Here is a 144,179-nt window from a genome sequence, read left to right on the forward strand (position 1 = left end):
TTAAAATCCAGAGAACCAGAAAAGAACTGAACTAAAAACCCCACATAACTTTTTCACATCATTTTTTTTAGGTCAAGCTCAATAAATTCCATCCTTCTGTTCATAATCTCAATGTTTAAAATCAAGTTACCTCACAACAATTGGTATTTTCCATAATGTGCTTTTCCTAAATGTGTTCTTTCTATAAAAATGCTGGAGTATATCTTTAGAAAGAGATCAGATAACTCTATGAATTTAATAGAACAATCTTTTAACAACATATTATATTATAGTTTTGACACTTTATTATTGTTTGAAAGCAATGTGGCGAATGGTGTTATGGTATGTATTAGATCATTGCTCATGGGACATAGGTCATGATACTGATTCTTTGTTCTGTACTGAAAAAACCTTCAGAAGGAATCAGGGAATTGAAACTCCTGGAAGTGGTATATCAGGTTCAGATCTGCAGTTGGATCAAGTGATTAGGCATGGCTCCTGCCAGCTGGTATTCAATGGCTACATCCCATCCCCATTTATTCTCTATGGGGCTGCCACAGTAGAAGCTACTTGTAGCTTTTAAGAAAGCAGTAACCACACCCCAATCTTCACTACCAGTCTGCATAGCCTTAGTGTCCTGAGGGGGCCATTTAAATCTTGTCCTGAAAAGTTAGGCAACGGGTAAATCCCATCCCCATTTATTCTCTATGGGGCTGCCACAGTAGAAGCTACTTGTAGCTTATAAGAAATCAGTAACCACGCCGCAACCTCACTACCAGTCCGAACATAGCCTTAGTTTCCTGAAGGGGCTATTTATATCTTTTCCTTAAAAGATAGGCAGGTGTGCTCACTTTTGTCAAAAAACAGAGGACCTATTAACATATAAGGCAATTCTGGACTTTTTATACCATATAACTTTATTGAAAAATTATCCAGGCCGTTTAATGATAGACAAAGGCTGCAGAGATTAAGTGGAGAGTAGTTAGGAGACATGCAAAGGGTAAGTATAATACCTCTTCTATTGCAGGAACCTTGGTATGGCTTCTACCTTCAGCCCCACTCTACCTCGCCTTTGGCAGTGCACAGTTGTACAGGTTCTGTTCTGTACTGAAATTGTAAACTACAGGAAGCCAAATAGAACCTGGCTTTGTTCTTGGATCTTCCTTCCAAATAATGATCCTGTTCAGATTCGGGCTGAGCATTAAATTGGCCAGGACTTTACACAAATAACTTGATTCTGGTATACCTGAACACCAAGGATATTCCAACATAAATTTCAGTTTACAAATTGGCTTTCCTTTAGTGACCTAGTGCCCAAATTAGCTTTTATTTAAATGTGGGTATATTCAGACTAACAGTAAAAAACAAAGCATTTACCACTCCCAGGTGCCTACTGTCCACAGCAGATATGGCCCAGATGCAGATTTTTGTAAATCATGAATGAGTCCAATATCCCACAACATTGCCAAAAAAATATAAATGGGGTACACATCATTTGATCAATGTAGGTAAATGAACATGCTTACTTTAAAACTCAGTGCACACCTATCAGCTCTGGTGTATTTACAGATGTGCAGTTAAAGTGTGCTGGGTTAAGGCATCCAATTCAAATGAATATGCTTTTAATGCAACAGAATGGACAAAGAACAGAACATGCACCAATGTTTCCAAAGAAGTGCACCACAAGGTAACCAGTGTTATTGTGTGTTGTGTAAAAATGCGTGCCACTGATGCACAATCCTGCAATGCACCACACATGACAGATGAAAATTGGCCTTAAAATATAATTTGTTCTGCTGTTTCCGCAATCCAGCCCAGTGAGCATCATCATGGGCCTTACATCCCCTGATACAAGTGACCGCTAGAAGAGCATTTACAAAATAATAAAATTTAAATTGTGATAATAAAAGTATGGAACAGCATGCAAGTAAAATGTCATACTCAGGTCAGCCTGCAAAGAATGCAATAACAATAATTCTTTTTAAGCCTCCAACTGCTTTTGATTTCACATTGCACACTTAATAGAAGAGACGGCACCATGAACAATACGTGACTGCAGTAAATTGCACTCTTGATCATGAAGCACTTATCTTAAAAAAGCAGTAGGTCTTTCTTTTGTCTGAAATCAGCAGCACCCCCTGAACATTCCTCTACTGTCTTTAATCTCACTTTGAAACATTTTAACCTAATTTTACATAATTATTTTTTTGGCTTCTGTTATGTTGGGATGACTTAATGCAAAACCTGTTCAGGCATTCCTTAATTTTCTCATAAACAGCCCTGCAGAGATGAGTTTAGCATTGTTTCTGGATTCTGTTCACCTGTAGTGATTATGAGCAATTGAGTTGACAATTGAACAGCCAATTATTTCTGTGGTGCTATCATTATTTGTGTTTATTTTTTAGTTTGTAAGGCTTTAACAATGTATGGACGTGATTTTTTCTTGGTGTAGTCAGAGTGCAACAGTACTCTTTGGATTCCGACGGTTGGTTTGAACCCAACTTTGGTGGAAATATGCAATGATGGTGAAAACATCAGAACTACAACCCACAACCGCTCCAAATCTAACAATATATGAAAAAGTTAATGAAACTCTGCCCTATTCGGGACTAATGGAATGGTTGGAATTGGCTGAAAATGGGTGTTAGTTGCCTGACTTTCCTTCTGCATGCTGGTACCTTCCCCTTGTCCTAGGAATACCGCTTATTCTAGGAATTATAGTGAGGTAGCGACTGAGGAAAGGTAGAAGTGTGGCAGGGGCACGGGGACCTGACACTCCTGGTAGCGTTGAATACTACAGACATCCTAAATCAGACTTGTGGTTGACTGTTGCAATTTATAGCTACCAAGGCTTAACTGCAACGGAATGGCAAATATTTGCGAACCAATTTGTGCATGTGTTTCTACACAGCTGCAGAGGATCAAAATGCAATTCATGGTAGTAAAAAATGGCTTTTGGACATGTGGTTGCTTTTCTTGCTCTAGAGGAAGAACTGCACCACACTATAAGGACAATGCAATAACCTGCAGTGCGGTTAGCCTGGGAGTGGCTATCTGCTTGGATTTCCAATAAAAATGTGAAGGTGCTTGAATGAGAGGGTAGCAATTATGGACCACCAAAGATATATGTTTACTGACTCTGACTGATTCTTTGGCTTTCTTTTGCATTTATATTAGCTTGTAGATCTGACAGCGTCTCTTGAAGCTAGAAAATCAGCTTAACAGATAGGCATTTTCAGAAGTAGAAAGGCAATTTCAGCCCCATATTTTTTTTAGGGCAATGGTCACTTTAGGAGATATCACAGCTTGAATATAAAATTAAGAAAAGCAGCTGCATTCATAAACTTTTTTATTGGTTACATTCATATTTGAAATATTTCCTGAGAGGTTCTGCTTTTCCCTTAAAATTCACACTTAGATCATCTAGATGGCGCTCTGAGCACACCATTCCAGTGCAACAGACTTTAGCAGATGGCTCTTGCAGAGGAATTAACAATTATTCAATTAATGCCCACTGTCTCAGCCGGAGTCTGGAAAATATGTTCTACCCCAGAAACTACACAGAGCATAAATTGCTTTAAGCACAACTGCTGCCAGCTCTCATTGTGCTGGCCAAGCTTCCCTTCCATCAAGTTCTACTCTGAATTAGCCCCCCAACCGGAGTTTATAGAGGGCCCTGAAATGGCGTGGCACGATTTTGTGAAAAGACACAAGGACATTCATAATTGAACTGCCGTATGCTTAGTCATGAAATTGAGAATGAGAGCAGTTTGTTGAGTATTATGAGCTGTCTGCTCGACATGAAAGAAATATTGGCAACCCTTGCGGAGTTGTTAAAGCAAAACATAGGGGATTTGTTTGACAAAATCTCTGAACCCTCCAGACGGCAGGGTTTTCATATTTTATAAATATTACCTCTCCTAAAAAGAAAACTGAAGCTAAAAAAATTTTGTTTCTTTTTGAGTACAACTAAAATTGGTTTGTAACGCTGTCCCACGGGGGAGAGTCACACTTTCTATTTGTCCTTAAAGCCATTGTTGTCAGGTCAAAATGTGATGAGAAATCCAATAGCAAAATAAAATCCAGATTTTACTTTGCAACCCGTGGATTTACTAGCACTGGGGGGAGAATTCTTTTCACTTTGTGTTTGGTTTCTAGAATAGGAAGTGAGGAAAATCTCTTTCTTAATTATGGATTATCTCAAAGGCATTACTTTTAACAATCACCACAACCCAACTCGTGTAGGGATGGGAGGTTTAGCAGCACTGTGTAAGGCCAGCTTTCTTGACCTTTTTAACATGGTGGAACCCTTGAAATAACTTTCAGGTCTTCAGAGAACCCTTGCTATTATTACGATATCCACAGCCACATCCACAGAATTCCTCTTACACTGCTGGCTACAGAAAGCGAAAAAGATCATTGCTGTGACTTAAACGAACCTGAGAGCTACACATTGCTCAAACAACCCCAACTGGAGGAACCCTGGTTGGGAAACACTGGTGTAGGGTCAAATAAAATAAACATGGCACTCAGTACAACTTACTTGTAGATGCATGTGTGTGTGTGTATGATGTAAAAAAGTCAGTTTCTTTGCCCTCACATCTTTACTTTCCAATAAACCTAGCAGTAGGGATGTTTTTTCATGTTAAATGCTCACTAACATGTAGTAATGTTGGGTATGGTCCGGGGACATCAGGGCTTACAGGAGTAGGTTAATGGTGGCATAAAGCGAATATAGTGGATATAAAAAGATTATATTAGGATAACCTGAAAACATTTATGACTTTGCACAGCTAGTTCCTGGGGCCTTGGTTAGCTATGGTTCCAAAGGCAGCAGCAGGAGTAGTTTTGGTTAACAGGGGACAAACTCTCCAAAGTGTCATGAAAAATGTTCTAACATTGGAGTGGTTTGTCCAACAACTTCCCAAAGGCGTGATAGTCAAATGTTCACCAAATTTTGGTTATATAGTGTATGTCCTATTTCATACCACATCAAGGCAGAAACCCAAAGTATATTCCCCTGTTCCAATATCATCACTGGCACCATCATCTTTCTTCTCTTCTGCATTACGATCTTCAGCCATCTTGATTGGCCAGGCTGGGATTTTGAGTACATTTAGTCCACACCTGCAGGGGAAGCCAGGAAGCCAGGGAAAGCCAGGAAGTGCCGGGTATCCTGATCTCAGGGAATTTTAACAGATGGGATGGTGATCAGGCAGGTAAGAACACTTATTGCACAAGGGATATCGCCCTTTTGCCCTGCCTAATGCCAAACTTCTTGTCAGCTTGAAGAAACCTGCCTATTCTCCTCAGGCCTGTTGTGATAGCAAAGTATTTTTAACCACAGTGGAAAGGTAAGCTACTGTTGGGGACATCTTTTTATGTCTCTGAGATGAAACAGGACTGGAAACTAAATGGGGGCACGGTCAACAATACAAACTTCAGCTCCACTATGTGAATCTAAAAGCCATAACTCTTTATTTAGTTTGGGTAAAATGGCCAAGAGCTTAAACCACTGTTATGTTTATCTATATATAGGAAGATTCACTCTTTCTCCTGATAGGGGTTCTAACCTTTTCCTATACTATTCAAAACAAGAATAATCTCGGCTTTAAGTATACTTCATAGCCTCTAAACACCATTTTGTTATGGCAAATGCATGGAAGAATACAATTTGGTCCAGTGCTATTCATTTTTAATGGCAACCCATTGCACCTAGGTGGTGCACGCAATACGTTTGCGTTGTAGCTTGCAGTTATACACAAATGTGAATCCTGTGGATGTTGTGGTGTGCTGCAATGAAAAATAGCACGTTTGTCTTCACATTTAAATGCCAGGGTAATGGTAATGTGTATTTTATGCTTTTTTCCCAAAATTACCCCTTCTTCAGCTATAGGAGGTCTTAGGGGCAGATAGTGGAAGCAGACATCAGCATTACTTTTTGCATCATTACACTGTGAATGCATTAGATCAATGGAAAGAGGTGATCCATGCAGAGCTGTTTTTTTGTTGAGAAAACTAGACAATTGGGGCCCTCCTCTTCTCCAGGGTCCAAATTTACTGAATAGCAGGAGTGCAGGGAGCTAGTTTACCCAACCTAATATTTGCCCAGGACCTTATTTTGTTTAAAACTTTCACTTGATACTTGACATACTACAATTATCATTATTATAATTTATTAAACAGGATTTATATAGCGCCAACATATTATGCAGCGCTGTACAATAGGGGTTGCAAATGACAGACGAATACAGACAGTGACACAGGAGGAGAGGACCCTGTCCCGAAGAAGGTGGGGGAAGTAACACACAATAGGAGGGGGGATATGTAGTGATGGGAAGTAGTGACGGTTTCAAAAGACAGAAGAAGATGGGTAGGAAAGTTTGAAGAAATGGGTTTTGAGAGCTCTTTTAAATGAGCAAAAAGTAGGAGCGATCTGAAAATGACGAGGAAGGTAGAAAAGTCTTGGAGCCATGCATGTAAAGAGGAAGTCATTAGTTAGTTATTGGAGGAGAGGGGAGAGAGGGGCTGGGGGAGTATTTTTTTCTTACCAGGTCAAAAAAGTAAGTGGGACAAGAACTGTGGAGGGATTTGAAGGCAAAGCACAGGAGCTTGAATTTGATTCTAAGGTGAAATGGAAGCCAATGGAGAGAACTACAAAGAGATGCAGCAGAAGAAGAGCAGTAAGGAGGATGGATGAGTCTGGCTGCAACATTCATAATAGATTGGAGAGGAGAGATATATATATATATTGAGATCCTACAATTCCAATATGTCTATAGTCTTCTAGTTTGAATGACACTGGAAACATCTAGTTGAGAACCTAGATACTGGGGATACCTGATGAAACACAGAACACATTGGTGTTTAATATGCATTTGTTGTAAAACACTGTTAACCCAGCTCATAGTGTAAATGCTACTTTAATGATACTGTTTTGTTTGTCTGAAGTTGGATGACACCAGTTATGGCCTCATATTTTTCTGCAGAACAATCGTCTAAAAACATTTGTGCATTCTGCCATGTATTACGCGTTGTTCTTTTTCATCTTCAATATGATAATGTTTATTTTCTGAAGCTGAATAATAAGTAATCGGTTTCCATTGAAATGTAAATGAACATTTGATGTGCGTTCTTTGAATCTTTCAAATGGATAAGAAAGAATGGCACAGCAATCCTGTTTGCTCTGACTGCAATCTGGGGTCACACTGTGTGTAAATGCCCAGCTCCCCCCTAATGCCCATTGAGATTTCAATCCCTGATAACACCTGGTGCTCTATTCACATGGAGCTGTACGAGCACACGACACAAGTCACTTTGTTCAAAGCAAAATACTGGTTAGCACTGGATGTTGTTTAGCTGAAAAAAAGAATCAATTATGGGGAAACGGCGGCACAGGTGCCTCCTGATGTAGAATACATTTAGGCCTTGACATTTAGAAGGGAAACTGTGATGGAGTTTAATCAATTTTCTTTATCAAAGTTTTGCTTTTTTAAGTTTCCTTTTATAATAGGATGGTTTATGTTATAAAACAAACTTATCATAAAAAGAATAATGGAGACTAAAGTCAAAAAATATTTATTAGCCTACGCATTTTCTTGTCTTGGTATGATAGAATAAACCAGATATTTCTTCTCTGATAAGAGAGAGGGTAGGAATGTGTTTTTTCTTTGTGATTCATGTCATTGTGTGTGTATTCTGATCTCCCTGCTTTTCAGATTTGTTTTGCAGCACCAACTTGAAAATTTGTAAAAAAAACTGCACACCTTGCTGGCTGCAAGTAGTAAATAATATCATTATTATATGTAATATAAAGTTTTATTTTTTTCATTTGAGAAAAGAATAAAATATTTTAAATAATATAAAACACTTTGTGTTACCTTTACATAAAATCTGGCACTCTGCTCATTTAGGCCCTTAAATCTAGGGCCGATTTAACATGAATGACCAGGGCCAGAGTCAAAATAGAACTTTCTTACCTGGAGTACTGGAAGCCCTCTGGCCCCACAAACTTCATAGTGTTCAGAATGCTTTGATGCTTTGTTTATTTCTACCTCTTTGATTTACATAAAGCAATCAAACATTTTCTAAGAGTTATTTTTTTAATACCACTTGGAATACAAGAGTTTTTATTTTGTGAGCTGCATAGAAAGGAAACTCCCCATCAAGGAAAGGGTACTCCTCACTTCCACTTTGTAGCTATTACATTGTCACAGATCCCCGCAAGTCTAGGACATCTGTGCCTCCTTCAGGCTCGCTCACCCACCTTGCAGTCCCCTGCTGCCAGGACCAACTCTGCTTCTGGATCCAACTCTCTGCACACTTCCTGGTCCAGGTCATGTGACTCTCGATCAGCTGATCCCATGCCTCATAGGACTAGAGTGTTCTGCAGACACACTCCATCTGCTGGCAGGCATGTGAACAACATCTGAGACTGTCTGGTCACCAGCACTCCCTCTGCTGGTGGGTTTGGTGCCTGCGGCTCACACAACCAACAGTCATCACATAACATCCCCTTTTTAAGGACGTGGCTGGCAACAGGAAGTTGCCTGGACAAGGAGTTCCTTGTGGTTCTGCTCCCAGGTTTTTACAGCTTCAGTTTGGGCGTTCTGTTCCTGATCTATCTGTGTACCGACCCCGGCTATTCTTTGGCTCTCGCTCTGGCACTACGTTTCTGTTCACCTGCCTTGGTGGACACGGGGGCCGCAACCTGACAGCAGCTTAGACCCTGAGCCCCATGCACATCTCCACCCACTGGGTTGGTGACACAGAGGGTCCACCACTTTGCCCTGTGGAGCCGTGACATACATCCTTCACTCATTTTGGAAAGGCTTTCTACAAGATTGCGTAGGCAGAATTTTAGGATTTTACATGCAATCATTTAAAAGGGCATCTGTGGGGTCTTCGACAAGCCTTAGTTGGGATGAGGTCTGGGCGCTGCACAGGCTACTTAGGTTCCTACACACCAAACATTTCCAGCAATGTCTCTTTGGAGCTTTGAGTGTCAGGACTAATAATTATTAATTGGGAGGATTTTGATATACCTTTAGCATAGTATATTTGGTCATAGTATATCAATGTTTCTCTATATATCTAGCTGGTAGAAACAAATGTTAAGTTTTGTTAAGATTAAATATTAAGATGCACAGAAACCCGAAAAGAAGCTACATATGCTGTAGATCAATAGTTGCCAACCGTTGGTCCGCAAGAAAATTTTGGTGGTCTGCGGCTCTGGCCAGGGAACCCCCAGCGGAGTCAGGAGAAGGACCCCAATGGGCACACTGGTCACAGCCATGGACCATGTTCCCTGTACAGATCGCAGGCTCAGGGCGGTGGCCAGTTGTGTCTCTGGACGGTGTGCCAGTTGTGGAATCATGACATCACTCAGGGGGAGGTTTCTTCCCCTTTGAGTGACACACGGCTCCCCGCGCATGCACAGTCTGGAGCCGGTAAGTTTAGTGGCCCATAGGTCTGAAAAGGTTGGCGACCACTGCTATAGATTAAAAACCCTGCACAAGCAAAAACATTCCTATAGCAGTATTTCCCAAACCGCATTGTTCAAACTCTAGGGCTGGTCCAAAGGTTACCAGGGGTTCGTTCAACTATCAGCAGTTTGGACCTTTCATGCCAGTTTACCTAACACCAGGCTATCTGTAACATTTTTTCCATTCCAGGAGCCAGCAATGTAGGAGGCATTCTTCCCGCTGACTATTGTGTCGATGTACTTTGAGCTGTGGATATAAATACAGCAGGGGTTCCTAAAGAACTGAAGTTATTTCAAGGGTTCCCCATGGTAAAAAGAAAGATACTGACCTTTAGGCTCACGTATACAGGAATTGTTTTCCTATGTTTGAAGTGGATTTAAAATACATGTCGAATCCAGGTTAACAGATTTCTATTCTACATCTACAATTAAATAGCTTGGTGATAGTTTAGATCAGTGTTTCTCAACCATGGCTTCTCCAGCGTCTAGAAGAGAAAGAAGAGGAAGACACTTCACTTAGATAGGATCTTGCCACACACTCACTTAAAAGAGGTGAGTTACAACATTAGAAACTTAAGTAAAGGAAAGACCAAGAGTTCTTAAAGACCACAAAGGAGGTGTTTATTTTGACAAAATTATTATGTATTGATACAGTTACAGTAATTCTTAAAGTACAATCACAATCATATATAAAACGTAATGATAAAAGCATATGTCAATGCTGATGTGGTATACAATAATTATAATCCCCTGATTACTTCATCAAGGTATTCATAGCCACAGTATACTAGATATAGTAAGCTAAACAAAATATTGATCCAGACTCGATGTGTGTCATCGTAGTCAGTTGCTTATAACCACATGTTAAATACCCATGTAGTGCCTTTTCCAAATGCATTTCACCTAATAAGGCTTCCTCAAGGGTATGCAATGGAGACTTTACGGTCTATGTGGATCAAAAATAAACATAATATGAACATGCATATATTGTCAAAAGATATCCCCAAAGTGTATAAAGTGAAAACACATGTAAAAATGAATATCAGATCAATAAATGTCTAGACATAGTTGAATCATTATTAGTACAAATGCAATCATAAAAGTAAATAATATCTATACAATCTACAAATGTGAATCAAATAGTTTGGAACATGATTCATCTCTATAATGTCTTAACATGCTGGCTGTTTGATGTTGGAAGTCTATATCTTAAGTGTATGCATAAGAGGGTAGCTTCCCGGTAATGGTAGATACCTTAGATTAATACATATTAATATTGATATAATCGTTAGTTGTTGTGTTTGTATTTGTGTATATAAGTTAGATTAGATAGTTTCCTATGCACTTACCTGCAATCATGCAAATAAGTGGTTCTACAGCAAGTAGGCAAATAGGCTACGCTTTAATACGCTATAGTAGTATATATGGATTGACTGGTATTTCCCTGGTGAAAGATACCAAAATTTGATTTGTTATGACACTTATTAATAATATTATTATAGTTTAGTTAGTCTAATGAGACTGATTGAAGTGTTTATGGGTCACTTACGTTTAGGCGAATTCATATACAGGACAAAGATGCAAAAATAAAATTTGGAGCGGATAGTTAGGTGAAGATAATCCGATTTCACATGGCAAATGGATCAAGTTTTGTAAGTGATTGTCAATTCTACTTCCTGTATTGTATTTGTAAAGTGTTATTAGAAAGTATATATAAGTAACTTATTTAGAATTAGATCAAGGTCATGATTATGTTTTTAATGTTAGTCGTACTACCAATCTAGTTGTCTGTGTCTTGCAGGTGCAAAAATGGAGCAGGAAAGCGTAGGAGATCTGTCAGTAGAGACGTCAGCATCATGAGTGGCGTCTCACTGTACAGATAGTAAGCTGCCCAAAAATGGGGTCATACACGGGACCTTCATTGGCTTACCATGTAAGCAATATTCACTCAGGGGGTGGCGCTTTGGCCCCCGCAAGTCCCGGTTATGACAGGGGGACATCTAACTGTGTATATAGGTTGAAATGTGTGGGAAAGATGCCCTCGTTCAGTAACAGCCTAGAATATAAGGGACTAACTGATAACCCGGCGTTGCCCAGGTATTTTTTTATTGCAATCCTATAATATACAGGAAAAAAGGTATCAAATAAAACTATAGTGATTTTCTTGTCCATGGTGTTGTTTCATTTTTTTTTACTTTGATTGCACCTGGCCAATTGCCTTACGTTTTCTCTAACGCATTATTACAGGAATTATTACATGTAAAGTATGTAAAAATATAAGCAAAAGGCACACTGTCACTGAGCAATACATACATACATACATACAAATATACCTCTGACATCTACCACAGTGCTGTACAAAGATCAGCGGTGCACTCACATAAGTCTGAGTCATATGTCTAGCAAGTTTGGTTGAAATTTCTTGATGCGTTTCCTAGTGATGACATACAAACATACATACATACATCCAAATATAGCTCCTACATATAGCAGAGTGCTGTACAAAGAGGACTGGTGCACTCATATGAGTTTCAGTCATATGTATAGCAAGTTTGGTTGAAATGTCCCCATGCGTTTTCGAGTGATGGTGGAACATACACACATACACACACATACATACATACATACATACATACATACAATTTTATATATATAGATGTAATGGGATTTTTAAGAATGTTTAAGAATCTATTTGCCTGTAATGGCAAATAAATAGTATTTTAGTGGTAATAAAAAGTATTTTGTATTGATAAGGACCAATATAGGAAAGGTATGTTGTAAGGACCAGTGTATATCTAGTGTGATGATAAGAGTGTTTAGTAGGGATTTGTATGCTTGTGGTGAAGAATTTTTATTTTTCTTGTTCTGTTGTTGTAAAGTGTGTTTCTGTATTTAGGTATCTCTTCAATGAGGTAAGTGAGTCACTATATCATCAGAAAAAACATTATCCTCCAAAATTTGCCAGGGGTTCTTTGAGCAGTGAGCAGTTTGTGACTCTCAGGCCAGTTTTACTGACACCAATGATATGTGACAGCCTTACCACTAGCAATGTAAGAAACATTCTTCCAACTGACTACCACACTAATGTACTGTGAGCTGTGACTATAGTAATCATAGCAGGGATCCCCTAAATACCTGAAAGTTATTTCAAATGGTTCCCCCATGTTAAAAGGTTAAGAAACACTGGTGTAGAATGTGCGGACATGACCGAAACCTTTTATAAAGAGTACAGGTAAATAAAGTTCAGAAAGGTTGTATTGGAGCAAGATCAAAAACATGGGTCATGTCATCAAACTAGTATGAGAAAGGTTCAAAACTATCCAAATTTACAATTTAACTAACAAAACTATGTAATGAAGAGTAGTTAAGTTAACTTTTCCTGAATGGGTATGAATATTTGCCAACAATCCTGCTCTGTGTTGCCATTTGGGGGGAGAACAGCTTTATTATACAGAACAATTAGAAGCGTGCACGTATTAAAGGGGCGTACCCCGCTTCCCCTGCATGGTTAGCACCCCAAGTGACTCTTGTTGCTTATACCTAACAATGGCCTTAAAATGTACATGAAGTGTGCTGTTGTTACCAATCCCTGACATGTTCACTTTAACTGAATACACCCTTGTATATATCAGAGCTGAAAGGTTTGACTTAACATTTCATTTTAATGTGACAGCAATAGGCATTTTGCATTTCGTAAAAGTTCTATCTCTGACTTTTCTGTTTCAATTTCAAGCACATTCCAAAGAGTAGCATAAGGGTCTCTTCACTGATAAGTGATTCTCTAGTGCTTGGAATGATCTGATAAATGAAATTCAGTAGCAATGAGCAGAAAATAATAAAAACGAAACAGGAGATTGAAGGAAACACTGTATAAAATGTTAAGCGCATATATTAATTCACTGCCTATAATTCTACAGATATACATTTCTATGAAAAAAGTTTTACCAATGTCAATTTTCACTATTTTTTTCAAACAAAAAAGCATGTAGCAATTAAACATATCTAGGAAAGATTTTATTTATTCTTTTCATATACTTTATATACCAAGTATTATTTATGTAAACCCAACATCTGTTTTTCCAGTTTGTTTGGCATACAGATTTATGAAGGATATATTTTTTTTAACTTTTGCAAGTTTCTTACCCAAATATCCTGCTGGTAAGGGCAATACAAATACAAATATCCATGTTTTTTATATACTGCACCGATGGTAGTCAAAAAGCCAGAAACAGTTGTATACAATTTGAAATAAATGGCTTTATAATATTAGGATATACACTCGTCGTCCACTTTATTAGGTACTCTTGGCTAGTATTGGGTTTATCTCCCGTTTGCCCTAAGAACTACTATAATTTATAATGGCATAGATTCAACAAGTTGCTAGAAACATTCCTCAGGGATCTGATCCATACTGACATGGAAGCGCCATCAATTGCAGATTTGTTGGGTGCACGTCCATCTTGTGAATTGACTGTTCTGCCACACTCCATTAGGTGCTCTATTGAAGTGAGATCTGATGACAATGGAGGCGATTTGTGTCCAGTGAACTCATTGTCATGTTAACAAAACCACATAATGATCCAAGCTTTGCCACATGGTACGTTAAACACACTGGAAGTAGCCATTAGAAGACGGGTACACTGCGGTCATAAAGGGATGGACATAGTTAGCAACAGTACTATAGTAAGCTGTGGCACTTGTTCAACTAGTACTAATAAAATATACCCCACACCATTACACTACCACCAGTCTAAACCACTGATACAAGTCAGGATGGATCGCTGATTCCATGTTGCTGCCTCCAAATTCTATCTCCACCATCAGAATGTTGCAGCATCAAGACTCATCAGACCAGACAATGTTTTTCCAATTTTCTCTTATCCAGTTTTGGTGATCCCATGCAAATTGTAACCTCAGGTATCTGTAGTGAGTGGCACTTGATGGGGCCTCCTGCTGCTTCAAGGGTGGACATATTGTATGGTCAGAGATGCTCTTCTTCATACCTTGGTTGTAACCGGTGGTTATTTGAATTACTGTTGCCTTTTTATCAGCTCAAACCAGTCTGGCCATTTTCTTTTAAACTCTGGCATCAGCAAGGCAATCTTCTGATTCGGGTTTTCTGGATCACTCAGGTTTACCTATGATAGTCTATCTTCTCCAGATTTGGAGGGCTTTATTTATTCAGACCCAATGTTATTAGTTTGTGGATGGGACGGGGAAATAAACCAGGGAAGCAGATTTAACATATGCCTTAAGCCTGTGGTCCTCAACCTGTGGTCTGCGGCTCTGGCCCCCCAGCGGGGTTAGGAGAAGGACCACGTGCACCGGTCAGAGCCACGGACCATGTCTCCTGTATGCATTGCAGGCTCAGGGCAGTGGGCGGGTTGTGTCCCTGGACGGTGGGCAGGTTCCGGCATCATGATGTCAATATGGAGGAAGTTTCTTCCCCTTTGAGTGACACACAGCTTCCTGCGCATGCGCAGTCCTGAGTCTGTACATTTAGTGGTCTGTGAGCTCCAAAAGGTTGGGGACCACTGCTTTAAGCTACACTTTCAGTCACTGAAAAATATCTGTTGTAAATACAGAATGCAATGTTGAATACTCCTTGACCTTAAGCAGTAAATTAGAGGATTGGTGTCAATGAAATGTAATGTACACATTGCACTCTCCTCCCAGAGCATTGACACACTTTATATGGTCAGTGCTCCATTCCCTTTAAATCTCAACACTTTAACAGTGCTATTCCAAGTCTTCTATCTGTCTTTTTTAATATAATCCATAAAGTTCATTAATCATCTTCAAAGCTGGATCATTTCTAACATATTACCATGGAAAAATGTTTTAGTTGGGTTATTATGTAAAATTTATGAATATTTACTGCATAATGCATGTACTTCAGAATGCTTTGCAAACCTACGTGTTTATTAGTTTTTCTAACACACAACTTGAATTTTTGTATTCTCAACTGTTCCTATGACAATCTTTCATTGACTGCATACAAGGAGATGAAACAATGGTCCCTAATAGGGTTCAGCTGTATTTTCTGATGCTCACTTGCTTAAAGAGTTTCTGATGCAGAAAAATAAAATTCCTCAAAAAGCTGTCCCTGCGAAAATGCTGTATATACTTAAATATAAACTGAGATATTTTTCCCCTCAAAAAATTTTTTTATTTAATTTTGAATTAAGGTGGATACTCAGGTCACACCAATAGGTGGCACTGTGGTTTCAAGATGTTGGCACAGCTGATAGACGTATTAGTAAATAACGGCACCCAGCTGCAAAGCCCCACAACCCTTCCCTTTGACAGCACATCTCTTTAACTACAGGGCTTGGGGAAAGGATATAAATACCCTGCTTAGTCCCTCCTACCCCATCCAGGTGAAGGAGATCCCGTTTTCCAGTTGCATTTACCAAATAGAAATAATACATTTCTAATCTAAATCTAAGACAATTATGCCAAATTCCTTGTCGGATGGATGGATTTTAAATATTCTGTAGTAAATGTGTTTAAAAAGGCAAAAGTAATTTTGTGAAATGTTTTTTTTTAGAAAAACAAATTGTTTTAATAAGGGGATGTTAACTACAGGTTTGTATTTTGTTGTTTTAATTTGAGCTCTTTAACTATTAAAATGTAACACAAAAGAGAAAATGAAAAAAAATGGACAAAAATGGAAAATTTAATATTTTCTATTGTACATGTTTTGATGCAAAATAAGTGTGCAGCACATAGGCCAAGTGCCATGTGTATCCTGTGCCCTGTGTATATGCATGCTGTATATAAATAGAAAAAAATAATTTAATATAGGACGAATAACACAGCTGAGACCCACTTATTATTGTGTGTATTTCAAATTGAAAGCTGAAGTTTAATCTGCTTATATTTTGCCTTGCTTCTGTAATTCACCTTTTACCCTTATCAACATGCGAATGAAAATTTTCAATAAATCTTTTCAATTTTTATTTATTAGCTTATTATTTTTCCAATAATACCATCCCTGGGCCTCTGTGCTTTTTATGCAATGAAATCATATTTTGTTTGGTGGGAAGGGCTCTAGTTCTATCTGACTTGCAGCAGATTCTAATGCACCCAGTGACAAGGCATTTTAAGTACAGCACAGGAGCCTGTATAACTGACTGTAAAACTGTATAAGTGAATGTAAGGCTGGATTGTAACATTAAAACTGAATTCCAGGCTTACCTTTCAAGGCTTCACTACAAAGCTTTAAACTGAGCCTAGACCATACTAAGTTTTGGTTTCAAAGCATAGTATGATCTCTTTTGTGTTGAAATTTGGTATCTTCAGTTTACAGCCAGCACTGATTTGCAATGGAGGTAGCATCAGATAACTGTTTTATAGTTTTTAAGGACATTTAAGGTTGTGTATTTGATACACATTAGAAACATCGATATGCTTTTCTTTACTATAAGCTGAAAATGCACAAAAAGTTTTTTAAAAAAATGATTTGTTAGTATTTTTGGAATGCCGCAATCAAATCTGACAATTACATAATAAATGCACAAAAATGTTTAAAAATAATTTGAGTTACTTTTTTAATATTGTAATTGTATTTAACAATTACAATGTTAAACGGATTATACATCAATAGGCTGTCCAACTGTGCCATTTGCAGGCTGAAAGCTTATTTTGTCAATGAAACCTTCAGTTTGCATGGTATTGTTATGTTGCCTCTCATAGATAGATGGAAAGGTGGAAAGGGGTTAAGAAGGTATTGAATCCCTGTGTGCAGCTGTTTAATGAAAACACTGCAATGTTAAGTATAGTCTATTATCGTCCACAGGTTGATGTTTATAAATTCTGACTTTTCCTGCATAGAGAAGATCTCACCAGCTGCCACCTAAGTTCAGGAGATGTCATTAGATTATTCAGCCCACCCCTGTCTACTTCAGCATAAGAGATCATAATTATGTGAATTTACCTATTAAAATGCTTTAGCAATATAAATTCAGCGTTATTCAATGTAAATGGCATTTCCTTTCTTTAAAAGCAGTGAAAAATGTTATTTATATCCCATCGATTGGTGCTTTTAGTCACTACACGTCATAAGCCTCTGTCTGCCATGAGAAATGGATATTAATGGTAACGCCAAAGAGTCATTAATATCTGGTATGAAGGTATGCTAATGAACTATTAATATTGATAGACTAATGAGTTCTAATATTGATTTTTAACTTTACATCAGACTGAATAAGATATGATTTCACAGTAACATGTAGAAAGCAAGACTTCACACCCTCATTAGAAGAGATGTATCACCAGAGAAATTAATTTCCCTACCCAATACATCAATGTAGGAATATCTCCTGACAGTAGTTGTGGCTGCTGTACACATTTAATGGCCAAAGGTATGTGCAAAACCCTCAAAATCATTGAATTCAGGTATTCAGGTTGCTGGCGATGCTTCTGAATACAAAGTCAGCTTAATAAAAATTACTGTATATACTCAAGTATAAACCAATATTTTTCCCCGCCATTAAAAAAAGAATCCTGGTTTATACTCAGGTCACACCAGCGGATGGTGCTGTATTCTCTTGTAAAGTGTGTAACAACCTCTTGGTATGTGTTTACAAAATATTACATGAGGACACAGCACCATCTACTGGTGGCCAACAATAATAAAAAAAAAATTTAAGAGCAAGTGATCCATCATAATCAATTCAAAAGTACAAGATACTTTAACTAGGTATTTAAGTAGGGCTGCACTTTTTTAATACGATAGGCCAGAGCTCCAAGCATGCTTTTTGGCATCTCATGTATAACCAAATAAGCTAATTTTGCAGGAGACTGTGTAGGTTGTTTATATGAGGCTGTGCACATTATTCTGAGCTTATAAAAAAAACTGAAATTTTCATAATCAATATTCATATTTTAACAAATAAAAGTAAAGTTAATTTTTTATGCTCACTGAATAAAAGATACAAAAAATATGAATTGCCTTTAAAACAGATATAACATTGTAACCTGTAGGAACTCTGTCTCTTCTTGACCTTTGCATAGAAGTGCCAGGGGCATTGCCAGTGAACCAAATCAAGGAGACTGGTTTAATTCAATTAACAGAGACAGATTGAATTTAATTAACGCAATCCATTGGCAGCAGGAGACCATAAAGCTATCAGCAGATTCCCATGTATCATCAAATGAGAGTTTAGGCAAAAATGTTTAGTTTAGACTTACATGGAAATCCAGATGACTAAATAAAATAAGTTATCACCTGCTGTAGTCCTGTAGAGTCGAGTGATTAACGCTGTTATGCCATCAAACCCATAAGTTTTGGTGATTCTCAATCAGCAGGCGGTCGCCTAAAACGGCAAAACAATTATAAGAGGGGAATGTTGAGGAAAGATTATAATGACTTAGATAGAGATGTATGTATCACACAGACAGCTGAGCAAACAGCAGAGCAGATGGAAAAGTAAGCAAGGAAGCGACTAGTGTTTATTTACTGACAAATATAAAAATGACACAGTCAGGGAAAACCTGACATCCTGGCAAGGCAACATCATGGAGATAAATGCAAATTCTGCCAAAGACACAGAAATTATGTGTTCAGGCAGGATGGTTCTTCTATAGGAGGGTAAACCGGCTACACAAAACTGAACTCAGGATACAATAATGGTGATGGGTGCATAAATTTACTATGATTTACTGCAAAATGGTTTGAAGCACACTCACTGGACATGTGCAATAATAAAAAGAAACAAATTAAAACACATCAGGACAGATAGAAAATCGAATGTGTTTATTTTTGCAAATAGTTTTAGGTCTCTTTCACTCTTTGAAGTTGCAAACTATGCTGTGGTCCGCTTTCAAGCGCATAGCAATGCACCTATGTATTGCAAACTGCACCAAAGTTTAGCATGTTTGCGCTCATTGCCCTCAGATTCAAGATGAGGAAAATCAGTTGCACGGCTAGTTGTGACATATTACTCTCAGGAATTGCACCACAACCCCACTGCAAACGTGTGCAAATGGTTTCTAATCGCTCACAGACACCTCAATCTGTAAAAGGAAGTTACAGGCAGGAGCAATAAATAACACAACTGAATTACAGAGGTGACAAATAAAATAATAACTGCTGTGTTTATGCTATAGATAGACTGCATCATGTTATTTTTTTATTTTGCCTTTAATTACTATTAAAGGACATTTGGTTGCTCAAGCAGAGTGTATTATGAAGTATTATGAACAAATAAACAAGTGTTACATTGACTTTTTTCATCCTCTGTTGAAAGCACATTGTTGCATCTGAACCACCTTGCAGGGTCAATCACTAGTGATTTTGTAACTCCCAAATTAGGCAGAACAAAACATGCATGACTCCAAGGGCAGAATCCATGGGGTTAATTTAGTGTTTAGGTTGTTCTATCAAAAATTAACTATCATACTGTCAAGGATAAATAATAAAGTGAAACTGCTGACTTCAAGCATTCATCCTGCACAGGATTGACTATTTGACTATTTTGCAAAGGGTCTTCATTTTTCTGCATTCACTAGGTAAAATAAAATATCTGTTGGGGATTGATAATTCACATGCTAGGTGAACAGTCAAGGCTGGAGCGGATACACTTTCATCAGTGAAGCTGGGTGATCCAGCAACCTGGAATGGCTTTGGTCCAGGATTCAGCTACATGATGCTAGATTTTTGAGTTTAGTAAAAGTAAACTTCAGTGACTTATAACTGACACGCATCAACACGATTATTTTAGGAATTTGCCTGATTTATTTTTAGGTGTAGTGCTGGTTTAATACACTATTATCAGTTGTGAAGTTGTGCTATATACATCAAGAGTTACCAATACTCCTCTGTACTGTGTAAATTACACCATAAGGCATAAGGAATCTTTCCACACAATCCGAGCACCCTTTGCAAATATGTAAAGGTGGAATCACATGTAAATCAGACCAGAGCTTGTGAGAACTAATAAGTATTCTAATGGAGCTGAATATGCTGAATAGATTGTGATTTAGCTACGTTGTGCACATGGGTGAAGTTGTAAAAAAAGAAGAGGGGGCACAGTACTATCCATGACGTGTCCGCCCCACTACACCTCTGCCTATGTGTCACTCAAAGGGGAAGAAACTACCCCCAGAATGACATCATGATACCAGAACTTGCCCATTCTCCCTTTGCAGGTGTGAGCCGAGTGAGCGGGTTGTGTTTAGAGAAACATATGGGAGATATAGTCTGCGGCTCTGGCCAGTACGTCCCCCTCTGCCCAGCGGGGTCCTTTTCCTGACTCCGTGGCGGGGTGAGCGATCCGGCCAGAGCCACGGACCACTATACCACTATACAATTCTAAAATAAGTAAGATAAGTAAAATAAATAAGTGCTGTTTTATATTACTCTTATTATTTCTGGTTAATGTCCCAGGAAGGGAGCCCCTCTCCTAACAGAGACCCTGTCCTGGGTGGAGGCACTGCCAACTTTATTAGTATCCTCACTCTTCCACATAGCGAAGGCCCAGGATGCTCTCTGTTATCTACAGGTTAGCGCCATAGCCTGGTTTGTGCCCCATAACGGGGCTACACAGGGCTTCTCTTTTCCTATATTTACTATTTCCTTCCCACCCTTATGGTTTTCTTTTCTGATTTTTCCTTCTTCTTTCTATTTTTCCCTCCTTCCTCCGTCCTGTCCTTTCTTCTATCTCTTCCCTTCTCCCTTCTTGCTTCCTATCTACCTCTGTCCCTTCCCTCACTTATTTCCTTCCTTCTTTATCTTCTTCACTCATTGTTCTCTCAATCTGTATTTCTTCCCTCTTACTTACTTCCTTGCTCCCTTCTCTCTGCCTCTCCTGCTCCTTCCTTTCTTCTATATTTATTATCTTCTTATTTATACTTGTGTTTTTCTTTTCTCTTTCTCCTTCTTTCCTCTTCCCCATCCCCTCCATCTTCCCACTCTCTCTTACTTCTTTTCTTCCTCCTCTTCTGCCCTTATCTTTCCCTCCTTCTCCCTTCCTCCCTTGTATTCCTCCCCCCCATCCATAATAAAATATATATATATTCCTTGCATTGCAGTTTCACTGACATCAGGAACATGATATAGCGCTTTTCATCATTTGGCTTCTTTAGCTCCCAACCAGCTGCGGTTCTACAAATGACTGCTGCTTGCTGCGTGATCTTCTGGAAACTAAAGTTTTTACATTACACTTGCTGAGAATTAAATTAGTAAAACCAATTAAACATCCACAGGGATTAGTATTTTTATCATGCAACAGTAGTTTCTGTCGTTTGCAGCTTTTTATTTTTAGAATATCAATAACGTTTAATTAAAGTTTAACATCCTTACCTTTATCTCATGAACGTTCGTTGAGAAGAAGGGTTCTAGGATTCTTTTTAGGGGATGTTGTTAGTTTTTATGGCCCTTTTTTTTTTTGGGTCAACAGATCTAAATATGGATAACAAACTCCCTAGAACAAACTATATTTATTTATTTTGTACCTTTTTTTCACTGAAATAGGTAAAAAGGTGGGTTGGCATAGGGGCTCACTGTCCTTCCGCCCTGAAACATCAAATCATACAAATAGTAGCTAGCAGGAAAGATCGGTGATAGGTAAGCACACATTGTTCTAAATCACATTGTTCTAAATTGTAAATGTGATTATATTCAATCACTATCCATCAATTTATAATTTGAGGTCTCACAACTACAAGCTTCAACAAATAGACTAAATTGCATGATCATATTATGTTCTGTTATTAATGATTCCTGTATAGTGTGTGGCTTGCAATATCCTGCAGTGTGTTCTCTGCATAGCACTGCAGGAGGGAAGAATAGTGCTGTCATATGCTTCCAGGTCATGTGACAGGCACAGGACATTTTTTACTGTTACCCTTGGCTTGGAAACTTTAGCAATTGCAAAGTCATTATAGTCGACAAGATTTTGCTTGGCTCATTGAGCACTGGGCAACCAGGCTTTATAATCTGCACAGCTACTACTTATTCTGTCCATACACATAACATTTGTTTCTTTTTGCAGGTAAAATAATCTTGTACTTTAGTATTGTTTATAATGGGTCACTTGCACTTAAATGATCTTTTGTGCATTATTGTTGTCCACCAGTAGATAGCACTATCTATTCATGTAAAGTATGTAACAAACTCCAATATGTCTTAGACATGTTTATGTATAACTGAGATTATTTTTCTAATATCGCTAAATCCTTATTTATTCTCAAGTATGTAGGTGATTTTGTAAAAGTCTGTAGCCTGGCTACAGGATGACTTTAATCTCCTTAAAATGTAGCCCTCTTTAATCAAAGGGCACAGTCTACATTGCCACTAATAGGTGGCACCCTAAGCACTTTAATTTGGTGGCTTCTTAGAAATAGGTCTTGCCCTAACCACCTGAGAACTCTTATTTCTCTGAATACATAACTATTGACCTGAAAATCACAATTAGAGAAATACAATACCATAAGTACAGCTTTGAAAAATCGTAATCCGGATTTGTATTACCGCCTGGCCTCCCTGCCAGCAATCACAGCCATTAGTAAGCATCCACAGGTGACACCGACCATGACCTACCCATCAGCTTACAGAACCACTGCTAGTCTGATTATGGGCTGGTTACAGGTGTCAGGGCTGCACAATGACATCTTCGAGGTAAGTACAGGGAACTAAAAACATCAGACTGAAACCTAAATGATGTCACAATATTACAACACACATTAATGCATCTCTGTTTTAAATGCAAACATTATAAGTACATAAGTTAGACTAGGTATCTGCCTTTTGCAGTCCCTGTACAGCAGCGTCAGGGAGAATAAGCACAAGAAGCCAGACAGTTGTGCTGCAATGCAAAAAACATGCAAAAAGAAGAATAAAGCAGAGAGAATAGGCTTCACAGTTTACTTTCTTCTTTCACTTGCAAGGTGAGGGTAAGAAGAAGAGACATTAATGTATTACTGAAATAAAATATCAGATATCTTGCCCCACCAGGCAGCTTTGCTGTGTGGCAGAACTCAGTGCCCATGGTGGCAAACTGCAACATCTGACAGATCCTGCATGAACAATAAACTGCTTCTGTGCCAATGGTAAAGGCAAACTGAAACATGGGCAACAAAATATGCATACAACTGTGTGGCCCAATGCATTTGCTGCAGCTGTGTGCAGCCATGTGCAAAAAAAAAAAAAAAGGTCCCAACTGCTATTTACCTAAATAAGAGAAGTAGGGACCACCGCTGAACCCACGGTTGCTTGTCTGAAATTAGCCTCAAAATAAATCTTAAAACTGGATAAGCAAGGTAAATAGTGTATTCATCTATTTGCTTGAAGTTTAGCTTTAATGGCATTTATATATATTAATTGCATTTTAAATCTTCTGTTCGCAGACCCCGACTTTCTAAAATGACTTTTCTTCTGGTAGTGTGAATTATCTCTGGTAGGCAAATGCAAAGATTGATATGGTGTGTGAGTGCAGCCCTGGTACATTGCATAGGCAGTTCTGTTGTCTCCAGTTGGTACATAACCTTGCTAGAATTGACAATTACTGAGATTCATTACTAATTGCTTTTGCTTCATCTGGAACATCACAGAATGTTCCAGCCTTCCTGCTCCGCACAATGCTCAGACCTGGGATGTGCTGATGTGTCAGTTTTTGCCCTGTCCCATAGAATACAAATTCAAGGTCCAATAATGCTCAATGAACAGCCTGAATATTATATAAATAAAGAAAAATGATCGAACGTCCGATTATCTGGACGCTTTATACTATTCCTGCATGTCTCATTTTACCCATAAGGCCATTCTGTTGAATTCCATGTGCTAACAGTTATCAGCAGGGGAGAAATGTGTCATTAACATAATTAGCAGTCCTGTAGGCACCACCTGGCTGGGACGCAACATGGGAAGACGTACTGTCACGATTCCATAACTGCCTTGACCCATTTCCAGGTTATGAAATGAAACCTGCAAGATAAATCTGGAAAATCAGAACTGTTTTATAAGTGCAAGATGAATTATTGATGCCGTGTTCTCATTTTCAAATGGCAGCTCCTGCCAAATAGCAAAATATTCACTAGAAAAAAAATGGCATTCCGTTCATATGGCTACCTTGCCCAGGACTAGAGTTATATAGCCAACTATATTCTAAAACTGATACGGTGAATACAGAAAAATATGGCTAAGTTGGGCACACATGGACAATTGATAACTATGCAAAAGTTATGTGGTAATTAGAATCAATGCCAAGGGGTGCGGGTAAATACCCTGAAGTTTAATATTTAAAGAGGAACTAACCTAGCAAAGATTACAAGCGGGTTGTTTATTTCAGAAGGGACAGGTGGTGTTCCTGCAATATAACAAACTTATCTGCTTGATTGCAATTTTTTCTGCATGCATGGTTTAGTGTATAGGTTTGGGTCTGGGATACTTTTAGCTGCAGGTAATAAATGAACAGTAGGCACACATGGGAGTTAAATAAATACAACTTGGCCAATCACGATGGCTAAAGATCCACTCTGAAAAAGATGTTGGTGCCCATGATAGAGCAAGGACAGGTAAATGTAATTAAAAAAATTGTGATAGGTAAGTTTATTTTATTGCAGAAGGGACATCACCTGTCCGTCACCTCCCCTTGTTCCATGGCAGGTACCAACATCTTCTTAAGGTCCTTTTCCGGTGCTGGCTCTTCAGCCAGGCCAGAATACTGTAACTCATACCCATACCCATACACATATGGGAATTTACACAATCAACTCCGGCAATCAAGGTAGTGGTAATGCTGAGTTACCCAAGAACACATTGAAGAAAAGATTGCAAACAGGCAGGTAAGTTTATTTTATTGCAGAAAGAATATCATCTGTCCCTTATGCAATAATGCCCCTGCCTACTCACAATTTTATTTCAGTTTAGATCCAATTTATTAATGTCCTCAGAAATAAATCCATCAACCATATCATCCTGCAATAATAATCCGCATCAATCAATTGGTGCAGAGCTGTGAATACACACCATTCACGATAACCTGACATCTGCTGATATTTGCCATTACTGCTGCTAAACAACATATCATTGGTATCGCAGTTATAGTGCTGGGAATATCAGGTAATTTCATAAACAAATGTGATCATGTTAGGGCACACAATGGAAGTTTTTTCTGTATGACATAATAAGTGAATTTTATACTAGTTTAGATGTCACACAAGGGCCTTTTTAAGAATTGTTCTCAGTAACTGCACATATTAAAAGAAAAAAAGAAGAAACAACACAAAAACAACTCATAATTTAGTTTATTTAAACATGCAGCAGCACAATTCCAAAGAGAGAATTGGTACAAATTACACAGACTTTATTCTACATGATCAAACAGGGCTTAATTTTTCACTTGAAAATGCAGAGGAGCTGAGTACAAAAGCCTGGCATCTGGAAAGTGGCATCCACAATGTAGTTGTCAGCAGGTAGCAAATTTCTTTTAAGCTCGTTTAAATTATGTAGCATACATAAGACAACAGGATTGTGCTGAAGCCTTTGATAAAATTTGATGAGATATTTAAATGTGGTTATAAAGAAGGGTTGAAAGAAGAAGAAAGGAAATGAAAAAAAAAACCTGTCCGAGTGTGTGTTTTTGGTTTTCCAATTTCATTAAGTACATAAGTGTTCTTTCAGCACGTATGATTTACTCGCTCATATTAGATTTTGGAGGATGGCAGACGAAGTGAAATTCTGTTCCTGTATCTGCCAATAATAATGTTATCAGTTGAGGGCACTCAGGTAAGATACCTAAAAAAGGAGTTTATTTATGAATTGTTAAAAGAACGACAAATTTCACAGTTTGAATGCACTAAAAGAAATTGGCAAAGAAATAGGCAAAAGATAAGGTTTATTGAGTCAATATATATATGTGCATGTGGTGTGTGTACATGTGTACATCTCATATTTGTTAATTGAAATGAGGGTCCAAAATGCGCAACCAAATCTTGGCAAGTCCCTTGTCCCTGAGGGTTGGTGAGTGATTTAAATTAGAATGTACCAGAATAAGGAAAAGATATCTTCAAACTCTGAATATTAAAGCTGAATTCTAGGTCATGCATGAACTTCAATTTGATCTGATTTGAGCCTCTTCTGGTTCATGTATAGCAGAGCTGGGGAGTAAAAAGGAAGAAGCAGCAGAAAGATGTTAGGAGACAATTATCTGGCCAGCGATCCCGTGCTGTAGACCAATCAGGTCAGCGCACCCTGTATATTCTTTTTGCTCTCGCTTGCTGTAGCTTTCAGTCCTCAACTCTGCAGCCTGCGGCATCCCCAGTTTCCCTTTGGCTGTGAATGGTCTCCTGACATCCCCTGCTCTGAGATTGTGTGCAGCTGAAGGGGATTTGGAGTTGTGCTGAGACTAATGAGCAGAATAGTTCCTGATCTCAATCTAATGCTGCCATTGCCTGCTGGGTCCTTATAGCCTTTTTGTTCTTAGCTACCAATGCCTGTTGTAGCATTTAGCTGGGCTGATCCGTTGCTGGTGTGTGTTTTGCTTGATTTACTGTTGCTGACTTTGCCTGTCCCTGACCTGTCGATTGTACACTGCCTTGACCGACCTTTTGCCTGTGACCCTGACTGCTTGTTCTACTCCCTAGATACCTCCCTTAGTGGAGTGATTGCCTGTGTATGACTTTGGCAACTGTGGGCTCCTGGTCCTCTGCCAGCCCTTTCCGAGACCCCATCCCTAGCACATTAAGTCCTGGGGTGGGAGACGCAATCAGTTCATCTCTTAAAAAGGGAGAATGCTGATTGGAAGGAAAAGCAGAGTGGCAGCGAGATTGTCTTCCCCCCTTCGGCACCTTGGGAGCTTGGGGAAGTAGAACCAGGCTGTAGTCAATCACAACCAAAAATATCACCACTTAAATTGTCACTAAGGTCAAACAAGGAAAATATACATTCCTCCTTCCTGTTGTGTTGTGCAATACTAAAAACAATAATTAAAGAGATACCATCATAAAAATACAGGTATACCAAAATTAAACAAAAATGTTTACTAAAGCTACGTACACACTTCCAATTATTATCGTCGGAAACGAACGACGAACGATCCTGCACGATATATACGAACGATCGTATGATCGTTTAAGCAATAGAGGAACTATGTGCACGACAGGAAAGTGAACGGACGTTCGTTCATCACGCATGCTCTGAACATGGACGATCAACGAACGACCGTACACACGAACGATGTTCAACGATCATCGTCCAATCCGATCCGCCGGTCCGGTCGTTCGTTTCCAACGAGTTTCCTCGTTCGTCGGCGTCGTTGGGTACTTTTTTACGAACGATTTTTTGCCCAATCGATCGTTCGTCGTTCGATTGGAACGATAAAAATTGGAAGTGTGTACGCACCTTAAGTCATACTTCTTAACTGAAAGTCCTTGAAAGATATGAAGTTCTGCAGTTAAAAGAAGTACTGAAGAATAATGGGGACACCATCATTAACAAACTTAGTTGATAAGCACAAATCAGAAAGTTGGACTCTGGTAGAAATTAAACTCATAAAAAGCAAGCTCCACCGCCCCTCAATACATCAAGAGGGTAACCTTAGTATCCCATGAAGACCAGCAGCTGCTAACAAATCCTGATGGATGTTTTTAATGTAAAAACAAATGCTGAGATTCCTTTTAAAAGGTGCTTCCACAAAAGAGAGAAAAAAGAAAAACTGCACAATTCATACTTTGTTCAGAATATCTATATGTGTAGCCAACCTATTATGCTGCAGACAAGAAGGCAAGAAAACAACAGCTCTGATATGCTGCCCTCTAGTGTTCAGAAAAGAATGGTTAGAGGTCTCTACAGACCAGGTGCCTAAACCAATACCAAAAATAATTTGTGGTGCTCCTTTTTCTCAGCGTGAGGATTGTGACCATATCTACTTTAATAACAACCTGCAAAACTGGCACTCACCATGGTAAGGTAGATTCTCCTAGAACTTCACTTTGCAGGCACACAGGTGTAAGCTGTAGCCTTTGGCTCTCAATTCTTGGCTCAAGCTACTTATAGGGTTTCCTATTTCCCAGCCAATCACAGAGCACTAGAGATGAATGTGCACAAGTCTCCCCATTCAAGTCTAGTGCTGAATGGCTGAGAAACGTAAAACCTCAGCCAATCGCAGAGCACTAGGGGTGAATGGAGAGCCTTGTCCTCATGTAACCCCTAGTGCCCTGCAATCCCTCACTGTCAGGAGGATTTCCAGGGCTGTGCTCATGTCATGATTGCTGCCAAGGGAATCATCCTGTCATTGGGATAACCTGTAAAAAAAAAAAAGTTTAGTTCCACAAACACACATATTTAACAAAATACTTTAACATTAAAGCCTATTTAAAGCACATATTTTAACGCTTTCAGGGAATGAGTAAGGGGTTTTATGTACCCCTGTACTCATTCCCCAGGGTGGGGTGGTGGGGATCTGGGTCTCCTTATTAAAGGGGGCTTCCAGATTCCAAAGACCTGCTAAAAACGTTTTTAAAAGCCCCCATTGTTTTAAGTGGATGCTTTCATAAAATGCTTAAAAATGCTTGTAAAAGCCACCATTGAGTTCAGTGTGAGCGTTTCAAGCATGTTCCTGCGTTTATCCAGCGTTTTAATTTTTTAAACGTTGCAAGCAACGTTTAAGATAACGCTCAGAAACGTGCCTGAAGGAAATGTCCTGGTGTAGATTAGCCCATGGGAATGCATGGGGACTTCAAACATGGGCTTTAAAAGCCTCAGGTTAAACGCTGGGGAAACAGTCCGTGTAGACTAAGCCTGAAATCTTCAAATGCTTAAATGACATTCAGCTCTCCATCCCACATCCTAGGATCTAAAAATAAGAATTTCTTCAACTAGGTGTCCATGTACTGAAGCATTCATGTGTACTTTATACCTGCTATAGCTGCTATTAATAGCCAAAATCACTGTAAATGTGCTGCAAAGTGATTTCTACCATTTGGCATTGATCAGCTGACAGCCTTGTTGCAATAACCAAGGGCTGAAGAATGATCTGCTACTATGATAGATTTTACTATGTTATGTGCTAAACATATTTTAACCATTAGACAGAATAATTTTAAAAAATATTCAGTTATCCAGGGTTTGGTGTTCACTTTGCTATTGACTTGTGTTGTGTCATTATAAAGATGTAATCAGTAAAAAGTTTTTATTGTCCAACAAAAACATCAGAGAAAGGCTACTGTTTGGTAATTACCATATAAGCACAGACCAGGCCTTTTTGAATAATGTGTCATCTACTAAAAAATAAAATATAAAGTTGCCTGGCCACGTTACTAGTAGATAAATTTGTGAAAACCAAAGACAAAATTTCAGGAGAACCTCATACACCATACCCCATCTTGTTAAGACTAGTAGTGGTAAGGAACAGCCTGGACCCGGTGAATTGGGAAAATAGTATAAAGGAAAGGTAGCATGACTGGATGTGCTGGGGAAGGTTAAGGGTTGATAGGAAAAGTCAGGAAGGGATCATTAGGTGAGGGAATGTTTGGAAGGTAGATAGGGGAGTAGCAGAGGTAGTGTTAAATAGCAAGTAGAGGGGGAGCAAAAAACATTCCATAAGTAGGCATTGAGAATTTTCCCACCTTTCCTGCCCAGTTGGGGAATTTTTAAATAAAAAAGAGGTTGGGGTCCTTGTGGTCAGAAATGGTAGGGAATATTGCAGTGGTTGGAGGACCTACCTTAGGTCACCTAAAATGGTTTGTTTGAGTTTGGTGGCAGAGTTTTAAAGGCTGCCCAGAATGGTCTCTTTCCCGGGGTAGTGCAGCTGAGAACAGTATGATCTCTCCAAGGGGGTGGACCTAGGCAGTGTTTGGCAAAGGTTATACCTCAAGAACTTGAAACCAGCGGTGGCATCTCAGGAATGTTTTCAAATGGGGGTGTGTAAATAATTGGCCAAATTGTCTATATTTATGTAAAAGTAATAATTAAAACATTGTTAGCTTTTACCATCATTAAAGTTTTTTTATTAAACGCCCATCAAGGCTAATTTTTTTCCAAAACAATTGGATGTGAGGGTTTTATTATAATGTAAAATGGGAGGAGGTGTTGTATGGAGCCAAGTCATGCCATTTTTTGGGGTGGATTTGAAGCTGTAGGTCATGGGCGGCCTAAATTCATCAAGTAATCCATGAATTGTACACCAAAGTCTTCTTGATGAGAATGTAAGGCTATCCTCATGAAAGTTGAAGTTAAAATTGATCTTTGAAAGCAACAAAAAACACTACCAAATCCACCAAAGAATGGCAGAAACAAAGTCAGTGGTTGACTGTAAAGCTCTGATTTTAAATTTAGAAGGGTCGGTTTTATGTAAGAAAACACAGCTATCTTGCAAAAAAAAAAGAAGTTTGCGTAAAGGAGCCAATAAACATTTCACCAAGCTAATGTCAGAAAGGGATCTGAAAGTCCTTCAAAGCAAGGCAACACCAAAGTCAAAGGGCGTATTTACTTTTTCCACAATATCTCATTACATCCATTGATATTTTTGATTAGTAAATAATTAAAAGTGAAAAGTTACTTTGTGCTTATAATCAAGTAAATCCCATTTATCTTGGGAGACTGGTTAAATAAAAATCTAATGTGTCTGTTATAAATGCATAAATATATGGAAAAAGTCAACAATTTTGTACTTTTTTACATATATGATGCCATCTGTCAATAGCATTACCCCCCCCCCCCCCCCCCAAAGGACAAAGACATAAAAAACCCTAAAAATAAATTCTTCTATATGAGATCGTTGTTATCAAAATTCTGACACAAAATATTCTCCACTCACCAAAGGTTTAAAAATATCTTCTAATCCTACTGTAAGATGTAAGTTTAACACAAAGACCAGGGAAAAGAAAAGAGCAGTCTCACGGAAAAACGCTTGATATATTGTCGACATAATCTTAACATTAGCATAATTGAAGAGACCAGTATTGTCCGTGCATATGTGCAAATGGTGCAGCAGCTGCTAGATGGAACTTGCTGTTTGATCATCTCCAAGGCAGATCTAACAGACAAAATCTGAAAAAAAAATCCACACTGTAATAGCAGTCATTGTGTGTGCTCACTAATGAATATTTCTTCAGGCCCACTCAGTCACGGCAAAAGACTTTAATCACAAATATTGTTATTATTTGAAAACACAAACAGCCATAAATGTTCTTTATGACTCTTGTTTCTGAAAGCAACAGCTTGGAAGTCACTGGTGTGGTGGAAATGATATTTTTTATGTTGATGTTTAATCATTTTCTTTATCCATTCTTGACTAGGGTAAAATGTGTTTTGCAAAATACTTTGTAAGGCATCTTCAAATAAGCAGGTGTACAGTTCAAGCTCATAAATAGGCAATGCCTAAAATAAAACATCAACCCATACTCTTGTCGTACACCTCTAGTGTTCTGTTATAGTTGCTTAGACTAAAGATGAAGACAAGAATAAAGAATCAGACCGTGATGGGCTATGGAGGAAGAAGCAGAAAAGCGAGGCAAAAACTTGTTTTCAGAAGATAAAACATTTAGATCAAGTTTTGATTTAAAGGACCATTTGCCAGTTCACAGTAAAACATCGTGAAAGCTGATCCATCACAGATTAAGGATTTAGTCTCTGTAAAATCACTGCCAAAATAAAGAAGCAATGTACACTGCCTGTCCATAAAAGTCCCCCAATCTAATATTCATACACCTTTAGCTTTGATTATGGCATACAATCACAACAGTATTGTTTTGATAAGATTATACAATGTAACAACCAGGGGTGTAGTGGGGCGGGCATGGGTGGAAACGCCGTGCCCTCACTTTTCTTGAGAATGGGCATGTGTGCCCACTCTTATTTTGCAAAGGATTCTTTGGTGGTCCAGGGCTCTGGTTGGTTCGCCCCTCCCCCCGTGGAGTCAGGAGAAGAACCCCGCTGGGGGGGGGGGTCCTTCCCCTTTGAGTGACATATAAGAAGGGCTGTAGTGGGGCGGGCATGTACTGTGCCCCCTCTTCTTTTTTTTACGATTACACCCCTGGTCACAACATTAATTTCAGCCCAGAGTTGCATTAGTTTTTTGTCAGGATCTATTGATGATGGGAAAGTTGAAATGCTGTGTAAAGTCTTCTCCAGCACATCTCATGGATTTTCGATTGGGTTAAGGTCTGGACCCTGTGGTGGCCAATCCATATGTGAAAATCATCCCTGAACCACTCTTTCACAATTTGAGCCTGATTATTCCTGGCATTATCTTTGTGGTATATGCCTGTGCCACCATGGAGTTATTGGAAAAACCTTGGACATTCAATATCTTCAGGTACTCATTTTTTGGGCACATGTAGATGATAAACCCTGAGATGACCAACTGATGCAATTCCAGATCATAAATTTTATTTACACTGTATTTTATTACGATAGCACTTAATTAGCTATAAAATTAGCTTCTTTATTACATTAGTGATGTCAGCCTCATTGACTGTAACGCACGATTCTCTTTGGATCTCTTGGGGCAACCGCAGAACACCTGACCTTTACCTGGTTGCTTGAAATAACCCTGTTTATCAGTAAATATTACAGTACAGTTTTTTTACATTCTCCTATTTAGAGTAAAATATACCATTTGGTATGACATTGGTACAGCTACTACACTGGGTATCACTCAACCTCAGTGGCTCAGGGGTGGCACAGAATACGTTTCCTAAAACACAGACTCCATTCTTGTGGTCTCCCTGCTCTAACAGGCTATGCTGGATGGTTTCCTAGAGATCAGAATTCTAGTGGAATGTCACACTTACCTCTTCCTCACTAAAGTGCAGACGCCTCACCCCTGCTCAAGAGCCCTGGGCGCGCCTCCTCTTCCATATTTAAACAGTATTGCCCCTCCTGCTAGCCAGTCAGGAAATACCTTTTGGCTATTTATCTAGCTCAGACACAGCACTTAGTTTTCGTGCAACGTGTGTCCACTAGTGCGAAGCCCCCTAACTCTGCTGAGCATTTCAGCAGTCTGTTATATCCTTGTCTGTATTGTTCCAGTGCTCCTCTGTGTCTGCCATGATGCCTGTGTCTCCCGTGTCACCTGTGCCTCCTGTCGCTTCCTGTGTCTTCTGTGTTCCCTGTGTCTGCAGTGGCCCTTGTGTCACCAGTATCTATTTCCTGGATTTCTGGTTCTTGAGCCCTTGCTTGTTCGAGACCTCTTTTGCTTGCTGCCCACCTCTACCCTGACCTTCCTTGAATATTCTCCCGCCTAGTGATTTGGTACCATGTATCATTTAGCCCACCCTGGTGTGCCCAAGGACTGCAAGCTGGCAATACCCAGCATCACAACATCCTCACCACTAGAGGCTCTGGAGAAGATCTGTTTGCTGCTTATTTTCTGCACCTTGGCCCTTCTCAGGGCTCACACTACTTCTGTGCAAGCTGTAGCACCCCCTAGAGCAGAGGTGGCGAATTTGGCCCCCCAAAGGAATATTATTGGCCCTCAAAGGAATCCTAAATATGAATTGCAGCTGGCCCACAGCTGTATTGAAATAGCGCAGCTACTACAATTCCTGCAATCACTCGTGTCTATAGAACAGCGGTCTCTCTGCCTATGCTTAGCCCCGTATTGGACTGTTTTATAGACGCACAGAATTGTACTAGTGGTGCTATTTCAGTGAAGATGGAGTTCCAGCCACTCATAACATTAGGCCCCGCATTGGACTGTTTTATTGACGCAGGCAATTGTAGTAGCTGTGCTATTTCTCTAATATAGACTTGTTCCAGATTGAATGTGAAGCAAAACCTCTTTGTTTCCATATGAAAAGGTTTTATATCTAATGAGAAGGAAAAACATCCTCAATTTTTTCAATAAACTTCAAGTTTGGCCCGCGACTTTGTCTACCTTTTTGATTTTGGCCCTCTGTGTGTTTGAGTTTGACACCCCTGCCCTAGAGCCTCCATCTCCCAAAGCTTGACATAGTATATTATTGTGAATGTTCCAAGGCAGAATAGCTGAGAAGGTTCATGGGTGGACCTCTCACTCAGCCACCTCTCTTGTGGATGACACATGTGGTTTTCTTTCAAGCCTGATTTTAATGACTTTCAGATATTAGGGCCAAGCAAAAACGAACACCTCATAGCACCCTACAGCCTATGCCCAGGAGAGACTGAATCACATGACAGTGAGTGTTCCAAAATTCTAGTACCTCCCTAGTGAACTCCGAGTACAGACTCAAAGTGATTGGCTGGATTCTTGAATATTTTTACAGAATTTTTAAACAGTTGTCAACAGCTTTTGAGATTGCAGCTCATTGCTTTCCACAGATCACAAAGTGTACAAGAATTTAGTAAAATTAATAAATCTCTACAATTTAACCAAACTAAAACCAGAAGTAATATCTGCCTTTTTGGAGGGTTATTTAAATGTTTACCAGATAGATGCAATCTTTCTGCATTGTTAATTTACTGCTGTAAGGCTGTAATATCAACTTCTTTGGGTGCTAACAGTACAAACTGACCCCTATGACTATGTCCTCCTACCTGATAGAGAGGTAAGAATTCTTGTCTTGTCTTTTGGTGCAAAAGTCAGGACCACAGGGAAGTCCAGACTTCCCGCTTGCAGGACAAGTGGGTATTCTATGACTATTCTTGCAGGAGCCAGTAGTACAGGTAATTCTGGTCTAGTATTCTTTGTCTTCCATTGTAGTAGCCAGCCATCTGCTGGACAGGTAAGCAGTCTTTGTCTTCCATTGTAGTAGCCAGTACTAGAAGGAAGCTCAGACTGGCCATCTGCTAGACAGGTAAGCAGTCTTTGTCTTCTAATACAGGTGCCAGTATCTTAGGGAAGACCAAGCTCGCTGGTTTCTGGACCTGCTTGTATAAGAGAAGGTCAGTGTCACTTTATACTGGAAACTAAACAACAGGAAATCTGTTTTGTGCATTTGTAATCAACTGCCGCAGCTTTATCCAGTTAGGAACTGAGCAACTGACAGTTTTTCATTTTAATTGCAATATCTTCCTTACATAGCTCTTTAAAATTTATATACTAATTTTCAGAGGTTTCATCAGAAATTGATTTAAATACGTTTGTGTTAATATTTCTTATATTTCTCCCCTGTTGATTGAAAAGTAGACATGGCTTATCGATGTAATTGTAAGTTGCTGTGTTTGATGTTGTCAGCTTGTAAGATGTGACAGAACAGGGGATGAACAAATTAATTTGTCTGAACATTGCTGTTCTGGGTTTTAATTTAATTCAGGAGCAGAAAGTGACACAACCTTAATTTACTTTTAGTTAAAGGGGAAAGTTTTAAATCTGAACGACAGATATAAAAGACACTAAATAATGTAGTTCTGTATTCACGACACCATCTTTAAAGGCATACTTTTTAAGAAAAAGCACCTGGATTTGACCTGACATCAGTCACTTGCAGTCCCTGTACAGCAGATTTCAGACAGAAGGAGAAGCGGCAAAGGAAGTGTACATGATAAACTCTTTAGTCACTGCTTTCTTTACTGTGCAGTCACCGGCTAACGGTAGGTCCAAGAGCCTGGATTTATACATAGTGGATTGATAAAGCAGGCCATTATTCAACCTGGCAGACTAATGGCATCTAGTGGTGAAAAGAATGTACTACTAGGGATAAGCTACAGACTGAAGATGAGTATTGCAGCAAAAGCAGCTTTTCATTGTGTCTTTCAATTGACTATTTGATTGTTTTTATTGTTTATTCAGAATTCCACTTTACCTGTAATTTAGCTATTTGAGGCAAAAAAGGTAAGAAAGATGTAAAAAGTATTAATATTACATGGGTGTAATCATGGGTGTAACAACAGGATCGTCGTCTTCTGTATTATAAAAAACTTGTGTATTTTATCAAAAATCTTCATAGAAAGTTACAGCAGCAATTTAACAAGCATAAATAAGTGTAAATATGTTTATGTGTGTGTGTGAGGCGATTCCCAATGGATGTGACCTGTTACAATATGGTTACAATATGATAAACACAAGTCCATAAATTCAAATATGGTCATACATGCGGAAAAAGACAACAAGACCACTAATAACACAACTCATGAATAGTTGCTCAAGCCATGTGGGCAGTAGTCTCACACTGCAAAATAGCATCAACTCTGTCAGGTATGATAGATAAATGACATATGTTCTGCACTTGCTGAGTCACGTACATGAATATGACATCATATAAAATTATAGTTTTGATTTAACAAAAAATAAACACAAAAAATCTGGAGCCTCCGAAAAGAGCCGGTAAGATTGCACAAACTGCAGAATAATTCAGAGAAGTAAGACTCTCGGTGTTACCCAGCTGAGATGGAACAGTCTGTCCCAATAAACATTACATATACTGCCAGCAAATATCTCTGAGATGTCTATTAGATTGTCATGTATGCAATACAAGCTTGAACAAGTTAGGACACTTTTTTTAAATTCTTTTTTATTCTTTTTTAATAGTAGTGTATTCTGCTAATAGTACTGTATTACAATGCATATGAGATATAATATGAGATCCTTGTGTACTCTGCATGTATAGAGAAGTGTTTCCCAACCTTTTTTTTTAAAACAATAATCTTTGTTAGAAAAATATAGGGGATCTGGGGTACAGAAATCAAGAGAAGGGAATAACAAAAAATATAAACAGCAGGTAATAAGCATTCGCACGACATATTGACAAGGAGTGGAGGTTACATTGACATAATGAATCAGCAGTAACCAACAGCAAGTATCATTAGGAAACGGCAAAGAGCTTGACTATTTGTGGCAATATTAGGAGTAAGAGACATCTTAGGGTGGGGATAGGATGGATTTCCGGTGTGGCATATTGAAGACATAGGAAGTTGGGGGTGTGGGGAGGGGGTCAGGTGAAATCCATAGGTTGATGAGTGTGTCATAATAGAGGGGAGGAGGAGAGGAAGTAATTGGGAAGTGAAAAACAGGAGTATGAGGGGATAGGTGGATATCTGTGCCCCAAAACCGCTAAGTGTCTGTAACACAAAAACCTCCCTGGATCTGGCATCACATCCAGAAAGCCATGGAGCATTTTCCAACCTTTTTAACATGGGGACCCTTTAATCTATGTATCCCTTTAAGCTATATCCACAGTGCACTGTACATTAATGTGGTGATCGGTAGGAAGAATGTCACCTACATGAAAAAAAGATCATTGGTGTCAGTTAATCTGACCTGAGACTCTAACAAACTGCTCATTGCTTAAGGAACTCCTAACAACCTCTGGAGGAATCCTGGTTGAGAAACACTGGCATTATTACAGAAAATCGAAGTATTAAAGTGCAGTTAAATTCCCACATCTTTTTCACAATCTTTGAGTTCTGGCAGAGAGGGTTGTAAAAAAAACATTTTTCCACTTTTCCATAACACAGCAGAGATGTAGTGGAGTTGAAAGATAAGAACTAAGCAGGACCAATATGACTCCCTTGGATAACACTGAAGAAAACAAAGGAGAGGACCGGATTACTGGCAGGAGCAAAAGGTATTTTTTTATGTATGAAGCTGATTTTAAAACACCTTCAATGGTATTTTAACCAATCAAAAGAGGACAAATAAGAAAAGTCCGTTATTAGGGTTTCAATACACATTAAAACACACATTTACAGCAGAAACACGTATCGTATCTCATAGATGAGTAATTGGCATGAGTAATTGTATTGATGAAGAAGATGGAGGAAAGCAGGAGAACAACAGGTGTGTTGGATTATTATGGCATCTAAATAGTCAGGAATATCCCTGCTGATACAAATCAAATGGGAGTTTATATTTGAATTAGCAATGTAAGTGGCATTCTTTCTCATGTAGAAAAAAGAGAAGTGTGAGGGATTGAACACCATTTATCTTGAACCATGTGGTAACATCTACGTACAGTGATTGCAGGGAATTCCTTGAACAAGGGAAGGAATTGTCAAGCTGTCAAAGAAAGTGTAATCTGATGGTTCTACTGGCAAGGTCAAAGGGTATTTTCCAGATGTTCCAGGGGGTTATTAAAGCATAGAGTCCAATCTTACTGCTATGGGCAGACTGGATCACATAAGATGTTTCCTTTTAAAGTTTTACCCTAGCTCTATTTTAATGAGCTTTGGGCTACTATAACTAGATGGCTGAATTTCTTCCAGTATTCTCAAAAGAGTTAGGCTTTCTCCATGATATATTTGCACTAACACAGCCTTTCTTAAACTTTTTACCATGGGTGAACCCTTGAAATAACTTTCCGGTCTTGGGGAACTCCTGCAATAATTACTATATCCACAGCTCACAGTACAATAAAGTGGTGGTCACTGGGAAGAATACCTCTTACATTGCTGGCCATTGAGAAGAACTTCACCCTTACAGATAGCCAAAAAGAACATTGGTGTCAATTTACCTCCCTAGCAGTATGAATATTAAGTATTTTTAATTGTGATAGCGGTACATCTAAAATACAGGTTGGCATTCAAAAATCCAGCCTTCAATAATCCGGATCCCTCAGTTTTCCGGCATGGATTTTGGAGCGCATTTTCAAATTTACACTGTTTTCTGGAGAGAAAACAAGCCGTTTATGTTTTGATGGTGCTGTACTCCAGAATCAGCTTTTAGGTCTTGCTTTTCATCCACAAATTGAAGCTGTTCTTATTGCTGAGGATGCTATTACTGTCAGTCATAAAAATGATTATCCTGACAGCCCATCTGCTATTTAGGTTCTTTTCAAAGATACAGTAATGAAATGAATAATACAATTCTGAGGCACTATTTTTTTAGTTGAACTGAAATTCTGTAAAACTGTTTTATTTAGTTAGTGAACATTAAAATTGAATTTGCTTTTCTTTTAGTGTCATTTCATTTAGTGTTATTTCATTTTAATATATACAGCATATATAACCCTCAAAAATCCAGAATTTTCGAAAATCTGGCACACCCAAGGTGAGGTTGCCGGATTTTTGAATGTCATCCTGTACTTAGTATTTTAAATTTCCTGCCAGGTCCCGCCCCCCAGCCACATGGTCCCGCCTTCCAGCCACATACATCACCAGGTGGAAGAAGAAGCCGAGCATCGCTGAAGGAAGCCACGGGCATCGCTGGAGGATGCCGCTGGAACGTGGGAACCAGGTAAGACTTTTTTTCTCCCTGGCAATTCCACACCGAGTGTGGCTTGGGGTTACCGCTTTTGTTATGGAAAATTCAACCCGAGCCACACTCGGTAATACCACCAGGGAGGTTAAAATGAGAGGCAGAAGAACTACTCATGGTTCAAAAGAACCCCTAGCAACATCTAAAAGAACCACAGGGCTCCACAGAACTTTGGATTAGAAACTCTACACTAAATGTTACATTTTCAAACCTCTACTTCTTCTCCGTCCAAGCATTACTGACACACAAAGGCTTAGCAGAATACTAAAAGATCTTTAAAGACAGCAGCAATAGAGTCACAGAGGTGAGAATGATCATAAAACTAATACGGTATTCTCAGTATTTCCAACTATATGCTTTGTACAACCCAACGTCGACAAACATCTTTTCATGTGAGCAGAAATTACAGTTTCATAGCAATATTATTTGTGTTAATTGCAGGCTTTTTTGTATCTGTCTGATGCAGACTGTTCTGTCTGCCCCAGTAACAGGACCATTTAATTATATGTGTAAAAGACTCAAATTACCATGTTTGTAAATTGTCGTCTCCTGACCTCATCTAAACAACATGGCACTCTGTCCCTGAAAGTGCAGAAAAGTTTAAAAAAACAATAGATTATTCTGTTTGGCTTGATGAGATTACAAATCTTGAAAAACAGAGAAAATTGTCAGATAGAATTCCCTCTGGAGGTCAACATTGACTTTTCACACATCCATTAACTCTGTCTGTTGTTTGGCGATACTTTCCACATGGTTTTAACCCAAAAACATCATATCTTCTTTTTATGAAGACCCTGTTGGGGTTTCAAAGATGAACTCCAGTCTTTGTTTTTCACCATCCATATATTAGTGTATCCTTTCATGTGACTTTCTCAGCATAACGCCCAAAGGACATCCAATTTTTATCCCCTGGTTCATGGCCACTCTGATCAACTAACAGGACCTTTCTGAGCTCCTATTTTTCTAGCCTCCATACTCATCACTTAGGGAAAAGGGGAGAAGCGGAAGTGGAGCTGGAAATTGGAGATGATGGCACAAAAGTTTCCAATAGAGTTGCACAAAAATTAAGCCAAAAAAAATGGAGGCAATGGTTTTATAAAAGAGACAAATTGGAGCTATGGGGAAATTTTAATATGGTTGTTACTACTTTGGCAGTCTGTATTGTACCTTTATTGTACCTTTCCTTTGCTCCAACAGTCCCTTTCAATTCAACAGTGTCAGCTCTGTTCCTCACAAAACACTAAAATTCCTCCTCTCACCCCATAGTATACTGCAGATTACATAGGTGTCAGAGGAGGAAGCCTTCGTGGCATCAAAAATAAACAAAATATGATTTTTATAGATAGACCACTTATTTTTGGCTGTGCCTTTCTTTAAATTTGTTTGAAAGTCCATCACATTTCAATTTGAGAAATAATATATGGAGTTCTATTTACTTTCCACTTCAGTGCTTTGCGACTGTATTATTAAACTATAGGATAATGAAAGGAGATGATTTTTTATTATGTAAATATTCCACTTGCATAATTTTGCATTTATAATTGTAAATGTCTCTGCAGGAGTGAACAAATGAAGTATGTTGGTTTTTACGAAAAAAAAAAGATTAAAACCTTTCTTACGCATCCCTCTATTTCCCCTGTCGGCATCTGCTTTGGATGTTACGGAGTACCTGGTAAAATCTTCATTCAGAGGGATTGGCTAATTTGCATAGATGAGAAAATTTCAAAGAGCCGACAATATGAAAGCCTCAGTTACATTTTCTGTGGCATCCTGAGCCGTTCAATGAATTTCAGTGAAGACACTACCTATTACCACTGTAATAATGTATTCATGAACATTGCTGAATTTACCCTCACAAAACCCAACTACAGACCAAGACCAGACTTGTTTTCATTTCCAGATATGTGTAGTAACATTTTATGTTATTTTCCAATTTGAAGAGAGATTGCATCAATATCAAGCATTTCAGGTAAATAACAGAAAATCTTTTTTTAAATGCCTTCAATTGTTTTTTTTCCCATTAACAATTTTATAATAATATGCAATGAGGTTCTAAATGTTTTAGCATTTGACTACTCTAGGAAGAGTCAGTTCTCTAGCATTGCTCTCTCCCTCAAAGCCCTCTCCGCCTTTAGAGTATTTAATTCTAACTGTGCTGGCCCTTCTCTTCCTGATCTCGTATCTATATAATAGAACAGTGATAAAACATAGATACAATAGAACAGTGTTTCCCAACTCTGGTTCAATAGAAACCTTGGTTCCTCCAGAGGTCCCTTGAGCAAGGAACAATTTGTAACTCTCGAGTCAGTTCATTGACATCAATGATCTTTTTTGGCTATCTGGGTGATTATCTTCCCACTGTCCTGTAATGTAAGCGGCATACATCACAATGACCACCAGACTAACATATTGTGAGCTGTGAATTTATATTATTATATTATTAAATATAGCAGGGGTTCCCTGAAGACCTGAAAGTTGTTTAGAGGTTTCCTCCATGTTTAAAGGGTTGAAAAAGGCTGCTATACAGTGTAACATGAATGACAGCTATGGATCTGCTGGAGCTGCTGACATCACATCCAGCATATAGGTGACCAACATCAGTGTTTGATTTTATAGATATCTATACCAGGGAAGCTTCTACAGGCAAAAACATTGCAAAGATACAGTAAATGTGCTTGTAATTATATGAGAAGACACATGGGACACAAGAGTTTGACAGTCTTGGAAGTGTCCAAAAATTTTTTTGTCACGTTTGCGGAGACAGGGCCACTAGGGGGGCCCCACGGCTTGCACAGGAGTGGTGTGAGCCCTGAGAAAGGCCAAGGCGCGGAGTCTAAGCAGTACCAGGTCTACTTCAGAGCCTCTGATGGTGAAGATGGTGAGGATAACGCTGCTGGTTACTGCAAGATTGCGGTCCTTGGGCACACCAGGTTGGGCAGGATGAAACACAGTACCAAATCACAGAGCTGAAAAATAATCAAGGCCAGGGTCAAAGCAGACAGCAAGCAAGAGAGGTCTAGTCACAAGTCAGGGATCCTGGAGACGGACACGAGTGACACAGGGGCCACCGCGTACAACTGCGAACACAGGAGACTCGGAGCAACAGGAGGCACAGGTGACACAGGAATATCCACAACCAGACTGGAACACTGGAACAGCACTTGGAAGTTGGGCTGGGAACCCATAGACTGGACAACAAGGGGTTAACACAGGAGCTGGATAGAGAAAACACTGAATTAGCCAACAGGTGTACAGGAACTAGCTCAACAGAACTAGGGGCTTGGCACCAGTGGAGACACGTTGCACGAACACTGAGTGCTGTGTCTTAGCCAGCTAAATAGTCAGGGCTGATTAAAAGGCTGATTTCTGATTGCCCAGCAGATTGGACATAATTGATAAAGCTTGGAAACAGAGGCACGCCCAGAGTCAGAACTTTCCGCATGAACAGGGGAGAGGTGTCTGCGCTTTAGTGAGGAAGAGGTAAGTGTGACAGTTTCATTGTTGGATGTTCTTTCTGTTCAACAGAAAAGTGTTTGGACACTTTGTGACAATACTAATTAAATGTTATATTTTTGAGATAGAATCCATTTCCATATATTAGATGTATAATGTGTTAGTATTCGTGGTGGTATGCACCAATTGCAAAACTGGATCAAACATCCAAAACATCCAACATCCAGTTTGGCTCTAATAGAACCAAACATTAGCCCTTGTAAAGTATCACTGTATGACTGTTCTCATTGGCCGGAGGTGGCAGCGGAGGTGGCAGGGGGGTTCAGCCACCTGATAATCACCAGCCAATTAAAATGCTCTCTTCTAATTGAAGAAGGGTGGGATACATGAAACATGTATGCTGCAGTACCTTTAGGAAATAAGGGTCTAGTTCCAAGGTATACCTGCTCTTCATTATTCAGTTGTTTTTTTTTTTGATATGCGTTCCAAGTTGAGGGCTCAGATCGTTTGAGACCCCATGTTGAAGAAGTGGCAGAATAAATAGCTTTACATATATTTTCATATGTTTGATTGTAAATTAACATGCATACATGTTTTGTTTTCTAAATTTCGATTACAATAAACCAGTTAAATTTTAAATCAGCAATTATCTCAGAACTGGAAGGTTTAGTGCCCAAACTGTCCTCAGCTTGAAAAGATATTGACCTCCATGTCATAAATCTGTCACTTTTGAAATGGAAGACGGTCGAAAAATCTCTAATTTATACAACTTGCCACTTGACTGACACTTTTAATGAGAAAACAGCTGTGTTATTCGCAAGGGAGATAGCTAATTTGAAAAAGATCAACCAAGTTGTCTTCTACAGAGTTTTGGGAAAACAAAAAGACTCCATGTGTTTTCTACATCTTTTTTATTTTGTATGTCCTTCAAGTGCTTAGCTGCTGGTGTGTTAAAACTTTTTCTTTATCATTGCGGTGTTGTTAAACCAGCGGAGCGATACATTTTGTGAAATGTTTTCTTGAACAATCACGGTACAGCAAGACTTTTAATTTCCCTGATGGTTTGAAAGGTTGCTGCTCAAGGACCGGTCTTGTATCTACATTCAGAGGGACAGAGGGGCACAAAAGGCTTTGAATGACATGGAAGTGCTCCAACTGACAGCATCTCGTGGGATTGGAGACAATTTAACATAACGCAGATGAAGTCTCGAGAGCTGTGATGTAAGGACAAGAGAAAAAGTGAGAAAGGTTAATTGCATATTTAATATTTTCGGTCTTGTATTCTTCTGAAAATCTTTGTTTCCTTCCATGGTGTCCAATTGGGTATGATGGGTTAACCTCATCCTAGGGCAAAGGTCTTTGATTAAACCTTTGATGCTACGAAGAACAAAGTTTGTAAGGATTGCACTTTCATTAAGCTGTATCTGTTCATTTGAATAAATTCAAAGCAAACCTAAAGCTTTTTATATTTTCATTTGTAGGTATATTCTTTTCTGCTTGTAATAATTGAATCCAAAAAGTTACTAGAATTATCATTGGAACTAAAAAATATTTGTTTTCATCAAAGAGTTAAAAATATTTTAAGATTGTGTATAATTTCAACCAATGATAAATTGACCAATAACCTATTGACCAATTGTTCCTTTTACATTTTCTATAGAATGTGGAATGAGCATTCCTACTTATATAGTTTCACTTTGTTTCTTTATTGGTGACCCCTAGCAGGGAGAACACAAACCCAAGCATGGACTAGGCATGAAAGAATGAATGTATTCAAAGCATTAGCGTTTGAATTTTTGATGGAATGTGTATTAAATAGTCATGGTGTTTTGGGGCTTCAAAGCCTCCCCATTTATCAGAGCTTAGCACTGTTTATTGAAGCTTTTACTGGACTGATAAAGTTAATACATTGGGATTCTGAGGGATAATTAGTATGCTTGCTTAACATGCTGCTTTAGAAGGTACTTTCCACTTTGCCACCCATTCCCTATTTAAATAATGAACCAAGCATGTCCCATTCTCTACAGAGAACCATCTAATGGTCACAATTCTCTGTACTCTCTGCTTAAAAGGTAGCTGAGAATATTCACAGCTATAGAAATAGCACCCCATGCCTTCCTTCTAATTCCTGGTATGGAAAATACAACAAGGAGTCTCTTACCATTCTATCCAAAATTACTATTTCTTTGTTTTACATACACTTTATGCCTTTAAGTTTATGCAGCTTATTGTGACTTTTTGAACCAAGCATTGGTGTACACCAATCCAGGCTGATCTCTTTTGTTGGTAATGGGCTGATCAGAAAACCCCTTAAGCTTATTTGTTTGTAATGAAAAGACATTTTATTTCCTAGACACATCCAATACAGGATCATTGCTGTTTGTTACATACAGATTGCCTGATATCAGAGTGAACACTGCTTTCTTCTTACCAAACTAACGTATTCCAACCTGATTTGGAAATATGAATCATATGGGGAATATAACTAGAGATACATAAAGTAAAAAAAAATGTCACAAATCAGTTTTTTTTTTTAATCCATTCTATCCTATCAATCATATGGTTGTGTCTGTAGCTGTTCTTTATGCCCTGGATTTCCCTTAGCACAGGTATGTATCAGTAAAATTAACATGTCTTTCACCTGGTCTCCAGGTCTGTTTTCTTTATTCCTTACACAAAGGATTTTTCTCCCTTGGAATTCAGTTGCACCTGATAGGGCAGTTTTTTTATTACAATTTTTATTGAAGGATAATAAGAAATATAATAGCTGACAAATGTAAAAAAGATCTAGTATGGTAGTAAAAGAAAAAACAAGTATGACGAGAAACAATTAAATAGGAAGCAGGGCCAGCCAGAGGGATCATAGAATAGCACTACACTTGGGCTAGATGATCCATAGAATGTGCTATGAAAACAAACCATGATGTCAGTTTTAAGGTTTGTTTTATTTTTCGTTTAGTGAGAATTGATTTAAAGGATTCCCATACTTCAATTAATTGACTAATGCATGGATCCATCCCAAGAGAGGTTTCAGTGCAGTCCATTTGAAAAGTATGCATAAACTTCTTCTTTGCATGTGTTAGGTACTCTTGTGCTTCCTTTCCTGTTTATGTGCATTTTAGGTCCACACCTGAACTTTCTCATATCAAAGAACCCAAATCAAATTTGTGCATTGCAACTTGGAATTGCCTGATCAAAGCTCTCAGTATGTGATTCTGTTTTCATCTCCAGTTTCCATCTCCTTTTCCTGATTCTGGTTTCTACCTTTTAACTCCTGTTAACTACTTGTCTTGCCCTTGATTAGGATTCTTATGATTCCCCAATTTTCAGCCTTCTTTGACTTCAATCTTATCTCACAATTTTGTACTCCCGATTAGTTTTGCAAACTGTCCAATATTGCTGTCCTATGTGTATCTGATAACCACTGTCGGTCTCATTCTGCAGCTATCATCATCACTAATTGTTGGGTATTTAGTCCTGCAACTTGACATTTTTTGAGCTGCAGTAACGTGACATTTTCAAAAACTATCTTTTTGCCTGGAACTGGGTTAAGTGAACAATTTTATCTATATATATATATATATATATATATATATATATATATATATATATTTTTTTTTTTTAATATTTAAATACATTTTCCAATAAGCATAGAAAAGTTTTACAGTTATTTGCAATGCTGAAACAGCTAAGACCTTTAATCCAACTTGAATTTTAGCCTTGTGCTGCTGTCGTTAGGAGTCAGTGTGTATATTCATCACTTGACTCAAACTGTTAGATTCATCATTTGTGCCCTGTCAGTACACTTCACATCATGCCGCCGGGTTCCAGATAAAAGGGCAGCACTTCAGCGGCATGTTTGCTTATGTTTGCTTCCCCTTTCTGGTTTCTGCAACAAATAATGTCAGACAATATTCTCTAATGAGGGCCAAGTAGGCTCTCACCAAGTTCTGAACTTCTCTAACTTTTAAAATGTTGATTACTTTACATAATTACCATAAAATGTGACTTGCTAACTCCTGACATTGCAGCTCAGGAACCACTTAACATCAGCAGTCTGTTCACATCAATGAACAAACAAAAAGTTTACAAGTCTACTGTCTTATGTTAAGAAAAAAAAAGTGCACAACCATGAATCATTTATGAAAAGAGTGGAAGAAGGGAAGGAGGAAAAGGAAGGAGGGAAAAAAGGAAGGGAGAAAGGGAAATAATCAATGAAGGTAGGAAAGGGAAGGGAAGGGGAAGGTAGGACAGAGAAAGGAAAGGAAGTAAGAAATAAGAAAAGAAGGAAAAGAAACATAGCTCATTTTCCCTGCTAATTGGTGAGCTCTATCTGCCCACCATGACATATGTTAGACCTCTGCAGAGGGATTACTGTTCCACACAGAAAATTCCTTACAGTACCCTGACAGAGGCAGCCTTTTCTACTCAGGTTTTGGTGCAGCTAAGTTAGACAATATATTTGTTCCAAAGAAATAGCAAAGGGGGTTATGTAAATTCATATTATTATTATTATTATTATTATTATTAAACAGGATTTATATAGCGCCAACATATTACGCAGCGCTGTACATTAAATAGGGTGGAATTTGAGGGGGGGATGATGATGAGTTCTGTTTTATCCAGGTTGAGTTTCAGGAATCGGTCAGACATCCATGATGAGATGGCCGACAGGCAGCATGAGACATATTGACACACACCCAAAAATCAAAGAACATGTTGTGGCCAAGAATAAAAAATTTCAACTATATTCGCTATTAAAAGCCTTTGGTAAAACCATAGTACATATTAAACTTACCTCCAGGTTCTTCCTTCCCCTGATAAATACTTAGTTATGCTGCCAATTAGAACTCCTTCTTTTTGCTGGATGAAAATGCTATATGCCCTGCAATAGATTATAAACTGAATTGTGCACACCTGCATCTTCTACTCACTGAGAAGATGGGTTAGCAGCATTGTCACCCTGAGCGAACTAGTATTAAACTGGAAGTCCTGCATGTGAAGAAAGTGATACGAGGTGCCCATTGGTATCCCTTCTTCACCCTTGCTTCTAGTGTAGTGCGGGCCATGGCAGTCCCTGTGATTTCATCACTAGGCTATAGATAGAGTTTGTCCACTCTGAGACAAAGTGAACAATGAATAAAAGGGAAATCTATTTACAGAGGCAGGTGTTTAGTAAAAACATATTTATAAACACAGATGAATTTTTAAGTTGACCTAAATTCAAAACTGAAAATGTGCTGTCATTTAGCTAACATCCAGGCATGGTAACTGTGTCCATTTAGATTCTTGAAGGATTCACCTTTTATTCTGTAATTCTTTTGATAAATAACAGTGTTCTTCCCGTGGTTTAAGCCACTGTCTATCTGCAGTGTAAGGTCATCTAAAGCAGCGGTGGCCAACCTTTCAGACCTCACGGACCACTAAATTCATAATTTTAAATCCAGTGGACCATTAATATGAATTTTTGTAAAAAAGTAAATACATTTGTAAAATAATGATCTTTCTAATAGTACCTGACAAGGACTGTGGTGGCTCCGAATCATTGATCAGCTCATGCTGAAGTATTACTATTGTTACTATTATCATTAGTTGCATTACCTAGTTGGTATTACTACAGATGCAATGCAAAATATTTGTTTGCTTTTTCTCACTCATTATGGGTTTCTTTCATTCAAATCTAAGACCAAACAAGAAATGATAGTTATCAAAGTCAAACTATTTAATGCCATTTTAATAAAACAGTTAAAGAAAATACACAGTTAAGGTCATACTTACCTAAAAGATCATCTGAGAAATAAATAAAATAAAACAATCGGATGGGAATCGGTATTCTCGGACCGGGTTGACTGTTGTAGTTGTGAAAACAATACTGAAGCGTACGGCTCGGCAATGGTTGACTCATACAGCCTAACACTACACTGACGTCACGCTGCGCCTCCCTTGTTTTTCCATCTCTAGTACAGTTTGTGAATTTAGTGATATATAAAGATGAAAATTGTCATTCAGAATATAGGAATTTATTCGAATATTATTTTTGTTTTATTAGTAATAAAACATAAAAATTGCAAATAATGTCTAAATTTTTCTGTGGACCACCAAAATTTTCTCGTGGACTACTGGGTTAGTTACCACTGACTCAAAGAACTGGTGCCTCTGACTGTGAAGCTATGTACACACGTCAGATGATTCTCACCAGATACGAATGGTCCATCAAGAATCTGACATATGTGCAGCGTTTATCTGACCTCATTCAAGGATCCATTCTAATTATGGATGAGTGAGAATGCCTCTGAAATTCTCACAAAAATTTCCCCGAACTTTCGATGGGTCTGAGAAATTTTGGTGAACCGATTTTGTGAATTCCATTGAAGTGCAGGTCCCCACGCTCCCTGGGCTGTACATATCATTGATAAGTACAGCCCGGTGAGCATGGTCACCTGCGGTCACAGCTGATTGGAGGCACGTGGGTTCTTCCAATCAGCTGTGACTGCAGGCGAACACTAGATGAACTCTGAAATGAGTTTCTCCGTTGGGAGTTCATCTGAGCTTAGTTCCCACGGTCACCAGGCTGTACTTATCATTGATAGGTACAGCCCAGTGACAGTGCGAACCTGCGGTCACAGCTGATTGGAGGCACGCGGATGAACTCTCAATGGAGTTCAGCGGGAACATAACCTTGTGTCGAATCACAAGTCCATTCTCGCTTACATGTTCTGTAAGCGAGAATGGCCTGATTCGCTGGGAGATGGAAATTAAAAATTTAGCTCGCTCATCCCCAATCCTATCAAATCTATGAATGACTGATGGAAAAGCTAAAAAGCTAAAAATGTCAATGGAGAAGTGCATAGCATGGTGCCACTCGCTCATTCTCCCCTTAAAACCTCCTCATTCTCTCCATAAAACAGAAAGGCGCTGTGTGTACAGCGCTCATTTGTTTATTTAATATTAATATTAAACATTTTTTTAAAGCCCCAACATATTACACAGCGCTGTACAATAAATAGGGGTTGCACATGACAGACAGATACAAAACAATGACACGGACCATGAGAAGGAGAAGACCCTGCCCAGAAGAGCTTACAATCAATGATCATGATTGATTGATTCCAGCAAAGAAAATTGCAAATGTGTATGCAGCCTAAATCTCATCAGATTTGGAAGTTCCTGACGTTTTATAGTTTGCCCACATCATTTATTCTGGACAGCTTGTTCTGCATGTAAATGTTAAAACAAACTGATGTATATCCTGAAAGTTACACTTCATAGTGATAAGAATACAAGAGTTTTCACCGTAATGCCTATTCAACTACTAAAAATCTGGCAGCCCTGGGGAAAAGGACAACACACAGGCTGACACCGGAAAAATAAAATGTGCAAGAGTATAGTTTTTTGATTTTTGCAATGCCCATAAGTTCCCGGTGTCCAAGAGTTTGCCCAATATACAGGAAATTTGGACTGGCACTGGATATGAAAGAGGGTTACCCCAAGTGGCATAAATACTTATGTGTGTCTTCTGACTCCCAAAGATGGGCGATGCCAGACAATTCAGTGTGAGGGCTGGTAATTAGTTTACATTTTAAGAAAACAAACATACTTGATTATATTTCTAGATTTAAGTAGCTCTTTTGGTAAATATATATTTTTTTTCTTCCATAAAACATACAGCGATACAAAATAATAGGTGAGATAGTGAGAACTAAAATAAAATCTTGATATTATTCTTAAAACATCTAACAAAATCAATTTTTTTTTCCTGAACTTTTAGCCCAAATATAGTATTTTCTATTCCTTCATCTAGTGTAGTTTCACAAGTAGCCTCATATGTCTGGAGCTTTTCTCCGAAATCCATCCCCCATCCTTTATTGGCACTGTCTGGTTTGCCAGCATATTAGTCTGGAAACTGCTGTTATTTGAAGCAGAACTGAAACATCATTCTGTCCTATTCTGTACGTTTCGGTTCATTGAGCTCAGGTGTTCCAGCTAATGATCTGTCATTCTAGCGTACAGTTGAGTCACAGGCTGGTTTATTACACTAGATAGAAGACAGGCCAATCGGCTGCAGCTAAGTTGTATTTACAAAGTTTTTCCAGAAGTTTTTAAGTTGCTTTGCTGTTTTATAGTCCTTCTGATATACTATAGCTGTCACAGTTAACAGAGATTAATGGCTGCTGATGTATTATTTGATATTTACTAATACTAACAGGGCAGCATGATGGCTCAGGGGTTAGCACTCCAGCCGTTGCAGCGCTAGGTCCCAGGGTCGAATCCCAGCCAGGACACTATCTGCATAGTTTGCAGGTTCTCCCTGTGTCTGCGTAGGTTTCCTCCGTGTACTCCGGTTTCCTCCCACATCCCAAAAACATGCAGTGAGTTTAATTGGCTTCCCCCTAAAAAATTGACCTTAGACTACATTAATGACATATAACTATGGTAGGGACATTAGATTGTGAGCTCCTTTGAGGGACAGTTAGTGACACAAGTATGGACTTTGTACAGCACTGTGTAATATGATGGTGCTATATAAATACTGTGTAATAATAATAATAACTATGATCCCCAAAAAACTTGTGCGGTGTGTTGCAGGTGTACTGTTTTATGGGTTAACATGTAGTGTGTTCAGGCAGCATACATGTACATTTACCCCATACATGTTTTATTGTGGTATTCTGTCTGCAAACAAAGCACAGAACATATGCCAGACATTTATTTTAATTGTCTGTAATGCATCGTATTTATATGGTGTTAGTTGGGGTGCATTTGAAAGGTGCATTGGTATGACATTATAGCACCAATGGCTGTTACACATATAAGGATGCACAGTTTCTCCACACCTCACTACAACAATGTGAAATCAGCCTAGGGTTGGTTATAAAACATCTTAATTGCGTACCTTACAAGACAAAAAGCTGGTTTGGACCATGAGTGTAGTCATATCATATCCAACCTACCATGTCCCTGATCGGTGGTTTTATCCACTGTGGTATGTCATTGGGGTCTATTCTGTTCACCAAAAAATGTCATTATTATTTTAGTTTAATGCAACTGTTCTGGAAAACAGACTGTTCAGTCCATCTACAAATGTGGAAATCAGCCCAGATTTTAACTGTTGAAAACAATGATCACCATATCTAGCATTCAGAATGAGGCATATGGAATAAAAAAAAATGTTCAGTGCAGCACAAAGAATAAGAGATGTTTTGGAATAGAAAAATATACATTACCACATGTAGCATGGGACCGTGAGTAATAGTGAATATACACCACAGCATACAGAATGAGGTAAAGTGGCTGCCCTAGCATTATTCTACTATGTAAAAGGGGAAATTGTGTTTTCTTACAGACATGAATTTACTTTGGGAGAAAAGCAGGTAAAATACTTTTATTGGGAAAAAAAGAGTTGGGAGGTTTTTATTGTATGTTATACAGGACTGAAATTTAACTTTCAATGTGTCAATTTCCAAATTATTATGTGTGGCTTTTGTACCTCTTTCATTTGTGCATTTACACAAAAATAATCTCTGTTTTAAATTTAAATTTACCAATTATTATTATTATTAAACAGGATTTATATAGCGCCAACATATTATGCAGCGCTGTACATTAAATAGGGATTGCAAATAACAGACTAATACAGACAGTGATACAGGAGGAGAGGACCCTGCCCCGAAGAGCTTACAATCTAGTAGGTGGGGGAATTTCACACACAATAGGATGGGCGATATGTAGTGGTGGAAGTAGTGATGGTTTCAATTGACAGAAGAAGACGGGTAGGCAAGTTTGAAAAATGGGTTTTGAGTGCTCTTTTAAATGAGCAGAAAGTAGGAGCAAGCTGAATAGGATGAGGAAGACCATTCCAGAGAGTTGGAGCAGCTCTAGAGAAGTCTTGTAACTGTGCGTGTGATGAGGTTATGAGTGAGGAAGTCATTAGTAGGTCAATATGTTAGGATCTAACTTTCTTTAATGCTTTCTAAAGGTAGGGTCAGACCTAAATCAGAATTGACAAATCCTGCGTGGATCCTGGCAGCTGGCACCCTGATATTTGCACTGCAGCCTTGGTAATTAAAGAGCTTTTACATATTTGACAGCTGACGACAGTGAGGGGCACTTTACCACTTACTGCAGCGCCTATTCACTCCCTATGCGGCTGTCAAGGGGGGAAGCTAGATGTAGTGTCTCCTCCAAGGCAGAATTTCATTGGCGTGAGGAACCAAATGGCAACCTCATGGCCCATCTGAACATTACAGCCTCAACTGGAAAAAAATAAGAATATTAGACAATCATAGAAATAATTGTTTATTGTCTGTTTGGTTTATATTTGTCAAAACTTTTAAAGGCTTTGCAGACAATTTATTATTAATAATCATCTTTGCTCTCCAGTACAGTAAAAATGCTATTATTTAAATGTTACGAACCTATGCTCCTACCGTGCCGGCACACAGGATGGATAAAGTAGATTTCCAAGAAAAATGGTTTAACCGGTAAATACATGTGAGCAGTCAGAAAAGTCATTGTTGGTGCTGCAACTCTGTTAATCCTAAATGCTTTTCTTAGTGCACTATAAAAAAAAGTATGTTCAGAGACAAGTAGAAGGTACCACATTTTTAATATATATTTGGGCGAAAAGGATCACATAAGCTGTTTAAAGCGTAATTTTGTTGAAAAAACATGATCTCCGCTTGATGCATACATACTAAAAGGATTTTGTCAAACAGATTTACACCTTCTTTAATTCAGAAAAAAAGTTCTAATGAGAACAGCTCCCTTTAGACCACCTTTACTTAAACTTTTTACAACAGGTGAACCCTTAAAAGAATTATCAGGTCTTGAGAAGCCCCTATTAAAACTAAGTGGTAATTAGATGAGAAAAGCCTCAAAAATTGAAGGTCAGTGGAAATATTGTCCCCATTACAGGGGGGCTAGAATAACACCAGGAAAAATATCATTAGGGACATTTATTGGGCTCTACCAAGTGGTGTTGGCCCAAGGACTATGTAGGCATCATCAAATGGTAGGTAATTGTACCACAATTTGATTAACCCCAAGCAACCTTTGGAGAAACCCTGCCTGGGAATAGCTGCTTTAGACTGATCTTAGACAGCCAGCAATTTAAAGACTTTCTGCAAAAGCAAAAATCCCTTCACACAAGTTGGAGATAACCTTTTTTACTTTTTTTCAAGTGTTATATAGTAAATTTATGTCAGGTAATTTTTTAACTGCAAATAAATACTCATTTTTTTCATAAATGGAAATATGATTTGATATTTTTAATCTTCACTCCATTTGATATTGCAATGCAAACTCTACAGAACAATAGAGCAACTAAATGTAGGCGTATTGTATTCCTATAGCCTGCAGTTATGGTGCTGTCACTAAGTCTTGCATCAGATAAAGATTAGTCTTTTTTCTCTTAATTTGTATGCAAAATTGATTTGGGCAATCAATATCCTGGTAGGATTATAAACCTGGCTGCAAAAACGAATTGGAAATTGTCCTTCTGAATTTTAATTGTTACTACACTGATGACTCTTGGCCTGTGAGTTGGAGAATGACATTCTGCAACTTACATTTGGCCCCATGTCAAAATCCATCAGGGAGTACAGAGGGATTTTACTTACCCTAAAATTAATGAGCATTAAACAGAGTTTGTATGCCGATCTGAGCTCCTCAAATTAAATCTGACTAGTCAACTGCTGCTGCTGCATCGCTGGCCTCACGAAGTACAGTAAAGTACATGTAAAGACATGCAGATTTGAACAGAATGTCTCTGACCCCACTGTGAAGACTCCCAATGCAAGATGGAAAGGAAAATCTCTCATATGGGATGCATGTTTCTCAGTGACATCTCACTATGAATGGATTTCCAGGCTTCTTCTTCCATACTCCTCTAGTTTCCTGTTGACACTACAAGAAGTGAAGGGAAATCTTGCAAGCAGGACACAAGCAGCAAAAAAAGTCTTATAGAAGTTTAATATTTGCCTACTAAAAAACTACTACTACTACTACTAAAAGCCCTACTTTTAGGGCTAAAGCCCCATAATAGGTATTTTTGTTTTCCATCTGCTTCCTTTGGAAAGTTACACTTCCTGTACACACGGGCACACACACACAAAAGGTTTTAGGTATAGATACAAATTTCAGCTGAATTGCAATGGTTGTAGAGCTTCTCTTCTGTACTGAATTGCATCATACCATTGTGCACAGATGGTATCTTAGGGTACATTCATTTTCAAGGTGCATTGAGACGCCGTTCAATATTAATGACAATGCAGTATTGGTCATGAGTTTTAGGTTAAGCACAGTAACTGCTTTATTTTACAAATTAGCACAAAGCACAGAGATTAAGACAACCTAAGGATAGTTGTAAAAAGCTTTAATGACGTACCCAAGATAACAACATCAAATGCTTTGGATCATTGGAAATGCTTGTTGTCACTGAAACATTAATTTTTTGTGACTCTCAAGGTGAGATACATGAAACAAAGAAAAAATTTGTATGGTCAGACAAGCCAGACGTCAGGGCAGACAGCAACCAGGAGTAGTGGAGAAAAGCCAAAGGTCAGGGCAGGCAGCAATCAGAAGTAGTCGAAGTTTAAGCTGGGGTTAGAGAATCAGCAACAGGAGACATAGACTGGAACCTGGGAGCAGAGCCAAAAGGAACTCCTTGTTCTGACAATTTCCTGTTGCCAGTCACCTCCTTTGATAAGGAAAGTCGTGTGACCTGCAGGCATCCTGCCCTACCACCAGAGTGGGTGCTGAAGACAAGGGGTAAGTGGAGTTTGCATCTCCACCAGTAGGTGGAGTGTGTCTGCGGAGCACTCTTGTCCTCTGAGGTAAGGGAACATCTGACAGAGAGTCACTTGACTTGGACCAGGAAGTGAGCAGAGGAAGTGATTCTGAAAAGGGCACAACTCTTCTGGCCTTGCAGGGATCTGTGACAGATTCTCAAATCTAAAAAATCCACACATCAAAAAATACATCCGTGGTGTGGTATTTCTTAACATTTTTGTTTAAAAGAAAAAAAAATCACATGGGCTCAGCCTGTATTATTTCATGTCTCATTTTACAAGTAAAATATTTTGTACTTTTGAGTTATTAATGATGGTTGATTTGAATGATCTTTTCTGCATTATTGTTAGTCACCAATAGATGGTCCTGTGTTCTCAAGAAAAGTGTGCAACAAACACATAACTGAGTTTGTTACACACTTTAAATCAGGACACAGCACCACCTTGTGGTGTGACTACAATCTAAACTGAGATTCCTTTTCCTCCTGTCATTTTAAAACAACAAAATCTTAGTTTATACTTCAGTGTATACAGTAAGTGTCCCTGCTTGCTTTGACCCTCAGGAATAAAGGTTTGGTAACTTTAAACTAACATTTTCACAGAAAGTGAGATAATATACTCCCCAACACAAGCAGCAAAAAAACATGATACATGTTTAACCCTTCCACACTGTTAAAAAAGATAATGACAATAAAAAATACTCGCATGCGCGGGGTGCCGGGTGTTAATCAGGGGGAAGAAACTTCCCCCATATTGACGTCATGATTAGTGTTGATGTTCGAATTCGGGTTGTCCCTATATTCGACCCGAATATGGCTGTTCGAATTCGGGTATACCCGAACCGAATTTTGCTGCATTCGACAGCAAAAATTCGGGAGGAAAAAAAAAAAAAATTTTTTTTTCTCTTAAATTATTTATTTCGTATCTGTTTTTTATTTTAAACTTGTTTTTTTTTTTTTATTTTTTACAGGTTATCCCACAATGACATTATGAATCATAATGTCATTGTGGGATTCCTGGACCGTGGGAACTGTGCGGTCACAGCTAATTGAAAGCAGGTGCCTTCAATTAGCTGTAACCGCAGGCAATAGGAGGGCAATGAATGGAAATACTACTGTATGTTCTTTCATACCTCTACTGCTCTGTGATTGGCTGAGAAATAGACCAATCACAGAGCAGTAGAGGTATGAATGGAGATAGTATTTCCATTCAACCTCTATTGCCCTCGTATTGCCTCCAGGATCAGGGGAGCAGAGCTGTCAGCATAAAGCTCCGCTGATTGCTCTGCTCCCTGAGTTGCTGAGGAAAGGGAAATCCTGATCAGGCTCAGGGAGCAGAGCAATCAATTAACTGTGACCACACAGTTCCCACGGTCCAGGAATCCCACAATGACATTATGATTCATGATTGTGGGATAACCTGTAAAAAATAAAAAAAACAAGTTTAAAATAAAAAACAGATACGAAATAAATAATTTAAGAAAAAAAAAAAAAAGTTAAATTACACAAACACACACATTAATAAAATATTTTAAATTAAAGCCTTGTCCTATTTTTTACTTATATTTTAACCCTTTCAGGGAATGAGTAAGGGGATTTATGTACCCCTGTACTCATTCCCCAGGGTGGGGCGGTGGACATCTGGGAGTCTTCTTATTAAAGGGGGCTTCCAGATTCCAAAGTCCTGCTAAAAATGTTTATAAAAGCCCCCATTGTTTTCAATGAAAGCTTTCATAAAAGCTTAAAAACGCTTAAAAAAGCCTCCATTGAGTTCAACGTTTTCCCGCGTTTTTCCAGCGTTTTAATTTTTTAAATGTTGCAAGCAACGTTTAAGATAACGCTGAAAAATGTGCCTGAAGGAAACGTCCTGGTGTAGATTAGCCCATGGGAATGCAGTCCGTGTAGACTAAAGCTGCATACACACGTCCAATAATTATCGTTAGAAACGACCAATGAACAACCGATTGGCCAAAAAAAAAGGGACCAAGGACACCAACGAACGAGGATTGTCGTTGGAAATGAACGACCGCCACGGTGGATCTGATTGGCCGACGATCTTTCACTATCTATCGTGTACGGTCGTTCAGTGATTGTGCATGTTTCTGCGGTACACTTTCTCCTTTACATGTCCCTCCCTGCATCGTTCAAACAATTGTATCTAGTGTGTGGACACTGTTGGTGGATTATATATGAATGATGATATTGTTACAGCATGTACAGAATTGTGCACAATATGATTGTTCAAGTATAATCGTGCATAATCGTTGATCGGTCGTAATCGTTCATTTTCTAACAATAATTATTGGAAGTGTGTACCTAGCTTTAGCCTAAAATAGACTTGACATGTGCTCTTTGATATTCATGTGAAGCACAGGGGTATGGAATAGTGGTATGTATCTTTTTATAATGTATCTTTTTATGTATCCTTTTATAATGTATCTTTTTACATATGTTTGGAGGCTGTAGAAGCTCTACACAGTGCTGGAAAAAACCCGAAATTTCCTCCTATTGACTTTAATGGGATTCGAATTAGATGTTCGACCACCCGAATTTTTGTGCTATATTCGGCCGAACAGCTGCCGAATCGAATAGTGAGCTATTCGACCAACACTAGTCATGATGCCAGAACCCGCGCACTCTGGCCAACTTGGCCACTTCCCTGAGCCTGCGATCTGTACAGGGGAAATGTTCCGTGGCTCCGCCGGGGGGGGGGGGGGGAGCACCCCCTGCTGGGGGGGGGCACACCGGCCAGACCCACGGACCACCAAAATTTTCTCATGGCAGCATAAGGTCCATTTACACTCTCTGGGCCCCCTACTCACATTTCCTACTCTTGTTAACAATGGAAATCTTTCAGTAAAAAAGTTAGAACTAGACTCACTTTACCCCCATTTCATAGGATGCTGAGGATGACATGGCTATCCTTCCAGGAAGATTCCTGTGGAATGCAGAACAGGCAAAACATCATGACTGTGACTAGGCAGAGAACCGCATTCAGTACCTTCATTCCCCCTACAAGTAACACACCGCAGCATTGGTTAAATGGTATGTAGGCCTTTCATTTCAAACTTAAATAGCTTTAAATACCATTAAACCATAACAACAAATATATATTACCACAAAATACTCGCAGCCCCAATCCAAAAACATCCCAACCATCCTTTATTCCAATACATTCCAGAGACTCCACACCATAGATGGGTCTCTCACGCCCACTGAAACTACCACCAAAAAAAACCAATTCCCTCGAGGACCTTATCACCTAAAATCCTAAAACCCCACTAACAAACAGGGCAGGCAGGAAAATTTTCTCTCCCTGTCCAACTAAACTATTGCCCACCTCTTCCTTTCTTCCTTCTTTTAACCTTTTTTTTGCAACCCTACTAATACGTCACCCTAACCCTTCTTTACCTACCCTTAACACCACCTTAATTTCAAACATTTTTATGCCTGCTCCCTGCCCCCTCTCAATCATGTAGGCCTTCCACTAGCCCTCTCTCTGATCCCCTGTTCCAGGCCTGTCTTTATTTATTTATTTCATGTAAGATTTTACCTGCTCTGCCTATTGCCAGCAGAGTAGAACATGGGGAGATCTTATAGGGTATATTTTCACTTATTTAGAGAGGTGATTTAGAGAGCGGAAGGAGGTCCAGGGAATGTAAACAGAACTTCCATTTAATTATGTCAAGACAAAAAAAATGAGTCTACCCCAGCTACTATTTTCAAAATGCTGTAAATACAGAAAAATACTTTTTGATCTGAGAAAAAAATAAAACCAATGAACTTCCTATTTGGGCTGACAACACAGCCAACTTTTTACATCAAAACCTTAAGCAGTGTTATTAGCTTTGGCACCTTTCCCCACCTTTCTGTGTTCCACTCCATATACATATATTGATTTCTTTGATTTACATTGCTGTGCCTAGAACCCCAAGAACCTGTCCACATTTTGGGCCATATTTATTAAAGCGATTTAGGACTGGAGAAGATAGACTGTCATAGGAGAACTGGGGTGATCTAAAAAACCTGGAATGGATCTGATCCAGGATTAAAAACATTTTTCAACCAATAGCAAGTGAGTTTGAAAAAATCCATTCTGGGTTTGCTGGTTTACCCAAGTTCTCCCAAAAAAGTCTATCCTCTCAAGACTTGGAGAGCTTTAATAAATCAAGATCTATGTGTAGGAAAGGAGATCTTTGAAGATAAAGTTTAGGGCAGTGGTCCCCAACCTTTTGGAGCTTGCAGACCACTATATCTACAGACTCCAGGCCATGCATGTGTGGGGAGCCGTGTGTCATTCAAAGGGAAAAAACTTCCCCCAGATTGACATCATGATGCCAGAACCCACCCACTCTCCCATCGCAGGCTCAGACCAGTCTGGAGACACAATCCGCCCACAGCCCTGAGCTTGCGATAGCGACATGGTCTGTGGCTCTGGCCGATTTGCCCCCCCAAGCAGGGTATTGCTCCTGATCCCGCGGGGGGTGCACCGGCCAGAGCTGCGAAATACTGCTGATTTCCGTGCTCTCGCGGCCCAACTGTCAGACGGCGGCCGCCCAGTAGAGGGCTGCGAACCAGGGGTTGGGGAACCCTGCTTTAGGGGATATGTGTATTTTATTAAGAACTGAGCTCCCAGGATCTGCCTCTCCAAGAATTAAACTGCGTACACACGTCAGATTTTTCTCGCCCGATAATCGGCATCGGCCAGATATCGGGCGAGAATCTGGTGTGTGTACAGTTGGCGTCGTTCATCGTCCGTGGATCCGTCCTGGCGGATCCACGAATGTTGAAGGACGAGCGATCCTAATGCAAGGGAAGGGGGAGAGCGCGCAGCAGGGTGCCGCTCCATCGCTCTCCCCCTCCCTTCTCCATAGAGCAGAACGGTGCTGTATGTACAGCACCGTTCATGCATCGTGTAATCCTTTGTCGTTGGAAAGGATCATGAAAGATCCTTTCCAACGACAAAAATTGCAAGTGTGTACGCGTGGACAGTAGGAAAAAAGTTGTTTTTAGAGTTGGTATAGCAGGTCTGGGTTACATTTTACGGTTAGGAAAAGGGTTATGTTTAAATACTAGGGAGTGCTTTTAAGGTTTCTGCTTAAGGGTCACATCACAGTTTGGTAAAGTGGTTGGTTCAGGTTAAGAATGAGGGATAGTATAGACATCATTGTTAGTTTTAAAGTGATGAACACTAATTGGCAAACTAGCTTTTGTCTATGTGAGAGCTTTAGACATAGCATTTGGAGTGTGTCCAGGCATATATACTACTTACATCTCCCAACTTTTTATATACTTTTAGTATAGAATTCACAAATAAAACCTACAGAGGTTACCTAGTTTAGTATTAATGCTGACCCAATTTTGTTGATCCCACAAAATTTTATTTATCCTTCTATTTTATCCTTATAGGTGTATGAAAACCTTTCTATCTGTAGAGGTCAGATGTATTCTCTGGATCAGTGACTTCACTAATGAATTTATGTTCTTGTAAGAAATTAACTTTTTCTGTTGACCATTACAAACAAAGAATTCCAAATTAACCACAATGAACCCTTTTCTATCTCAATCTCTATTCTGGTTAATAAAAACATATTTACCATACCTGCTTGTTTTACCCTTAATTTTTATAATAGAAAACTACAAGGAAAAAGTCGATAGTGGTTTCTAGACTTCACCAACCTTAGCTCCTTAATAAATAAATAAAAGTCTGTTGTTAATGGAGAATTATACCAAGACCTTGTGTCTCCTTGTCTTCAGCAATTGATTATCACTGTATGCCATGGTAATGGTAATAGGAGATAGGAGTCCGACAGTGGGTCATTGGAAATAATATGACAAGTGACTCATAAATCCTACTAATATAGCGACTTTCGCCTGTTCTTTTTTCTCTGTGATGTCTGTAGTAGAATGTATTGGAAAGCACATAGTCTTCCTATAAATCAAAGATAAAACATGTCAGCTTTTTAACCTTTGTTTTAATTTGGACATGCTCTCACGGATCTCCCTGGTCCCCACCAGCATTTTTTGTTACATTTCTATGTTCAGGGGTTTTAAAATTAACGTGAAAAGATGTCCAACAGATTTAATATTTAATATTTATATTATTATTATATTATTAATATTTTTCCTTGACTATACTTTATGTTACAGAAAAACTACATTTTTTTCACTTTTTCCCCACTAGACTGTTTGACCCCAATTCTATGTTCAGAGGCTTTGCTATTTACTTGGATGGTGGTTTGGAAAATGCTTTTGCAGACTAAATTTGATCTTTGATTTACAAAAAAACAACAAACATGTTTTTCACCTGGAAGATATTCTCTCACGCAATATCATATATGTTATTATGTACATGCATATATAAAAATATGCAGTGCCTTGCAAATGTATTGAATTACAAATTGGAATTAAATGGGTTTTTGTAGTGTTAGTATCATTTGATTTACACAATATACAAACTACTTTGAAGGTGCAAAATATTTACCGTATTTTTCGGACCATTAGACGCTCCATACTATAAGAAAGTAAAAAAATATGCATTCGGACCATAAGACGCACCCCGATTTTCCCCCCACTTTAGGGGGAAAAAAAGTGCGTCTTATGGTCCGAAAAATACGGTACATGTTCAAGTCAGATTCTCAGACAGATTGAGGTTTGGACTTTGGCACGTCATTCCAAAACATTTACATATTTCCTTTTGAACCACTCCAGTGGAGCTTTAGCAGTATTTTTAGGGTTACTTTCATCAAGGTCTCAAATATCTAGTTAACTCATGGCCAGATTTCCTAACAGATCATGTGAGACTTTGAGCCTGATTTATTGAAACTCTCCAAGGCTGGGGTGATCCATTTTCAACAGTGAAGTTGGGTGATCCAGCAAACATGGAATGAATTTCTTCAAAGTCATTAGCTAGCAATTGTTTTGAATCCTGGACCAGATCCATTCCAGGTTTGCTGGATCTCCCAGCTTCACTGATGAAAGTGTATCCTCTCCAGCCTTGGAGAGCTTTAATAAATCAGGGCCAATGACTGAAGACAGACAAATCCTAATCAACTAATTACAAAGGTCAAGAAAATTTTTTAGTTTTATTAATCATCAGAAACCACAGAAAATATTTCTAAATCAGTGTTTCAAGCAGATTTCAGATCTGTTTTCAGTTTTTCCCTAACACCCTAACACGCTCCTGAGCTATGAGTACTTTTATAGTTAACATTGTACATGCATGTATTTTGTACTAAAACGTAAGCACCATTGAAGGTAAAGGTTAATACATCTTCAGTGTGAAGTAAAATAAGGCACACTGTGGTATAGATCTACTGAACAGTGTCGGTCGAGTACCATTATTTCTTCAGAAATGCTTACAGTATGATTTTCTTGCGTACTCTTTGTCTGGATTGTCCCGGTACAGCATCTAGCAGTAGTAAGCCATCATACTTTCATTCCAGAAACCTTGGTAGCGGTGCTCCATTAACTGAATGTCCTAGTGAAAACGTTCTTCTTGTTCGTCACTCACCATACCAAGATTTTCTGGGAAGAATTCCTTGCAATGTGAGTGCAAGAAATGTTTTTTTAATAAAACAGCAATTTTTTGTGAATCCTCCTTGCATTCCCATCAGCAAGCCAATGACCTTTAGATTCCCACAGATGTTCCACTGGTGTGTTTTGTACTGGATTGCTTCAAGTAGTAACTTCATGCTGTCAAAGGACTCCTTTAGGTTAACGGAATCCGCTCTGCTTGTGTAAAGGTCTCTGGTTCTGAATCCTCATTGGCCAAGTAGTCAGGATCAGATGATTCGGGTTGTAACTGGCTGCAACTCCAGCCCATTCCTCATCAACTTCTACAGAAGCATGTCCATCATTGGTGGTACCGGAACTGGCAATGAATCAATATGGGGAACAGGCCTAATTGCAGAATCGAGGCTGGGATATACAACTTTGTGCTTAGTTTTACCTGAGAATCCAGGTGTCGACGCGGCAAAAAAAGCTGTCGATTAGATGGTCTCGCGGTTCTCTACACACCATCGGGATTGCAAATGGCATTGCTGCTTTACGCTGATTTAGCCAGTCATGCAGTCTGTTGGAACAACTGGTACAGATGACATGTGGAGGCGCACACCATGTCTCCCGTGCAGTTCCTAGGCTCAGGGCGGTGGGAGGGCTGTGTCCCTGAACATACCCGCCCACTCTCTCATCGCAGGCTTTGAATAGCAATGGGAGAGTGGGCGGAGTTATGTCATAATGACATCACTCTGGGGGAGGATGCATACGAGGTCAGGAGCCGGTAATTTTAGTGGTCTGAGGAACCGAAAAGGTTGGCAACCACTGCTTTAAACTGCTTTACTATTAGTCAGAGAGGGACTATCTCAGTAAAGGTATGTAGTTGCTCAGCCAAGCCGAGTCTTCTTACCCGTGCTATGGGCGATCTCACGCAACATAAATCTATATCTGATGAAAATGACATGTTGACCTGTGTTATATGACTTCTGAAGTTCATGAGCTAGATCAGATCCTTTCCTAATATAATATTATGATAATGACAAAACAATATAAAAACAGGGAGTCATAAAATGTAAATACTTTGGATGTTACTAAACAGTTTCTGTGTTTAATAAACTTGTAACATTTAAATCAGCAGGGACACAAATATGGATTTTTACAAAATACATCCACTATGAAAAGTCAGTAGCATTTTTTTTTTGCTAAAACAATAATCAAAGTAACAACAATAAAGATAGTAAAGGGTATACAAAATTTACATTATCCATTATTAAACAGCAGAAGAGCAAATAGCTGGAATTGTGCTTGCTTTTATGGTATACCTAACGTATGAGTAAATAAGAGAAGTTTATTGTTAGAGTTTCCATACCCTTTAAAAATAACCTGTTACTTTGACCTGCCTGTGCACAGAGACGTCAATGATATGCTATGCTATTCTTTGTAAGACATCTCCGCTTGATTATGTTTACCGTTGCTATTTTTTCCTTTATATTTGATTTATGTTAATCTTTCAATAAACAGATCTTCTATTCTGATGACTGTAGAATGTGGTTTTGACCTTGGGACACTTGCCCTTTCTTTTCCTACAGCAAGCTGTCAACATGAAAGCTTTAATTCCTTAAAGGCATTTTCATATGATCACATATATAGAAAAGATAGCACATTCAATCTTTCTTGCTGAAGCGCCAATTCATGCTTACAAGTCAATGTGTGAAGCTTGGGACATTGGAGGGTCAACTATTTCCATGAAGGTCACTGTGTTGGAGTCAGTGGTATGATGCCAGATAAGGTAAATGTATTAAGTTTGATAAGTGAAGAAATATTAAATTTTGTAATGTTGAAACTAAAAAGTCAGCAAAAGTGTTACTTTGGAAGATTTCAAGTTTTTCAAACTAATTGCCAAACCCCTGATAATAGTATTGTCAATAAAAAGTTTAGGAATACATAGTGACCCATGGGAACATGCTCAAAAAGACAGTGAAGAAGCATATGTTTTTACATGAATCAACTTTTTACACTGAAATAGCCATTTTAATACCAACTGTAGTCAGCCGCCAACCTATTAAGTTAAATCAAAAGCCTCTGAACATAATATTGCCACCAAAACTACTCTGGGGGATGGAGTCAAGGTAACCAAAAGGAGCATTTCCCAAGAGAAATGTTTAGGTATAGGGTTCAAAACATAATCATTTAGCATTCAATGCTTAAATTAGTATCCATGCTTGCAGGTACAAAAGGTTTTTGTCCTAAGTGAACTGGAAAAATTTCTGTAAATTGGACATTTTTATTCATCCACAAATTCCACTGCAGGAAAACCTAATTTATTGCAAAGCAGTGGGGAGACAGGTGAAGCTTCAAAGCAAACAACGCAACAAAAGAAAACAATAATAACAAAGTTGTAGAATGGCTTAAATGTATAGTTTATTTTTTATTTACCCCCTGTAAAAAACTAGACACTTTAACAGGCATGTGACCTGGCCCTGTTACACAATGGAGGCACAGAAAGTGTGAGCCTTACCTTCTGGTTTACCAGAGAGGTTTAAAGCAGAACTGTACTCATCGGTCAGAATGTATTTAGAACACAAATATTCAAAGGAAGAGTAAGCAGAATTCTTTGGCAAATATATTATAATAATAAAAATTATGTTTACTTAATTTATGGAAAAAATATGCTAGACAGAGTTCACCTTTTGATTTACATAAATCAAAATGTAACTCGCTTGTGTGCTGGGAAAAAAATAAGTTCATAAAAATACAATAAAGAGAAAGGATTGTTTTAAATCCTGACGCGTTTCACCTATAAGGCTTCCTCAGGAGAAATGTAAGAGTCATTGTACTTCCAAATGAATAAAAGTGTAGTTGGGATGATAATAGAACTGGGGACATGACAAATTCTGGGTTAGCAGGTTTGGCCACCAGTTAGTCTGCACAGTAAGGGTTAAAAAGAGGCAGGTAGGCGTTAACCCGTCCAACTTCAAATTGCTTGTGTCATAATCAGTAAGTATTCCCAGCATACTGATTATGGCATAGACGTACCTGTGTGCTGGTGCCATGCAACCATGACAGATTCATTGCCATGTCCTTCGGAAGCCACCATCTTCCCTGCGTCTTCTCCAGCTCCACAGAAATCCTCTTCAGCCATTTAATGGCCATTCTCTTTGGCCACATTGCCCTGGTGTCCTAGGAAGCTGCTATCTTTGCTTCCAACTCAACAGCAGACTTCTGGAACCACGGATATCCTTTTAAGCCAATGGCCACTGATTTGTGCACAGAAGTTACATTGTCCCGGGCAATGTGTCCACTGGTCAGTGCCTGTGAATACAGCTGTCAAAGCTTGGGGAAAAGAAAAGACCAAAGTAGGAGATTACATTTCACTTTTATGGTGCAGAAATGTCATGCACACATTTACCTTTTAGGTTAATTTTTGAGACTGACTCACAGCAACAATTACCTGCCAGCTTTGAACATACCTGTGCATTCTGACAGTGAAAGTGTGGCAGATGCCAGTGAATTCATTCCTAGACCCAGTAGAGTACCCTCTATTAAACAGTACTATATCTCAACATTTTATTTTTTCCTTCACATGCCAATGTTGTTTTCATTGTACATATCAGATAACTTATGCTGATTATTTTCCCTTAAGCTTTATTTTTTGGCTCAGAGCCCCAGCATTTAAAAATTCAGTTTTACAAAAGATAAGGTGTGTTGGAAGTAAACATATGTTAACGGATCCAAACTCTCTCCTAAAAACAGTTAAAGGGTTTACATTACAGCTATTTATACTTTCACCAAGCAGCTTACCTAAACTTTATTACTTAAACAGCTGGGTTCTGTATAAAATATGGAATTAAAAGTGAACAGCCAGCCAAAATAAATGCATACTGCAGCAGTCATTGGTAACAAGTTTGTATTTATTCAGGAGGGATGCCCACGTGCTGGGTGGCTACAAATTTTGATATTGGCCTTAAATTCTTCGGGACCTGGCTGCTATGCTAGATGCCTGTAGATCAGCTTTTCACAACATTGGTCCCATGTAACCCCAGGGTTCTTCCAGATGGCATGCTGGGGATTCAATGAGCTGTGGCTGATTGTCTTCCTATGCTCATGGTGCCAGCATTGTTCTATGGCCATCACCACTTGGTACAGCCAGTCGCATGACAGTAGAGACATTTTTAGCTTTCCATAAGAATAGCTTTTGAACTGCTACTGTAAGGGACATTCTTTCAATGTATCAATAACGCAAGAGACAATTTTCTATTGAACCTAGTAAATTAGTTTTAGGAGGGGGTTCCCAGAGCACTAGAATACATTTTAAGGATTGGTCTGAGGTCAAAATGGTAGAAAAAAGTTACCTTAGATACTAGTATCATTTCAAGAACCTGGAATAAAAGACTACAAAAATTAAGGTCAATGATTTAAATTTGGTTTATGTGGCTTATGGTTTTGGTTCGGAAGTGCATTCTCATTCATTACTTTTCTTATTTTTAAATATTTTTATTAGTTTTTCAACGGAAAAATTATAATAACAACATTGTAACAAAACGTAATGAAGTGGACACGAAAAAGCAGTAATAATGAAAATACCAGTAGATAATCATTGGGATTAGGATGAATAACACAATGCGCCCAGTATAGTACAACATGGTAAAGTACAGTTACATAATGTAGTTAACAGCTATCCTGTCCCCCCGTTTAGAGTAAGAAACATAAAGATATCAAAACAAATATCAAGTTGTGGTTGAATTGGTGATCAAGAATAAAAATCAATGTAATATAAATTATAACCGCAAAGTTTTATTGTGGAGAACGTGGTGGTTCAATAAACATAAATCTTACTAAACTGTGTATCGTAGTGGACTCTCATTGGCTCAAATTACCCGTGGAATGATATGATAATAACAGAGGATTGGGAGATCATTGCCCAAAAGGCAATAGGCATACCAGGCAGTCATTTCAGAAGTGGAAAGAACTTATGTCAATTGGTAGGGTAGCTTTATATGATTCCCAGCTTTCGAAGAAACCCACCACCCAGGATTCCTTAGATAAAGAGGCCTCTATCCATTCCACTTGGAATGCGAACCATCATTTTTCAAGAAATAAAATGAGAGAATCCAATTATCTAGAATGGTCTTTTTAGACACCACTGAAATTATTAGGAGGTTTGCTACAACTTTTACTGATTCTAGTGACTTGAAGGTGTATTTAAATATTGCCCATTCGGGAGTTAGTTGTAGATAGCTCACCTAATTTCAAAGTGAATACATCACCACCGTTCTCAAAAATACTTAATTTTGGGGCAATTCCACAACATGTGGTATAAATCTGCCTCATGGTTTCCACATTTCAAACATTGCAAAGAAGAGCTTAGGCCCATCTGAAGGGAACGTAGTGGTGAAATATAAGCAAAATGAAAAGTTTCAGGATCATCTTCCTGTACACAGAAGAAGTAATAGTTTGCCAAGCTCTTCAAAAGTTTAGTAAAATCTTGCTAGGGGTGCTTTCTTGAAAATGTCTCGCCCATCTGCACAATCCAGTGCTCCGGGTTTAATAGTCTAAGTGAACCCCATTCATTCATTTTACCATACTTACTGTACTTTCTGGGTCCGGTGACAACTTGCTAGCAAAATGGCCACTGAAAGAATGATACTTGATACTGTTTTCATTATATCCCTCATCATACCCCTGTTGGGCTGGATGAGGTGTCGGTGCGGCAGTAGACAGAAACACTGCAGAGAGTCAGCAACAAATACATACAACGAGGAATCAACAAACAGGAATAGGACAAGACTTCTCTGCCCAGTAAAGTGATCCGGCCAGTAGTTTGATTTCCCCACCAACAGGACCTCTAGGTTTCCATAGCCCGAAGAAGGAGTGGGGTTTTGATTCCAAAGTAGGGCTGTTAAGAAACCATTCTTTTCACACAGAGAATTAGGGTTCTTCTTTATACCATGTTGGCTTTTTTCCCAAAAAACCAAAGAATTTGAAAACATTCTTTAGGCACCTGGAATGTATTTAGCTGATGTGTTTAATTGGGATTTATGTCAAAATATTTTTGTTTGTGGCTTTGCTATCTGTTCTTAGAGATCAATAAAATGTGTTAGTGGTGCATTCATTTGGGAAATATTTAAGGAAAAGTACCGTACTTTCCATAAGGGGAAATCTGAACTTTGAAAGTTCTTTTGTTCCAGGATAAATTTCCTAGTTTGCTAGCCATTCCCTCCACTGATGTATAATTAATAAGATCAATCACTAATAAGTTTACATGTCAGCAGGCAAAGGCCCTAGCTAATGTGCTGCTTTCAGTCTTGTCTGTAAAAAATGCTCTTGTTAATCTGGCTTAATAAAACTGCAGAGATGTAAGAATGCTTTTCACTGCTTGTGAACATCTACGAACTAAAGCAGGCTGCTTTTCAAAGAGACATTGACAAAAGCTTAATGAGTCATGATTGGCTCTGTTCAACAATTTGCTATAAAGTCTATCTAAAGTCCAAATTGTTTTAGTTTTGAATAGTGACAAGGGGGTTTAATATGTCAGTTTTTTTATATTTGTATCTGTAATTCACCCCTCTGTTTGACCAATTGAGTGAGTCAATGAGTCATGGGTATGTCAAAATTTTAACAACCAGCTTACTTGGGGGATTCCACAGCGGATCCCCAGGATCTGTCTGTCCGGGTCCAATGCCAATCTCTGCCACATTCTTCTCTTCCACATTCTTCTTCACTTCTGCTGTGCCCACACAGCTGTATGCCTCAGTACAAGTAAATGACAGCTCAGATGGTAGAGCCAACCTAAAGGGACAGTGGTTATCTTGGCATCTGCTATGCAAGCATTTGGGACTCTCCCTGGTGCACACCCATCCTGTACCTTGCCTGCTGGTTACCTGGCGAACTTCCTGGCTACTGACACCGCCACCTGCCCTGACCTCCTGCCTGGTTACTGATGCTGCCTTGCTTGTGGGGCTTTGTGTGACTGCACCTGACTCTCTGGCTGTCTTCTCTCAGAAGCCTACCCCTTCTGATCTTGGTGGGGTGACCCAGGGGCTGAGACCAGATGGCACCTAGCAGCATAGAGCTTGGTAGTCCACAGGATTACTAGCTCATCACCCCTTGCCAGGTGTTCTGGTAAAGACCAGGTGCCCCTTAGATACCACCCCCAGGTAATCTTGTTTTCTCAAGTTGGACAAAAAATGTGACCAACTGCCTAGGGAACAATTTGTTATGGCTTTAGCCAAAGCAGAAGGTTTAAAAAACACAGCATATAGATGGGTATTTCTAACTGGTATGTCTGTTACAAACACTATTAAATATAGCATAGGTTGGGTAATAATATAAACATCTATATTCTGCGGAGATTGACCCACACCACTAATATTTCAGTTTTTGGTAGATATGCAAGGGATAAACCACCTGACAATTTTTTTACATCTCTTGTTGACTCTATTTGTGAGATTTTGGCTCCACATTTTTAGGTCTATGCCCTTTCTGTTGCTATAAGATGGGTTCCAGGAAAAGGTATAACACACAAATGTTCAGTAGAAACGGATTAGAATGGGGACTTAGTACCATTAGTACTACTCCCTAGTTTACTGTAGAAGCATAAAAGTTGTAATTAAAGTCCCAAGAACATCTAGCCGGCTGCCTTGTGGATCTTTTGGACAGGAACAGATTGAAAAGTTAGTTAGTTAAAACCCTACTGTCTGTTGAGGGACATAAAGATTGTAGCTGGGCTCCTGGACATCCAATGATGTCCAGGAGTGAATGATATGGTTCTAGGCAAGGAGACCTTGGACCTGGGATACAAAGAAAAAGGCAAGAATCCAAAGGTTATTTGTGAAAAAGGCCACCAAACCAAATTTGTTGAAATAACCCTAAATTTCTCATCATGTGGTTAAACAAGACAGCCAATATTTAGGGAGCTTACAGACTCCATGTTCATGATGGTGAATACTTTTTACCTCACTTTGACTTTTGACTTGGGTCTATTTGTTCCAATCCAGAATGCATTAATCACGGTAGGCAACTCAGAAGTATATAGTGACCCAGAAGAATGGCTGAACAAAGATGTCCTTGTTCTTTAATGCTGAACTGTTTTTCAGCTGGACAGTTGGTGTTAAATTAGAATGTACTCCATCTTTGCTGCACCAGTGTATAAAGTTTATCTAGATTGTAAGCTCTTCGGGGCAGGGTCCTCTCCTCCTGTATCACTGTCTGTATTAGTCTGTCATTTACAATCCCTATTTAATGTACAGCGCTGCATAATATGTTGGCGCTATATGAATCCTGTTTAATATTAAAAATAATAATAGTTTTTCAGGCTCTAAAATCTTTTGGTTCACTTCCACTTGTTGTCTAGACTAGGTAGTCCACCACCATATCCCACCTGTAGCTAAGATATCACTTTTACATTTCTGACCTTTTAACCACTAACAGCATGCTGTGAGACAAACCTTATAAATTATAAATATATTTAATTTATGCATAAATATGTGAAACGAATTCTCTACTGGAGTTTAATAAATTACACAATGTAGCTGAATCTTAACAACATTTAAATTGCAGGAAACTGCTTCAACAGATTTCACAAGCTATCAGTAAGACAAGCAGTCAGAAGAGGCAACTAAAATGCAATTAAACAAAGGTACTTACCAATACAAAGCATCCCTTTTATGGTTAAATTAAAGCATTGTATGATTAAAACAAGCCCTCAGCTTCACAAACAGAGGCAGAACAATGTTCCAGCTGCAATTAATTCTGCCTGCTAATGGCTGTGAAGAAAGGCTGTTTGTGAATAGAACACACCCTTGAGTGCAAAGCTATCGAACCTAATGGAAAAGTGACTGATTCGGACGTTCAGAGGTGGTAATTCCTTGGTGAATTTATTAGTTGGCTGTTAACAAATTATGGCTGCTGCCCAGCAATCAAAAGACAATTATAACTAACAAACAAACATATAAGTTGTGTCGGAAGAAGTAAAAGAAGGAAATATCACTGCAGAGAGGTTATTTAGTGGTAAACACAATGGAGCTTATTAATAAAAGTGAGCCAAGAAATGATTCAGATAACTCTGTCCTATGGAACTCTAGAGGGGCAAGTCAAGAAAACAACTCTTAACATGACATAGTTTGGATTTTTCTCAATGCCAATCCTAGGTGAAGCCTAAGCTGACCATTTATTGGTTTTATTAGATAATAATCCAATAATCCAATAAAAAACTATAACATTTTTTTAAAACGTATTTAGTAACCATTTATTGGGATTGCCAATTATGTACACTCAATCTGGGAGGGAAGTTGAGGGTGTAGAAGGATTAGCAAATTGGCATAATTGTTTTTATTTTTTTTTTTACTGCATTAAATACAGCAGGGAACACTCCCAGGCAACCCGCAGCTCCCTGCTGTTCACTAAAACCACATATCACAGCCCATTAATATAGCAAATATTCTTCCTTCTTTTCCCAGATTCCCTGCTGTATTTAATGCACTGTATGGAAACAAAAAGGACAAAGAATGTTGGATGTACATCCAAACAGCAACACAAGTTTCCTTTGATATTTGATCAGATTGTCTAATCTTGTACAAATTAGGTGCTAGCCTTTCTCCTAAGTGACAATAGCCCCATATTTATATGTTCTAGGTATTTCTTTGTGAGGAAGGTGAGCATTAGTATTAGTGAAGTTTGGCTTAACTTCAGGCCAAACTTTTTAGGAATGGACACAGCATGGATTCAGTTCAACAACTTCAGGACGACAGACAATAGGTACATATGAGAAGGATATATTGATATCAACTATTCGGATAGATCATTGCTGATAGACGTTTAAGAGAGATATACAGTAACAAAATAGGTAGAAATAAAGCCAAAAGATCAGATCTCCAAAGCCCCCTATGATCATGGCTAGCAGCCTTGGGCTGGTGAGAGGTGGCAAGGGAAGAAAGATGAATGGCTGCCACCTGACCCCCTTTTTCTATTCCTCGTGGCTCCACAATGATCTTTTTCTGAAGGGAAAGGTAAACTGCTACACTATATAACAAAAGTTGTGTCCCCAGGAAGTTTTATCCATAATGTGAAGTATACACAGCAAATCTGCTCATTAGGGCAGACATTCCTGCCAAAGTGACCTGTTTCATTGCTGAGATGTGATCTCGTTCTGCTTTGCTGGTGCTTCCATCTTTATCTGACCTCCTTCCTTGTTCAAAGTCATCAGATTTGTGATTGATCATGGGAGATAACATAACTTCCCTGCATGTATAGAAAAGTTACTTTATCCTGGCAGAAAATTGTGTCAAGACTATGCACTACATACACTAATAGAAAAAAGAGCTGAAAAGTATCAAAAGTACTGGTTGCTCTTGCCAGGAAAACAGCATCCCTTGTATTCCCCGTGCTCTGAACCTGAATTTAAGACTATGGTATCTGCCATCCCAGCTCTCTTCTATGAACTACAAAACACCCTTCCACATGTTATGGATATATTAGGAGAGGGAGGTGAAGAGCAGCCAAGATTCACCATAGGCAAGATGTGTATTACTGATACGATCTACAGAACAGGAAAAGGGGAAAAAAGCATAAAAAAACAAAAGCACATCAAAGTACTGTTTAGCTTCTTTTGCTTGTGGGTTTTGATACATCTTAATTCTGATCCCAACAGAGGTGCCATGTGGAAATGCCTAGGCTTTCTTGGGGAAAGTTAGATACTTTAGCTCATCTTTTTCTTTTTTCAAATGCATGGCTGTCAAACCAACATTTAAAATAGGTGTAAACCCAATCAATAAAATCTATTATAAGCTTTACCATATTAATGCGATTTCCAGAATTCAGTCTCTTTAAATAAGTAGATAGGGGCTTAGATATGGTTTACCTTTATGTTTAAGTCAACCTTGTAATAAATTGAACTATATCTATAACTATATCTGATAATGGTGCCAGTGGCAACAGGTTAAAAAAAAGTGGAATCCTATCAATGTCATTGCTATTTATTGTTTAATGACATCATATATCACATATATAGATTCTATCTTACTGTCTCCTTTTCATTTCCAACTTTCATTGGAACCTCTGAGTTCATGTCCTTAGAAAACGATGTATTGAAGCTTTTTATTCTATCTGTAATGTTTGAAAAATGATTTGGATGAGTTAGGAGAATTTTGTTATCATGAAAACTTCCCCCTCACCATCTCATCAATCAGATTAAACATTTCTTTCTCCAACTGTCAGTTTTCAGTAAAGGTTTGAATCTGATTGGTTGCCAAACTTTACTGTTAGTTGTATTGTTTTCTGAAGGATTTAGAGCTATCCCCAATGGCCACTTTCTAGAATCTCTTTCTTATTGACCCCTGACATTGGCAGCAGGAAATATTCAACAGGAATCCAACGCCTGGATATTGATCAGTGTTCTGTAGGATAACATCAACACCTGCAATATAAGCAATTACGTTTTCCTATCATGACAGCTGTCCACATTTTCAGTTGACTGAACTGGCAAATATAAAATATCTTTAAACTGTCAGGAATTTCAACAGGGGGTTGGATGAAAAACAATTCTACAGTGAATGTGCACTGAAACCCAATGAAGAAGAATGCACGGTGTCCTGTCCAATACACGGGTCTATAACAAATCTGGCATGCAAATTTTGTGTTGTAGTACAATATGTTCTGGTGTGAATGAACCCTTAGTGTGCATGCCCTTGAAAATTCTCATTTATCCAGGTCATTGTATAATAAATAGTAGTTAGCCACATTCAACTAGACTTGTTCTCATAATGTTAAATACGCAGCACACAAGGTCAGCAACCAGGAACAAAGTGTCCAAAGAGGATGGGAATCCAATGACTTAAGGATTTCTGTAGAGCTGAAGAAGACGCAGGGAAGATGGCGGCTTCTGATGGACATGGCAATGATGGGATCTTTTACCTGTCACGGCTGCATAGCACCTGCACACTGGTAAACCTGTGCCATAATAAGTATGCAGTGAATATGTCACAGATCCCTGCAGGTCTATGCCTCCTTCTTGCTCACCCTCCTTGCAGTCCCCTGCTGCCAGCACCATCTCTGCCTCTGGATCCAACACTCTGCATATGTCCTGTACCAAGGCAGGATTCTCTATCAGCTGCCCCCTTGCCGCAGAGAACCAAGGTATTCCACAGACACACTCCCTCTGCTGGCAATCATCTGAACAACACCTGAGATTACCTAAGCAACAGCACCCCCTCTGCTGGTGGGATTGATGACTGCGGCTCACTTGATCCATGCCCATCACCTGACATTCTGTTTTTAAGGAAGTGACCTAGCAACAGGAAGTTGCCCCAAAGAAGGAGTTCTTTTAGCACTGCTTCCAGGTTCTTGTTTCTCCTGTTGCAGATTCTTTGTGTATTGACCTCAGCTTGTTTCCTGACTTCTCTTGTTTGCTGCCTGCCCTGGCCTTTTGGCTCATCTGACTACTCTCTTGGATTTCCCTTTTGCACTACTTTTTTGTTCCAGCTTGTGAGCAGTCACCTGCCTTGGCGGGTACAGGGGGCGGCAAACCTGGCAGTAGCTTGCCGCACACCATCCTCATCTCTAGAGGCTGTGAAGAAGACCAAGCTCCTACTTAGACCCTACGCCCCGTGCATGTCTCCACCCACAAGGTAGGTGACACAGTGGGTCCACCACTTGGCCTTGTGGAGCCGTGACAGAATACTCGCTGATCATGGCGGAGGCTCACCACCTACCAATGAGTGAAGTTCAGCTTTGAATGGTTTGAAATAAATGCGTTTGCATTATTTCAACCTACCGGTACTTCAGGGTGTGAAGAGGCTGTTAAAAGGAAGCTAAAGAAAGGGTTCTACCCCTCAGAGATGGCATAGGTTTACCATGTACTATTTTTGCATATTTGTCATATGGACAAAAAATTGAGCAAAAATATGACTAGGGTAATGCTGGAGCACCCCTAATCTCTTACCCCACCCTTTGCTGACCAGCCCCATTTACCCAATAATGCATTTACACCGTTTATTGGAACACATTTCTTTATTAACACAAATTATTTAATCATTAACCAACAGTTTGACTTTATTATTACATAACACACATAACAATAACTTATCAATAACTTATCTACAACTTAACCAAACCCCATTTAACCACATGGCCTTTTTTGGTTGCTGTTCCCAGAAGGCCTCCTAACCCCACAATTTCAGGCAACCTATGGCTGCAATAGCTTCATATTTTTGACTTCCAGTCACTGCAACCCTGGCTCAAATGCCGATATCAGCCATTCACATCTTCCTGCCATGCTTGACCAGAATTGCATATTTACCACTCCATTTAATCTCCGAGCACACCCATACCACAAAAGGGTTCCCCACACTCCACAGCACTTCCCAAACCCTTACCTTCCGGGAAACTCAGCCGCCAACCATCACCAATTCCCCCAGCTCTGTCTAGAGCAAAACAAAAAAAAAATGAAATTTGCCTTTAGAGATGTGAAGTCCCTAATGTCCTTGTATTTATGACAGTCATTTCATATCCATCCCTAATATTAAAACAAGCCTAATGATTTTGTAATGCTGAACCCTGGATCGCTCCAGAAGATGTTTTATGAGGTCTGTCTGATAATTATAACCCCTTTGCCAAATGTTCTGACAGTGTATTGCTTTGCTCCCAGAAGAATCATAGGCTGCGGCCGCAATGCTGATTCACTTAAACACTTAAAAGCCTATTAAAACAATATATTTTTATAAACTAACTTGAAAGATGTCAAAATGTGGAGCTACAGAACTAAGTCCATTAGGATGTTTTAACAATAAAAAAGCTTTAAAGTTTTACATTTCTTTATTTCTTTGCTATTGGGAACACTTTTCTGCTTTGTTTATATCATTTGTGATGCTATTTTTACTGTTATGTTAGTAAACAACCATGTTTGCACTGTTTTTATAATTTTAGGAACATATGATTTGCATTCTGGTCAATAAGTTACAAAATGTTTTATGTCAAACCCTATTTTCATTCCCCACCATTATAAATAGATTGTTTATAGATTGAGTGGATGGAATAGTGGATAGAGCCACAATAGGAATAATAATTAGGTAGCTTTATGCCTATAGGACTCATGGACAAAGAGGGGCTTTCTCATGCATAGGAGGTCCAGCTCCCACTTTTCAGTTTTTTTTTGTATTTGACACTAACAATTTGATGTTTCATCTACATTATAATCATATTCCCTGAGACTTTCTTTACAAGAGTGAATATTAAACAAAAGGAACCAATGGGGAAATAGCGCCATACGTAAATGTATGAATGCACGCATGAATGATTACTGCTACAACTATTTACAAAGTTTCATTTATACAGCAGCTCACTTGAGCAGCTGTAGTTAGGCAATGCTCAAACTGGCGCTGCCTTTACCGCTTCCTTGTGCCAGTGAAATGCTGGCTGGGGGGATACCCTGCATGTAGAGTCTACCCGTGGAAGCTGCATAGAGAATGAGCGGTGGTGGCAGTGAGTAGTTCAGTACTGCTCACTGCCACCCACTGTCAGACCTGCAAAATCAGTTGGTGAGCAGCTGGTAAGAGATCACTTGCTTCCGCCACAGGTCTAAGCTTGCTCTAAAAGCCGCCTTACAGGTAATGCAAAGTATTCATGTTTGCATTTTTATTTTAGTTGTACATGACAAAAAATCTGCTAAATTAAAAAATGTTTATTTTCATTTCAAACTTTGTTTTTTTCTTTAGCAATTTGCTATTCTTTGTACCAGAAATGTAATTATAGGTTAATTAGTTTTTATTGGCATTTTGAAACTTAAATACAGACTGTACAATCAATAAACAGATATGAAATAGAAAATAGTTACATCAAACAAAAAACAACAAGTATGACATGCAAATACACAAAGACAATAAAGGAGGATCTGGAAGTGAAGGGAAATTCAGAAATATAATTATAATGTTTTTAACTGGAAAAATAGAATTTAGGTTTATTTTTATTTACAGGAAACCAATTGTTTCTTAAAACATTTTACGCCTCATAAGAGCTGGAAAAAAATAATTTATTGGGGGTTTTTAAACTATAAAAAGAAAACAAAAATATGAAATATGTAAGACTTCAACTGGGTTTTAAAAGAATCACTTTAATTGTTTAATTAGTAGGAGACAGGGAGCATGTATAATATAGATTCCTTGTACTAATTGTGGATTAAGGAATGGGAACTGCCCTATATATAACCATGATTGCTAGAAACATGTTTTCAATTTTGCTATATTGTTTTCTGTATGAATGTCGGATGGAATCATATAATTTGTATATTAAATACTGTGTTTTATCATCCAGGGACTACTAACTGTAGATTAAAGAATAGAAATGACCTTTTATATATATATATATATATATATATATATATATATATATATACACAATATTGCAGGAAATATGTGTTAAATTTAATGAATGTTGGATGAAATCATGTATGTTTATGCATTAAAATTGTGTGCTGTCATTCAGCGACTGCTGTAGCAACCAGGATAGATACTAAGGTTTACCTACTATTTTATTTACATATTTTCATCTAAACTATTGTACTCTATTTATTAGGAACATAGCATACCAACATCACTACACTAATCTAATTTCCTCCCCCTTTCTATATATTAAAATCTCTATTTACTATATTTATAACCAATATATCACATATACATCATATATACATTTATTTATGATTTAATTAATAATATCTTCTCTCTATCTGAGTGCGATAGTTGGATATATGTAACACAGAAACTATTTCTCCTCTCTCAGAGCATCCAAATGCCTATGTGATTGTTACATCAATTATAATTGAACTGGCTTGAATCTAACACTATATCATAGTAAGTCCAAGTATTTTACCATTACTTTGATAACCCTGAATATCCTGAGTGTTGCAGGGGTCACTGTAGCCTTGAGTATATCTTTATATGCACCTAAATGATACTAAAAATATATACATGGATTTACTGAGACTATATGTGCAAATTGTGATGCTAATACTGTATTTTCTATAAACAATATGTATTTTTATTGCAAATTATGATGCTAATTTAATATTTTTACAGTCCTAGGGACTCTATATCCCCTGAGGAAGCCCTATTGGGAGAAGAGCGTCGGTGTGAGACCCCATTCTTTGTCTCAAGACCTATACGTAAGTCTGTAAAATCTACTATTACCTATATAGTGTGAATAGGGTCCCCTATCATGCCAATTTGTAACACAACCTTATCATTGTTTTAAAGCTTTTTGTATTCGAATAATAATAAAATTATCCTGTTTTTATACATAATTATTGTAAACCTATGGTGCCTTTTTTGAAGCCCATCTCTTCTCCCTTTTCTCCTCTTAATTGTTTAATGTTATTTTTTCTAGAAATTCAATGTTGTAGTTCTTTGTGCTAATATTTTGCATATTTGTGTATTACAAACCCTAAATGTTTAGATTATATTAGAAAAAGAAAAAAAATACATCACTAGTAGAGTGCACACAATAGATGATTCTGATTCATGTTATATTTTGCACAATGTGCAGATAAAATTGTCAGAACTGGGTATGCACTGAATGAATCCATGGATCCATACCCAAAGACCCACATTCACCAATCACTACATCATTTCTGTGTGGATCACTGGGGGCCAAATATCAGCTGTGCATTATCCCCCAGCTAGTCCACTACTTCTTCGTAAGTGACACAAAATCTCACTCATTGCGATGGTATGCCGTCTGTCATTGGGGAGCAAGATACAAAGTTTGTTAACTCTAATTTCCAGACAAGTTTTGCTAACAAACCCCCATTGGCTCCGGTATGCGGTCTTTCCCATAGGACCCCTTGCATTAGCGTCTTAATTTAGGGGTGCACGTTTGTGCATTAACCAATTATTACAAATATGTTGGTCTTCATGGTAACATTGTTTTTATTTGCTAAAAGACAGTGTTAGCCGGTCTTTAGCTTTATCCCTGTGACATGGGCCATCCAGAAACTCTGTAAACTGCTGATGTTACAGACCTGGCATGTTCTTGCCTCTGCTTTTGGTTTCTCATTGCCTTCCCAAACCATTGCTTTACCATAGCTTACTTTGGCCTGGTTTCCAACCTTGCTTTTACTTTCCTGTTTGCAACTGTTTTGCCTGTACATAAATGACCCATTCTGGGCCTGAATTATTAAAGCTCCTCAAGGCTGGAGAGGATAAACTTTCCCCAGTGAAACTGGGTGATCCAGCAAACCTGGAATGGATTTCATCAAAGTAATTTGCTAGCAAATGATTTAAATCGGGGACCAGATTTATTCCAGGTTTCCTGGATCACCCAGCTTCACTGATGAAAGTGTATTCTCTCCAGCCTTGAGGAGCTTTAATAAATCAGACCCATTCTGTACGATTATTTTGGTGTTGCTAAATTTGACCCAATCTGTAACAGATCATTCCCCAGCTTAGCAAATGAGGTAAAGCTCTTCTCATCCAAACTTGTGCAAGCAAAATGTTGTTTTTATGATTGGGTATCTGCAATGTTTTCACACCTATTTATTAAGCTAAGTGAATTATTTTTTGCATAGTGATAATTCACTTTTTCTAAGTGAAAAATAGCCTCAAACCCAATGGGTCAAGTTGATCCTTACTGCTCATTTAGTAAGCACCAGTGGCCCTTCATTGCCCCCACTGCAGACTGTATCTCTATCAAAGGAGTTTTAGCTGGAGAAAATGCTCTTTCAGTTTTGAATATCCACCAGGTATATGACAGGAATAAATGGAATTTCTTGTTGATGCACAGAAAATATTTGGATTTGACAAGTGAACAATAGTTTTTGGGGTGCTAGGGGACAGTCACCTAAGTGCTAACTATAGAAAAGTATTGTCATCCTTTAAGGGCCCATTCACACCACACTGCAGTGAATTCCATGGCACACATTTTCACACATTGACGTGTATTGAGGTGTTGTGCACTGGACAACATAGCAGCAGCGGTACACCATTGCACCATTCTGTTCTACTTTTGGGAGCAGGGATACACAGCCCTGTGTAGGCGCAATTCAAATCTATAGTCAGAGCTTGCAAGGAGCCAACACTAGGCTAATTGTCTTCCTTTATTCTTAAATTGCCCCCCAGTTCTCTCGCTCCGCCCACTTTGTATCCACTTTATATAGGTATCTTCTGATCAGTTAAATAACACACTTTAGTTTTCTTTCTCTTCTTACTGCAGTGATGGTGGTTGGTGTCTATACTCCATTGAGCAGAGTTGACACCGGCGCGACTTTCTGCACCACAGCACTTTAGCCCAAAGTGTTGATGTCCTTCTATGACACCAGGAAGTGGGTTAAACGATGCTCCATCATTCAGGAACAGCAGCTGGTGACACAGCAGAGTTCCTGAGAGAGACATCAATGGATTCATAGAGACTGTATCAGCGTGAGCCGAATTTTTAATGAGCAACTTACATTGAACCTGTTGCTTCACTCTTCATTATTTACTTTAATTGTGTATCTCATATAACAGCTAACGAACAAAAAAAGTCTGAAATTGCCAACAGTATGTGTAAATTTGCATTCTTGTACAGACAGGGGGAAATAATTTGTACAAATCTGGTTCTAAGGGTCAAAGTGAGAAAAAAAAGATCAAGATCAATTAATCAAAAAATCCAAATGTAGCCAAGAGTTATGTAAAAAGTTATATTCAAATAATTAGAACCTAGAAAGGTCATGTAAAAACTGAATGCTCTGTGAAAAAGAATAATGAACTGCAATACTTTTAATAATAAGGATAAACTTCTTAATAACGAGTTTTACACAATGACAGTGTGTCATATTATCTCATCATTAATTCACCAAACTAAAAGAAGAATTCCAAACTATTAAGTACATTTTTTATCTATTAATCTTTCATTTAGTTAACAGCTTGTGTCTCTTTTCCTCAAGCTCCTATAGATTTTATTCTGCTTGTCTGTAATTTGGTATTCAGCCAGATCTTCGAATCGGGTTTCAGGACTTGGCAGCGCTGTAATGCTATAGATTTGCTGTACCTCTAATGCTTGCTCAGTTGTTTCGGAATATGGCATGAATAGTAATCAGCAGAAGATATCACATACTAAAAATGTAATATTAGGCTCTGGAATTTTAAGACCCTCAACCACTTTAAGAGCTATAAGCCTTTGAAGGGTTCTGTCTATCATTTTGGTTTTCTATTTGGGTTTGACAGTTTTGGCATATTTTTTTGTAATCTGCTAATCTTTGTGTGTGATCTAGTGTCAACTGGGTATGTACAGTGGTTTGCAGTGCCATGCATTATTGTAGGGTAAATCTGTCCCGGGGCTATCTGCACACATATCTAGCATGGTGTAGAAATTATTAGGTGTCTGTCACATTCAATAGTTCTATAGCCTAAAATACAATTAAAATATGAAAGTTATTTTTATTAAAGTTTTAGTAAAAGACAGACACGGCAAGTGCATTATGGATATACATAGGCAAAACAAAGCAAACAAAACCAAAAAAGCCACAAATTAGGGAATAGGAATTTAAAACATTAGAATGGTAGCATCCATAGGATGGTCCAAAGTAAAAGGTCACAATGGAATATTACCAAACAAGATATGCAGGTCTCTGAAAGCCAACTCCTAGGAAGATATCTAGAGAAGAGAAAGAAGAAGACAGAAAGTAACAGATTGTAGGGGGATTTAAAGAATGGAAAGAAAAAAAGTGCTGGAGTGGATGATCAGGGCAATAGGAATGGAAGGGGGAAGAAAGGAAGAGTTGGGGAAAGTAAGAGGAACTGAAGTTTCAGTTTAAGCTTTACATTAACTGGGAGCTACTTTTTCAGATATCCGTGCCACTACCTACATAATGTAAATGCTTCCATTGGCTGTCCCGTGGCAAGGTCTTTTTAGAATGGAGAGGAGGACCAACAGTAATGAGGTCAGCAGGAGGGACAGGTAGGGATGCATCTCCAGCACTGGATCAGTGGTTTTCCCAACCCAGAAGCAGAAAAATCAAGGGACCAGGATTCCAGAGTTCCAGATTCCATTGAGTTTATCTTCCTTTTAAAGCCAAAGACAATAAAAATATGTATATGTTACTGCAAACCTCAAAGAGAAACAACAAATAACACCTCTCAAAAAGGTGCTCAAAAGGGTATTGAACTTCAGCCAAACAGATAAATACAAAATTAAAATACATATATGGGGGCTGTTTACTTGCCAAAGTATTCATACTTCTATCCAGCCAGTCCACTTATTTACACAACAGCTCTACAAAAGCTAAGCAAGCTAGTTCCCAGCCCTGTTCATGCAGTAGTATACCAAAGTCATCTTTCTGCTTTCTTTACCTTTTGACATGTTTCTTGCAGAACATGGGCATACAATGCCTCTGGTTGATAATAAGCAATGGCCTTCCTTCTCCCAGTGTTACACTTACCATACACCTTACAAATCTACCGCATAATCTCTGTGCATTTCCCTTCTGAAATAAAATAAATCTACCTGCCTCATTGCAATTTTTTAAAATACATTCACCTGTCCCAGTTTCACTGTGCATGCCACCATTTTCTTCTTGACACACCCTGGCATCCCACATTCCAGCACATGCCAGCATCATTCATGAGCTGGCAATGATCGGGCAGATAACTGTGATTTTATTGCACCGGGAACATCACCTGTCCCTCCTGCAATAATAGACTTGCCTGATAAATAAATAAATTTTTGTTTGCAGAACTAGTTATTTTCTTAGAAGTTATTCTGCAGCTCATTTTGCTGTGACCCCCCCACCACCCAGCAGTGATTCAGCTTCTCAGCTTATACTGCCCCTTCTTTCCAGCAGTCAAACACCGTTCATTTTGCTTCTCCTCCCAGCAGTGACTCTCAACTCACTCTTCTACTTGCTCCTAAAAGTGACTCTGTAGCTCAGCTCCCCTTCTCCTTTACCTACTCTGCTATTTATTACAATGAAACTTGTTCGTGATATACAATGGATCAGCAAACTAAATGCAAACTTGGGTTTACCTCTACTGTAAACAGGGATACCTTTCAACATGATTTCCTTCCATTACATAATACATAAATGCTCTTTTCCCACTTTATGTACAATATGATTAGTGAACAAAGTTTTCCTTTCTCACCCCCTAAACAACAGCTTTTCAGTTTTCAACACAGTGCATTAAATTCACAGTTTAAAAATTAATTCACCGAGAATCATTTCATAAAACATTTAGCACAATTTAATTCCCTGCTCAACCCGTGCCTGAAAAATAAAACTATTATACTCAGCAGCTGAAAATCAACCTTGCCTTATGGAACATCTCACATTCCATTGAAGAAGCAAAAGGAGCACTCCTTGTAGAAGACATATCACAACAAAACTTTTACAAGGTTATAAACAGTAATTACTTTTTATTAAATGCCAGCAGGCACTGCTATTGATAGTTAAGGGAATCTATATTCCTTTTTAAATTTTTATTGCTGTACTTTTGAACTTGATTACCTTGAATTGTTTCCATTGCTAAAATTTGCCTTAGATTATCAGTTTGGTTACAAATTGTTTGAAACCCTGATAGTTTTTAATGCTGCCTGTGTTTCTGTTGGGGGTCGTCATCAATTGGAATCAATAGGATGTCAGAATACCAAATAAAATGTATTTAGCTGCACGGATAAATGTTCAGGAGCAGTACGAAATTGGGCACTTACCATTGATCTAATGGTCAGTTGTTAGGCATGATAGTAGTTTTATTTTTTTTTCCAACAAAGTACCATGTTATACTTTTAACTAGGTTCAGTCCAGCTTTGCGATCAAGGAATCCATGTCGCTCCCAGTGGATGGCACTTTGCCAGTTGCTCAGTCATTTGCACTACGGTGCTGGTTAGGCTCTGTATGTTCAGACTGGCAATGGGGTTGCAGCGTAGTTACCACTTCCTTATGTCAGGGAACTGTTGCGTTGGGGAAGATACTACAAGCAGCTTTTACCCAAAGCAGCCCCATAGCTAAAGAATAGGGGTAATGAGTGGTAAAGTACTGCAACCTGTTGTCAAATCTGCAAACACATTTTCTTTGAGAACCAGCAATGTGATGTGATTGACCAGGGGGCAAAGTGCCAGCCATTTGGAGCAGCACAGAATCGCTTGATCCCAAGGCATAATATAATATATAAATATAATGTAATATATACATTTTATACAATATATATAATAAAAAAAACAATTTTTTTTGCTGTTAGGGTAGGTACTGGAGTGGCTGGTTGATGATGGGTGAAGTCAACACACAGGCTTAGTCCATATACAGTCCAGTGATTATTTTGGTGAAACACAATCAGCAGAAGAAATGAATAGGGGTGCAGAGTTTCTTGAAAGAATATCTTACAATCAATTCATGGGACACTGGAACATCTTATCACAAAGTGTAGGACTCTTCACTATCCACATGCTAAAGTAAGACCAAAGGGCTCAATAGCAGGTGTGCACCGATACTCAGCGTCCATGAAAAAGCTCCCAGATGAAGTAGGTAACCCTTGCAATGACAGTCCTGATTAAAAGCACACATGTGCAACTGTCCAAGCAGGTCTACCATCTCTGCAAGCCTTTCTATTACAAGTCAGGACTGTCCCCCTCTCAGTCCAAGATCCAGACTTGGCTAAGCTGAGCCAATTGCCCCAGTCCCAATGAACTCTTCCCTAGAGTTCCCTGACAGGTCCTCCTCTTCCTAGGCCAATTCTCCCAGCATTTATCAAAGTCAAACCACCTGCCTCACTGGATGCCAAACCCAATGACTGGGTGTGAAAGAATCAGGTCATTGATGAATAATTCCTTCATATATTATAGCCAGGCACCCTACCCAGTAACAGGAGAGAGAAGCCAGGTTAGAACCCCCTAAATCACCTAACACTCAAATTCAAGCTGGTTCTAGACGGGATGTGCTCTTGTCCCTCCTGAGAAGGGCATTGCAACTAAACCAGTGATACAATGGATAGATTCAAAAGTAATAAAACCTCCTTCAATTTGTGTAATGTTGGGGGATTTTCCTTTACTTTCTGCCCTGGAGCCTAGATAGAGAGGTAGTAGGTTGACGAAAAGATGTTTATCGCTCACGAAAATGCTGGAGGAACTTGTTTGTATATTTGTAAATCTACTTCTTCACACACAATACAAGTGCAAATTCAAAGTATTTGCTAAAACACCTGTTACAATACTCACAGGGTTTAGGTGTTCATTTAAATATACATACGTTATCTAAATAGTCATAGAAAACAAAGTGAGGGTAACCGCGCTTCGCCGTACAAGATCCAACCCGTTTCACCACTAAGGGCTTCCTCAGGGTTTGGTTATTGTACGGGTGTAGCAGTCTGAATATGAATATTCAAAGAATAAATATTAAAACAGAGGACTTTGAATTTGTACTTGTATTGTGAATGAAAAAGTAGATTTACAAATATTCAAACAAGTTCCTCAAACATTTTTGTAAGCCGTAAACCTCTTTTCTTTAACCTTTTCTTCCATTCAATTAATAACCTGCTAGAGGTGGCTTTAACAATATTATATGAATTAGGAATTAGGAGAGAATGAACAACAAGAACCACCCCTTCTCCTTTTATTGGGAGTATTATGTCTACCCACAATTTTTGTTCTCATGGCAACTCCAAATTTTGGGGATTATCTGCCTTTATACATACATTTTAAATAATCTTGCAGCAAAGTTTCAGTAACTTGTACTAAATATAACCACATATGTGGTGACATACATCATTGTGTATTACCTACATGATTGTGCACCAAAGAACAGTATACAGATGTGAATGGGACACAAAAATCGCTAGATCTCAATTTACATAACATGCATTTTGTTGTGCATTGCAATGCATAGCATTAAGGAAGCCCATTCATGAACAAACCAGAACAGGCAATAAACAACTGCATCTGAAATCTTTGTTCGGACACATCACATATTAGTGTGTTACTGTGCATTGCAATGTGCTAGAACACAGATTTGTGGCTTTAGTTTCTTGGGGCACTATTGAAAAAATTGGCAGTACAACACTTTACTATTTGTATGGTGCCTTGTCTCATGATGGGGATTTGAAATTCTTTATCTTTCCACAATTACAAGAGAATGCACAAATAAAAACATTTCACAGACAGTTTATTAGCCAGTTGAGTCTCAAGAACAGTAAGTGAACTGGAAAATGTGTTGTGCATGTATAGTTGCTGCGGAACACTGGGATTTACCAACAGATAAAGAAAAGAGGAAAAAAATAGAATTTTATGTTTAAAAATTACAACTAATTGTGATACATATTCTTTATTGAACTCAATGAGCCTGATTTATTAAAGCTTTCCAAGACTGGAGAAGATATCATCATGGGAGAACCTGGGTAATCCAGAAAACCCAGGAATGGAGCTGGTCAAGGAATAAAAACTTTTGCAAACAATAGCACAAGATCTCTAAGAAATGCATTCCAGGATTTCTGTCTGATCCAGATTCACCTATGGTAGTCTATCTGCAGTCTTGGAGAGCTTTAATAAATCAGGTCCAATGCCATTTGTTTAGTGTTTACATTTAGTTTGAAGTGTAGACAAACTAAAAAAAAAAAAAAAAAAACTTACATGCGGTGGCTGCTATAGTTTTCTTTAGAAAATGCCATCATATTTCCTGTCCTAGAGTGACAGTATCACAACTTTCTCCCGTTGTCAATAACCAAGGGAGACATGGCTCTGCAATCCTCAGAGCTCGGTAGCAGTGCAGCAGAGGCAGTGACCCTGAGTTACCAGTGAACACAATTTCTGGTAGGATAAATAGGTTTAACGAGATATAACAAAATATTTCAAATGTACATTTAACAAATCAATAGAAAGTAAAAAAAGAAAAGGTAATTGTTAGGAAGGACATACACTTTAGGAAGTCCAAAGTCGTATGAATGGGTATTTCTGACTGGTACTCTTTAAGAAATGCTGGCCTCAGCCTAATAAAAAGTTTGTTTTCTGTAATTTTTAAACTAATTGTTTATTATATCAATTCCATATACGCAGTCTATAATCTTCATACCTTTCTAAATTAAATCCCAGCTTTATTATTGACATAAACTTTTATATATATGGCTAGGAGTTTATCCAAACAAAGTGACCTGCCTGGGGACACAAAGATTTGATGTGGAGAATTGATCCAATATCTCAGACAGAGGCATTCAATCGATGGCAGGTATTCTCTATGGTTCTACAATTTCTATTTAGAAGTGACATCAAAACAAGAGTAGGATTCTAAATTCTGTCCTAACAAAGGTTCTGAGCAGCTGCTGGAAGGTAGTTTGGTGCCCGTGGCAATCAAATCATTTTGCCTCTATGTGTGTATAGTTATTATGAAGTGACAGTTTGATGAGTGGATACCATTATGAGTGCTTACATTTTTACCAGAGAAAGAGAATCAAAATTCACACTGCAGGATTCCAGGTATTTATCATCGGCATATAATTGTTTTCCTTTCTTTTTCTTTTTTTCCTTGTTCATACCTTTTTAGCCTTTGCTCTCTAAGCACTGTCTAAAGGGAACCCAACCTAGAGGATGAGTTTTTATTAGTCACTTAAAAACAGTATTGCTGTTTCAGAGCCATTGCTGATTGGACTCCTTCAGTAGATGGTAGTCACCACGTAACTAATAAAGAACTCATTATAAGCATTTTGGTGAGCTGGTGATACAAATTTTCAAACACTGGACAACAATACATCAGCAAAACTGTTGGGTCTCTGAAACAATGCACTCCCTTTTCTGCAAACATTGACCATAATAAAAGTTCCCCCTACCTTCTTTATGATTTTAAAGATGAACAAATTATGAAATAGCTTATATAATTGCCCCGTTCCCAATCTAAGTATCTCTTACTCTGTAACACACTTTCCAGCACAGTAATAATATGATACATTTTTCTTGCAAAGGATCACATCGCAGTGGATAAAAGTATAATAGTGTATAATTGTATAATAATAGATAATAGTATAATAGTGAGATATTAGACCAACATTAATTCTCACGGCTCCATTCATAAATGCAACCGCAATACTCCTCCTCTCATAGTGAGTCATGCGGCTTGGATTTATGAATTAACCACCTGGGCATTACACTGATGTCTAGATTTCTGTACCAAAAGTGGTACACTGTTTTTCATGAAATTTTTTTTTTTAAATTGTAGACCTGTAACTTACAGAAATATGTCCGAACAAGGGTCTAGTAGATATCATGAATATAAAAAATGTTTAAAACACACAATCATGTAAAAAATAAATAAATAAATAAATACTTTTAATAAAATTAAATAAAAGACACAAAAATCAGCCTAAACAAGAATACATAAATAAATGAAAAATACTGAAAATGCGATAATTCGGTATACTGTATAGTAATATATTTTTCTAAAACATCTCCCTAGTGTCCAACGTCACATACCTATAGACAAAACCACATAAATATATTTTGTATTATTTTGTATTGGATTGGATACAGGACTTTGTATTCAATCCAATACAAAATGAGCGTTTGAATTTACCAGGTATATACTTTGTATTTATTTTGAATTATTTTGTATTGGATTGGATACAGGAGTTTGTATTCAATCCAATACAAAATGTGTTTGAATGAGTTTGAATTTGAATTTCCTGCACACGCGCCGACGTCATCGCCGAGGGACACGTACACGCTACGGACGCAGAAGAAGAAGCCGGCTGGCTTCTTCTCGGGGAAGGCACCCGACGCTGGAGAGGGAGATCGACGCTGGAGGACGACGCTGGAACACAACGCTGGATGATCACAGCGGGACCAGGTAAGTGATCCATAAACCCGAACTTTTCTCAGTGTATTTTCATAATTGATCGATAATTGTAATTTTTTTAACCCGAACCAAGGTTGGGTTTAGCGGTAGGGTGGTTAACGCGGCCGTGGGAAAAATCAGAGGATTTTTCCCACGCTGCATTCATTCATGTGCAGCCAGCTGTGAGATTCACACTGTGTTACTGGATAGAGAAACTCTATCCAAGAACACATACAACTAGTAAGGGGCTGCAAGAGCAATCAGGGTAGCGGAGCTGACAGCTCCGCTCCCCTGACTGGTCTTGCAGGTCATAAAAATTCAGTCTCGCCGGCCGAATTTACAAAGGCCGTTCTCGCCTACATGTTTGGTAAGCGAGAACGTCCCATGGAGAATCCATGTGTTTTCATTGGCAGTGATTGATTGTCCACCAGAGAATGTCAGATTCACCGCTTTATCAATGAACTACTTAGTAAATCATACCTTGCTAAGTAAACTAAGTAAATCATACCTTGCTAAGTAAACTGCTATCTGAGAAATACTAAAATGTGTCCAGATCCTGGTCCTCATAGTCTGGAGGTCAACAGGCCTGTAATAATCAATGTATTGGCTTGTTGAATTACCTAATTTGTATACCTTCTTCTACACAGATAAATGGTGAATGACATTGAATGATAATACATACTATATGGTCATAAGTATACCTACCTATATGGCCAAATGTATGTGGCTCCAAATTATTCCATTTGGGTGCTTCCAATAAAAAGCACTGGTACTGCTGCAGTATACAGATGCATTTTAGACAAATGCATGTTTCCAATTGTAGAAAAGTTTAGGAAAAAGCTTTTTTTGCTCCAGCATGATGCTCCATAAAGACATGAGTTGACTCAAATAGCCCGCAGGGAGCCCTCAGCTCGAGAACAGCATTGCCAAGGCACATGTAAGAATTACTATTTATTACCACCATCTTAATAAAAATGTAAATTTTTTTTTATTTTTTTTTTAAATGCTTTCAATGCATAAAATAGAAGATTGACTTTTTACATAAAATTTCTCTATAGGCTTTGATTTAAACCTTCAGGGGAAAATAGCCCCATTGGCCCTACTGGAGTTGCAAACACACCCACTCACTGTTAATACTGAATTCTCTGTAATGTGAAATCAATGAAAAATTCATCCAAAGCACTGAAACTCTCTCAGATTTGCTGCTGCAGGTAAAACTTAAAAGCTCAGACACAAAAGTTTCACTGCTGGAGTCTCTAGAAAATGTAAGGAGCCAGAGGGTAATTCAATCTAACTATACTAAATTCCAAAATCAGGTAAGAGTTGACCCTTTAAAGGAAAAACAGTGGTGGATTTTCAGGTGGTAACTGCTAAATACAACAAATTACTTCCACCATCAGTAACACCAATAAAAAGCATAATTTGCAGGATAGGAAGCCAACACTTTAAAGTAGATGTAATCACAATCTGTAAAATCTGTAAATAAGTTTTATTGAGTTAATAAAATGTCTGATGTTTATAACCTTTTAAAAATCTACTGCTTTCATTAAAATATTACCTGCTGAGCTTGGTATAGGGTGATTACTGTTACAATGATGCTCCTGCATTGTCACTTTTTGGTTGCACTGATCCACATTGTGGTTGCACTGGTCCACATTGCACAGGCAAGATATTTTGGGAATACAGGGTTTTAAATGTGTCTTTTAATGTCAAATAATTCATTAGGTGATGCTACTGCTAATATACATTTACAGTGAATTCAGCTGTACTAGCATTTTTTTACCTTCACATAAAAAGTTATACATTTTTAGACAATAGAATCTAATGACACCAGAGACTGATGCTCTAGAGTAAGGCCCGCGGGCCACATCCGGCCCTCTTCCATATGCACATCTTCTATGTTTCACTATCGATATTGTGCTGCCAGGGGAGGGAGCTGCTTCCCACCCACCTTGTACTGTGAGATAATCCTAGCACCAGCATGAAAGCTGTGTTCATGCTTCTGTCATTATCCCCATGTATAAATCCTCAAAGGGGGCCTATTTCAAGACTAGGGTCCCCAAATTGACTGAGCAGCTGGTTGGCTGCCTGTCACACATAGCTGGACACTTACATTCTGTGAACCGTAATTTCTCTTTAACAGTAGAGGAAGGGAAATGTAGGATAAGTGGGGGACTAATGTGGTTAACCCCCCTCCAAGAAAATGTTATCACTCCTACTATAAAATGGTGCCCTGTCACATAATAATGTCCGCATATGTTCTTTAAATTCCAATTTCTCCTGAAAGGAGAGCTGTAAGTATATTAAAATGTATGATCAGTAGGGGACTCTTTGGCTAACTTCCCCCCAAAATTTTATTGCTTCAGCGCCATCACAAGATAAGAAAAACTATACCTATCATACTGTGCTATCCTGTCACACATGTCTGGCCACTTACCTTTTTTGAACCCTAATTTCTCAGAAATGGGAAGATATAGGGCCCTGAAGATGTAGTAGTAAGAGCATGTACCCCCTGGAGATCTACCTATATTTCTTTGGAAGTATCCATTGCAGAGATTCTCGATTTGTCATCGCTTTTTGGTTCATGTATGTTATGGTAACTAGAATCATTTCAATGTAATTTCATTTTTAATTAATACTTTTCTAGTTTTAAACATTAACCTTCTTCAATGTTTGTGTGCATTGTGGTCTGCAAGTTTTATCCCAATGTCAACAGCGGTCCCACAAGAAACAAGGTTGGGCACCACTGTTCTACAGAATATCTGAATCAGGAAGGACTTTTTTCCCCTGCTGGAGTAAATTGAACCATGTTTAAAAAGTTTTGTTTTGCCTTCCTTTGTGTCATCTTTGCGTATGTGTCTATCTTGATTATTTAGATGTTCTAGTATGTTTATTTCCTTAATAGTTGAATACAATGGGCTTGATAGAATATTTTTTTCAACCTACTTATATAATGCCTAAGTAATATATAAATCAAAGTGGAATTAAACTGAAAACAGAAAAACACATTTACCTTTAATCCCGTAGGTCGCTCGATGGTGCTGGTCCTTCCCGCTATTCGGTCCTGCGTCGCCTTGGAATTCCTTTACACATAAGGGTTGTCTACCTTTTTATGTAAAATGAAAATGTTGGTAGGCTTTAAATATATGATATGTAGGTCCCTTTAAAATGACACCACAATAAATAACAAATGCTCATATTTCTGTGTTATCCGTTGGGGCAAGTGGGTTTAATTAAAAATGGAAATTGGAAAACGCTTTTCATTACCAATCAGGCTGTTATTTTTATATTAGAGTTGCCCTACTTTGTATACATGGCCATATGTACAATTTATGAGTGCAATTATATCATCTATCCAGCTGACCTAATGAAAAAGTGAGTCAGCCCTGATCACACAGCCTCCAGTATCTGCATGTGTTCAGATTATTGATCTCCAGAAAACCTCATACCACTTACCCTGGAATGTAGGTTAATGATCATATGTGACTTCCAAATTTGTTGTACTTTAATTGGGCAGAAGCTGGAATTTAAAGTTATCGATCAAAAGGAAACTATACAATGAGAGATGGTGTTACATAAGTTGGAAAAGTTATCTAGAATGTTAATGTTGTTGGTTGCTTTTGCTCATAATTATCATCGGTATTGTGTTTCTAGAAGAATGTTAAAGTTAAATTTATAAAAGATATAACAGACACAAATGTAATGCAGCTTGATATTTAATAATACATTTTAATTGTATTTGCAAATGTAAGCAGTGTATCTGAATCTGGATCCATATCTAAATCCTCTATACAACAGCCTAAAGTGAACCTATCACCAAAATGTACTTTATATAAAAGTGTAGATAACCCTTTAACCTCCCTGGCAGTATTCCTGAGTGTGGCTTGGGGTTAATTTTCAGTGCCAAAAGCGGGAACCCTGAGCCACACTCAGGGTGAAATTGCCAGGGAGTTTAAAACTCCTATCTGGTTCCCATGTTCCAGCGGCATCCTCCAGCCATGCGTGCGGCATCCTCCAGCGATGCCCTGGCAATGATGGCCAAGCATCGCCAGGCTACACAGCGTGTTAACGTTGGGAACACAAGATCAGGGCAAGCAGAGGCCGGACGGGCATCTGCTCGCGAGCCCTAGGCTGGAGGGTGGGACCATTGGACAGGTAGGCGGAACCAGGCGGGAGTTTTAAAATAATGAATATTTTTAAATGTGCTGCTTTTACATTTAAAAATACTCATTATTCATACCGCCAGGAAGGTTATGTAAGGTAAAAATGATCTGTTTTTTTTTTTTTTTTTTGGTTTAAAACCCTTTTTAACCTGCCTCAGTAAAGACAGAACCAGAGCACAAAACCCATCCCAGGAGGAATCCATCTACTCCTTCTGCACATGCCTGAGATCAGATATGCGTAGAAGGGGCTTTTTCTTACATGGGGAAAAAATGCTGATCTAACACATGCGCAGTGAGATCGGCATTCATTTTTTCCCCATTTATAGCAGGTTATGTCACCCAATCTCACGTCTGCACAGTGCAGTGCAGAAGAAGAAAGGAAACAGACGAAGAAGGCGACACCTAGCGCTTCCATAATGCCTGGACGAAGGAGGATTCCAGGAAATCCAGGAAAGCTCCCTAGGGATCGAGGGATCTGTCGAAATGAATAAATAAATGATTGGCCACTTTTTCCTAAAGGATATTGTGAAGGAAATAGAGTTAGGAAGCCATTAGGACCATGACAACTCATTAAACGGTGGAGCCAAAAAGTAAGAAATCTTGTGGCAAGTTTCAGAAGTTAAAGCATCATATGTTTATTAAATATTTTAAAGATAAAAAAGCTATGTGGTACAATCGATACCTTGTAACTATACACATAATACATGTTTTTTTCTGCCAAAATAATTTATATTATTATTAATATTACTTTTGTAGTTTTCAAAATCAGTTGTAAGAACTGCTTGTACTGACATTTCCTCTGAAGAAGTATTGGTATTACCAAATGCATTGGGAATGTATTTTAAACATTCCTCCAGTTATGAAGCATTGAACACCTCTACAACCTCTGAAGCCCTTGCTTTGTTATTTGGATATTATATATATTTAAACCTCCACAAAATCTCTTTTAGAGTTCAGTGAGTAGTTGTGGGCTTAATGGCTTCTAACCTCTATTCTCCTCAAAATACTCAACCTGGAATGGGTTTACTAAAAATCATTTGCTATTAGTTTTTAGTCTGGACTAGATCCATTTTGGTTTGTTGGATCAGTCAGGTTCTCCTATATTAGACTAGCTAAATCAGTCTTGGAAAACTTTAATGAATCTGACCCATTAAAAGGGCCCCTGGAAATCTAGAAAACGCTGTGCATAGGTAATTGCAACAATTAGATATGTAACAGATACCCAGAAAAATACACATCAACTGCATACTTGTAATGTTGTTGGTAGTTAAAGGGTTAAGGGAATGACGTGACTTAATAAACAAATGAAATTGAGGAGTAGAAGTTACCAAAACTTTAGACTTCTCTATTTCAGATACTGGCGGCAACAATCTTTTGTATATTGGAATACAAAGTAAATGATGATGATATGTACGTATCATAATAATCAATCTCATACCCTTCAGCAAGTTTCTTTTCCTTATTCAGTCTCTTCAGCAGAAACTTTCAGCTCCCTTATGGCTCTCTCCGCTGTGCTCTGTATGCAAGAGCTTCAGGGCGAGACTGACCGCAGATTATCTGAGAATTTTATTCCAGTAACGTTGTGAAATGATGCCATTATTCCATGCAATGCTCTTCCTGCTAAGTGACCTTTTCCATAAATCACTATTTAACATTGCTTTTGTGCTTTGCATGTCTTTTTTCTGGAGTTTTCCATAACTTCACAAATCAGAGTATACTTTTTTTTTTTATATAAAGCTTTACTGTGGATTGGTAAAATGTCACCTATGTAGGAATGTCTGCTCTACCCCAGTGATCAGACTGGAGCATTGTAACTTTGTAGGAAGTAACAGGGTGAGAGGCTGCAGCAAGGACTTTTATGATGCAGACCCTGGGATATACATAATTTTATCATCTGTAAGGCAGTACCTCAGTTCAGGAATAATATGCTGGCCCTGGATGATGCCTGGACAAATATTGAGGTGTGATTGCCACTTCCCTATGTGCAGAAACCATGTCCAAGGTCAAGGGGCTTTATGTAACATCTCAGCCATGGCTACCCCTAGAGAAAAAATGAACAAATAGGGGCAGTAGTAAAAGCATGAGTACCGCTTGCCGCCCGCTGTTAAACAACAAATTCATTAGGAAGCAGCAGAGTGGTTGGGACTATGGAGCAGCTGGCAGCAACCAGGATCCCTCTGAGAACCGTTGTTCCCCCAACCAGACTAAATTTTTCCTAGAGGATTTGAACTTTCCTTGCCTGGTCTTTATGACATCATCACCCCGGCCATTAGCACAAACGCCACAACCAGGAAGAATTGTCTTTCAATAAGTGCATTATGCGTGCTTATGTATACAGTTTCTTTAACATAATCCATTTTATGTCTGTTTGTCTGGGGGACAGACTGGTAGAAACCATAATACATTGGATAACTATACTGGTGAAGTCAGATCAGCAGCACTGGGATGCAGCAAAGAATGAAAACATTTGTAAAAACTTATAGTAAAAATTACGACAATTATAAATGATACGAGGAGCTTTAGACAAGTATATGTCATTCAATTGGATTTGTATATCTACTTTCTTAAAGCTACTCTATTAAAGCTTAACTGTGGCCTCCTGCCCAGAATCAGCTTGCTACAGGCAGGAGGAAGGATTTCCCCATCTCATCTCTCCCAGTGATATAATGCAGCATTTTATTGGTGGAATGTATGTATTCATTTAATAATGTGTTTGCAGCACGTTGGCTCAGAGGTAGCATTCTGGCCTTTGCCAGCGCTAGGTCCCAGGTTCAAATCTTGGCCAGGACACTATCTGCATGGAGTTTGCAGATTCTCCCCGTGTCTGCGTGGGTTTCCTCCCACATCCCAAAAACTGAGGTTAATTGGCTTCTCCCCAAAATTGACCTTAGACTACATTAATGACAAATGACTATGGTAGAGACACTGGATTGTGAGCTCCTTTGAGGGACAGTTAATGACACAACTATGGACTTTGTACAGCGCTGCATAATATGATGGCGCTATATAAATACTGTGTAATAATAAATAAGGAAGGTTGTTAATTATTAATTTTCTTTTCTCTTTCCGTTTTCCTTTCCTCTTTCCTTTCCTTTTGTTTTCTGTTTCCGTTTCCCTTTCCTTTTCTCTTTCCTTTCCTTTATTGAATCATCTCCTAGTGGTAAGCGGGTAGGTGCTGAGGTGATGACATCAGCACTGTTCCCATTGTCTTTTACCAGAGCATAAGAAGTGCCATGGTAATGCCACCTCATACCAATTGACCTTAGATTACATTAATGACAGATCACTATGGTAGGGACATTAGATTGTGAGCTCCTTTGAGGGACAGTTAATGACATTACTTCGTATACAGCGCTGCGTAATATGATGGCGCTATACAAATACTGTGTATTAATAGTGTAATATTAATAATACCAATGACACCCTTTAACAGCCCTCACCTTGAGTTACATGACAATGCATGCAATTTAATAGGGTAGACTGAGGATATCTTGTGGCAAAAATAAGGTACTGTGGGGGACAACTCCAGATTGAAGGGGTATTGAAGTCTGAACTGTCTTTTTTTTCTGGGGATTATTTTTAGTATATATATATATTATATATATATTTTTATTATTAAACAGGATTTATATTGCGCCAACATATTATGCAGAGCTGTACATTAAAAAGACCGACAGATGGATACAGACAGTGACACAGGAGGAGAGGACCCTGCCCCGAAGAGCTTACAATCTGGAGATTGCTGATAGGTAAACTTTAAATTGCTAGTGTACCAAAGATTTGTAATCATGCAATGTTAAAATAAAAATGCATTTTTTCTTGAAGCCATTTATACAGATTAATACTGAATTACATGCCCTTTTTGGACCTTTCCTTGAATATATTGAGGTAGCTCACGTACCATGAAGCAGAGTAGAAATAAGCTATATGATACACAGTGCTTGCTAACAGATGATCCAAGACACCTTTTGACTTTTTTCTGTGAACATTGAGGGGGGAAGTTATTTCTGTTTCTTGTTCCTGTGGATAGACACAGTTTATGATGACCTTTGGTGAGGTTTGAACAGTTCCAGCAACACACAAATCGTTTTATCACAGCTTCTGGTGCAGCCATAGCTGTTACACTCCCAGGTAACTATAGAATCAGAAGAAGCAACACTTGTGATTCCAAAATGAAGAATACATATATGACTTGTATCAGCTGCTGCTAAAAAAAACAGAGATCCAGCAGTTTTTTTCTGCCCCAAGGAATTCACGGTGTTCCAGGTTATATGACAGCCCAAGGCATTTAACATATTTTTTCTGTGCCCAGACTGTCATTTATCCAGCTCCTGGAGTGGCATTATTACACAATCTAGTCTAGGTAAACCATGCTGGAGAAAGGAAAACCCCAAATTTATTCCTGCACTTTTAAACAGCAAGCCAACAAACAAACAAGCTTTGTCAAGTCAATAGCATACACAAAGCCTTCCAAAATACCTGTTGCAGTTGCAGCTGCAAGGCCATTGTCTTAACCTCCCTGGCAGTCTGATTATGTCAGTATTTCTTAGGTCAAAAGCGGTACATTGTACATAGCATAGAAATTGGTTGTTTAATATTGCAGGCCTGTAATTGTTAGGAATAACTCCCGGGTATGATAAAGTTTGAAACACAAATCATAAATTATAATATAATAAATTATTATAAATTATAAGTATAATATTAAAAAATAACAATAAATTTAATGTAATAATTTAATCAAACCAAAAACACTGAAATCTGTCCAAACAAGGGTGCAATATTATTGTTAATCTAAAATTAATTACTTTACTTTACTTTTATTTAATACCGGGGATGCATTGACAGGGGACACAGAAGCCGTCCGGCATCGTTGTAGGACGCCGGTGGATCATGGGAAGCAGGTAGGATCTTTAACAAATGTGGCTCAGGGTTACCGCTTTTGGTACATAAAAGTAACCCTGAGACACACTCAGGAATACCGCCAGGAAAGTTAAAAAGGAACTTTCATAAAAAAAAAAAAAAAAAAAAAATTACACTTACTATTATAGGTATAAAACTGTTGATCCTTTCCGCAAACCAAGTCAAGTAGGTTTGATGCCATGTTCCTTCTTCTTACAAGCGTGGACTGGAAAGCAGGCGCCACCATCTCCTTCTGGGTTCTTCTTCTTACACCCCCCAGTCTCACACTGCACCGCCACAAAATCGAATGATGTTTCTTCCTGAAAATTTAACATTTCCATTTCCTCATGTTAAAAAAGTTAGGAAATACTGCTCAAAAACTTCATTTGTAAAAATTAGTTAATATAAATCAAAATTATTGTAAAAAAAATCTAAAATAGGGATAATTTTATACACTTTAATATGCTATTTGCAATTTTTATTGGCTTCATAAGAATGTACAAAGGAAGAAACGGTTTTGGGCTTACTCTACAATGGTAGGAAAAAAGTGCAGCAACTAGTCAGAAGGCTTTTGAATGGGTTACTTTCCACAACTTTGTTCCATGCTATGATAACTAATAAGCCAGTTTGTGTATTATAATTGTATGATCTAGTGTTAATGGGTTATTATACGTGGTGCTTTTAATAAGATATGCATTTCTTTCAATATATAAATAATGGTTATATTGGACTTTCAGACTTATAGGGCCTGATTTATGAAAGCTCTACAAGGCTGGAGAGGATATACTTTCATCAGTGAAGCTGGGTAATCCATCAAACCGGGATGGAAAATTTGCTAACAAATAGCAAATGCCTTTTAAGAAATCCTTTCCAGATTTGCTGCATCACCCAGCTTTACTGATGAAAGTGTATCCTCTCCAGCTTTGGAGAGCTTTAATAAATGAGGGCCAAACAGAGAAAGACCTTGCTGTACTAGCAATTATCACAATTCAGTACCATAGACAGTGAACAGAATTACAAAAGAATGAACACACTTCAGTTTCAATGTTTAAGAATGAAGAGGTGAAAGAGCGGGTCCAAACTCATATGAACGCATTTTTATATCAACACCCTAATTTCACTCATATACTTCAATATCTTTTAATGTATTTTAGGAAATCAACAACAGAAACATCAATTGTCTGTTTATGGTTTTATAATAGTGCAATGCATTGGATTACAAAGCAAACGTTGGCAGTGTGATAAATACAGAGAAATGCAAGGTTTTTCTTTTTACATCATCTCCAGCATCATGCTGAATCTCGGGCACATGTCCATGGATAGAGAAATTCCTGACTATCACTGATAACATTGTCCATCATCATTTGGCACCAACGTATAAGTTTGTCTTTGTATTGCAGCCAAGAAGACTTTGAGCCAATATATGATTATTATAAAACAATAACTTGAGAATATCCTTTCACATAGCTCTTGTGAAAAGCAAAAAACATTGGGACTAGTATTGCTTGAACATGCCTCTGTTTGAGCAATGTTTGGCTAAATCTCGAATAAAATTTACCTTCCCAACTAAACAATATTTGGGAGAAAGCAGTGAACATTCACTCACGGCCACTATTGCTGTTTGTATACAAATGCACCCAATGATGACCATCAGTCAATCGAAATGCCATTGTCACTGACAACAGTATGACAGTATGTTGTAGTGGCAGTGACCAACTGTACATGGTTACAAAAACAGCCAACTATGGTTATCCAAAAAAGGCTAATGTACGGTTCATTTAGCATCAATGCCATATGCTCGGACCATATGCATATAGGTTGACTAAAATCATTGGTACGCATAGAACTCAGAATTCTCCGGTCTATCTCTGTCTCCTTCGTCCATCTGGTTTCCAGTTTTCATTTCATTAAGCTCTCTCTAATGGCTTGCTGCTTTACCAGTACTGGTTCATGCAGTTGAAGTTTTTCTGCTTTGCTTGGTTGCCTGCCCATCAATAGCCTCCAATTAAATGCAGACAACTATGGCTCACATTTTTGTTTTAATATTCCTAGGTATGTTCATATTATAAAGTTGCACATGTATGTATATTATGTGGAGAAAATTATCTGTTGAGAAAATACATCATTACAATTGCAATCCAATGTTTACCAAAAATTATGGGTAACTGATGAAACAAAAAATTTCTGAAAAGAAGCTATGCTTCAACATTGTTTTGGTAACAGTCTTGATAGAATGTGTAATGGTTAACCCCAATCACAAAACTCTCAAACAGAGGTGTATTTATTGATTCTTAACATAATTCCTCTAAAACGTTCCATTTTTTTTATCAGAAATTGATTTTCTTCATATGATATGAAGTAAAGTAAAATAAGAAAAGATATGAAAAAACTAGATTTGTCCAACATTTCGCTAATTGGGAATTGCTTTATTTGTACTATTTAATATATTTGTCACTCAAGGAAGATTTGTTATTAACTTTTCCCAACAGTCATTCTTTTTTGCCTTGTACAATATTCACACAATTCCTTGGTTTATAGTGCTTCTTTTCTGTTGAAGCTTTGGATATCTACCCCACACATATAACCAGCCCATCATACATGACATGGAGGCCTGTATGCCCCTATAGCAAGTTTCCAAAATTTTAAGTTACCTATAAATGATGGTCTGGCCACCAAATGATCCTTTAAAAAAAAAAAATACACAAGTATACATGTCCTTAAAAATATATGTACTTGGGAAAGCCATTCTAGCTCCAGCCAATGGTCTCTAAACATGGGCCAGATGGGCAGGGGGTCCCTGCTATGGTTGCATAAGTCGTACAAACAGCCTAGGTGTACATGGCAGGACAGGGCTAACGGTCCTTAGGCACCTTTAGACTAAACGTGTTTTTAATCTTTTGTGATTTGTTAGAAATGTTTGATGAATGCTCAACAACCTTTAATGACTTTATTTTGTAGCATAATAAGTTCCTGATGGTCTCTGGCTAAGCAGCTAATGAAACGAAGAACAATGATTAACTTCCTTGTGCTACTAATCAGCAATAATGTGGAAATAACAAAATCTTGTGCTCACTGGTATGAGCACCCACTTTATCCTGCAGAAGTTATTCTAGAAAAGATAATGTCATAGAGAAATTAGAGCCGGTACACTCAATTTGTTCTTTCTAAGAGCCCACACGCACACTTTCCAATCCAAATGTTTGATAATCCAGTCCTTTATTAATCCCGATAGAGCTGCAGAAAAAATGTGTGGGCATTGCAAAATTATGTTGAAAGGAATATAATTAGACAATTTAGAACATTTTTATCATTTGCAAAGGGATTTCGAGTTTTTCTTTTTATTTAGAATGCATGGATGGAGATTTATTGATATTTAAGCAATGGTGATTTGGAGATATTTATATGAATTATTATTTTAGACCTTTTAATTTTACCTTCAAAGTTAGTTGTAATTTATTCAGACAGGCAAGAATTTTGGGCGGTAGTAAAATAAAATATACTGTTAGTCCCTGAGTTAAGGACATCTGGCATACAAACGACTCCTAGATACGAACAGGGCTTTCCTGCTTGCTTGTGTGCAGGACAGAGGCTTGATGGGGGGAGGTTTGCGTGACTTGCAAAGAAATCTTTTGCTAAACACAGCTCTTCTGCAACCTCTTGTAACTCTTTAATGACTAAGACAAACTCTGAAGTTGTTTCTCTTTGCATATCAAAGCACAGCTTGCTCCAGAAGTTTTTTGCTTTGTTTGTGATTAGCTTACATTGAGGATTTTATACAGTAAATGACACCATGCTGCCTAATAATATGTTGAGACAAACATCTGTCCTAATTGCATTTATTAAAATACTGTACCTGTTCCGACTTACATACAAACTCAACATTTGTATGTTAAATTCAAGAACAAACCTACAGTCCCTTTCTCATGTTGTATAAAACCCGGGGACCACCTGTTTTAAAAACAAGACTTCTCTTAGATTGTAAGCTTTTCAGAGCAGGGTCCTCTCCTCCTGTTTCATTGTTTGTATCTGGCTGTCATTTCCAAACCCTATACAGTGCTGTTATTTGGCACTATATAAATACTGTCTATAAATAATATTATTATTAATAAGAGTCAATGGGCTAAAAATGGTATACCTGGGTTATGTGGTTTTTATCCTATGATTTTCCAATATTATTCCTAACTTGTATTTAAATAGCACTAACATATTATTTAGCACTGTACAAAGTTCATAGCCATGGACCTACCATAGTCAAATGTGTTTAGCACAGTCTACAGCCAATGTTTGTGAGGAAGCCAATTACCCTAATTGTATGCTTTTGGGATGTAGGAGGCACAAATCCATACAAAATTTCATATAGAAAGTGTCCTGGCTGAGAATTGAAGCTGGGACCCCAGCACTGCAAAGTCAAGCGTGCTAGCCAAATGTGCACCCCACACCCATTGTTGCTTAGTCTCCCTTTCCCAACATATTATACTTATCAAAATCCCCAGCTTTTCTGTTCAATAGGGGAAGGTAAAGAAAATACCCAGTAGTTCCTGCTACGAAGGAGTATGTGACCTACTGTATTTGACATAGCTTGCAGCAAGGACTTGCAGCTTGCACAGGAATTTATTTACACTCATGGGGCTGAATGGCTGGATAAGTCAACCTGTTGCTTTGGTGTGCATGCCCCCCACAGTGCACCTTCACATTAAACCTCTATTAACATTATTTTTTCATGCATTGCAGTATGTTTTAGTCTATTTAAATCATATGTCAATTCATCATATCATGGTCATCTAGTGACACATACTGCAAGGTTTTCCAATGCAGAAAAATGTATATTTTGTGGTGCATGTGAATGGACCCCTAAAGATTTGGGCCTTAAGTGTGCATTAGGGCAGGTATAACTGCTTTAACCTTCCTATATAATTAGGGTCATTTACAACCTGTTTTCATTTTTTAAATGAATGTAAGCACCACATACATTTGTTTATTGTATTGAGTTTTTTTTTACTTTGTTAGGATCCCCTATGTAAACAAAATAAAACAAAAATAATCAATTTCACTCAATTATAAAATGCTGTGGTGAAAATATGACCTTTGTGTTGTTTTTGGTCAGTTTCGACCCGGTTATAATATAAGAATATATAACAATAATTAGTGCCAAAACTGAAATCATACACACACTAAAATCCCACTGTCAGCTCCCAGTCACAGCACATCACACTAACAGCCAGCCCTCTCCTCTCCCTCCTCTATTCAGGGCTTATCCCTCAGCTTCTTATCTGTAGCTAAACAGGCATTCTAGACATAGAAGGAACTATTCAGTTAGTCTTGTTACTTGCAAAGCACACATCTACTATTTGCAGATTGCAAAAATTCATAGAAGATATACAAAAAGTGAAATTATGGATTATATCTTTGATAAAAATGAGACAGAGGATGCAGACCAGCAGAGCAATACGGATGAATGGGTTTCTGAGTCAAAGTATAGTATCAACCAGAATTCACAGACACATCTGATGAGGAGGCCACCACTGCTGAAGCTGTTTCCATTTCTGCTGAAACATTCAAATTCAAAAGTGGTAACTTCTGTTGGAGTTCAGTACCTCCTGACGTAGATGGCAGACGAGCTGCTGAAAATGTCATCAAAATGACCCCTGGAATCACAAGGTTTGCTGTGACTAGAGTAAGTGACATCAAGACATGTTTTAAATTGTTCATGCCTATGTCATTAACAAAACCTTGAAGGAAAAAAGTTTGAGGACATGTGGAATGACATTGATGAGGAATTCCTGGATGCTTAAATTGGTGTTCTTCATCTTGCTGGAGTGTACAGATCCTGTAATGAGGCCACCCATAGTCTCTGGGACGGGTCATCAGGCAGTACAATTTTATGGTCAACAATGTCACTTCCGACTTTTCGAATGATATCAAGAGTCCTCAGATTTGACAACAGAGATACTAGAGCAAAATCTGACAAGCTTGCTCCCATCAGGGATGTCTGGGAGAGATGGGTGCAGCTCTTTCCACTGATGTTTCACCCTGGGCCTCAGGTAACAGTAGATGAACGTTTTTTGTCCTTTCTGTGGAAAATGCCTCTTTCGGCAATACATGCCCAGTAAGCCAGGCAAATACAAAATAAAAATCTGGGCAACCTGTGATGCAAAAACAAGCTATGCGTGGAATCTACAGATTTACCCAGGCAAACCTGCAAGTGGCATCCCAGAGAAAATCCAAGGAAAATGTGTAGTCCTCGATATGACTACTGTACTTTGGAGTCACAATATCATGTGTGACAATTTTTTACCAGCTATGACCTTGGACAAGAACATCTTAGGAGGAAACTAACCATGGTAGGCACAATGAGAAAAAAAAACTTGAGCAGCCAACCAAAATTTTGCAGATGAAGGGCAGGACTCCACTTTCTTCAAAATTTGCATTTACAGACACCACCACTGTTGTTTCATATTGTCCAAAAAGAAACCAGAATGTGAGACTTATGTCCACTTTTCACAAAGATGCAGCTGTGTCATCAAGAACTGAAAGAAAGCCCATACTTATCCTGGATTACAATAAAAACAAAGAAGTAGTGGTCAACCTTGACAAGCTGACTGCCACCTACACTTGTCAGCGAATGACCAGGAGATAGATGTGTCTGCGTACAATGCGTTTGTGTTGTGGACCCACATCCACCATGGGTGGAACTCACCCAAAAATAACAAGAGATGAATGTTTCTTGAGGAGCTAGGAAATTCCCTTGTAAAGGCGCACATTGATCAGAGGAAACGGGTTCCCCGAGACGCAGTCGCTGCAGCCTTTGTCAGACAGTTCCAGAGCTCGCCAAGCACTTCATCCATGTCATCAACAACACAAAGAGCATTAGCGCCAGCATTCACAGCCAGCCCTGCCGTAACATCAACCAGCACAGCCACAACTCCATTGAATCCACCTAATTCTAAAAGAAAGAGGTGTCAGGTCTGCCCTAGCAATAAGGTCAGGAAGACAACCACATAGTGCTTCCACTGCAAAAAATATTTATGCAAAGAACACACTAAAAAATAGCCTTGCAACACTACATTTTGTAATATTACTTATTCTGCTTCATTCTATTCTGCTTATTCTTCAAAACTTTTTGCCTTTTGTTGAAGTAAATAAGTATGGGGCAAAATTGACCCGTAACATCATAGATGTTACTATAGTTAATAATATTAACATAAAAAGAAATAAAAAATGTAAGAGTGTGAGTGTAAATGTAAGAGTGTAATGTGTTTAAATATCCCCCAGTAATAGTCTGGTAACATAACAACCTTTTATTTACTTATATAATTCTCTTAAGGTTTATTTTACCATTTTTTTTATTAAAAATGAGAGGTATGCTATCAAAGAAAGGCCAAGGGGGTCACACCAAAATTATTAAAACCAATCTTTTCATGGATAAGGAAGCCTAACAAGGTAACCAAGAGGTAAGAAACAAATTGGATGAAAAATTATTGTTTTGAAGGTATTAATTGGCTTATTTAAGACACAGGTCAAAACCGACCAGTTACCATCATGGATAGTAACAGTAAGCTAAGTATGTAGGAAGGATATATATCTATATCTATCTATCTATCTATCTATCTATCTATCTATCTATCTATCTATCTATCTATCTATATATATATATATATTTGTATGTGTGTTCTTCTTTCTATTCAGAAGTACATAGCAGTGAATATGAATTTCCATTCTGTAGAAGTCTTAGGATCAACTCAAGATTCTAATGATTGATTGAACACAATACTGCCTCTCAGTGTCTCACCCCATAAATGATTTTATCTCAGAAGACGTTTGGCAGGATTCTGATTGTACTAATTGACTTACAGAATTTCGCTGGAAGGGGAATCAACAAATCTGAATATAAAATACCATTCTTAAGATACGGCACAGTAAGCAAGCAAAGCAGGAAGCAACATCCAAATTCACTTCAAGATAAACGGTAAAATAATAATAACTCATTTTGAGCATATTTGTGTTGTAAAAGGTCATTCACACAAAATTTGTTCACTTTTGGGTAAATGTCTGCAGACTGGTGTTTTATTTTCAGTTAACCACTACCATCCGCTCATCAAGGCACAGTAAGATATGCAGAGAAAGCATTAACATAGATTCTACTAGTAGTGAACATCTGTGCACGCTCCTAGTTCTGTGACAACACTGTCCATGATAGCTGATGTTTTCAGATTAGCAATAAGCATGGTGTCTGATCATGTGATCAGTATAAGGGCCAACTGTAGTGATCACATGCATGTATATGTGCACAAAGAAAGAAATACATAATTGGAAACCTTTAACATACAGTATGTAAAAATCATGCAAAAGTTTGATTTAAAACTCATGTCATGTCAGAAAAAGTATTTGCACATTATTGTCCACTTATCACATTATGATAAAAATTAAATGTGTTTATTAAAATGTGGTACTAAATAAATGGTATACATGCCCCTAAATTGGTTAAAAAAAATTTATGTAGGTAATGGTCATAGGCAAAGCTTTAATGTTCTCTTATCAACAAGGTAAATTCTAACAGACTCTACAAATCGGTATTTAATTATGCCCGTGAGGTCCCAGCTTTGCCTACCTTTCACAGTCATTTACAAGAATAACACTTTTCCTCATAGAAAGCAGTTGTTCTATTAACATACAATAATCTATGTTAAGGATTTATGTTGTTTCTTTATATATGAACATATACAAACTAGAAACCGCCCATGGTTGGAGTTGGGAAGGGTTAAAAGATTTTTTTTTTCTGCTGTGTTCCTGTTGTATTTCCTGTGCCAGAGACTACAAGGAAAAGCAAGTACGTGATTCTTCCATCAAACAATTACCACATATACTCGAATACAAACAGAACCAAATAAAAAGCCAGATACATATTTTTACCTGTAAATACATGTAACAGCTTTGAACTGTGAAAAAAACTAGAACAAAAAATGTGTTACTCACTGGTAATACTCAAAACAGTAATCAAAAGAAATGACTATATATTAACGTGAATAAATACACCCATGGTGTTGTTTTTAAAACATTTATTTAGAAGAGGGAAAACAATCACATGGGCTCAATCTGTTTTTTCTCCAAGTTAAAGAATTTTGTACTTTGGAGTTAGGTTTTGATGGGTCACCTGGCTCTTAAATAATCTTTTTGCATTGCTTTTGGCTACCAGTAGAGGGTACTGTAACCTCATATGAAGCTTGTAAGAAACACAATCCTCCAATTAGAACACAGCACCATCTACTGGTGTCATTCAAGTATATACTGAGTTGATTTTTTGCAACAGCTCGCTCAGTTTATACAATAATTATTTTCTATCCCTTCGGCTGTTTTGAGTAACAAGGAGGTTGATTCCATACTTGAAAAACAGATTTATACAAAATATCTTTTTTAAACAGTTTAAGAAAAAATAGTGATCAAAAAAATAATAATTTTTAAACTGAGACCATTGCAAGTTCTAAATTGATTGAACAGAAACTGGTAGAGCTAGAGATGTAGCACATGTCTATAGCCTATAGCAGCTTGCAATTCCCTAGCCTCCCCCTCCCCCCCCCGTTGTGCTCCTATGTCCTACTGTCCTTCCTTTGGGTCTTGGTACGCCTAAAGTTCAGCTTCATGTCGGTTTTTTGCATTTACTTACAAAAAAAATAAAAATATTACTACTGTATACAGGCAAAACTTTTGCTTTAAATTTAACGGTAATCATTCTCTAAGGGCTATCTAAAACTTTTTTTTGCTAACAAGAATAAGAAAAAAAAGTAAATGCAAACTTCTTTCTGGCAATGACTTGTAAACAAACAAATAAAGAAGTGCTAGCAATTCATTATGCTGCAATTGGCAACGATCTAATTAAAACATGTTAGTATTCTACCGCTGCTATTTTCCTTAAGTTCAGAACATCGCTCTCACATTGATTTTAAATGCCACCAACTTTGTCCATCTGCTGCATTTATCTGCAAACAGACAAAAGTTTATAAGATGATTTTCTAAACTTCAATGCCAAAAAGTAATTCACAGTAACAAGACAACTTACTGTGAACAAAATCCAACCAGCCATGGAGGCTTTATATTCCAAATTTAACATTCTTGTATATAGGATGTAGGCGGATGCTGGAGAGGTAATTCCCTTACATGACAGGTATATCAGATGGGGCTTGCAGCTTTACTTCTAAACCATACTCCATCCTGACTAAAGCCAAACTTTTATAATAAAACACACTCAGATGTGGCTTTTAATGGCCATACCAGCTCTTTTTTTTTTAAAAAAAAACACCCAACATTACTAATGAATACAAATATATAAAACAAATAATAAAGTCACGGCAATAAACAACAAATTATATACTTAGGGCGACTGGTGTTTTAGGGCACTAAAAATCATTCAACAGAACACTATCTCGGCCATTCTCAACCAGGGTTTCCTCTAGAGGTTGCTAGGGGTTCCTACAGTTTAAGACTGATTGACCTCCAATTCAATGATGCCTCCATAGTTCTAGGGCCAACAACGATTGGTAGAGCCACCTGCATGAATATATTGATATTTTTAGTTGTCTGTAGTTAGTTGTTGTAAGATGTTATGCTAGCCATCATTGTAGGGGGGCATTTTGCCCACTGGCCACCAATTTAGGAGACTCTCCTCCAGTTGACCCCCCTCCTATTGGCTGTTCTATCTAAAAATCAAAACCAGCACTGTAAAATGTCAGAGCCTCACTTCACCACTTTGGGGACAATTGCAGAAAACCCATTGTAGAATCACAATCCTGGGCCCTGGGAGGCCCAGGGAGACGCCTGTAGCAGGCAGCATGGCCGAGGCTGCTGCCCTGTTCTCAGCGTGCCTCTCTCTGCAGGCGGAGGGATCCGTCCTGGCCAAACTACTGTTCAGCCAGGCGGCATCCCTTGCATCTCTATGGACGTGGTTACTGAAACTCCTGCTCTCAGCACTCCTTTGCATGTGCAAAGTAGTGCACGTGCTAGGGGTGCTGTGGGAAGAGGTGCGCGTGCTACAATGCGTGCCTCTTGTACCCCCCGAGGGCGTGGCGCGGGGCGGGACATAGTTAGTTTGAATTCCCTTCAGTTACTCTCCTATCAGACGGCGCCAGGTGGCGCAAGGTCATTGGTCACTCTGGAGAGCCTGTCCTGTACACCATTGCCTGCTATTAGCCTCTGTGAACACAGTGTGCTTGGGTGCGTCCTTGTGTTGGTTTATGCTTATCTCCTTTTGTCATCTCCATAGCGACCTGGTCTGAACCTGACTCTGCCTGAACTCTGCCTGCCCTGACCTCGGATTGTTAATGACCATTCTGCCTGCTGCCTGCCCTGACCTCGGATTGTTCTTGACCTGTCTTTGCCTTACCCTCTTGTACTTCGCTTGTTTGGACTTAACCCTTGTCATGCTTTATGACATTAAATAAAGCGTGATTGAAGGATATCTGGAGTTGGTTGTGGTTTGTGTGCCCAGGCGCATTACAGGCCCTTTTTGCTTTCCTATTTTAAGCCAGCAGGTAAAGACCTAAATACCTTTTCAAATGTTGCTATATTGTTATATCAAATTGCTGAAGGAAGAAAAAAAAATACAAGGAAAAATGTGAGGACACAGCTATTAGTAATGTAATATTGGTGTATCAGTTGGAGAATCATCTTCTCACTACTGATGTGTCCAATACATTGACTCCCTATGGCAGACACAGGAAATAGGCTAACATATTTCCAGTGAGAAAAATAAAGCTAGAAGAAATCTAACTTGTACAGCTCTATCCAAGAATAACAAAAAAGCTTTGTCTGGAATTCTACATTAAAACCAAACTCCAATGTCCCATCATACTTCAGTCTCTCCTTACTCCCCCCTTCATCCTGATAGCCTTTTAAACTGTAAGCTCTTCAGGCAGGGTCCTCTCCTTTTGTATCATTTTTGTATCTGTGTCTCATTTGCAACCCCTATATAATGTACAGCACATTTATGTGTTTATTTTGGTACTTTGCTATTTTAATTATGTTGGTACTATATAAATACTGTTCAGACCAGTCATGGGCTGCATATGGTCCTCTCCCTACTTACTCTTCCTTGGTACTGGCCAGTCCTTTTTGATACATAGAACAATGAGTGATGTGATGGTGCTGCTCTCTGCATTGTTGTTTTGTAAGTAGACCTGGGCCTAAACCAAAGTCTATGGAATGGTGTACATATGGTGTTCCCAAATCCCAAATGTGGTGAAACATTTTGTACAGTATCATAATTCTAATAACACTTTTTGCTTTTGCATTGTATTGAAAAGTGAGCCCACGTAAATGTGGGGGTGAAAAATCCTAACTTTCTGAAAGAGGTAATTTTGGATCTTTAAAATTACAGGCTATAATACCATTCAAACTTAATTATAAATGGGAAGTGTCTGATTGCCATGAAATGCCTGCCTTCTGTAAAGTTTGACTTCAGAAAAATGTGCCTCTGCTAGTTATAGTATGTTATAATACATCTGGAACAATGGAGAATAATAGGATTTTGATATTTTCATTTATGTTTTATATTATACCTTTTCACATTGATGTAATTGATTTTAGTTTCTATGATGTTTTTTCTTTATGAGATGGAGTGCTTGAAGCTTCAGCTATGGTTTAATTTACTATCTTAAAGCAAATCTCCAGTTACAGAGAAACTTTCTCTCCTATAGTGACACTTTTAATTTGTGAACTGTGGTACACTGCAGCACATACATTGCCTATTACTGGATTAATGCATTCAGAGGCCATTCCAAATGAACTACACTGCAAAGCACAATAACGCATGCAAGGTGACATACAATGCAATAACATGAAGCAAAACATGTGTTTTCCTGTACATTACTAAAATGCATAAATCTAAATCTTTTTTGGTGGAGGTTTACATTAAGGGTTTACATTAAGGGAACATGTCATTAGAAAAGCATTGCAATGGCTGTCAAACTAATCCAACAAAGTCCACAATCCAGAACAGTTCTGACTTCACATTCACAGTTATTACTGGTGTCATTGGTCTGTATTATTTCTCTAGTCAATTTCTGAAATTTGAATAGTAAAATGTTTTCTAAATAACTTAACTCAATTTAACTTCGTGGCAGTACTTGGTAGTAAGCCTAAACCCAGAAGTATTGAGAACTCAACAAGTTTCATCAGCATGGTAAATATATGTGTGTGTGTATATATTGTGACGGTCTTGCAGTGCCTGTCAGAGAAGGTGTTGGATGGGGTATACGTAGCCCCCAGACTAAGGAATTTTATATAATGGGCTGTGTGAAAGGCAGTTTAGGGATCCTGGAGCCGGGCCAAAGAAAAAGGAAGGATGGGTTTCTTTGGAAGCGTGGATTCACGTCCGGGTTTTTCACCTGTGTCTAAGGTGCACAGGTGTACTATTTAGCAAGCCAGCATGAAGCTGGAGGGAGCTCTGTTGGTTCCCAGAGCTGTGAGGGAATAGGGCTCTGCCTTCTACAAGCAAGCATTTCATGTGAGTGGAACATGTTTCTTTGTTTTTCCTAAAGGCTGCCATGTACTGTTTCCTGGAGACTCCTGTACGTTAGTGTTAGAGAGGGACTACCAAAGTGAATGTATTTAGTTGCTCAGCCGAGTTGGCTTTAGGTTGGCTAATAAACAAGCAGGCCGGAGCCTGCTTTAACCTCCTTAGCGGTACATTTCTTTTCGGTTTTATATGTCTAAAAGCGGTACATTGTTTTTCATGAATATTTATTTTGCAGTTTAATATATTAGTATGAGTATAATAAAGTTTAAAACACAAAACCATGTAAAAATATTAAATTAAATAAATTTAAAAAAAAAATACATTGGATTCAATACAGTTATTTTGTATTGAATGCAATACAAATAGATTTTGAATTTCCCGCCCCTCTGGCAACGCACCGACGTCACTGGGAACTCCCCTGGTGACTCATCGTGTGCAGAAGATGCCGGAGGAAGAAGAAAGAAGACGGGGATCGTGGCGATGGATGACGCGGAATGCCGGTGGATCAGGTAAGTACTGTATTTACTATTACTTTCCCTAGGTTTACCTACCACGAGTGTGACTCGGGGTTACCGCCTTCAGCGACTTTTTCTACTCGTCATACTCGGGGTTACCACTAGGGAGGTTAAACTGCTTTTTTTAAGCCTGCTGTTTGTTCACTGCTACATTTGCTATGGGTGATCCCACAATATATATATATATATATATATATATATATATATATCAATTAAATACCCTTGTAATCGTAAAACTAACCCTCCCTGTAACCTTACCATCTCTACTAACCCCCTCCCTGTAACTCTAACATTACCATCCAGGTAACTCTCACACTGAACCCCAACACTATCCTTCCCTGTAACCTTAACCCTAACTTGCCCTGTAATCCTAATACTAACCCTTCCTGTAATCTTAAACTTAGCCCTATCTGTAACCCTAACACCAACCCTACCTGTAAACACCAGCCCTTCCTTTTATACTAACTCTAACATTTGTTGTAACACCTTCAGTTTTTATGACACTCCCAGTAACCTTTACACTGACACTCACTATAGCTATAACACTCACACAGATACTAAGTTTACCTTTTACCCCTAAAACCTTAACACTGACCCCAATTTAACTTTCACCGTCTTCTCAACACTAACCCTCACACTACTACCCCTAATCAACCAACCTGTTACCGACTATAACCCCTTGCATTACCCCTACCAGCAACTCTCCCTACAGTCCTCTCTGTAACCAAACACCAAATCTTTCTATTACCCCAGCCCTATGACTAACCCCCACTAATGTAAAACGCCCCACCGTTTATTCTTTTTTTATACCTCTTCTGTATTGCTCTGCCACGAAGATTCATCTTACACTAGATTCCAGCATGAAATTCTTTTTTCATTTTAGGTTTTTTGCTTTAGAGTTTTATGTGCCTGTGACAGGTACACTTGAAAGTGATATCCTGACCCAAAATAGATGTGTGCAGGAATACATTTTGAACATTAAAGAATCTTTTAGTCATATTTTAAAATCTTTGAGTAAATGATGTATTTGCACTCTGGAACAGCACTTACAGTATTAATACTTTTCTCAATTCATCCAGAAAGTTTGTAGATGAAAATGAATGTGGAATAGATGTAGTTGGTTGTGATTTCCAGTGCCCCGAGTCTTGTAATATGCAGCACATAGTGGCTGCTATCAAGTAATTCTGCCAACAAAGACAAAACTCATTACAGATGATTGAAATAATTTCAGTGGTTTCCTTTTTCCTGCAGTCTTTATAACAAAGTCTAAAGACAAACCAAGTGCAGGCGGATGTGCTCAATAACCTGAACTTCATTTTAGATATCAGAAATTCCATCAAATATGGATTATTAATACCCATTCTTTTAGCAATGTGACAAGTCTGGAAGTTTAACTGACATTCCAAAACTTTTATCAGGACTTCAGTAACAAATATAGAGGAATAGAACAAGGACGTTTTTAAAACTCTTGCAGCCGGATGGACCTAAAATACATTAAAGTGAACTCTTGACCACTCGAGCTGTAATACTTATCTCCACTTCAGCTCCCTTACTAGCAAAAAGTATTTTTTTGTGAGCCAGCACTACCTACCTTCCAGTGTGAATGAAGCCCTGTGTTATTCACCTAACTTCCTATAAAATCAGGGTGTCATCAACTTACCCACCAATTTCTTCTGTGGCCTTCAGGACCCTATTAAATTCTGACTTTATGATCTTAATGGTTGTTCTGAATCAGAAATCTCATCACTGGCGTTTTGGAGAGGTCTAACAGGATGTCAAGTGATTTCATTTTTTCATCTACTAAAAACTGAAACCTAGGTTTTTGGTGGATGTACAATCTGCAATGAATCAAATTGACTTACCTTTTTACAGTTATTTGTTTAATATAAAGTTGATTAACACCTAAATATGATGAATATTTATAGTTGAGTGAAATCTAAATTTGACCTCCAAATTTTCAAGTTAGTTGCATTGCCCCTGAACATAAGTATTGTCAATATTATTGGGGCGGTTGGAGGCACCGGTAGCAACATGTTCCAAATTAACAATGAAAATGGCTGGTACTAGCTGTAAATCTCAGTTAGACATCTAAGCAATCACAAGATGAGCTTATTGTAAGGGCATGTTCAGACTGGCAATCTTCTCTACAAGTAGCTTCTACACATTGGAGCCCAAGAGAGAATAAATGGGGGCAGCAATGAGCGGTAAAGTACCACTCACTGCTGCCAACTGTCAAATCTGAAGATTCTTCTTCCTCAAATAACAACACTGTGCTGCGAGTGGCTGGTAAGAAGTCGTATGAGATCACTTGATCCCAAGGCAGGTCTAAAATTAGCCTAAATCAGCATGAACATCAGGACTAATTGAGATTGACAGTCACATTTAAATTCCTTTATTCCCCACATAACTGTGCAAATGTTTATCTTTAAATGTTTATCAAACCCGCATATTCGAAACCCTTAACTCAATTAGATGAGCAAAAAAATCTTTGCTTATCTGCTTCAATCCCCAGGATGGAAGCAGATGAGTGTAGATTTTTGACACCTATTAAGTGGAAGTGCTCAGAGTTCAGGGATAATCAGTAATGGCATCATCACTAATCATCCCGGCCACACAGTGTTTTTCTGCCATTTCCAGGCTCAGAAAACTGCACACTACTGGGAAGAGATCAGTGGCTGCACAAAAGCTGGACCACATCTCTCCTAAAGCCAGGAGCCAAATGGTCAATTCATTACCAGCTGGTACCTAGCTGAGAAACAGCAGGTTGATCAAACAGTTTCCTGAACGTAGTATACGTAGTTATACGTAGTCATTACATAGTATAGAAGTGTTTAACTTTGATTTAAAAAAACAGCACTTTCTTTACATTCATTTGAACCCAATCTCACCAACAATTGCAGTGACAATACCGGCTTTGCCATGAACTGGAGAATTTGGCAACTAGAGAAGTCAAATAGAATGAGTTAGTGGAATTATGAAAGGTCTTTAAATATTCTAAAGAAAAATAGTTTTTATACCACTGGTCAAATTTGAAGCAAGTTTTCGCAACAGGTAACAGATTCTAACAACTGCTACCCCAATGACTATCTAGCCAAACAGCAGACATGTATGGTGTATTAGAACAAATCAACAATAAAAAAACACTTACAAGATGGGGGAATAAAGATGGCTGAAGAGGAGCAACTTTACCAGGAGGAGGACACAGGAAACCAGCAAACAACTTACCGGTAGGTGGTTGCCTTATATTGCAGGATCGATACTATTATTTTTTCTCCAAAAAAAAGGGTCAAGGTAAAGCCATACCAAAGATACTATGATACTGGAAAATATACCTCAAATGATCTTTGTTCATTATCCTTTTCATAACAACCTACAGTAGATCAACCAGTCAGATATGCACCTGTTTTAATTTAGTTTGGGTTGTCTAATCTTTTTAAATAAAGGGATTTTTGTTTTACATACAACTGGTATATGTACTTAAATTTGTCTTTATGCCAATACTGCTCTGGGAACCAAATGAGCTCAGCTACATGAAAATGTCCAGATAGGGAATTTGATGACATATGGAGAGAGCAAAGCAAATAAAGCTAATTACTTATCGGTGTATTGTTTCTGTCCTATTGTCCAATTAGCAGGCTGTAAAGGCTGGAGGAAGATAACAGCACCATATTCCCTAAAGCAGAGGTAAATTTAAAAATTGGAAGGTTCTTTATTGGAAAGGATATGTGATGCCCCTTCTGCAATATAATAAAACTTCCCTGCCAATGGGGAAACGATGTATACAATTATCACTGTCTAGAATAATAATTTAGGAAATTCAAATACAATTAGAAATTTTGGAAAGGTATCTCTATAAACGTTTATGTTCTATATAATTCTGACTTCTTTATGGTTAAAGACTGTTGCAAATGTGTTCTATATATTCCATGTATGTTGATGTGAATCTTGGAACAATATATTTTGTTTTTACAGTAAAATATCTTCTATCTGTAACTGACATCTTTACTAGGTCCTCTTTTGGGAATGATGGCCAGAATAATGGAAAATTCCCACGTGTGGGAGTTCAACCATTCCTGGCAACCAGGGAGCACAAACTGAAATCTTCAGATATCTGCTGACCTGATATGGATCCATAGGGCCATCCAGTGCAGGAAAACAATCATGACCATGGTCCCATGCCAGCCACTAGTCCAGTCATCTACAGTCCTATGAATATGCATGCCAACTAGAGGCATTGTCTGTCCTGATGAAGTGGTTTTAGGGAACCAATTATCATAATCTAAACTAGCTGGAAGGTAAATTATAGGAGTGTGTTAACAATTACTCCAAAAATTAGAGCTAGATTTCTTTTCATTATGGCCCACCACGTGTCCTGCACTGCATAGTATTACTGGTAAGTAGAGCAGCTTTTGGAGACCACTTTCCATAATGTAGCTTGATTACGATAAATCATTAGTTTGGTACTAATTTCCCCCAAAAGACCTAGATCCTTCTTTATTAGTGGCGAGGGGCTAACAGAGAAGGTAGTGTCACCCTTCTGGCTGTACTTTCTGGCAGAGGAGTATAAATCACAAAATCTGGCAGAATTACAACTCTGAATTTACAATAATAAATAAATAAATTAAATTTCCAATTAAGCCTTCGGTATTGTTGTCAGCAAACAAAACAAGTTAACTGACAGTTTCTTTGAAAGTTACCTGATCTAGGTAACCTCAATAAATGCAATCATTTTCTGCATATTAATAGCAGCGATAATTTGTAGCTTTGGTACGTTGCCATGGCTGCTTTTGAAGACGCAGAGGAGGGGATTTAGATTTTTAATCCGGAGGTGATTTTCGGTGGCAGCAGCTGTCCGTGGTTTGAAAGGCGTGGCTAATTATACCATTAAGACAGAGAAATAGCAGAAGGAGGCTAATTACATTTTGTAGATTCGACACAGGTGGTTATTGAAGAGCGCTTGTACTTCGCTAATGAAGCTTGTCAACAAATAAATGGAATCACAACAGTTGTGTCTATGGAAGAGCTCTCTGCTGTCCTTTTTTTTGCTGGTAATATTAGAAATTTCCATATTTCATAGGTAACAAATATTAAACTTGTCCTATTTGCTCCCTCTGGTTCATTTCATTGAGGGTTGCGTTATATCTGTTGGATTACTAAAAATAAAAAACGTTTGATCCTGCGGGAAACTTTGTGAGCTGATAAGTTTCTGTGTTCTCTGTCTCTGTTGACTGTTATTCGTTAGCATGCACAGCTCAGTGTAGGATGTTCTGGATAGCTTGGCATCCCCTGGGGCCGCTGGAATTAATGATCCTCTACATGCTGCATGGGGGTTTCGTAATTCTGGCCTGACCAATGAAGTTAGCCGAAGACCCCACACCAGGATAAAAGATCTTGTATGGTATGTATGGTTGGTATGCCCCGCAATATAGTGAGGATAAGTGAATGCAATTAAATTATTGTGTTCAGGCTGGTAAGATCACAAAAGATTTCTTAACCCACTCGTATATCAAATTCATTCAAGAGTACCACACCCCAAACTAATTAGTAAAAGGTAAATATTTGTTAGTCCTGTTTAGAAAAAAAAAGCAAAGCAGGACTACCTATATTGTAAATCGCGATTTTCATGGTACCAAACTGTTAAAAAAACAAATTTTTATTTTACAAATTATTAAAACATCTTATTTAGCATTAAAAATTTGCACATAGACCATGATAATGTCATAAAATCAATCATATAGATAAATATCTTTGTTCAAACAATGTCTTCTGATGCTTTTAACAAAGATGAGTCATTAAAAGGAGTGCATAATGATTATGGTTGTTACCATCCCTCAGGCAGGTAAGGTTATTTTATTAATTACATGGAAGTTTAGAGAACTACAGAAGAATTTACCATTGTTTTATGCTCCAGTTCCATTTACCGTAAGCGATAAGAAAAATGCAAATGGAAAAAAATGGCATTTTCTTTACTCATTAAAAATGTTCATAGCATGAAGAATAAAAACTAAGGCAGTCATCAGGGGTCATAATTTATTCCTTAATTCTTGTAAATAAAAAAGGTTACTAAAATCTGTTCTGTTGATATAAAAGTCAGATTTCACAAAAACTTCCATTTATCTAAGCAGTTGCTTGCTTAATTCATCTGGCACTAACAAGAATGTAATGTTACCTGCATGGCAGGTGATGTGAATTCTCAACTCTGTCTTGGTCCTGCACAGGACTAAGTGGATCTATCACCAACTTTTTTTCAAAAAAGTTGGTTGCACAATAAATATTTTTTTAATTTGAAATGGAGGACCCCTTCCCTCTTGTCTTTATCGTCTTCTGTGCAATGGGAGAATGGGTGACATAAGAAGAAGCTGTAAAAATGATATGGTGGCACATGGGGTTCCAGAACGAACAAGGAAGACAATGCAAGCTACTGGATCAGGATTACAGAGGGATCGATGGCTTTCCACAAGGAAGGGTATCGTTATTTTTTTTTCTTACAAAGTTCTGCTTTAAATGAAAGCGAAGTAAAAGTAAAATAAATGACACATATGACATAGTCTGCCAAAAGCAAGAACACAATTTTTTTTTGTTTTCCTGTGTCCCCCTTAAAACAGTGTTAGCGGCGAATGATCCTGGATTAATTTTTTATGGCATGGCCAAGCTGTTCAACAAAAAATAAAAGTTATAGGAAGTCCCAGTATTATCAGCCGAATGGTCAGAGAAGATGTCAATCAACCTGATTGCAAAGGATTGGATAAAATCAACGGATGGCCACCTTGCTGCTGTTTCGGGACGCAGTGGTCAGCCTATTAAAATGGTCTGCAGGATCAGCAGGTATTTATAAAACATTTATTGACCTTAGTATAAGAAACCCCTGCACAAATACATGTACAAAGCAAAAGGAAAGCTTTTTATGGATCTTTAGTATTCAGGTTTACATTCATCCCTGATGACAGCCATGGATCTTAAAGTTGCCGGTGAACTCTGTCTATTCCTTTGGCATCTAAAGATCTTCGGGAAGCCAATAAATGAAATTATATAGTGTCAAAAGAAGACATATATGCTATTGCTGGTTACCATAACAATCAGTATAACACAATGCTTTTATGCTCACTGAATAGAATACTAGAAGACAAATAGAGAATGGCTTATGCTCTTAAACTTCCTGTACATGCCTGTTAAAGAACCTCTATAACTGGATCTTCACGTTCACATTTCATATGGCATTGTTAGCCATTTAACAATCATTTCACTTTGAATTCTACAAAGCTGCCATATGTGGCTGTCATTCTAAGAAGTATTGAGGAAGAATATTTCAAAGTAATACTAAGAATGTGGAGCAAGCACCAAAAATTGGCTTCTCTTACATTATTTGTGCCTATGTCACCGTAAGCTGCCACTCGTATATTCAGGAAATCATGTGATTTCACTGATTTTCTAAAACATGGCGCCAACATAGGGCTAGGCAAGCCCCACATGGGACGGTGCTGGGGTCTTGTGATTGGCTGCTCAGGTGCTCATTATTGCAGGACGATAGATTGAGTGGAGTTTCAAATCTGAGATTATGCTGCAGCAGATCTTATATTAAATTTGGGTCCTAGCTCCACTTAATCTAACATACTTACTCTGAGTTTCAAGAAATAATGAAATAGGGGATATAAAGAGACCAAATAGTGGAAAATAATATACAAAATCTTAAAAAATAAAAACATTTTGACCTTTGTATTTAAATGAGGTTTTTTTTTTAAAGATATTGTATGCCATGTCAGGGGTGTCCCAACTTTTTGCAAAGAGGGTCGGATTTGGTGAGGTGAAAATGTGTGGGGGAGTCCGGCGTAGGGGATTCTCTGTTCTCACACGGGGACTCCTGTCCCACCTATTATGCTCGCCAAGTAGCGGGCGGATAATTGCAAGGTGGTTGATGAATTCTAATGAAATATAAAATAGTTTTTTTGTACGCGTGTATTTTTTTACTGTGATCAACAGGCCACGGGTCGGTGGAAATCTGAACATGGGCCGCAATTGGCCCCCCTGGGCCAGACTTTGGGCGTGCCTGGCATATGTGATATCATTACTTTTTTAGGATTTACATTTACGTTCCTCCTGAAGAAGATAAGGCTGCCAATGTATTGTGGAATATTACATTTAGCAAAAATTTTTTCACATTTAACCTTTGAAATTCACATTTATTTGAGGCATACATTGGAGCATGGGTAAGTATTGAGTATCTTGGATTTCAAAGTAGTTTGATGTTGATTTTAAAAATTATTCATCTGCTATTTGGTCTTATTATTGCTCATTATTTGTCAAAATTGTAATTAAAGTTTTTACCAACCTGGTGAACTAGCCCTGATATATGAGGATTTTGGATGACCCTTTTTATGTTCTAATAATTAATTTTATATGCCAAGAAGCTGGTGAATCTTGCTAGAAATGTGTCAATATCATATTTTGCAGCAAATTCTTTTGTTTATAGGGGAGTGAATCCTGCTGTTAAGTTCTTGACATTTTTTTGCAGTTTTGCAAACATATTTACATTAAACATTTACTTCAACAGGGAGCGGGTGGCCTTAATTTGGCTTTGTGGGAAACAGTGAAAAAACATAATGCTGGTATTACAGCACAGTATGAGTTTCATAGTCAGATTCAGTAACACTGTATTCTATCAAATATTTCAGATTTGTAATTGATTCTTAAACTTTAACATTTAGCTTGAATACAGAAGCAGCACCCCACTCTGATTTATTTTATCTTTAAAAACTGCTTTTGATGTAATTTTGACTTTGTGAATTGACTGGTAAAAGTATCAGCAACAACTGATCTAAGTGCTAAAGGAAGGTTTCCTCTTAAAAGAAATAAAGCTAAATTTCCCAGCTTTGCGCAATCCTGCCAGTGGCACAACAGTTTAATAGTATAGTTTCAGCGCTTCCTATTTTTCACAATGCCATACTGCATTGGCAAAAAAGTTTAATAAAATGTCAAAACAGACTGCACAAAACACTTCAAAACCCTACATTCCCCCAAACTTTCTCATCTCTGTAATTCCAATTAGTCCAAAAATATAGATTTCAGGTATGTGTTTGATAGAAATTGGCCAGGACAGTAGGTGAGCCTTTGTATAGAAAGAAAGACAGGTTTTATCTTAGAATAGAAAATAGAAAGTGTATTATCTGAGCCACACATAGAGTACAGTGGCTGTAAAATCAGCAGCTTGGTCACGACTCAAAATGAGGGAGAGATGAGGCATTTTTTTCCTTGGAATAAATGTTAGAGTTATAATGCAATAGACAATAGCCACAAATATTGTACTGAGCCATATGTAAGCACCTTGGTTAGAAGAATGAGAGATGTGGCACATTTCATTTTATGATAAACATTAGAGTGCTTTTGAGAGACAATAGCCATAAATATGTTAAGTGCTGGAGTACTGGAATACGTTAAGGGAGTGGGCGGGATCTTGTAATTTAGTGGCAGGTATCCATTTTATTTGGGGGGGGGGTGCAGGTGAACCCAAAAGTTTAGTCAGTGGCATCATCTGGGGGATTTGTAGTGATTGGTAATCCAATGGTTCATTTAGTAAGCTGGTCTGCCCTGGACCTCATGTAACCAGCAATGCCTCTATCTGCAATCTAACATCTGTGGTTAAAAAAAGGTTTAAAAGAGGCCTTGAAATATCCACTGATACTGCTTACTATCCTTTTAGGGTTTAGAGGATTTGCCTATTCTGCCACCACCAGGAAATATGGCAAAGAGGTTCTTACACGGCACCGCCTTAAAGTGCTGCATTTTGGGTACGTTTTGGATGGTGACAAAAGATTGGCCATTACCTTTGTATTGTGGATCTTTTAAGATGGGCACCTTCTGATTCCCAGTATAGGCCCTTCTTTTTGATACCTAATTCCTGGGATCCTTGCACGGTAATTTGAACATAAAAGATCCCATTCACCATAAACTGCCTGCAGCAGAAGGACCCAAATCATTGGTCCTTAAAAAGTCCAACACTGCAGAACTTTGTGGCTAGCAGTGGTATTTGACTGAAGATTTAATGGATTAGAACAGTTGTTCTCCGGTACTTTGCCCTGTTTTGGACCAAATCCTCTCTGCCCGCTGTTGTGCTTCTCCCCCAAAACTTATTTCATCATTCCATTCTCATTATTGAAGCATTCCTTGCAGTAAGCTCCAGTTGCTGGAACACCTTTGCTTCTTGCTACTCACTGCTGGATGTCCCGATTTCTGTTTTCCCTGGACCCTCCTCTTTCTCAATGGCTGCTCTGTGCTTAATAGGAGGGAGAACCTTAATGTAGCTTTCCCCACTGACTTTAATGCAATAGTTAAATATGGAAAAAAAAGTCCCATTTTTGCTCATCTCCAATAACGGTGTAATGGTGGCGATTATCTAACAACCAGGTGAGAGATAGGGCAAGTTGTGGATTTTAAAAAGTGTTGGAACCCTTTAATGCAGCATCGGGCACAGCAGTGGTAGAGGGTCATAAAATAATGTGCATCCACTTTACAAATCCTAAAACAATTAAAAACTTTGCGCCTAATTTTTAGCTTTTTGGTTGAAAAGACCCTTTAGCACATTATAGTCAACTAAACTTTAAATTTAAATTAAATAATGCAAATTCAAAACAATTGTGTGCAACTCTTACAGTTTCTTTTCAAGAAAGAGTAGACACAGCCTAAGTAGCAAGTAGTAGAAAGCCTAAAACAACAATCTTGTATCAGCATGCTACAGAGAGAGACCTATCTATTCGGAAACAGAGGAAGCAGAGATCAGACATGCCCCTTACTAAATCAGAGCCAAAGCTCTCCATGTAGTGGGGGGCATGAGCATTGCTGAATCCAGAGATCTGACTTAGTAGGGGGTCATGTAGGACCTCGCAATAGTTATTTACACAGGGTGCAAGGGTCCCTTTGGCCAGATGCTGGCAGGAGACAGGCTTTCCTGCTCAGGCTGTGGCTACTTTAGCTACTTAAACTGTAGGGCAATGAACACCTTTTATTTTAATACACTTGAAATATATAAAGCCAATTTAAACTTGAAATATAAATATAGTTTGGACTTTCTAAGCCATACTCTTTCCCTACACTTGAGCCGTAATTGTCCCTTAATAAGTAGAATCCCAGTGCAGTCCAGTCTGTTCCTTGTTATTTGTATAATCATGATCATATAATTGGCTTCTCACTCAGGAGGGTCTGGCACATCTGATCCCTGGGAAGAAAAGTACTATTGATTCTCAGTACAAAATGAATACAAATAACTACCTAGCATCACGGAAAGAATTATTAATGATTAGAGGAATTGTTAGGTACAACTAAATACACGGCCAGAAAGAAGAAAGAAAGACACTTTGCGGTAACTGGGAATTCAAAGGGAGATTAAACACAAAGATATCAAAGGTGCTTTATGCCTTTTTATTGGATAATAAGGCTTATTTTTAACTGTAATAAAATGAATTGGAGCATTTGTTCTTGGTAACCTGGACGTTAATAAGCAGCTTTGTATAATAACTTCTTTTTATTAAAAAATGGCTGCACAGTGGTTAAGTGATTGGCACTTGTGCCTTGGGAAGGACACGGTCTCATGGAGTTAGTGCGATCTGTTCATGTATACATGTACACATTCTCCACTGAAAAAATATGAATATTGGTAGATTAAAGCTGAACTCCTACAACAGAATAATATACAATGTGAACATTTACATTGGAGTTGTTTTACCTTTCAAAGGATCAGCATTTTTGTCCAGTAACAGCTAGGTTCTGCAAGTTGATTTCATTTTTTTGTATTTTCATGTGGACTCTTGGTATCCTTATACATACCATATACTGGGAGAAAATCATTGCCTGGCAATTGTTGGTAAATTGGAGCTAGTACTTCTCACTCTTGAAAGGATCTGCATCTACTTCTAGTTCCTCGAATGCAATATACAAGGGGTGCTCTTTATTCACATACAGCTATTTAGGTTTTGGCCATATATAGTGTTATTTGATACATTGTAAGGCAAACAAGCCATACATTGTATTTCAAAGAATTTACAATTTTCGCCATCTGGTTACAATTAAACTGAGTAGCTGGAAGAAGAAATACAACTCTAAGAAATACAAATAAATATGGCTCAAATTAACTCTAAGCTATACAGTCCTGCAATAATACTATTTTAAACCTTCAACTCTCACTATAGATAGTGCTGTATAATCTGTAGTAAAGTTATCAATCAAGGCTATGGAAACAATTAAGAAAAGAAAAAGGAAAAGGAGGAAGGGAGGGAGAAGGGGACAGAAATTATCTGAATACCTTGACCTAATCAATGAATGGGCTACAGAGACCATAAAAAATTTCTATGACCTTCCATAGCTCATTATATAGTAAAGGTGACCCACCCATGTCTCATATTGAATATATATCACACATGTCTATGCTGCATGACCAAAGGTTTCCCATTGGATTTCAGAAAACTTACCTTATTTTCTGTTAGATTGGTGTTTCTCAAATAGAGTTCCTTCAGAGGTTGCTAGGGTCAAGTAATGAGCAATTTGGACCTCTCAAGTCAGTTTTGGTGACACCAATGATATTTTATCTGTAAGGGTGACATTCTTTCCATGGTAAGCAATGTCAGAGGTATTCTTCCCACTGACCACCCCACTAATATACTGTGATCTGTGGATATAGTAATTATAGCAGGGGTTTTCAGAAGAACTGAAATTGATTTCAAGGTTAAAAAGATCAAGAAAGGCTGTGTTAGATCCTTAGAGTGACCCAATGAAAATCAGTAATGACAGAATAGACCAATAAAGCAAAGCAGCGCATTTGCACATATCCCTAGTAAAACTACACACACCTGGACCAATTTAAAGTTTTTAAACCTATAAGTGATTACTAGAACACCAGAAAGAAACCAATACAAACACTCTGGATTTGCAGAGAACATTTTAACATCTCATAAAACATATTTCAACCATTTGACTGCTAACTAAAACTACATTTCTATGTATTTATAAAGCAATTGGTTATACCTGCCAAAATTGAAAATAATAATAAATAAATAATAATAATAATAAAAAAATGAACAAAAAACAAAAACACATACCTATTGCCCAACTATTGGAGTCCCGTACAGAAAGAGAGCACTCTCCAAAAAAACAGTTTGGTAGAGGCTACTGAGCAGGTACATTTCTTTTCCAATGAATTATATGAAGAACATAACATGCACTCCTGAATGATGATAGTAAATCAAGTATATCAAAATCACTACAGGGGTCTCTATCTCTTCAACATGAATCTTAAAGCTTTTCCAATGTTAAACACTAGTCATCCTCAGCCATTACATGGTACTCTAGCCGACTATTTACATTCACAGCTATCTAAGAGAGATATATGAACCAGTGGTGTGAAACATACGCAGAATAGATAGCTAACAATCCCAGAGCCATGGCTAGAGAAAATAACATTCTTGCTTTTCTTCATTTTACAAAAAATCATAAAAGCTAAAAAAAAAATTCCAAACCAACATGTTTGTTATATTGTATAAGATACTCTTGTGTATGGTAGGCTTTATTACTTTGAAAAAAATATGAAGAGCTCGATTTTATATTTTACATTTACACTGAACAGTCCAACTATGTCCTGGGCTGAACTATTTATTTTCAATTATTTGACTAATACTAGACTCTGCCAGTCAATTATTAAGCTAATGGACACCGTAATTGTTGGTTTTGCAAGGCAATAGTTGCACTAATAATGTATACATCTATGTTTTAAAGTAGTTTTCCTGGATAAAAGTAAATAAATATTTCCTGGAATCTTTATATCAAAGTTGAATCATTTTTCTAATTCAACACTAAATTATAATGCCCAGTGAATCAACATTTTATCCAGACAATAGCTAAATGTTTCGGTAAAAAACTCCAGGGTTTAGGGCAAAACAGACTTTAGAAATGTTCATGGAATAGACCAATAGGACTAAATCCTTGGATAGACAGACACAATATAATCACACCAGATTTTTTTTCAACATGCAGAGAGCAAAACAGGAAAACAGGCAAGCCAAAAAGTATGAAGCTTCTGAATATATAGGTGAATTGATTGTGGTTTCTGACTTTGCACATAGCTGCTGAAATCTCAAAAAATCATAATTAATGGCCTTTTTGCAATAGAATGTATCAGGGACTTCACTTTTGTCTCTCTTTATAATAATTGCAACAATGGTCACGTCACACCAATTGATCAAGTTTGAAAGGATCAAAGGTTTTTATCCCAAATCCAGTTTTACAATTACTGTATATAAATCCAAATATAATCTGCGCAGGTCTAGACAGTAAATGGGTAAATTGTTATTTATGAGAGAGTTTGGTTATAGGGGGGGGGGGGAGGGTAAGGCAGGAAAGTAAAGGAGGGGTTAAAGTTTTATAGGGTAGGGAGCAAAGGGGAGTGGTCATTCTTTTTGGGACAAAGTAGGAAAAAGTTTTCTCACCCGCCCGCCCACCCTCTTTTTCGGTAGTTTGAGAGAGGTTGGGATGGTGTTGCAGAGAGGTCCTTGAGGGAAGTTGGTCCTTGGGGGTGGTATCAGTGGGGTTGGAGATCGAAATTAGGTGTGGAATCTCCAGAATGTTGTGGAAAACTTATTGTGCAATGGTATGGTTGGACTAAAAGTATTGGTGATAATGTTCCCAATCCGGCGAAGAAGCGGCTGGGAGCCAAGTGTGAGTGGGGAATGGGCCTTTGAGAAGCGGCAACCAAAAGAGTAATAGTGTTCAGGGTTTGTACGGGAATTGTTATGTTAATGTTGAGTTATATTATAACTATGTTATTTAATTGTGGTTGGTATTATTGGTATTTAAAGGCATACATATTTAAATTTGGGAGGGGGGAAGGGGATATTAAGCTGGAACTTTGTGGGAGTAGAAATATTGGATGCATATGTCTGCCTTGTCACAGTCAAGTAATTGATATTATATTTATATAATATAATATAATATATAAATTTTTTAGGTTGAGAAGTTTTAAAACATTTTCTTCTTTTCTTTTTATATAAATGTATACAAACATGAAACGACAAGTTAAAAATAGTGCATTGGTTCACACTTGTAAAACTATGGGGCTCGATAATCACAGGGTAACCAGAAAAATCTAAATTTACCTTTTCTATTCACCTCATTTATAAAAGTGGCAATCAGCTGAAAGCTTTACCACTTTTTTGCAGTTCACAACTTTTAATATTAAAAAAAATGTAAATTGCCATATTAAGCTAGCCCTATCACTACTTCCGGATTGCCAGATAACATTCAGCACTTTGGCGATGTACATATATGATTTTTGACACTGGAAATTATCTTTCATGATTGTTTCCAGTGACAGATCATGGAACTAGTATTCTACACACAGTACCTGTTCTGTTCTATAGAGAGGGACACGGGGAATGTTCTCCTCCATTTACATGCATGTTCTTAAACATTGTTCATTTATCTGCCAAGGTTGATTGATGAATAACATTGAGTAACTGGTGTTCATATGACTGCTGGTGACAATTATCTGATGCAGACTTACAATGGCAGACAGCACTGGCTACCATAGAGATCTGAGGTTTTGCTTGAAACACCCTAATACATTAAAAAATATCTCCACAGAGAAATAGGTTATGTTCTTGTGGCCATGAACAGTGTTGCTGCAACATGAAGTGTGTGCAAAGTCACTATTTTCATGCATTCACTGTGTGTGTAAATTTCATCTTGAGCTATTAAGCTCTGTAGACAACACACTTTTACGACAGAGAGGCAAAATGATCCCTAAAATCAATATGAAAAGGAGCTCAACATGTCAGCTTGGGATGAATAAAAAAGCTAAACCATGCCATATTTTTTATTTACTCTACAAGAACCAAAATGAAATAATAATATTCCTGATCATAATAAATAAAGAAACTGTACAAAAAACTACTTATTCCTTTTAAAAGTCATTCATAATAAAGTGCTTCTTGCCCCTGTGCCGGTGAGAGGGTTCCTTGCTGACTGAATAGTTTAATTACATTAGATTTGCATGTATTGTTTTAACGATTGCAGTATTGATATCTGTAATTCAGAGAAAAATGCCTCTTCCCCTAGATTATAATGATAGAGTATTAACTGTATAATTATTTGACTGAGATCCATGGTGTTCAGGCAATTAAGATCAGTTCCAGATATTTAAAGCAAGACATTTTCCCCTGGGGTAGAGGTCCATTTGTGTGGCGGCAAAAGCTATATTACAAGTAAAGCTGTAAATAAAATGTATTTAAATAAATACGTAGGTGGAGAATATGGAGCTTTCCTGCTTAGTTTCTCTCTTAAAAAAAAAGACACTATAATTTGCCACCAGTAGGGAACAATTAAGAGTCAGCTTCACACAGGGAAGTTGCACTCCATATGAATTACCACTTTTAGCAAGTTTTAAGAGTTTTTCTAGAAATGAAATACTTACCTAATCTAGGGATTAACTAATTCACCATCTATCTCTCTGCTCTTCACTGCTGGAATACAGGTGAGCACTCCCACGCCATTATACACAATAGGGGGGGTTGGTCTTGTGTAGTATATGATGAGGTCTGCAAAAGGGAGTGGCAACATGACCAACTGAAGTCTTCCAGGTGAAGTAGATAGGTTATCAAATCTGGAGGAAGGAGCCATTAGTTAAGGTTTGTATCCTATTTCTACATATTTATCATCATCTTGGTGCACCTCCCCATCAGCTTAATAAGGATAGCAACATGACTGGCTGGAGTCCAGCAAGAAAAGATGATTTAAGGAACCAGCCATCACAAATAGAGGGGAACCATGAACCAAGGTGGCATATGGCACTGGATTGCCAGGATGATTTAGAGTTGGTGAGGTGCAGTGCTTCATGTGTAGAATCTATTCAGGGTGGAAGCAGAGGAACAAAGAACTAAAGCACAGCAGTAATGTCCAAAATTGTTTTTTACACAGAAATCAGCAATGTCTGTATGGGCAACCAACATGTTTCAGGTCCCAAAACTGCCCCCTTCATCAGAGCATGTGCTATCTGTAGAAAAGCAAGAGGACAGATATTCATTTGTTTTATATACATTATTTTGTATATTATTTTTATATAAGCATACACTTTTAGGTATATTATATCTCTTACTAAGATGATAGTACTGACAATGCTTTTCTCTCTGGAATGATAAAGTCATCTTTGCTTCATCATCCACGGCCACAAGATAGATACTTTCTAGACCAGTGTCTTTCAACCTTTTAAACATGGAGGAACCCCTTGGAGGTTTTTTGTAACCCCAGCTATAACTACTATATCCACATCTCACAGTACATTAACATGATGGTCAGTAGGAAGAATTCCTCTTTCATTGCTGGCCATTGGGAAGACTACCACCCTTAAGCTGCGTACACACTTGCAATTTTTCTCGTTGGAAAGGATCTTTCACGATCCTTTCCAACGAGAAAAGACTGCACGATGCATGAACGATGCTGTACATACAGCACCGTTCATGCTCTATGGAGAGGGGAGGGGGAGAGCGACGGAGCGGCACCCTGCTGCGCGCTCTCCCCTTCCCTTTCATTAGGATCGGTCGTCGTCCATCGTCCATGGATCCGCCAGGACGGTCGTCGGACGATGGACGACGACCGACTGTACACACGGCAGATTTTCGCCCGATAATTGGCCGATACCGATTATCGGGCGAGAAAAATTTGCCGTGTGTACGCAGCTTTACAGATAGCCAAAAAGATCATTGGTCCCTATTAAACTGATCTGAGAGATCCAAACTGCTCATGGCTCAAAGAACCCCTAGTAATTATCAGAGGAACCCTGGGTGAGAAACACTATTCTAGACTGACAATGCTAGGCAGCCAGGGCAGTCAGGGCAAAAAAATTGTCTTGTTGCTGTCTTAGCTGATAAATATACCCTGTGCTTCAAGGTATGGAGTACAATATGATCTCCTCCTATGTTTTGGTGTAGCAACTAAGTGCTGCCGGGTGATAGTGCAAATGAAGATTTTTTTCCTTCCTAGTATCCAAGCTAACACTAGCACTATTGCCTGGGGAGCAATGGCAAGGTAAGTATCAGTAGGCCCCTATACACATACATAGTTATTTCCTAAGGGAATTTGAACCATTCACTCACAAATGTGAATTATCGCCCTGCAAGAGATAATTCTCTTAGCTTAAGGAATTTGGTGATAATTCACTTTGCAAAGAATACCCAATCATGTGCAAGGAAATCTAAAAAACACAAGATTCTATGATCCTATGACTGGAAGGTCAGCCAAGCATCATTTACTAAGCTTAGTGAAATATCTTACAATACTTACAATAATTCTATAGATAATAAATAGGTTTAAAAATCAATTTAAGGATGTACCACATACCTGAATCTACCACACCTTTTTCTACAACCAATAAATGAGACTGTTAGGGCACACTTAGTAGGTTTAAAAGAACAAAACTTATTGATATGTAATTTACGGTAAAACACACATTGCAAATGGTACATGTGATACCCTACTACCATAAAACACCGTCCATAATAAATAAAAGTCCTCTGACATTATAAGCTTTCTGTTGCACACAAAGATCCATAGAAAATGTGTTCCTCTACGCATTGCACACTTGCTTCATCAGGAGAAACACTGTATTGGCATCTAGTAGGCAACGCCAAATTTAACAAAAAATTAACAATGACATATACTTCAATCCATAAAAATACCTAGACAGATAAAAAACATTTCTCACCTTGTAGTCACACATAATCCAAAAACTGAAAATATGCTGAATCTGTCACAAATCACATCAATTACCAATATCTTAAGAGGGAGGATGCCTTCTGGTGTCTGGATTTAATAAAACAGAACACCACATATACATATATATGTCTCTGATGACAAGAAACATAATATATTTGTAAGGCTAAATACCTTCTATAATAAACCAAAGTAATTGTGCTTTACCATTTTTTTAACCATGTAAGAGATTCTATACTGCTGTAAGATTTATTTATTCTACAAATGTTTAACCAAATGAGGCCCCTAAACTCCTATTGCAATGTATTTGTCCCCAAAATCTAGCATACTAACAATTTTTCTCTTACAGACACGGGCTGGGAGTTGAACTGTTAAGGCAAGATAATTGTTTCCTATGCCCACATGCTATGAGGGTCATGAGACGGTTTATAAATGCTGCCAATACTTTGTAACTACTGTAAGTTCCCTAAAGTAAATCCAATACTTTGTAACTACTGCAAGTTCCCTAAAGTAAATCTTACATATTCAGAACTCGTCGGTTCCAGACCATCTCTTCCTGTTGTGTTGGTGCATTATAATAACGGCTTGCTGATTTGATCGAGCCCATGTCAAAGCAGAAGTTTGCTCATCTCTAGTTACGAACCCAACCTCATTAAAATAATGAAGAGCGCCTTGGGAATATCAGGACACTCCAGTTGTTGCGAGCGAGCTTCTATGAAAATAGGAATGAGTAATATCAATTTGTCATCTGTGTGAGGTGTCACGTTGATGCAGAAAGGTTAGGACATTTGTCTACATTTTCTCCCAAGACAAGCTTAAATAGCTGCTATTTGTACTTGTTCATTTCAGACAGTTCGAGACAGAAGAAAACATGTGACGAAGGAAAAATGTTGCGTCTCGGACTAATTGGATTTGATTTCTTGTTAACGGATTTTCTTTATTAGGCTTCTTGTTTACGAAATCATTGGTGACCAATGTCACACAGATAAACGTCATGTCCTCTGAAATGTCATGCAGGCTAAATAAATCACCCAAAGGGAACACAGTGTAAAAGCCAATGTAGGCCTTTCTACGTCAAAAAAGATAAACCTAGGTTGTTATTGGTAATTTTCTAAATAAAATATATAACTACATGATGCTTTTTTGCAGCTTACTATTTTGTCTGCACAATACATTTTTACAAATCACCTTTCTGATTCATGGGATTGTCCCAACATCTGGCCTGATTCATTAAAGCTCTACAAGGCTGGAACTGATCAGTGAAGCTGGGTGATCCAGCAAACCTGGAATGGATTTGTTAAAAGCCATTTGCCAGCAAATGTTGTCCTGGACTAGATCTATTTCTGGTTTGATGAAAGTGTATCCTCTCCAGCCTTGGAGAGCTTTAATAAATCAGGCCTATTATGAATATATAGAAATGCTGCATAGACAATCAAAATGTAGCAAAGCATGGGTAAAACATAATGCTGTCATTGGGCCTGTTGGTTATTGGTGGTGTTTAAATGACTCCTGGGGTTTTCATAAGTACCTTTAAACTATTATTGTATCTTATTGTTCTAAATTCTTTTAGGAAATGAAACTATACAGCAAAAATAAAATTAAAATACAAAATAAAGAGCACAGTACAGTAACAGACCTCCTGTCTAAGCAGCTTAAGAAGCAGGTTGTGAGTTTGAATTAATTCAATGCAAATGTTTCTTACAAGTAATCCTGATTTTACCACTGTAGACCGGTAATCTCATATTTTAGTCAAATGGCAGTGACAACTGTAATGTTTTTGATTTCCCATTGCTTTCTGGTTTAAGTGAAAATGTCTACAAGGACACAAAGTGAGAATGAATCTCCCTTAACACCGACAGCAAGAAAAGCCTGACACCGGTTCTCATTCTTCAGCACTATACACTTTAAGGCAGAAGTGAAAACGTCCCAATGCATATTAACCAGTTATTGTTTTTAGCACATTGTATTAACATTGGCAGGGATTTCAATCACAGAGACCTGAATATAGGATTATATTTGTGAATGGGACAAGATGAGAATTTTCTCTTGTGCTCTCCAGCACTGCTTGGTGAATGCAAGCAAACAGTGCTATAGCCAGATTTAGTAATTATTCAATGATTCAAAAATAATTCTTAGAGCAGCTCCATTTCCATTTCAATCCCACACCAAAGAAACCTTACAAGCTGATATTTTTGTTAAACTATATTCATATTTATTCTATACTATAACAATTAGCCAACTGTAATGGGGCCTTGTTAACTCTTTCCTCCTTCTCCATCCTGAGGCTACTATTTTTGTTTTGCTGGATGTTTTAATGTTTTTGTTTAGTATTAATATTACTTTTTTTTTTGTTTTCATTGGTTTGGCCTTTTTCCTTTTTCATTGTTGTATTCAAAGATGCTGGAAATGTGAACAATTGCCTGTTTTTATTCGAAAATAACAAAATCATTTATTTTAATATATTTGTTTATCCTTTTGTTTATAGATTTAATAGAAAATTAAACATTTTTTTTGCAAACTAGTATAAAGCTAGTTTGTTCTCCCAAAAACAAGGTATAGCTGAATAAAAGGTCAAAAGTAGAAATACAAAGATTCTCCTAGGGGCTTACAGGTACAAGAGCTGTGGTACCTAAAAAAAAAGTTTACAGTTAGAACCATTCAGTTAACACAACAGGATACAAACATATGGCAGCACATGGTAAATTTTAAATGCGTTGTCCTTGGGGAGAACACATAGGGCTTTTATTTATAAAGCAGTAAATCTGTTATTCACTGAAACATTCAATGGTGGAAAATCAATAACTGGGGGTATCACAGTGGGGTGGTTGAAGGGACACAAGAAAGCTTAAGCAGATCTGGGGTTCATAGAAAAGGCTTTTATATATTTTTAAATTTTATTAATAATAAGGGGGCTTGAAACACATGGACCTGGAAGATTCTCCACCAGTGAATGTTTCAGTGAATCCAGTATATCAGCCCCTTTCCCCTTCCACACAGATAATAGGTGCTATGGCTGCAAATTCATAGCCCATCTCTTTCCACTCCATTCCTGGAAACAGTTAAAATCACATAAGTTCATTTTTTGTTTTACAAAAGAGGAGACAAGAACTCATCTTCGTTATTTTGGGAAAAAGACATTTCTTAAATTGTGAAGAATTTATCTGTAGATAGGAAAGCAGTCAGACTGTTCATTGAGATGCAGCCCTCTGCTATGCAGTGGAGTCTTTAATTGTTATGTAAAAATTCATGTGTATTCAAAACTTTGACCTTGAGGTTTCTGTGCAGTAAATTATTTTTCTTCGGATACAGTTACTATTTTTACCATAAAAGATATGCTTGCATATAATTAAACTTGCACTTTTGCATAAGAAATATAAGGGGACTAGCGGACTGTAGTATGTACTGATGTGGATATTCTAGAACATGAGTCCTGCAAATGAAGTGGTCTTGGAGATTCTTATACATCTAATAATAAAAAAATCTTCAAGGAATCATTCCATTTCAAAACCCCAAGAGATAATATGGGCTGGTATGTCTACTCACCAGCGTCAATGGCAGTTTGAGTTTAATCCCTTCTTCCTAAAATCTAGAAATAAAGTATAAGTCAATACCCAAATGAAACCAACCATTATCTTTTAGCAACACTTGTACACTTGGTATACCCACCTTAAAAAATTCCTATGATGAAACCTCTTTAGGTATTTCAGAAGATCCCAATATGTAGATCTTTTTATCCACTTGGGCTAGGTTTCAGGGCTTATATCAGACGAGAATCTGGTGTGCGTACATCGCTCATCGTCCATTGTTCTGTCATCCAACCTGGTAGATCAATGAACAACAAATGAGAAATGATCTAATGAAAGTGAAGGGGAGAGAGTGCAGCGGGGTGCCGCTCCAACGTTCCCCCCCTTCCCTCTACATAAACCAGAACGGCACCGTATGTACAGCGCTCATTCATGCATTGTGCAGTCTTTTGTCATTGGAAAGGATCTATATTCTACAGATAATAAATAGGTTTAAAAATCAATTTAAGTATGTATTGCATACCTGAATCTACTACACCTTTTTTTTACAACCAATAAATGAGACTTTTAGGGTACACTTAGGGCACACTTAGTAGGCTTAAAAGAACAAAACTTATTGATACGTAATTTACAGTAAAACACACATTGCAAATGGTACATGTGAGACCCTACTACCATAAAACACAGTCCATAATAAATAAAAGACAATCAGAGAGCACTAGAGGTTTTGAATGGGGAGACTTGTCCCCATCTAACCTCTAGTGCTGGGGATCGCACACAGGATTCCCAGGGCTGCATAAACGAATGCAGCCCTGAGAATCCACTGCGATCCAGGGGCACTAGAGGTTAATTCACCTCCAGTGCTGGGGATCGTAATGATTTCCTCGATCTTCCGATGGTTTCACGGAGTCAGTTTGCCGAAATTTCACAGACCCATCTGAAGTTTGAGGAAATTTTCGCGAGAATGCGAGAGGCATTCTCGCTCATCCCTAGTCACCATGCTACCATACCTTACAGAACATAATACTCATAAAGTGAAGTACCACTGCACACACCAGGGCACGGAACCCAACAAATTCATATGCACGCCGTATGCCGAACATTCTATAGCTGCTGTGGCACAATTACTGCCAACACAAGAACCTGGAAGATTACCTAGAGGTATTGTTTGAGCCCACTGTGTACTACTTATGCTGAACTTTACTTTTGCTGCTTTTTTTCCCCCACATACCGAGGACAGTTTCTAGGAGAGCAAGTTAATAAAACTGCATCTTTTTGGAGGTATGTAGGTAACCGATTTGCCTGTTGCAAATACAGGGATAACATGCAAACTCCTCACAGAAAGAGTCCTGGTCAGACCCTTTTCTATTGTAATGCAAATATGTTGCTGTATGAACTATTTTTACTGGATTTTTTTTTACCACTAACCAATTTGCTCATCAAAACGATTGGAAACTTTGTAGAGTCTGTATTTTTTCACTTGAACCTGTATTTTATCTGTACATCAAAAGGCTCCATTTTCGATTCTGCTCAAGGGGCACCTCATATAACCTCACAATTATCAGGTAGAAGATACTGTAAGGAGTGATAATCTTTGTTCGTTGACCCCTTGGTACTAAGAATTGAAGATACCATTCAGCATTCTTCCTTTATGGTTCAACGAATACCGTATGTTATGTAGAACAGGCACTTTAATGGTTTCTTTTTCTGCCAAGTCCTCTCTAAACCCCCTTCATTATTAAAAATTATATAAGTCAGTTACTGATTGAAAAAAATCACCTTCACTTTAGCAAATTTTTATAACAATTCTTCATCAGTGTTCATTTTTATGTTCTGGAAAACAATTCTTAAGTGCTAAACTTGTGTCTTTGCAATTACAAATAAGTAGATTGGCAACAGATGTTGCCACCATGGCTCAGAGTGTTCATTGGAGTTTGAACCCTTTATTGACATCATTGCCATACCCTCTGTCCAGGTTGAATGACCAGCGGAGCCCATCTGCAAAGCTCCTTCTGGGGTCATATGAATAGAGCATGTTACTAACATGAGCCTCTGTAATGCTCCTAGTTTTCATCTTTTAAACAAGATCCTAGATCGTACAGATGATTTATGGTATTTATTTAGAAGATGATTTATGGTATTTATTTTATTATATTATTATTTTATTTTTATAAATGGAGGCTTATCATGCATATACCTCTGCTCAGGTGCTAACAAGAAACATGGTAATAGGGGAAAAAGGACATGTAATCTCATGATTGGATAGGTAGAAATAAAAAATCCTATGGCAGAAAAAACAGCTTTTATTTACTTTTTTCTGTGAATTTAATTCTTTGTTTTTTTAAGTTAATTTAATTCTCTCTATAGAGCCCACACTAATTAACTGATAACAGTAACTATGTGAATGCTCATTTTTAAATTATGATACATTTTTAAATTAAATTATGCAGTAGATAATATTAAATTATAACTGGAAGTAAATTTAACATATAGTAAATTGGCTTTTTTGTCTTGCTCTCATTAATGAGGTTTCTGTAGTGCCCTAATTGAAACATATCAATCAATAAAGTGTAACACCTTTATAATGGTTTAGAAACACTTACTCAAGCCTTGAAGAGCTGTTTTTGAGTCCTGTGTCCAATATATTGAAAAAAAAATCCTTAGTTGTACCTGTAACAAATAATCACAGCAGTGCTGCACTTAATTAATTAGGCATGGTATTGACTGCTGTGTTTTAAAGGAATACAATACAATTGCTCTGCTTGCCACCCATGTATGTAGGCATCATTAAAAATATTTCGCTCCACCAAAAGATTGTTACATAAATTGTAAGCTTTTTAGAGAACACTGGGATGTGCTGGGGAATTAGTCTATACCTGACCTGATGTGACACAGAATTTTTTTTAAATTGTTATATTCCAATATCTTCAGAAGGTTTGTGTGCACATTGGAGTTCTCCATAGAAGGTTCTTTTCTAATATTTTAATTGAATTGACTACAATTTTCCACAATGTTTAATAACTTCACTTATTCTAGGTTTCCTTTTGTGCTTTTCGGCCATGTATTTACAGTATATACAGTCGGATGTATTTTGGCAACGATTACCTATTTCGTTTTGTTTGGACTTGACGGGTCTTAAATTGAGCACTGAAAGGATCTGCTTCTACTTCTAGTTCCTCAAATGCACCCTGACTTCTCCTTCACCTACAGAGACAGACGTCTGGAGAGATATCCCAATAACACACACGCACAGTATGGTCTTTCTCTAATCTTTATTTGACAAGGCGGTCTTTTTATACACATAGGTATACAAGGGGTGGTCGTTATTCACGTACAGCTGTTTAAGTTTTGGGCATATATAGTGTTATTTGATACATTGCAAGGCATACAAGGCATACATTGAATTCCAAAGAATTTAGAATTTTTGCCATCTGGTTACAATTAAACTGAGTAGAAGAAGAAGAAATACAACTCCTTATACAAATATATGGCTCACATTAGCTCTAGCTATACAGTCCTGTAACAATACTTATTTAACCCTTCAATCATTGTTAGCCCTGCAGGTCGTGCCGGCGCCTCTGCTCCTATTTGCAGGCACGGGCGCCGGGTCCTATCTTTCAGGTAGAGTAACCCCAGTACATGTGTTCCATGCCAGAGTTTCCTTCCTGCTGGAGACTTGCACTGGTGTTTGAGCTGGCGTGGGTGTGTCTCTCTTTATCCATGAGGCAACACATACACGCCCTCTGTTTCTACTGCCTATGGCTGGAGCCCTGCTAGTATTTAATGCACTTCCCACTACAGGAAGTTGCCTGAGCAATCTCATGGTGTTTGCTTGTCTAACTCCAGGTGCAAAGGGTCTTCTTCTGTCTGCCTTCCTGTGTACCGGACCTTGCTTATCAAACCCTTGGACTTTGCCTGTTTGCCACCTGACCCTGACCTCGGATTTTGTGTATGGACTTCTGCCTGATTGCCGCCTGACTTTGACCGCGGATCTAGTTCACGGACTTTGTTTAATTACTACCTCTCCTATACCTTCTTGGCCACGCAAGCCCCTCAGTGCTTGCAACGGGTACCCTGACTCCTGTAGTCAGCTACCACTGACTCGGGGATTGGTCTGGAGTGGCACCTGGCAGCTACCCTGCGGCCCAAGCCTATCCTCACCATCAGAGGCTCTAGTGAAGACCTTGTAGCGGCTTAGTTACGTCCCTCTGGAGCATACCCAGTCAGTGGCACAGTGGGTCCACACCCGCTTGCGTTACAAGCACTAGCCGTGTGGTTCAGTTCACACATCCTGGCCAGGAAGGGGGGTCTGTGAAGATGGCTTTCTCCATTCTCAAAGCCTCATACAGATGTCCCATGGCCTTCAGAGGATTGTAGCTGGAAACTGTGAGCTTTTCCAGTGATAGATAAATGAATCAGCACTGTATACACTGCATCATAGATAATTTATTGAAGAGAGGTGGAGGAGGATGAATGAGTGGCACCCCACTGTGTTGTTCTCCATAGGATTGAACACTGGTTGTTCCCATTTGCTCATGCATCAATCCACCATGATGGAGTGATGCATGACAGTGAGGTGCCACCGTACTCTTGTTAGACCCCAAGAATGATTGTTCATCTTGGGAGACTTTTATCTGATGTTTGTACATTGCTTTAGAGTTTGCTCTACCAGGACAGCTTCCCCTCTTTTTGAATGGCAATTTCTTCATCTTACAGTTGCCAACAGAGTAATGACTACAAAACAAAAAAAAAAAAGGAAAAGCACAGGTCTGTGCATTTTTTTTTTATACGGGGGGGGGGGGGGGGGGTAGTTCCTCTAATAATTTTCTCTAGGACAATTTTTCCTTATCCTTGTGGCTCAATGCTATCAGGTTACTTCCTACTTAAGTTGAACCTGCACCTAGAATAAATATACTAAAGTATTTACATATTCTGAAAAAGTACTTTAAACAAAGCCTTCATCCACCTCTGTAGCTACAGGTAATGCCTTTGTGGAGCAATTACATTCAAAGTTCACAGGAGAGACCTAAAATAACAACTTCTTTCCCATTCCCTTTCTTTTCTATGGGGAGCAGAATCTTGGCAGTCTACCTGTACTCAAAAGTAGGGACTAAGTGAATAGACTTCGTTGAACAGGGAGTCCTTGTTATGATCTTTGAAGGTTGTTTGTGATGAATTACATCACAATGCATGCAGCTAGAAAGCTCAAGGATGGATTGTTTTAAAGAATATTTACTACTCATTAAGACTTTGTAAATAGTTTATTGTCTATAGAGTGGGCACATGTTCACCTTATAAGCTGTTGAGGTAAGGAGTACAATGATATTTCAGTCGACTTGCATTATGAGAAGGGTAAGTAAGGCACATCAAATGTAGCATGGCAAAATAAGAATCAGATCCTTCATATGAAATGAAAATATAATACTGTTCCCATGTACATATGTAATTACAAATTAAACACAGGAACAAGGTTGTTAATATGTTATAACATGCTGATAAGAATATTTACAAGCGGATTTCTTTTACAAATAAACAATAAGATGACAATCCATTCTCTTTAGTAAAATAAAGCATATTCATACATAACACTGACTCGCACATAGTTTGCAATGCTATTTTCTGAAACGCAGCATAAACAATCATGCAGTCTAGCTTGGAATTGCAATCTGCTTTCCTCTGGTACAGTCAGGCTCTGTCTACTCTTCTCCTTCTATTCGCTGCAATTTATATTAATTGCTCACAATAAATTCACAATTGGTGGCACATCATTTGAAGAGGGGCTGCTTAACATTTTCTCTTGGCAGGCTGGAAATGATTGGGTGGGTTGCTGAATGTGATATAATGCCGGTGTAAAGGACAAGCAGAGGACTCGGCCCAGGAGTAAATAATACGTTGTCATTAGTTTTGTCACTAAACCAGGAATTATGTAATAAGTCATCCTGCTATCAGCTCACAGCAATTAATTCAAAGCAGAAAGAATGTGGGAGCCCAGACAGCCTTTATCCTAGTTACGCTTATTACATTTTGCTTACAGGATAACTCTAAATTTCAAAAATCTAAAATGGCAGAACATATAATTGCTGCAGGAGTTATGTTTTTATCAAATGCTAGCTTTCCATTTTACTGTTCTAACTTAGAGATAGTGTTGTTCTATCATTACCAAACATTTCTGATTTAACTTCTTTATAGCCATAAAAAGTTTGGTTTTTCATCACTTAACAACTAAAAGCTGCATGAAGTGGTCCACATCTAAAGAAAATTCGAGTATTGAGGGAATAGTTCAATAATTCTTTATACTATATTGAGAAATGATTTGTTACTATAGTATGATACCATTACACTTTCAGCAAGTTTACCAGAACTGCAAATCCTAATATCTACTTAACAGATGGTATAAAAATTTTGCAATATATAGAGGGGAGGGCCAGAAAATACAATATATTTTTCTGTAAACATAATAGACAGTCCTTCTAAAAGAAAGGTATGGATTCCTTTGAGTTTGGCAAGTGATTGACAAGCTATTGGATGCCGGTCAGTTCACTAAAAGTAAAATACCTACAAGTGGCAATAAATAAATAGGCTAGCTAAGCACACAAATTCAGTACAAGAACTGTTTCATCTGATAATAAATCGCCAAGAACCTCAATTTTTTGGTATCTCTTGGTGATAGTTGGTGTGAAAGTGCATGCATCGACAACAAAAAAAATTGTGAAAGTGATTGCAACAATTTACCCTGCATAGGTTGTTTTACCCAGAATGCAGAAGTAGCAGGAAAAACCCATAGCTGTTCAAAAGGGACATTAAAGCAAGACTACGGTTTGACATTGAAAATATAGGGAGCTCAGGAACTTGAAGAAAAGTTTTATTATCAAAGGTCAGGCAGCTGTCTGGCCAGCAACTGCTGAGCATGAGTGGAGCTCTTAAAATATTTGCCTCCTACTTACAGTTCCCCAGTATAATAAGACCAAACTTGACTTTAAATGTCAAACATCAACACAGTTTGAGAATACCATGCAGACATTGAAGCAAAATGTTGGATTGCTCAAATTCCAATCCATATACAGAATGGCTCAAAACCAATATGGATATTCAGTCCCAGGAAGAAAAGGTTGCTGAGCAATGTAAAGATTTAAAATCACATCCACAAATGGTTTCAGGAAAACCTTAGAATTATTGTTATTATTGCAAACGCACAACGATCACCCTTTAAAGTTATTCCAATTTGAGGATATTTAATAGTTAGGGAATTAGAAAATTTACTGTATGCCAACAATCTCATACAAAGCTAAAATCAATGACTACATCCAAACAAACAACGACATAGCATGATATTCAATTCACGTCCTAAGCTTCCACCAGACTGTGAACCAAAAGTGACATAACAAACAGCTCAGTGACAAATACATTTATAGATATTTATTTAGCTAAGGACGTTGTTTAGAAAAAGTAAACAGGTTTCAGAAATTATTCAGAGCAATGTCAATAGAGCGAGTGTGGCTTGCATGATTCATTGCATCCACTTAAAAAAACAAATTATTATTTGCCATATTTCTAGTGCTGAAAGTGTAAAAGGAGACAACCTCCCAAACTCAGAAATTACCACTGTCACATCAACTTTCAGGCTGATTGTGGGGACCCAGAAAAGTTATTTAAAGGGAAAGTATTATAGCTTTGTAGTCAATCCTAACATATATATATCACAAAGGGAACAGAGCAGAACTTGGTAGTATCAGGCAAAAGGCCAATGCAAAGCAAAAGGCTACACAGTAATACAGAGAGGCCCGTAGCCGTAAGAATTAGGCGCAGGGTCACATGACCGGGTGCTAGGCCTAGCCCAGCGCTTTTAAGGGGTTAAGAAAAAGGTAGTGTTGCTAGAGGGGGCTGGGCTAGTATACAACGTGGGGTAGGAGGAGATTAGGAATGGGAGATGGTAAAAGGGCTGGATGATAGTGAGAGGCCCTCTTTTGGAAAGAAAAAGTTTCCCACCCACCCTCCCTCTTATGTTTAGGTAGAGTTGAGAGTTGGGTTCGTTTTAGCGGTTGGGGTCTTGGAAGGCAGGGATTCAGTGTATTGGAAAAGTGGTGGATTTTGGCAGGGGGGATCCCCTTTGGTGGGGTCTCCCCCTTTATGGTGAACGGATGATTATGGCTCCTGAAGGCAGTGCTGGGCAGCTAGGGGCCAAGGTGGAGATGTTGGAAGAGTTCAATTCTTGTTGGGTGGGATTTTGCCTTCTGAGACCTGCAGCTTGGTTGTTTGGGTGTATAATTGGGAGTTTGATAACATTATGGATACTGTTGTAATGGTTATGTATTATTAAAAGGGGAATTAAGTTGTTGGTTCATTAAGCTATATTCAATGTAATATGTTAACATTATATAATCCCGTTTAATAATAATTATATTAATAATGGAGTGTTGTGTTAATTTATGTTAATGTATGCTTATCAAAGTGTAAAATGTAATTTTATTTGGCATTTATTTATTTGGATATTTGTTTGTTAATTATTTGGAAAGTTATCTTTATTTAATGGTGTTTTAAATAAACGGCTGCTTGCCAGCCAATTTAAAATCCAAGATTTTGTGTTGGGGTATTAAATTTGGGGGGGAGTGGCTGGTAAGCAGGGGGAGGTTTGGAAGTAGGGGTAGTTATGACAATGGTGTTTATAAAGGATGGGCTAGAAGGTCCGAGCTACTCTGGTCATGGGAAACACAAAATATCAGGGCAAAATAGCACTACAGGCACACACATGGCAAAAGACTAACACAGCAATACAGTACAACCTCCTTCTATCCACCAACTTCCTACCT

The sequence above is a fragment of the Pyxicephalus adspersus genome, chromosome 6 (genome assembly GCF_032062135.1).
Source record: "Pyxicephalus adspersus chromosome 6, UCB_Pads_2.0, whole genome shotgun sequence".
Taxonomy (NCBI): domain Eukaryota; kingdom Metazoa; phylum Chordata; class Amphibia; order Anura; family Pyxicephalidae; genus Pyxicephalus; species Pyxicephalus adspersus.